Below are 143800 nucleotides of genomic sequence, written 5' to 3'. Positions count from 1 at the left end.
TACACGTGTCATAACAGCATTACGATATTAGATATGTAGAGAAATATACAGCACCTTCATTTGTAAAGGTAGCTACCAAGTTGGGAGAGGGGATATAAACAATTTTCAGTTGCTTTAACGTGTTGTGTAACTATCTCAGGTAATTACATGAGTAACGTTCACGGTTTTTTTCCACTTTCTTTCAAATATATTTTAAATAATGCGTAACACATGATATAATTTAGACACTTTTGCTGATGTGTAACAAAACTTCACAATAAATTTGAAACTGTTTTTTGAAGAGCTCTTCCTACCTCCAATATTCTTGTCAATATCAGAATATCTAAGGTTCTGATATAAATATGGTATGTGTGTAATAATGTACTATTAAATATTTCAGACTCCTAATCTACTTCTACTTAGCTTTGTTGTATCCATTGCATTGTATTTTTAATGTACACTGTAGGATGTCCACTATCCCTAATTTATATAGCCAGCACATTTAGCACAAAGACAGGTAAAATCATAAATTTCAAAGCATGATTTAACAATATAACATAATAAAACATCATGTACCGTAAAATGTAATAGTTTATTAAAAAAAAATAAAGGGTAATTCAGAAAATTGTTGTTCACATTCTGTTATATGGAATTTTTTCTCAAAATTTTAGCATTATCATCCACTAAATTACATTTTTCCATTTTGTCCTACAATTCATATGGTGTTCTGGTAGTACCAAAAACATTTAAAATGTTGAGAATAATACATATATGTGTCAGAATAGGCCATAAGCAGTTTAATAAAGTAATGCATACGTGTGTTACTTAGAATGAAGCTTACACTTGGAATATACTATCTACAATAATACATTTAAGGTACATAACAAAAAGCATTTTCTCATTCATGATAGATTAGATCCTCATTAATACTTGTATCAAGAAATGAGAAGCAACAGTCCATTGGCATTACATTACAATTTACATCTTGTCTAAATGTCATTCTGGCCATTCTGGGTGGTTAGCTTTTACAGTGCAGTGGTTTGATGCCAAACACATTCCTATCTGCATACATATCTACTATATTTTCAAAATCTAAACTGTGTGTATATATATATATATATATATATATATATGTGTGTGTGTGTGTGTGTGTGTGTACAGCGCCACCAATAAGATAGAAGCAGGGCAAGGAGCCCACCTATCATTAGCACCCTGCAGTTTTACAATCTGATATGTCTACATGTATATGTATATACATTGTACACATACATGTTGTAAGGAAATGTATTGATCCTGGGACTGTACATAAAATTAAGTGGAGAAGAACAGGTGAAATATGGGATTAAGAATGTTATTTGTTGTTTAATGTTGGTACTGTAGGTGGTTTCTTTTTATTGCTAGTGGGATTTTTAGCTAAGAAAGTGATATGTAGGTATTGTAAGTATTTGATTTTTTCAGCGAAACATATTTAGAAGCAGGGCAAACCAATTTGGATAGCAGGCCAACAATATTTCCCCTTTGTATCTCTATTATAAATACTGTTAGGGCATGGAATTAGGAATACATATTGATTTCCAAGCACAACAGTTTTCATCTCTCTGCAGTTCTTCAGCAGAATGCAGGACATAATAATCTGTTGTATCCATTATTTGCCAAGCAAAAAGAGGAAAATTTAAGGCAAAAAAGCATTTCATATGTTTTAGCAACAGGTTATAAAAGCCTATATTAGTTTTATATTTCTTTATCCTATTTTTTCCTCTGTTAGTTAATGTTTCTAATTATAAGCGGAGTGATGACCATGCTGATATACATATACTAGTTGTTGGCAGTTATTTGTTATTAATTATTCATATGTTAGTGTATATTCAAGCGATTGTAAGTGTGAGACTGAAAGATGAATGCACCTCCATTCCATAAGTAAGTCATGTGAAAATGGAAATTAGCTCAAATCAGGATTCAGTTCTGGGTGAACAATAGTTTGTATTAAAAAGTGCATTCATAACACTGCACAATGTAGATTCAGTTGACAGCCTATTTAGAAAAGAACCAGGTTGAAAGGAGCTGAATTGCCCTCTTACCCCAGAAAAGGAAGGTCCCATTTTGTCACAGGAGCACTCCATGGGCTAAGCGGTGTGACCAATTCCCAAATGAACCGAACTTCAGCCTGCATCTGTGTTTACAATCCTTTGTGCCTAGTACTCTTTTTTTTCATTATTTTCTTTTCTCAACGAAATTCCCATACAAGGTTTTACCATTAAAAAAAGATGGCTTGGAGTTCATTTTCTAATTGACCTTAGTTGTGTAATCTTCTCTCATTTACTACGAATGACATTTATATAATGCAAATACCTTTTAAACGAGATAGCTGCCTAAATTTCAGAAATATTTCATTATGCCTACACTATTATAAGTGTTATAGCTAATGGCTATTGCAAAAAATAGTTTGAGATACAATTTGCTTTTTATAAATTCTTCATATATTGTGAAATCACAATCTAAATAAAAAAAATGACCTTTTGTTTTTTTAATATTTTTTTAATTATACAATATTATTAATTTTATAAATAATTGCTATTGTATTTTTTTTTTGCTTTTTAGACATTGAGATACTGTGATATTGCAACCTGAGTTATTTTTTATTTATTTATTTTTAAGTATTTCCCCCATTTTCCCGGTTACTGAACCTGATGGGGTTTTATAAATAAATTATAAAAATTACAATAATAACACCCTGTTTATTGGATATAGACCACACTCTCCAGATTATTTCTACATTATCTAGTTTAAGTACTTCAAACTAACAAACGCAAGTGGTGCCCCCTCTTCCGACAATAACCAAAGGTATCATATGAACTTGGCTGTTCATTAACCCTTTGTAAACTAAAGGGATGTTTAAAACATTACAATGCAGTCCTTCACATCACAAGCTGCATCACACTGATTGCTTTAGGGGTAAGGCTACTAAATGCAGATTAGCTTTTGAGAGCAGATATTGTAGGTATAGCCTTTGGCCACACTGAAGGGTTTGAGTAAAGGTACAAGTTAAGAGAGACTACTAACAAGTTAAGAAAGACACTAACACACAATAGTCACTTGCTTACAGTAGGCACAAAGTTCACTTGTTCAGCAGGCTACAAGAAACCAATACTAGGGTTGTAGCGATTCTTTCACCCCCATATTAGTGGGCAAACTTCTTAAATTTTTTCTACATATTGGAGACTTTTTATCCTAATGTTTGTGCCCATCACTTAATACCTTCCACCCTCACATAACAGAAGTTGGCATATTTGATAATATGCCAACGGGTATTTGTATATAAAGGGATTCTATTAATATGTATATATGCACTGCAACATTAAATATAGTAGTGTTTGTATATGAACACACAATAAATAATAGAAAGTTGTTTATATACTTGAATACCACTAAATATAGCTACTGGAATATTTATAAATATGCCTATTGTGCTATATATATATATATATATATATATATATATATATCTGCTTCAAACATAATTTCCTTGTTCATGTATCTAAGGAAGTACTTAACAGTTAAACAATATCAATTTTACATTAAATAAGACTTTAAAGGTATTTATTTCTCATTTTTAAATAACTGTTGCTTGATAAAAACATGAATGTCTTGATGTCCGGTGGTTGTACCTAATTCCAGACAGGTTACATCTGAAACCACAAACTTGCACTGTCAACTTGTGAAGGCATGATGCTTTACAATACAAACATTTTTAGATACAATTGTGCTTAACCTGTCAATAATAGACTAGAAGGTGGTTTAGCTGCTAGGTTATAGCCACAAGGCCTGAACTGAAAGGTGAGTTAACATAAAGCAAAATGGCCACCTATTTAAGAAGATATAGAACGATGTAAACAATGTCCCTCAAGTTATGCATTTGTATGACATAGTTTACGTGTAAACACAGAGTTACCCCAGTAGAGAGTGGGAGCTATCCCTGGTTATTAATGGACTGCTATTTTGCTGACTATTATCTATGTCTCAAAATCCATCTTAGCACAATGTGTGTAAAATTTTAGACGGTCTGTTAATTTTAAAGGGTGTTTTTATACATTTTCAACCAACTTTTTCACACATTCAGTGTGTGCTCAGAAACAATGGCGATCTAGAATACAATTCCAGAATGCTAACTAGTAAAATACTGTAAGTTATTAAGGTAGGCATTTTGTTGCTGTTGTTTGTTAACGTCAACCCCCAGCAAGTCTGTTTGCTCCCATAAAGTGCTGTTTACCTGTCTGGCACTATATAAATACAAATCTATCTTTATTTTTTCAGCCCCCAGCTTATAAATCTTTCTCTTTTTTCTAGGCTGATACCACCTCATGGTTATTGTTTCACCTGCCATAGAGGAAATATGCTATTTCTCCCTACCTGCCCTTTGGCCTCAGGCCTGGCTACACTAACTATTACACAGCATATAGGAAACCGTCACTGAAACACAATGTGGGTTCTCCTACTACACAATTGTGCAAGATGTAAATGATATCGCTCTATATATACCGTATCCATTGGCACAGTGGCTGGATAATGTTACAGTAGGTGATATAAAAATTGAACAATATCGTACTCTACCCTACCAACATAAAAATACATTGGCTAAAAATACATGACATTATCATGTAGCACAGTTTCTGCTTAAGCATACAAGGAAATATGAAGTATATAAAAACTGATTTAATTATAATTACTTTCAACTGCCATAATTAAGCCAAGGTCTCCTGGTGTTGGCAGTCGAAGTCAGTAGGATCCTTGTGAAGAATGGATCCTATTAAATTCAATGTAGGCCTGCAATGAGCTGTTGAGTTTAGCCCAGTTTGGGAGAAACTCGACCCTTTTAAGTAAGGTATAGGGTTACAGAGGGGCAAAAGCTATATTGTGGCACTAGCTTTAAAGTACATCTGTTGTTAAAAAAAGATGCATTCTCTTTGAAGATGTATGCCATCTGCATAATTAATATAGGACAGAATGGTTTGTACACTCAAATTCTCATATTGCAACATCTTTATTGCATGTGCATGCAACCCATTGAAAAAGAAAACAGTGTTGTTTAATTTAATAAGCTAGCACAATGTCTACATTACATTTTATATTTCTGTATTTTGTGTCGATGGCGGTAAAATAAGAAGGCGTAGAATAAATGGAAGCTTTTCAGCATTTTACTCGTGAGAAAACCAAATCCCTAAGCTTCAATATACGTATACCTACTAAATAATTAAAGCCAACAATAATATAGTACAGTCTTTGGCTCATATAAAGTACATATCATTCTGGACTGTGGAGGTATCTAAGGCCAAGTAGCATTTCATTTGTAAACAGAATATATCATGTTTTATTTTGTGGTATGTACCTTTACATTTATCAAATGTATCTTGTATAATTGCAAATACAGTATATGTTGCATGTATTCGCAACTATTGGCCATGAATACCTGTTAAAGGACTTTAACTTATACTCAGCCTCTTGCTCATTAGAACGACTATCATAAGGCACCATTTAGCCAGCGTAATACTCCTAATATTACAGATGCATTCTATGCTTTCATCACAACCAGGCTAATGAGTATGGTCACTGATGGATGAAATATGTTGTGGTAAGGAAGTTAACAGTAACTATGTGGACGCAAGAAATACATTTATACTTTAACATTATATGAAAGAGAATTTTCAACTACAGTAAGGTGGGATATTAGGGATTTTGTGATAGATTCCGCCTCTTAACTACGGTTGATTTCAGTAAACTAAGTCTTAAATATCCACACCTGATTTTCACTCTTACATTGTGTATTAAAATCTAGCATCGGCAAGTAAAAATAATATAGAAATTGCTGTATTAATTATATCATCCTGTTGTAAAGGTTTACATGCTGTACTATTAGAAAATCTACACTTACATCCTTCTATTCTTGCAAAAAATATAAGTTGTATTTATTCTGTATATAGTCTTAATGTTGTAAGTACCCTCTAACTCTGATATTGGAATGTATAACTGACATTTACATTGTTAGGATGCTTTATGTCCATATTTGGTCATATTGTGTAATATGTTGACATTGTTTTACAATACCACAAATGTAATTTATCACAGCATTGTTTTGTGTTAACGTATTACAAAGCTCATATCATTATTAATATTCCTACCTGTAGACGTATTAAGTTAAATGTTATTTCTGTACTTAATTGTTTGCTTCAACATGCGTTTTTCCATCCAGCTCATACCCTGTATGCCTTAAACAAAAAATTGTATTTATATTTTCTTAGTTTTTAAATGAGAAGTGGTAAATTGTTAAGTTTATAGAACATGTTTGGCATCCCACTGAGAAAAAAAATAAAGATGTTTGCTATTACTGTTGATTGTTATTGTTGTAAATGAGCCATCTTTCCTCAAAACGGAAAATTGGGTATCTTGGTAATGCTATGCTAAAGGACAATAATCTGCTTAGAAATATATTTATTTATTTTTTCTCAAAATGCATGTACATTTGTCATATGGTATTTCCATCAGTGTGAAAGTGGATTTCTGGCTTCAAAGAGTGATATTGCTATACATACCTTCTATTACCTCCACTAGTTTGGCATCCTATAAGCATTACCTGTCCTCTGCCACTAGGGGATGCTATGTAACTCAAACTGTAATAATAATCAAGGTGTTTAATTGTTGATACAGTGCACATCTGTGAGGTTTATTCATTAAAGGATGAGTCTGCAGGAGAGGTTCCACTAATGAACTTATTATGTATTCAGAAGGCCACCACAATGAGCTTGTAAGAATTTGGTTTGTCCGAAGTAATGCATTTAAATCGGTGAGAGTTTCTAAAAATCAACTTAATGAACTAAGCACTGCGCAGGGCAAACAGCCTCACTTACTGGAGAAACTGTCCAATGTTGGCCCATCGTAGTATTGGTAACTCAAACTGCAATTTGGACTCAACTGTGAGTTTGATTGAGGGTTACAATATGTAGATTGGCACCATTACTCATTTCCCACTTGCTCTGTGCCTTTTAGTGCTTTATACGTTGGTTAGCTTTAACATCATTTTCACTTTACTAATCAAAAGTGAGAGAACTCTAGAAAAGGCATGGCCCAATTTGCACATTTTATGTCTCATCTGTAAGCCTACCGTATGTTTCTCGCTAGAATGCATGTTATTTATGAACACGCCTATGTTGTAAGAAATGTCTGAAACAAAAAAAAAAGATTTATTGATGTATAAAATTACACTAGTTCATACCAAATGTGGTAGATATGAGAAGGAATGCAAAACAATAGTCTTCTCAGCCCCATTGTTTGCAGTCATTATCTTGCAACATTTCTGTAAATGAAGGGTTCGATAGTAGACATCTAACGTTAGACTGTCTCATAGCTCCAGGCAAGGGGAAAAAAGAGCCCCTTATTAAATAAGTAGACTTTGTAATCTGTAAAACTAAATTTTTTGAATAAAATGGTCAATAATTTTGTAATCATATCAGGGGTTTAAGTGGCAGTAATATACAGATTAGTTGGAAAGTTCTACAAGTCACCAACATTCCCTTTAAATTCATGATCATTATTTAACTTGTGCACACAGAGACAAATTTCTTCTATAAATTAGTGTAACTATTGCTGACTGGTTTATCTGCACCGAGTAAAGGAAGCAATTTGTAATGCTTGAACAGTGCTTTTAAAAACTTAAATTATGGAAAAATAGGCTATATTGATGTATCAGTATTTTTAGGTTTTTTTTCTTTTCATTGTAACATAGATGATATGATCATTTTACATTTGCTTTCACTATTCATTTTCAACTCCCTTGTTTAAATGGATGTCTGATTTATAGCATACAATCAGGACATTCATTCTATAATACAACAGTAATGAAGTTAAGTACGAAAGTGACTTATGAGTGGGAATCAGAAGTGTAATCAGTGACCTATACTAATACCCCTTAATTTCCACTAACATCATTTACTTTAAGCTGCAAATAAATCAGTTCGGTAATTGTATCCTTTGAAACTCAAAGTATTTTTTCTTAAAACATTTCTATTAAGTGTATTCTGGTCATCACAGCTTCAAATGAACTTTCTAAATCTAAGAAACTTGTAGTGTCTTAATCAACTACTTATGGAGTAGCTCAAAATACATTTTAACTTTTTTTTTATTCATTTTTACATACATGTAATAATGAGGAACCCTGTTGGGTGTAGTTCCTGAGGTGGTGGAGTCAGGCTCATAATCCTTGTTTCAATAATCAAAATCATTCTTGGCTTTTTAAAGTAGAATCCAAGAACACAGTTGTACTCACAGCCAGAATAGTTCAGCTTTAAACGGATGAACATGTACATTTGCCCTTAAAAATCAGCTTAACCCATTCCCCACCGGTCCAGCGCCCTGGTGTCTAACAGAGGAGCAAAAAGATCTTTGCCTTCATGGTACATGCATTTTTGTGCCTTTAAGGACAATTTCTTTGATGTCAATCTATAAGCAAGACAAATTAGAGAGCCAGTCACCTGTTTTAAACCCCCCTGCCTCTTCACTTTAGGCCACCACTCTTTCCTTTTCCTCAAGCCACCATACAGTTAGGTGTCACTAGGCACCATGAGCAAGATAATGCACACATAAGAGCTGACTGTATGCTGGATGAAGTCATCTCATCTCATAGCAGAGAGCACATAGGAACTGCAATACTGGCATATGAACCCTCAGATACCCTTGCAATACCAGACATTTGAAATGAGAGAGGTTTGTTGTAGGGGTTGTAGTTAGAAGCGTGACTAGGGCAAGTAGTTTTACAAAACGTTACGTGACATTGTGGTGCATATATATATATATATATATATATATATATATATACACAGTATCTCACTGTACACCCTCGCATTTATGTAAAAAAAAAAAACTAGTGAGTGTATAACAGTATAAATTTGCTATTCCCTTAAAAATAACTCCATACACAGCCATTAATGTCTAAACCTTGGCAACAAAAGTGAGTACACCCCTAAGTGGAAATGTCCAAATTGGGCCCAAAGTGTCAATATTTTGTGTGGCCACCATTTTTTTCCAGCACTGCCTTAACCCTCTCGGGAATGGAGTTCACCAGAGCTTCACAGGTTGCCACTGGAATCCTCTTTAAATCCTCCATGACGACATCACGGACCTTGTGCTCCCCCACCTTCTGTTTGAGGATTCCCCACAGATGGTCAATAGGGTTTAGGTCTGGAGACATGCTTGGCCAGTCCATCACCTTTACCCTCAGCTTCTTTAGCAAGGCAGTGGTCGTCTTGGAGGTGTGTTTGGGGTCGTTATCATGTTGGAATACTGCTTTGCTGACCAGTCTCCGAAGGGAAGGGATCACGCTCTGCTTCGGTATGTCACAGTACATATTGGCATTCATGGTTCCCTCAATGAACTGTAGCTCCCAAGTGCCAGCAGCACTCATGCAGGCCTAGACCATGACACTCCCACCAACATGCTTGACTGTAGGCAAGACACACTTGTCTTTGTACTCCTCACCTGGTTGCCGCCACACACACTTGACACCATTTGAACCATATAAGTTTATCTTGGTCTCATCGGACCACAGGACATGGTTCCAGTAATCCACGTCCTTAGTCTGCTTGTCTTCAGCGGGCTTTCTTGTGCATCATCTTTAGAAGAGGCTTCCATCTAGGATGACAGCCATGCAGACCAATTTTATGCTCACTTTTGTTGCCAAGGTTTAGACGTTAATGGCTGTGTGTTGAGTTATTTTGATGGGACAGCTAATATACACTCTTATACAGGCTGTACTACTTTACATTGCAGCAGAGTGTCATTTCTTCAGTGTTGTCACATGAAAAGATATAATAAAATATTTACAAAAATGTGAGATGTGAGGGGTGTACACACTTTTGTGAAATACTGTATATATATATATATATATATATATATATAATTACACAGTATCTGAGTTACTAATTAATGAGATCCTCCCCTGAAGGATTTCTCTGAGTTCATATTTTTAAAAAATGCTCATTCTGTAAATTCACAGGTTTTATAGCTATGTATTCGTCTCGCTAGCCTTTTGTGTTTGTAACTTCATTCTACTGAAGAAGGTGTGTTTGGCATAGTATGTATATATAGCAAGTATCGAAAAGTAGCAATTTTGCTCAACATTAAATATCTAACAAGCATACTAAAGTATTAAACATGCTCTTGAAGATGGGGGTTGTCACGGAAGACCCCGTGCCATGGGCCCCTGGAGGGGACTGAGTGCCAGCCTCCTTCCTACAGACTATGGGTCCTTCCTCTCTTTCTCATTTCTTTTGCTCTATCTATCTAGCTTTCTATTTTCTTTCTTTTGTTATCCTTTACACTTTCTCTTTCTATCCATTCCATTTTCTTTCTTTCTTTCTCATTTCTCTCTTTCTCTATTTATCCCTTCCCAGAGCCGGCCTTAGGTGTTCTGGCGCCCTGTGCGGACTACTCCGCTGGCGCCCCCCCATCCCAAAAAAAGAAAGGGAAAAAAATCTTGTCACAAAACTCCCCTTTCTCACTATCTATCCCCTCTCCCCCTTTATCACTATCTACCACCTCTACCCCTTCTCACTGCCTTCCCCTCTTTGCCCCTTCTATCACCTCTGCTCCTTCTCACTGCCTTTCCCACTTCTGCTCCTTCTCACTACCACCTCTGCCCCTTCTCACTGCCCCCCCTCTCCCTACCCCTTCTCACTGCCCCCCCTACTTCTCATTAGCCTTACTTACCTTGTTGAGTCCTGCGGTGGGAGCAGGAGGCATCCGTCTTCCCGCTCTGCCGCGGTGCACACTTCACAGCTGAGCGCCGGAATATGTCATCATATTTCGGTGCTCAGCATGAAACGCTGGCACTGCGACGGAGTCACGGAGAGTGAGGGGCGCCGAGCAGTTGCTGAAAACTTCACGAACAACCGCTCGGCGCCCCTGCCCGGGATTTAAATTAAAACATTGTTTTTTGTTGTTGTTTTAACTTTATTTAACATTCTCCATGTTAAATAAAGTTAAAAAAACAACTTTATTTAACATGGAGGATGTTAAATAAAGTTAAAAGAAATAAAACAAAAAAAAATTACGTTTTAATTTAAGTGCCGGGCAGGCGCCCCTGTTGCCATGGCGCCCTATGCGGCCGCACAGGTCGCACACCCCTAAGGCCGGCCCTGTCCCTTCCTCACCATATCCCTTTCTTTCTTTTTTCTATCTCTTTTCTCTCTTTTTCTTTCTTTTTATCCCATCATTCTATCCCTTCCATGTCTTTTTTATCCATCCCTTCTTTTTCCCTCTTATGCTTTCTCTCCTATCATTCTCTTTATATCAAACAACTAAAGTTGCTCCAAAAGGTCTTTAATTCACCTCAAGAAATTATGAAGTAACGTCAGAAGGGCACAGACCACACAGTACACAATCTTACTAGTATTCAAATTTTGGTTAACCCATCCCCTAGAAAAAGAGAGCTTTAGGGGTCGAACTGGGAATTGCATTCTATGCTCTGCTACACTGGGGATATATACTTATACACCAATGGAACAATATATATGCTACTGTAAATATTAACATCTGATTATACAAACTAAGTGCTTGATGGAAGAATACCATTGGTTATGCAGCATAAATGTGTTTTGTTCCGCTGGTGACCAATGTGCGAGTGCAACTTCTTTTTATTTAACAAAACTGCTCATTTACGTTTATACTGTCAGCATCCTTTGTTCCATTTAGATGCTATCTGGTGGTATACTGTATATTGCCAACAAATGTCTACTAAAGCCACACATTCTCCACATTTTGTTGTGTTTAACTGACTTTGTGGTCTGCACATTTCTGGGGATTAATTTTTTGGTGATGAATTATAGAACTTTCAGAGGAACTTTACCTCTTTGATTGTATTTATTTTTTAATGTATACAGTTGCTTCCCACTGTTTTAATGTAATTGTTTTCAGTTACTAGTGTATGGATTCCGCATCTATACGTTTAGCTTTTCAAACATCAGAAGTAACTGATTACTAGACTTGCGCATTCGTCTTCGGGCGAACATGAAAACGAGCACGAAGAGGCCGTTTTTTTGTTCGTTCCGAAGACACGCCGAAGAGAATACAGTGCCGGCAAAACGTAGGAGAAGACGAAGACTCACAACCACGAAGAATCGAAGATTCTTCGTGATCGTCTTCGTTTTTGCCGCGCAGCCGCCAAAATTTCAAACAGGAGTGAGCTGATCTCGTCTGTCCAATCAGCTCACTCTTGTGACGTCACGCTAAGGGTCTCGTCCAATGCCTGTGCTGCTGTTTTTTGAATTCTGAAGGCGCCTTTATAAGACCAGAGCTTGCCTGAGAGATCCATTCATTTTTCGTTGTGACTGCTTTGGCAACACTGCTGTGCTGCATCCGAGTGTTAAAGAGAGAGATTGTTCTGTTCTGTGTGAGACTGGTAAGCCTTAGCCTGCCATTTCTCACAGTGTACTTCATCCTCACTTCAGTGCTACTTAATATAATTAATAATAATAATTTGATTAATTTAATTTTTTTTATTTAATTTGTCATCAACTGTAGTGTAAGTGCTGTTGAGTTGACAGTGCACCCAGTGCCTCAGTGGCACTGGGGTGCCCTTGCCCTGGGCTGGCACTAGTGCCTATTGCCTGTCCTGCTTAAATAAATTAAATAGAATTTATAAATAATAATTTAATAGAATCTATAATTTAATAGTTCATTATTATATATATATATATTTGTCAGTCATATATATATATATATATTCTATAGTATACTAGTGTAGAGTGTACTGTAGACATTCATCTACTAGTGTCTAATTTAAAATCAGTAATATTAATTAATATAATTAATAATTGAATTCATTATAAAATTATATATATATTTGTCAGTTATAGTTAGTAATAGTATACTAGTGTAGAGTGTACTGTAGACATTCAAGACATCTACTAGTGTCTAATCTAAAATCAGTAATATCAATAATTCTATAATTCTTTCTTGTCTTAATAGTTAATTAAATTAGCTATAAATAAAAGTAATAAGATTAAATAATTACTACTAGCGTATAGTTCAGCTAATCTTATTAGTACTGGTGCTGCAGCTCTATAGTTTGTGCTTTGTTTTAGCAACAGCAAGAGACCAAGTCAATTTTTCTTAATTAATCTTTCATTTTATTTCATTTGTTTTGCTCACCTCAGTCCATCAGTGAAGTGAACTTGTTGGGCTAGTGAGTGCAGCCGCATAAGTGCTGTGTTTTTTTTTGATCAGCAAGCAGTGACGTTAACTGTTTTGCAAAGATTTTCTCATTTATTTTACATTTTATTTCAATTTTATTAAAAGTACCCTTAGTGTTTTGCTCACCTCAGTCCATCAGTGAAGTGAACTTGTTGGGCTAGTGAGTGCAGCCAGCAGTGAAGCTAACTGTTTTGCTGTGACATTTTATTTTATTTCTAATTCTTTTCAAGAAAAATTGACTGTGACGAGCTGTACTAAGCAAAGCTTCAAGCTACTAGCTGTAGTACTAAAATAATTCTAATCTTCTTTAATCTTAATCTATAATATATTATAAATAATATATAACAATATAAATTCTAATTCATAATCTATAATATAAGTAATTCTAATTCTAAATTCTAATTCATAATCTATATTCTTCTATCTATAATACATAATATATAAGTAAATTATTTCTAATCTATTAATATTATATAACTTAATATTAATTAATAAATCATATACTGAATCTGATTTAACCTCACTTTAGCTTAGTGGGTTTGAGAGCGTCTGCCTAGAGGTAGACTTATAGTAAGGAAATATAGCTTTAGGCTAGCATAGTAGTAGGCTAAGCTCTTAGGCCCGTGTAAATTCAAATTAAAAATAAAATACTGCTAGTTATTAAATAGTTAATCTTGAGTTAATAATTTAAATAACTTTAGCACTTTGGCAGATTGCACACAGCACAGTGCAGTAGTGCATAGTTTTACTTTTTAAGCAGTAGCACTGAAGAGAACTTCCTCTAATTTTTTGTCTTTAATTCGTTTTTCCTTTTTTTTTATTTTTATTTTTTTTTATTTTTTTTATAGTTTTTTAAACACTACACTACACTACACACACAACACAAAATTTGAAATGGATCCTCCTTTTGGGACTAAGGAGGGACAAGCTCCATCTACCACCGCCACCACCAGCACCACCACCAGCACCACCACCAGTTCTAAGATGCAGCCTTTGCGTCAGTCTAGTCGGCCAAGTAGGCCAAGCTCTCGCTTATCATTTGGGGAAGCATTGCTTGAAGGATCATCAAGTAAAGGAAAGGCACCAAAAGCAGGCAGTAGTAGTGCGGCTAGTTCCACAAGCTCTATGGTTTTTTACGGAAAGCCTAAAGCACCAGAAGCACGTTCAAAGTTAAAGGGTAGCACAAGTAGTACCAGCCCAGTGACTAAAAAGAAGTGCCTTTTGCCCCAAGCAGCATCTTCCCCATCCACCAGCAGCATGCAAGGTACCAAGCAGAGCCAAATTAGCAGCAAGACTCAGAGGGGTCCCAAACCAAAGCGATCTCATTCCTTTGTAGGGAAAACCACCACCACCACCACCCCCACCTCTACCGCCTCTACCACCACTAGTGCTGCGCCTACTGTTCCCACTGGTACCGCCACGCCATGTCCTCCTAGTACCTCTAGCAAGCCACCAAGTCCTTACAAAATTTTTGTAAAGACAGTTAGAGAGAGGGCTACACATAGTGGAACTCCACCTAGCGAGGTAGCAGAGGAGCCTGAGACTGAGAGGCCAAGTGCAGAGTCTATTCTTCCTGCTCGCACTACTACTAGTCACGAGTCTCACGACGATATCAGTCTTAGCTCCAGCCTAGCAGGAATTCCATTCGATCTGGCTAATGAAGAGCTAGACTATGAGCCAGAGGAAGTAGAGGAGATGAGTGGTCAGGAATCAGATTCCTCAGGGAGCAGTGTCCAAATGACTAGTGCACAATTTTCCCCTGAGCCTCCACCTTCTCCGCTACGATCATCACCACCACCACCACCACCAGCAGCAGCAGCAAAACCTAGCAAATCTAAAGCAATTAGCAGTCCCACTATGGCCAGTACTGTTACCACCAGTCCCACCACCACTAGTTCTGCCTCTGTTCATCCACCCCGAGCAGTAGGAGCAGCACCCAAGGCACACTCCAAGGCTATGCGCGCCCCAATTTGGGAGCACTTTGAAAATGTTGAAGAAGGGCGCTATGGAAAGTGCAAACATTGTGGGAAGCTAATAAGCAGAGGGAAAGTGTCTGGCCATTTTACCAGTGCTAGCATGAAGCATCACCTCAGCACTCAACACAACGCTGTGCTATTGGGGAAAGATGCAGAGGGAAAACTTAGTGCAGGCAGCATAGCTGGTGGCCGTGGAAAAACCCCAACAGCTTCTTCTTCTGAGCCAATAGCAGCAGCAGCAGCAGCAGCAGCAACTAGTGCTGGCAGCCAGAGACCAAGGCAGGTTGGAGCACTGCATGTCCAGCCCACCCTGGAACAATTTGTGGCATTCCAATCCAAAAGGTCAATGCCCAAACAGCAGGCCAATAAAGTAACGCGACTGATTGGTCAGTTCATTGCTGTTGGAGGGGCATCCTTCTCTATGATCGAAGGGGAGCCTTTCAAACAATTGATGGCGGCTGTGGCTCCACAATATACAGTTCCGTCACGTTCCACTTTCAGCAGGAACATTGTCCCCTCATTGTATCGGTCCTGTGTTGCAGCAGTGAAAGAGGAGCTTTCCAAGGCTGCTGGTCAGTCTGTTCATTTCACTACAGATTTGTGGAGTGCACCTAGCGGCCAGCATGCCTTTCTTTCTTTGACAGCACACTGGTGGCAGCCCGGTGTGTCTAAGGAAGCTGCTGCAGCAGGCTACCGATCTTTCCTTCTCCATGCAGAAGTGATGGATGAAAAGCACACTTCCCAAAACATTCTGCATGCGATGAGGAAAATGTTTAGCCTTTGGGTGGGAGCAGAGGCGGGCACCAATGTTGAAGTTGGTTTTGTGGTAACTGACGGAGGTGCCAATATGGTGAAAGCGCTGCGAGATGGTCATATTGTTGGTGTGCGCTGTGCAGCCCACATCATCCATCTTGTAGTGAAGGCAGCAATGTCAGAAGGAACTAATGTGGCAGCAGTAGTTCTGTCCCGCTGCAGAAAGATCGCTGGGCACTTTCACCATAGTGTTAAGGCTAGCCAACTTTTGAGGGAAGAGCAAGAGAGGTCAGGTCTTCCCGTACACTGCCTACGTCAGGATGTCAGTACACGGTGGAACTCCACGTTAGACATGCTGGAGAGGATTTTGGAGCAGCAGAGGGCAATCCATAATCTTGCCTCAGAGCACAATATTGGGATTACCTCTCCATTGAATAGGGAGGATTGGACAGTGATCGCCCAGCTAGTGGCAGTCCTTAAACCATTCAGGGATGCCACAGAAAATTTAAGCTCAAACACTGCCAGTCTGGCCCAGGTAATCCCAGTGTTCTCCCATCTAGGCAGCAAGATGGATGTGTTCCTTGGAAACCGTGAGGCTGTTCAAGGTGGCACTCTACATCCTGACATAGCAGCCATAGTCAGGAAGCTGAAGGATCTGCTAAAAGTACACCTTCGCAAACGAATGGAAGAGAGTCCCGAAATGATGCTAGCGTGCCTTTGCGATCCAAGAATTAAGGGAAAGCTAGCTTTGAAATTTAATGTTCTCAGTAGCTACCGGGAGCAATTGGTCAACAAGGTGCGTGACTGGCAGCGTAAAATGGGAATGCTGTCCGAGGAGGGAGAGGTGCAGGAGGAGGAAGAGATGATGTGGTCTGCTACTCCTAGCAGCAGCATCAGCAGCAGTGCCACAAGCAGCACAACACAGCTGAGTGGAGCAGCTGCGTTTTGGGAAGAGGCACTTGGGAGTATAGTTGGACCATCTGACAGAGCTAGCAGCAGAAAGGAGAGTAGTGCTGCTGAAATGGTCAAACTTCACCTCTGTGAAGTTCCTTCTGCGCCTAATGTTGATCCTCTTAGCTACTGGGATGAAAAGAAGAGTGTGTGGCCTGCACTCTCATGGGTTGCGCAGCAGCTACTATCATGTCCGCCAACCACTGTTCAAAGTGAGCGCGCGTTTTCTATGACTGGAAACATACTGAGTCCACAGCGCTCACGCATGGCACCTCATCTGATGGAGCAGATTGCCTTCCTTAAATTCAATCTGCCCAAGTTGGGTTACCCAGCTCTTAGCTTGGAAAGTTAATTTTTTTTATCTGTAATGTTTAAGGTAGTTTCTCCCCCTGGTTGCACGTGTTTGCGGTGTGGCAACGTCTGCTACCTCCGCCGGTGTAGCCAATTTACGCTAGGGCCTAGTGTCTGAGTTCTGGAAGTCCGCTCCCAAACGCCATGGACTGACAGACTTCCATGCTTTGCCCTGGGGTGAAACAGGTGAGCGGGTCGTCAATTGCCCACTCATTCACCTTTTTCCTTTTCCAACGGTGCTGCTGGTGGTGGTGCCAGCATCTTTTGCCAGTTCGCTTCCTGGCTGAAATCATGCCTCAAATGTCCCTAATGGAGAGGGTAGTTTCTCCCCCTGGTTGCACTTGCTGCGGTGTGGCAATGCCTGCTACCTCCGCCGGTGTAGCCAATTTACGCTAGGGCCTAGTGTCTGAGTTCTGGAAGTCTGCTCCCAAACGCCAAGGACTGACAGTCTTTGGATGCTTTGCCCTGGGGTGAAACAGGTGAGCGGGTCGTCAAATGCCCACTCATTCGCCTTTTCCAATGCTGCTGCTGCTGCTGCTGGTGGTGCCAGCGTCTCTTCTCTGCCAGTTCGCTTCCTGGCTAGTGTCATGCCTTAAATGTCCCTAATGGAGAGGGTAGTTTCTCCCCCCCTGGTTGCACTTGCTGCGGTGTGGCAACGCCTGCTACCTCCGCCAATGTAGCCAGTTTACGCTAGGGCCTAGTGTCTGAGCTCTGGAAGTCTGCTGCCAAACGTCTAGGACTGACAGTGTTTGGATGCTTTGCTCTGGGGTGGAACAGGTGAGCGGGTCGCCAATTGCCCACTCATTCGCCTTACCCAATTCTGCTGCTGCTGCTGGTGGTGGTGCCAGCGTCTCTTCTCTGCCAGTTCGCTTCCTGGCTAGTGTCATGCCTTAAATGTCCCTAATGGTAAGGGCAGTTTCTCCCCCCTGGCTGCGTCTGTTTGCGGTGTGGCAACGCCTGCTACCTCCGCCGGAGTGGCCAGCTTACGCTAGGGCCTAGTGTCTGAGCTCTGGAAGTCTGCTGCCAAACGTCTAGGACTGACAGTGTTTGGGTGCTTTGCCCTGGGGTGAAACAGGTGAGTGGGTCGCCAATTGCCCACTCATTCGCCTTTCCCAATTCTGCTGCTGCTGCTGCTGCTGGTGGTGCCAGCGTCTCTTCGATGCCAGTTCGCTTCCTGGCTAGTGTCATGCCTCAAATGTCCCTAATGGTAAGGGCAGTTTCTCCCCCCTGGCTGCCTCTGTCTGCGGTGTGGCAACGCCTGCTACCTCCGCCGGAGTGGCCAGCTTACGCTAGGGCCTTGTGTCTGAGCTCTGGAAGTCCACTGCCAAACGTCTAGGACTGACAGTGTTTGGGTGCTTTGCCCTGGGGTGAAACAGGTGAGTGGGTCGCCAATTGCCCACTCATTCGCCTTTCCCATTTTTCAATGCTGCTGCTGGTGGTGGTGGTGCCAGCATCTCTTCTCTGCCAGTTCGCTTCCTGGCTAGAGTCATGCCCAAAATGTCCCTAGTGGTAAGGGCAGTTTCTCCCCTCTGGCTGCGTCTGTTTGCGGTGTGGCAACGCCTGCTACCTCCGCCGGAGTGGCCAGCTTACGCTAGGGCCTTGTGTCTGAGCTCTGGAAGTCCGCTGCCAAACGTCTAGGACTGACAGTGTTTGGGTGCTTTGCCCTGGGGTGAAACAGGTGAGTGGGTCGCCAATTGCCCACTCATTCGCCTTTCCCAATTCTGCTGCTGCTGCTGGTGGTGATGCCAGCGTCTCTTCGATGCCAGTTCGCTTCCTGGCTAGTGTCATGCCTCAAATGTCCCTAATGGTAAGGGCAGTTTCTCCCCCCTGGCTGCGTCTGTTTGCGGTGTGGCAACGCCTGCTACCTCCGCCGGAGTGGCCAGCTTACGCTAGGGCCTTGTGTCTGAGCTCTGGAAGTCTGCTGCCAAACGTCTAGGACTGACAGTGTTTGGATGCTTTGCTCTGGGGTGAAACAGGTGAGTGGGTCGCCAATTGCCCACTCATTCGCCTTTCCCATTTCCTTTTCCATTTCCATTTCATTATTTTCCTTCTGATACACAACCAACCAAACATAACACACACAATAACACAAATAACACAGTGACATAACACATAACACACATAACACATATAACACAGTGACAAGTGACAACACACATAACACACATAACACATACACGTACAATGCAAAAATCACAAGGACCTTTCCTCTTGTTATTTGTCCTGGCCTTCATTTCTACACTCACTAGCATTAACGCTATAACTCACACTTCATACTATAACATTTTTCCATCCACATACCTGCCAACAGACCCAACTTTTTCAGGGACAGTCCTGCTTTTTTCCAGTCCTGTCCCATCTAATTTAGCTAAACTAGGTATGCAAATACACGTTGGTAGTTATAGCTCGGTAGGTAGCACTAGTATAAACATTAAATAAATATAATAAAGTACTAAATAATAAATCTAACTTTAAAATACATTTAAATAAACCCCTAATTTTTTTTTAAAACCCATTAAAATTAAATTATTATTTAGACATAATACATCTTTAACCAAAGCAGTGCACTGCTACTAATCTTAAACATAACCGTACATTAACCCTAAGCTATTTTTTAGTTCTTGTCCAACATTTTTCCATCCGCATACCTGCCAACACACCCAAGATTTTGGTGGACAGTCCTGCTTTTTTCCAGTCCTGTCCAGTAAAAGTTGGGTTGTTGCAAAGTATGCCATTGTAAATAGGTAGCAAATGTTAGGCATGTATTACAAGTGGTCCAAAATCAATTTAAAAATGTAAAATAATCCCTATTCTTTTATTAAACATCTATGGATGTGTGATTGTGTATGATAAACGGAGGCCAAGTTCCTTGGAGCATTTGTCTAGGTCATTTTGTGTACAGTACACCTCAGTACGTGTGTGCAACTCTATTGGTCGTTTCGGCAGGGGGCTGGCCTGCCATCAACGAATGAAGTGCGTTCTGCAATTCACTAGTTGATGCCAGACCAGCCCCCTGCCGCAACGACCAATAGAGTTGCACACACGTTCCTTCACGGCAGCTGCTGCTGCTCCGATGTGTTGTTAACCCCGTATTAACCCCTGCAAGGCAACCGGGAAGGAAACGAAGATTAAACGAGCACGAAGAATGTCCGCGAATATTCACCCGAAGAGAAGACAGGAACGGGCGAATATTCGCGGAATACGAAGGTTTTTCCCCCCCCGAAGACGAGCACGAAGACGAACACGAAGAGCCCCCTGGTGCCCAAGTCTACTGATTACTACTTAAATAAGTACATACATGTGTGTGTGTGTCAGGTAATATCCTCCACTTCTACTTTCTTTTTAGTACTTTATGCTTATTACTTTGTGCTAAATTGTATCCTCTGACACTTTTTTTCATACTAGTATCAGTTAAAAATAAGTTAAAATTGTCAGTCATGTGACATTTTGGATGACACCACACTTAACTGATTCCTTATGACAATGCTAATGAAGTTTGTTATTTTATAGACTATTATTAGTCACATTGTTGGGCTGGGTCATAAAGGCTGAACCATCCTATTGTTTACCACAGGTAGTATGATAAGAAACCAAAGTGTTTGTCTAGTAGATTAGGATAAGATACCAGCACTAGAACACATGTAAGTGGATAATATTTTTGATTATGGCAGCTTCCAGGTCTGCAGATAAAAGAAGACTATTGGAACAAAATTAGATAAAATCAGGTTTTTGTCAATGCTAACATACATAAATGTATACAGCACTATTTTATGTTTTATGCACAAGGAGAAAATATTTTTCCATGGCACTTGTCATGTAATATGTTTTTTGTTATATTATCTAAAGTGCAACCTTGGGAGCTCAAGCTTAGAGAGACTATTATTTTTACACCTTAGATTTTATTTATGTAGTGGTGCATGCATTGTTTCTCTCTACAAGCCTGCTAATCCTTTGCACGGGTGTCAGGGTTCCACCCTTTTAGCCCGAACTCTATATTTATGTATAGGTGTCATATATCAGCTGTCGCCTCTAGAGGCCACCTGTCAGATCAAAGTACCCTGTATGCTAACGACCTGACCAGTTGCACCTGCTCACCTGGGTGCAATCCTTACCTGCTTACTCTTCCATTCAGGGCCTTTGCATTGCGGTGTATCTGCCTGGCCCTGTTCTCCTGCTAGCAGCATTCTGTTTTGGATTAACCCGTTGTGACATGGCTTGCTTCTGACTTTTCCTTGGTTCCTGATTTTGCTCTTGCACAGCCCGTGTTAACACGGCTTGTTCTGACTCTCCTCCTGGATTACGATTTGGCTTTGATATCGTCCTTCTGGTTCTGACCCGGCCTGCCTGACTATGTCTGCCTTACCTGAGGGCTCCCTGCCGTGTGCCCTGCCCGAGGGCTTCCAGCCGAGTGCCCTGCCCGAGGGCTTCCCGCCATGTTCCACGAGCGAGCCCCTCCAGTCCAGCAACAGCATACTTTATTGTACCCAAGTAGGGACTACCATGCTCTACATCTGCCTTTCTGCCTGTTCCATATTTGGTTGTGTCTACAGCCTGTACTTGCCTGTCTCGCCAGCTTCTCAATACAGACCATCTCATATTAAGATTCAACCTGCTTTGTTTCATTTTGCCTGTCTGTACCATCTTTCTGGTAATAATGCAGAGTGGGGTACAAACTGAGACTCTGGTATACCCTGCAGCTGGGCTCCTACCTGACCTGCTTACCCGAACCCTGACAATGGGAGTAGAAAGGGACAGGGCAAGGCTTGAGAAGTATAGAAAGTTACCCAAGAAAGGGGGTAAAATTTGTTACAGAGAAATGGAGGGAAATGTGGTAACTAGAAATGGTGGGAAATGGATGGAAAGAGCTAAACCTATGCCTCTAGTTTCCAAATGCCTCAGTATCTCATTAGCTGTATTTTGCTTTTGTCTCCAGGAGATAATGATGGCAAGCACAGAAAGGACAGTAGTGTGTATATATAATACTGGATTATTTGTGAAACATTATTCTTTATTACATGTTTATTTTCTTCTAAAAATATTGGATAGAAGAAATTATAATATATAGGCAACTACACAGTTAAAAAAATTATAGAAAAAAGCTCTCTGCCTATGAAAAAAAATGAGCTGGTGAGCTTTTGTGGACTATTACTCTAATGACCCTTAACCCCTTAATGACAATTGCCGGTCCTGGCACGGCACGGAAAAGCATGTGCTTTACGACAATTGACGTGCCAGGACCGGCACGTCTTTAAACGGGTGCAGAAAGCGATCTACTATCGCTTTCTGCACCCAAAAAGCGTTGCTGAATGCCTCGACCTCGAGGCATTCAGCAACGCCGCGATCGGCACGAAGGGGCCATCTCTGGCCCCTCCACGGGGCGTCAACATCCGCCATACTTTGTATGGCGGCGGACGCCCGTTTTAAAAGCGTTTAGGAGGCGATCGACGATCGCCTCCTAAACTTAAATGGTGTCGCTGGAATGCCTCGATCAGGAGGCATCCAGCGACACCAAACACTAACCTTTTGATGGGCTGTGACCGCTCCGGAGAGCGGTCACAGCCGCAGCTGCCGGCAATCTTCGCCATCAAGGAAGATGGCCGCCGTCCTGTAACAGGAACCACAAATTTTAAAAGTTCGCTAGATAGTCTAGACCATCTAGAGAACTTTGGCTCCACTTGCAGGTTGAATACAGGTACTGCATTCACCATGCAAGTCAATGGAGCCCAGCTTTCTAATCACAGTGTGATTAGTAAAAATAAATTAAAAAATAAAATAAAATTAATAATAATTAGAAAAAATAGTAAAAAAACAGTAAAATGTAAAAATCATTTCCCACTGATGTCACTATCAGGGGAACCTCCAAGTTGAAAAAAAATTTTAAATTTAAAAAAAAAAAAAATAAATAATATATATATATATATATAAAAAATATATTTTTGTGAGCAAGTCCTAAAATTAGCATATTAGCTTAAAACAATTCTCGCATGGAAAGAGTTAAAATACTGGCATATTAAATGCCCGTGGGGTGTCTACTTTTAAAAAATGTATGATTTGATGGGGTAAATTGAATGGGCCAGGTTCAACAACGTCCCAATTAACACGGGGGGAAGGATGGCCACACATCTAATTTCCAATTAGAAAAATGCACACGTACCAAATGTGGCCTTTTAGTTCCCCCAAAAAATGACACACCCATGCATGTGGGGTATCACTGCACTCAGGAGATGTTGCTGAACACATTATGGGGTGTCGTGTGACAGCGGCATATACCAGGAGCTGTAAATTCATACATAAAGTAGGTGTGTGTGGGAAAAATACACACACAAAAATATTACTGCAAACTTTGAAAAAATGCTGGTGGTAAAATATGTGCATGCAAAGAGTTAAAATACCAGCATTTAAAATACCCTGTGGTGTCTAGTTTTGAAAAATATATGGTTTTGTTGGGCACACTGAAATGGCCTGGCTCAAAGATGTACCAAATAGGGCATGGGCAGTGGATCCCAAATGCCAAAGTTCAACATTGAAAAAAGCGCATGCCCCAAATGTGGCCCTTTTGCCCCAAAACAGCCAGGCAAAATCATTCATGTGAGGTATCGCTGTACTCAGGAGATGTTGCTGAACACATATTGGGGTGTTTTGTGATAGTGACATATACGAGAACATTTTAATTCATACCTGAATTAAAATGTGTGTGGAAAACCAAATGCAAAAAAATGACTACCACAAAGTTTGACAAAGACTGGTGGTAGATATGGTGCATGGAAAGAGTTAAAATACTAGCATTTGAAATACCCTGGGGTGTCTAGTTTTCAAAAATATATGGGTTTATTGGGCACACTGAAATGGCCCGGCTCAAAGATGTACCAAATAGGGCATGGGCAGTGGATCCCCAAATGCCAAAGTTCAACATTGAAAAATGCGCATGCCCCAAATGTGGCCCTTTTGCCCCCAAACAGCCAGGCAAAATCATTCATGTGAGGTATCCCTGTACTCAGGAGATGTTGCCGAACACATATTGGGGTGTTTTGTGATAGTGACATATACGAGAACCTTTTAATTCATACCTGAAGTAAAATGTGTATGACAAAACAAATGCAAAAAAATGACTACCATAAAGTTTGACAAAGACTGGTGGTAGATATGGTGCATGGAAAGAGTTAAAATACTAGCATTTGGAATACCCTGGGCTGTCTAGTTTTCAAAAATATATGACTTGATGGGGTAAATTGCATTGGCCGGGTTCAAAGATACCCGAAATGGCACATGGGGGGAAGAATTACCAGATTTGGAAAAAATGGCTTTGAAATAGCAAAACGCTACCTGTACTTATTGCCCCATAATGGGTAGAAAAAAGCAAAAAAACATAAAAACATTGGGTATTTCTAAACTCAGGACAAATAGTAGAATCTATTTAGCAGGTTTTTTCATTACCTTTTATAGATGAGTAAAAGATTTTTCAACTAAAAGTTAGAAACAGTCATTTTTTTCTAAATTTTTCACCATATTTTATAATTTTTTTAATAGTAAATAATATGATACAATCAAAACAATGTCATCTAAAGAAAGCCCTTCTTGTCCTGAAAAAAACAATATCTAATGTGTGTGGGTTCAGTAAACGGGAAAGAAGAAAATTACAGCTAAACACAAGCAGCGCAGAAATGTTAAAAAGGCCATTGTCACAAAGGGTACAAAAAGTAAAATCAGCCTTTGTCTCGAAGGGGTTAAACAGACTGATGATGAGGGTCATTTGGAGTTATGTCTCAAAAATGATTGAACCACAGGCGCAAAAAAAGGTTGTTGTGCTTGTGGGTGTGCATTTTCTGCCAATTTTTTTTTTTCTTTAGCACATTTATGGAACTTGACCCCTTGTTATTTGTGCCTGCTCTGCAGTGTGTTCTGTACTATCACTTTTATTGGCTTCACGTGCAACCTACATTTTTGTACAACCACATCTACTGGATACATTTACTTAGCGAGCAGAGGCTTTTTGTTCCTTTTTATGAAATCAACAGGGGAAAATATTTATTTTTACCATGACATCATGTGATGAGATCCACAGTTTGCCTTACTCTTATGAAAATGTCAGGAAAGTAAGTTATATATATATATATATATATATACACTTTCCTACTTAAAGTGTAAGCAGTTTATAAGTTCTCCTTTAAGTGTAATTCAATCTAAACTATGAACATTAGTCTGCCCTCCCAGTGGGTAAAATGTGTCACATCCTCAGCACATCAAATAGTTAGTGGATTTCTGTATCCCTCACACCCATTAAGTGATTTAATCAAGTCACAGTCCCTTTACATTCCAACTGTAAACTCGATTTATCAAGGCTCCATTAAGGAGCTTTGGGTCCTGGAGCAATTACACAGAAAGGGCTCGTTCTAAAGATTTCCTGCAAACACTTTTCCCAAATTTGCAGGCGTTTTCCTTCTGTTCTAGTCTTTCTTCCATCTCTGGCAATTTGTTTCGCCCCATCTCTCTATTTGCACCTCAAAATTTACTTGCCCAAATGTATTTGAACATTTTTCGTTGTCTTTCTAACTTATATTCAACAGGTCAAATAATGGGGGGCTGTTTGACAGTGAAATATACCAGGAGCTGTAAATTCATACCTGCAGTAAAATGTGTGAAAAATAGACGCAAAAAAATCACTACCACAAGTTTGATAATGGCTGGTAGTAGAATTAGTGCTTGGAAAGAGTTAAAATACTAGCATTTGAAATACCCTGGGGTGTCTAGTTTTCAAACATAAATGGTTTCATAAGGTATTTGGAACTGGCCAGCTTCAAAGGGGTCCCAAATAGGACATAGGGCAGTATGGTCAGATTTAGAAAAATAGTTTTGAAATAGCAATATGCTACTTGTAATTATTGCGCTATAATTATTGCGCTATAAGATTTTTACAAGATAAAATTCAGCTTACTTGTCAACAGATGCCCACTGATAATTACACATTATGCCTATCTCTTTATATGATACAGTTTGATACAACAGATCAGACCACATACTAAGAACCAAGTGTTGTTAAGAGATCTGTCCAATTCATTACAGTTTATGTGCTTTAAATTCTTTTTAATGATTTTAAAAATTATGTATTGGAAAGAAAAAAAACTTTTCACAGTTACCAAAAATCACACAAAGTGCTCCCGGACCACATGCTCATTGCCCAAAATGGCACTGCTTGCATACCAAAAATGAATGGTACTACATCAATTGAATATAATGTCAAGAGGCCCCAACGTTATCTGGGATTGGCAAAACTCCAAGATCAACATATTTGCAAGTGGTCTCCTTCACTCCCATTCATAACAAGTGTCAGCCATGGAAGTGGCCTATAGGCATTAACTTCATTACAAGTCCCACACACACACACACACACACACACACACACACACCCCTGCCACACAAAGCATTAACAAATACCGTTTTCATTGGCCTGGCCTTGAGTGTGTGTTATTTCTATGGTTTTCAGTGTAGAGGTATTTTGGTTAGCTATATGAGTTTTCAGTTGAAGCAAGATGCATGAGTCATCTAAACGCCTGTTCTCCCATTAGTGCTGTGAAAAATGAGCACTAAAGCATAAAGCCAAATCGCATGCTTCCAGTGTGGAGCTACATCTCCCTGCTGGACCTGTCAAAATGAATGTGGGTGGGAGTGAGGTGGAGCACATCTGGAATTAGCTGATGGAAAATAAACCAGCAAAAGAAATTTGGGGAAAAAACACAAAATATGACCCACCCCAAGGGAAGGAGTCTTAGGTCATTGACAGTTAAATTACAACAGTATTATTATAATGAAAAAGTACATGAACTGTTTGCTTAAGGACAAGGAGAACTGACCTACCACTCTGGGTTGTCAAAATAGTCCTTATATTTTTAGTGTAAACAGTTTATCCTTCCTGTTCTCTCCACAATTGGGATTTTCTTTAACAGGAGTTTCCTGATTTGTGGTTTATGTCAACCCCCTATTTTGTGTTCAGATAATGTTCTTAATTATGAATGGTCCCTGATGCAGAACATATTATATTATTCACACTCATACTTTAAACTCAACCTTTGGGTAAAACAGAGGACTTTTCACTTTCAATAAGGGTTGTTCTAAGTAGACACTGCTAAACTGCATGAATACACCACCTAGGATTCCCATCATGTATTGTTTTTCTGAATAAACTATATCAAAAGTGATCAAAGAAACACATAAACCAAAATGGTATGCCTCTATATAGCATTAAATAGTTCTTTGATATCAATCACTATATCTACCTATACAAATCTGACAGCTGGTGGTCCTACAATTTACTTTCCATTCATAAGACAGGTGCACAATGATTTCCTAACACGCTGTTATATTTAATCAGAAACATCCACTTGTAAAAAGCATTATTGCACCTGCTGGTCCATGCCTGCAGGCATCCGGATAGTTTTATAGGGTTCACAAGTGCAAGTTAACAAGTTCAATAATGTGCACCATCTGTATGTTAAAAAAAAACAGCCTAAAGAATAAACAGTCCACAGAGTAACCAATACAAACCATTCATTTTAAATTAAAAAAGGACTGTCCAGACCACATATCAAAACAACATAAATAAAAACACATTGAACCCAAAATGTTGGTAAATGTTGCAGAAAATAAATAAACTGCAGCAACAGCTACGTGGAGAATACTGAATAATACAGATTGTAGGGCAGATTTACAAATTCATATTTAAAACTCAAACTATCCAATAAGGAAAAAACTGTGCTTTTCAGCTTCAAAAAGGGCACATTGTTTAAAAGTTATGTTAAATAAGGGATTACATAGTTTAAGATTAATTGCACAAGTCAACAAATATAAATCAATGAAATTGCAATTTGTAGCAATATCATCAGTAATTTTGTAATATTACCAGTAATTCCTTGTACTGAAGTTCTCTTGTTTCTTAATGGCGAGGAGTAATCACCAGAAGAGAAAGTCAGGATCATTACCCCATTTTTGTAGACACCAAGTGTGTTAGTTGCTATGTTGATAAAACAAACTTTTGATATTTTTTTATAATTAAATTATTACTATTAGATTTGGGATGGTGATATATCTGAAGCACATTGGGAAAGGTTAAGTCCCTGTGATAACCACCACCCAAAGCCACGATATTGTAAAAGCGCTCCCATGCTACAGTTACTAGTAAAATAAATCATTGTTATTAAAATCTCATCGAAAAGCTGTGGGATGATTGTAGGCACTTCTCAGCACCCCAGCATCCACCCATGGCTTTTTAGGGGACTAAAATAACCGAGTGATTATTGTGAGGGAGCAATAACATGCAAATCCTGATCATTTAGAAATGAGAAAGGTAAAGGTGATGGGGAGAAATAGTATACAATACATAGAAAAAAGGGATAGAGATAAAGTGAAAGGTAAAGGGGAGCGATAATGAGGAGGAGAGAGAAAGGGGAGAGATAGAGAGACAGTGAGAAAGGGATATATAGTGAGAAGAGGAGATAAAGTAGTTTGGGAAAAGGGGGAGCAATATTGAAAAATTGGATTGATAATGAATAACTGGAGATATAGGGAGAAAGGGGAGATATTGAGAACAAGGAGAGATGAGATAAAGAGAAGGGAGAGAGAGAATGAGAGATTGGGATAAAAAAGAAAAGGGGAAAGATAAAAGAGAAAGAGAAGAGGTAGGGAGGAAAGAAAGATAAAGTGAAAGGAGATGAAATAAAGAAAAGAGAGTGGGGCATCAAAGAAAAAAAGAGGAGAGATCAACAGAAAGGAAAGAGGACAAAAAAACAGGGGAGAGATGGGGAAAATGGGTGAGGTAAAGAGGAGGAGAAATAAAAGAAGAGAGAGAAAGGGAGAGAGAGAAAGGGAGAGAGAGAAAGGGGAAGGTGGGGAGATAAAGAGCAAAGAGAGATAAAAAGAAAGGGTAGAGTTAGAAAGGATAGATGAAGAGAAAGAGGAGTTGACATAATGGGATAAAGAGGGAAAGAGAGGAGGAGAGATAAAGAGAAAGGGAGGTTAATGACAAAGAGAGGGTAATGAGAAAGGGGAGACATGGGTTGATGGGTAATGGATAATGAGATGGAGAAATTATCCATGAATCCATGGATGCATCCTGGTGCCACGTGTTCACCATGTAAGCGACGCACACGCACCTGGCTATCCACATAATGTAAAATAAAACATGATTCATCAGACCAGGCCACCTTCTTCCTCGTTCTTATGCTCACGTGCCCAGTGTAGGTGCTTTCAGCTGTGTCAGGCATAGCACCCTGACTGGTCTGCAACTATGCAGCCCCATAGGCAACAAACCGCGATACACTGTGTGTTCTGATACACTTCTATCAGAAGCACCATTAACCTTTTCAGCAACTTGAGCTACAGTAGCTTGTTTGCTGTATTTGACCACACCTGCCAACCATGATGTTATGGCCAATCAGTGTATATGTGTGTATAATTCTATTTATTACTTTTCTTGTTTCAGGCCTAAAGGCAATAGAATGAAAAAAGGGTGCATGCGAGCCAGACTGAAAGGAGACCTGGGTGCTGAATAAATCCTGTGGATGTAATCTAGACAAGTCCCGTATCTGCATGTAATTTGGTTCCTGGGGCAAGTCCTATGTGTGCAATCTGGGTGCCAGGGCTGGAGTTTGCAACCTGTGATCTATGGCTACAGTTCAGGGTTTCCATGCATTATTTATTTGATCTATGCCTTCAATGCTGAGTTTGCTTGTAAATTTTGCAGTTGATCTATACTGTAATGCTGTGTTTCCATGTGGTGTTTATTTGATTTATACCTGAACTACATGAGGGGAGAGGTGTAGCACAGTGGCGCAAAAGACAATTGGTGCCATCAATGCAGGGGTCATGTCATGTGTATGATCTGCTCACATGACCTAGCCCACAAGGCAGGGCTCGTGGGGCGGGGCCAAGGGGGTAGAAAACAAAGTTAAACTGACTTTTCCCAGTGGCATGCCCCCCAACTGTCCCAATTTGGGCAGGACAGTCCCGATTTTGGGACTCTGTCCCGCTGTCTCGCCTATCCCTACCTCTTTCACACTTTGCAGGGGTGGAGGAAGGGTGAGGCAAGAGCGGTACTCACCTCGGGTGCAGCTGCGAGGGGACAAATGATGCCGAGTGCGGGGATATGATGTCATACCCAGGTTGAAGGAGCAGTAAAGCCTTGTGCAGACCTTGTGCTCACACCACAGGATGGAGGATGAAGGATGAGGAGAAATGGGTGTATATATGTGTGTGTGTTTGTAAGCTTCTGTATGTGTATGGACAGGTGTGTGTAAGAGCAGTATAGGTATTTGTAAGCTGGTGTGTAAGGGAAGTTTATGTGTGTGTGTAAGGGCAGTGTATGTGTATGTGTGTGTTTTATGGGGGTGTGTGTGTAAAAGCAGTGTGTATGGACAGGTGTGTGTAAGGGCAGTGCATGTGTATATGTGTGTTTTATGGGCAGGTGTGTGTGTGTTTAAAGGCAGTGTGTAAGGGTCCTGGAAGGGAGGCGAACATTAGCCTTTTTTTAAAATTAAAAAAAACTCTCTGCTGCTGTTGACTACTCTTCCAATGATACTTAACCAGCATTATGGTGGACACCTGGCTGGCTGAGAATCATGGGAATTGTAGTTCACAGCTAGCATCTGCAGCTTTACTGTTGACAGCACTTCCCATGATGCTCTGCCAGCATCACGGAAGCAGTATGTCTGGCTGAGCCTCATGGGAACTGTAATTAACAGCAGATGTGTGACAGGTGTTAGTTGCAAACTACAACTCCCATGATGCCTAGTCATGGTGGACACCTGGCTGGCTGAGCATCATGGGAATTGTAGTTCACAGCTAACATCTGCAGCTTTACCTACTATTAACTGCACTTCCCATGATGCTCAGCCAGCATCATAGAAGTAGCCTCTGGCTAAGTCTCATGGGAATTCAATTTAATGTGTTGGTTATTTTTAATATGCATGACTATGCTGACAAAAATGAAGCGTGTTTCTAGTGGCGAGGCAAGCGCGACATTGTAAAGTGCGATTGCTGGCTTGCGTTTCAGATTTTGACATTTTGGGAGATATGCAGTGGTAGTGACATGAGGTACTTAAATCCAACATTTAAACACCATTTAATTTGTTACTTGAGCAGAGGTGAAAAATGTTGGATTTCCATGCAGCAAAAGTTGTGTGTAATAGATGTTTACTAAGCATGGTAAGACACACATCAGGAAAAGTATTGCATGTATGTAATATGATATGCTGGACTGAGAATATATTGCTATGTTTTATTTCAGCTTCTATTGTCAGTTTTGTATAGCTGGAATGTTCAATAAAAATTAAGATTGAAAAATTTGTTTGTGTAAGTGACATTAAGATTTAGCTTTGAGTAGTTCTTATCTGCCATCTTGTACATTTCTATTTTATACTATAGATGGAACATTTCATAACATTTACCACAAACTGTCTTGGCTGCCTTCTCTTCATTGCATTCTACCTTATATCAATGAATGTGGTTCACATTCACAGCAATGACTTGGTTAGCCTTAAAACAAATTCTCTACTAATTAGCATACCTGGAAAAAATAACGCCTATTCAATGTTAATGTGCCTAAATTAAAATGTTATGAGAATAAGACAGGAAAGTACCACCTATATTTGAAGAATTTATGGCGTTTCATGTGCTTAACAAAATTTTTATTTTACGAGGCATTCCAATTTATAATGGAGCCATCCAAAAGTGGATTAAGAGTTAAAATGAAATCTCCACCCAACCATAATGAATAAGTCTTTTATATAAATGTCTATTCACCAGCAGTAAAAGTTTAATACAGAATGGGTATTTTCTGAAATCCCATTCATAGAATTATTGTTTCCCCTCATACGCAATCTTTTAGGCTAATGAAAATACTATATTCAAAAATAATTATTTTAATTATACTAAATGTATTTTCAGTTAGAAATCTCTTTTATTGTTTTAAGTTGTAACATTGGAACAAAAAAACATGGCTGTGCTATTATCTATTATTAGTGTTAGATAAAAAAAAAAGGTTAACTTGGCAAAGTTGTATATACATCACATAGAATTGGAATTTATAATAAACAGCAGTTTGGCAGTTGTAGATAGTGTGAGATTTTGAACAGTCATTTTTTTTTTAATTCAGAATTCTGATAATTTGTTCATATATGAATTGCGTATGGTTCTTCAAAAATGTTTTGTTTGTGTTTGCAATGGCAATGGAATGTTTCACCAATGTAAACCCATATAAGGGTACAATGTAGAGGACCCAGCATTTACAGTGCCTTGCAAAAGTATTAATCCCCTTCGCATTTTTCCTATTTTGTTGCATTACAATTGGAATTAAATGGATTTGTTGAGGGTTTGTATCATTTAATTTACAAAACATGCCTACCACTTTAAATATGCAAAATATTTTAAGACAAAATAACCCCAGAAAACTTTAGCATAACTATTCACCCCCCTCAAAGTCAATACTTTGTAGAACCACTTTTTGTAGCAAGTACAGCTGCAAGTCTCTTGGGGTATGTCTCTATAAGCTTGGCACATCTAGTCACTGGGATTGTTGCCCATTCTTCAAGGGAAAGCTACTCCAGCTCCTCCTGGATGGGTTCCGCTGGTGTACAGCAATCTTTAAGTCATACTACAGATTCTCAATTGGATTGATGTCTAGGCTTTGACTAGGCCATTCCAAGACATTTAAATGTTTCCCCTTCAACCCCTCCAGTGTTGCTTAAGCACTACGCTTAGGGTCTTTGTCTTGCTGGAGGGTGAACCTCCATCACAGTCTGAAATCTCTGGAAGAGTGAAACAGGTTTCCCTCAAGAATTTCCCTGTATTTAGTGCCATCCATCACTCCTTCAATCCTGACCAGTTTCCCTGTCCCTGCTGATGAAAAACATCCCCATAGCATGATGCTGTCACCACCATGCTTCACTGTGGGGATAGTGTTCTTTGGGTGATGGAGAGTGTTGGGTTGGCGGGAGACTTTTCCTTGATGGCCAAAAAGCTAAATTTTAGTCTCATCTGACCAGAGTACCTTCGTATATATGTTTGGGGAGTCTCCCATCTGCCTTTTGGCGAACAGCAAACATGTTTTCTTATTTTTCTTTAACCCCTTCATTCCCCTATAGACGTACCAGGACGTCCAAAAAACGCCCACAAAGAAACCCCTATGGACGTCCCGGTACGTCCAGCCCTTTGTGCAGCGTCAGGGACACATCCTTGCCGCTGCACGGGAGACCAGGCTGTTTGGCAGCCTGGACTCCCCCGTGGCAGCAGAAGCCGGCATGAAAGCTGGTAAGCTGTTACAGTTGAAAGTGCCCTGCGGGGATATCCTGCCCTCCGACGAGGCACAGACGCTGCGATCTCCTCACAGACCTGCATAGAGATCACAGTGTGATCGGTGCAGGGGGATCGCGGGGAGGGGAGTGAGAAACCATCTCTCTCACTCCCCATCCCGTCCTGAAAGAGAAAAGCAGAAAAAAAAACAAAAAAAAAAAACGGTTAGTGATTTAAAAATCATATTAAATAAATCATTAAAATAATAATATAAATAATACAAAAAAAATTATAATGTGAGCTGTGATGTCATTGTGACATCACTGGCATGTTCAGGAGGTCCCTAGGAGGACCTCTAACCATTTCTGTGTAAAAATAATATATAAAAAATAAAAAAAAATGTAAAAAAATTAAAATTACAAAAAAATATATATAAAAAAAGATAATAAAAAATTCATTAAAAAACCTTACTTCCCATTGCCCTAGCATAACATCAAGCCAGTATAACCCTTCTGCCCCCGATCACAAACCCCAAACCCATTAAGCCATAGGCATAAAAATTATACAAAATTGTACACCTTATAGTATGCTCCCTGGTGCTGGGAAAGTCTGGAAAATCTATATAAATTAGGTATTTCTGAAATCAGCACATCTGAATTAATAAACTTGGAGGGGATTTTCCATCACTTTACCTAATTTTGTGAGGATTCAGAGGGAAAAATGTAAAAAAAAATTAGTTTATTTTTCTAATCTTCGCTAGTTTTTACTAAATTTCTCATTCTAAATTTTCAGCTAATCATCCAACTATGGTATCAAACGAAAGCTCTATCTTTCCTTGAAAAAACAATATATAGATTATATGGGTACACTATTCACAGGAAAAGAGGATCATCGCTAAACCGACATACCCCAAAAATGGCAAAATTGCTCTGGGCTTTGAGGTACCAAAAACCCCTGGGATTGAAGGGGTTAAGGAATGGCTTTTTTTCTGGCCACTCTTTCATAAAGAGAAATTAACCTTGCACAAGGATAACTTAAAATAGAACACCAAATTGTGTTATGTAAAAGTGGGAAATAAAAATACTTAAAAAAGGAGGGTGAACATACTTACTAAGCAGTAACAATAGAGATCTATAAAATAAGAAATACTATAATAGTGTAATACGTTCCAATGTGAAAGTAAAAAAAATGCCACGGCGGTGGATACTTTTGCAAGGCACTGTAAAGAGACATTGCACTTTAACAGTAATGTTGCTTTCTCTGAAAGAAGCCACCGTTAAGGTCATCAGAAAACCCTTTGCTTCATATTATTGTCACAGCCTGTCTCTGCCTGTCGCTTCCCACATGATCCCCTGAAGGTACTGCCATCTGAGAGAAAGCGGCTGTCCCCACAGGACAGGAACAAATAATTTTCACATTAGCCATTCAAGAGAAACTAGTTATATAATTTTTTTCCCCTTTTCTATCCTGATGGAACAGGTCTATGGGATTTTATGTATAAAATGGTCCAAATCTTTGAAAAGTGATTTTATCTCCATAGCAACCTTTTTTTTTTCTAGGCCACGCAGCCTTCACTCATACATGGAAGACACATAGATGGCTTATTGTTCAGGACTAAAACCTACTTTAAACCTATTTTCTTTTCTTTATCGTTATTTCATTTATACAATGGTCAACAAAATAGCAACGCGTGCTACCAAATAATTCTTATGTGAATGTGATCCCCATGGTGGAAAACAGATGGAATTGTATCAAGGTAGTTTACAGAAACCTGCTTTTCTTCTACTGCCACCCAGTGGCTAAATGAACAGAATAGTTCATCTGTGTATAGGCAGCCAGACGTGTACTGTATATTGGCATAGCCCTAAACAATACATTAAGAGTTAATCTGTATCATGTCAATATATAATTCAGGATTTATATTCTACTTAAGTGTAAATTTCTTCTTGTGATTAGGATCCCAAAACTCAGTTTCGTATGTTGTAATAAAAAAACGTATTACTGTCTCACTAAATGACCAGGAAGACCGAGGGTATTTTCTCTAGTAGGGCTAGGTATACTAAACCCCAGTTTGGACAACCCATTTCTCCTTAATTTACACTGTGTAATGAAGCTTGAGTGAGCTAAATTCAATAACAGAATATTCAGTAAAGATACAAAATGAATGTGCATTTTCTGGATTAACCAAAGAGGCGTTCAGAAATCCCACCCATGTTCCTATCCATTAACTAAAGTGCGGTTTAAGCTACTGCAACACGCACTGTATTATAACCCACTTCCCGTATTGTAACAGTCTAGAAGAATATTTATCAGGCTCTATTTCCACCATTGCTTTGACACCTTGGACGTTTTGCCCTCCTTGACATAAGAATCACTGCCATTTGGAGCAATTGTATGCCATGTGTATCCAAGGCACCAGTCTACACCCAAACAACTCTCTTGGGGTGGGATGTGTAATGTACTGAACCACTGCGACTTGTGTTTCTAAGCACCCAGGCGCTTTCCCCCTACCACTTACGAGTTCAAATACATGTTTAAAATAAATGACCCTAAGTAAACAAAATGGGACAACATTTTGTCTCAATCTTCTCCACTTGTCTACCATAACAAAAATGCAGGATGAAGTTGGACCTATCAGATCTTCTGTCCTCATCACCCACATTCTTATGGGGCTTTATTGAAATAAAAATGAGTTTAGTCCTGTGAAACATAAGTTTATCCCACAAGGGAAGGCTCTGAGTAGCCAGAGCTCAGAAGTTCCCAGGTATGGCTATGCCACCTCCAGCTTTTTAGCCAATTACGAGCCTTTACTAAACTTACAGCCTTCCATTTTTCACTTTCTTTGAAGCTGTATTAAAATTCAGCCAAAATGACCCTACTACAGTAAAACATAAGGCATTCATATTAGGATGGGATCACCTGCCCCTACAGTAGTCTACATCGGAATTTTGAGAATGTATACAGATGTTACCAATAATGACCAAATACACAAAAGTTCTCTCCTACCATTGGCATGTTATTGGTAACTATTATTGCAGAAAAGCAGTTTTACATCTCATAGAAATATGGAACATGTAGTTAGATATTTTGGTCATGGCATTTTGTTGGCTCTGAGGTATTTTTCTTCAGACTGAGCTAATAGATCATCTTTTTATATTCCCTCTACAAAAGTCTTGTTTTGTCGTTTTTCTACTATTGGCAGATTTCTGTCTTGCCACTTATTGGAAGCATTATATATATATTTTTTTGAATGACTTCATTCAAATTACACAATAAAGGCACAAATCTTTTAAAGCTTTGGCACTCCGTGGCTGTGGTATATAAAGATGAAATGAAATTTAAAGGCTAAAAATGAGCTAATATATATTATGAAATAATATCCATGATTTTATAACCAATAATTCAATGAACTTTTAAAGTAATGTAAGTAAACGGCAGAGCTATTATGATTATTACACTAAGGTTCCACATGGAATTGCAATAAAAGCTATTAAGAAGTATAAATGCCAAAATCTAGGGTATGTAATAGTCGTAATCCTTTCTCTTAGAAATATTGCCATAGGTGCCTTGACCAGTGCTACACTTAGTTTATGTTAGAAATGTTCAATGTAAGGAATCATTGGTTAGACGATCAACAATGCAACCTCACTGCCACCATCCCAGGTTAGATGGGGGAATGGTAATTGAATAAAAGAATACTAAATATGTGTACCTCTGTATTTAAAAAATGAACTGCTATGATCTAGCAAAAGAATTATATGTATATTTATAAATTTAAAGAACAGTAAATGATCAATTGAGCTTACATATGAGTTCTCTCAAGTGCCTGGCACAGTCACCTTTTAAAAATGGTTAAGAAATCAGATTTTGAAATAAAAAGAAAGTGTTCCCCATCTCAGCCTGTCAAAAGTAATTTCACACTTGGACATAAAAGTCACTATATGAACCACTTAAAGTGCATAAGCATTAACTTCTATTTGATCTATTCATTTTCCCTTCTTATTTTCCATATGTATCTCATCTTGTCCACCTAGCTATTTTTTGTCACAGGACCACACATAATAATCAGGTATATCATTACAAATCTAGACTAAAATACAATTGTGGTGATACATTAAACCTAAAGAGGGGTTCCCTGTCCCAAAGAATTAATGGGACAATTAATCTAATTAGCTATCTGGAAAGAGTTAGAATAAGCATCAATTTGAGAACGAATGTTTGGCTTCAAAACAAGAACACCAGAATACAGGGTATAGTGATTGATTTTGTAAGTGTTTAAATGAGCACGTAAGAAGACGACAGTGAAGGAACATGTATTATTTAAAAGGTACACTCCAGTCATCATAGCCGGGTGTCACCATATACCCCACATTGTATTGAAAATAAATACAAGGAGGATTTTATCAGAATCGTCTATAAAATATATTTTGGTTTTTTTAGTTCATTGTGAATCGAAGAACTGCTATAATGTTAATGATTCCCTAGATCTAAGGCAGCTGACTAAGAAGTGCATTGTGATATTTAAGAGGTAAAAACAGGATAGCAGGGCTCTTAAAGTGCATTTTAATGCACATGACAGCTGAGAGGCCCCTTTACATTTTTTGTGGTGCCACCCTTTCAAATGCATGGGGCTATTCTGCAGAATCACCCAATTGCAATGGCCTATTTCCCCACCCATAACTCTATGCCATGCAAGAGATGTGTTGCTGTTTCAGCAAACGCTTGATGAGGGGTCTAACAAGACCACCCATGTACACGTGCTCCCATTTATTTCAATGGGTGAACATTCCTGCCTCTCATTGGCTGCTTAAAAAAGTGATCAAGTAAGTGATTTATATTCTGTTTGTTTGTTTATTGAATGTATATGAAAGTACCTAAAAAGTAATTTCATATGCGATCATTAATCAGGGGGGCTTCCACTAAGAGTTAAAGAAAATGCCAAAATTGGTAAATCACAAATAACTTATGCCTTCAGTTTTCATGTTGAGGTTAGCACAAGTCTAACTAGATGTAAGGGAACAGATAATAATTTATACCTATGGATACATAAAGGTACCATTTGTTTTGCTAATTGAATTATTTTATTATCTGTACAGGGTTTAGCTCACTGCTTGTCTTCAACTTGAAGAAGATGAACATTAACAAGTACAAGAGAGACTACATGGAGAGACTTGTAGCAGAAGCAACATTAAACAACTATAGGACAATACCAAGCGACTGTCTGGTCCCCCCACAGAACAAGATGAACAGACGGGTGGAGCAGATTGAGGAACATGACAACAACATCAAACATCGACCCAGCCATGAGGACCCCCAATCAACTGTGATTATACATCCAGAAATAAGATCAAGAAAGCCACCACTCTGATGAACGCGTAGGCAGCTTGACCTGATGACATTCCAGCAGAGGCTCTAAAAGCAGACTGGAAGAAGGGATACCTCATCAAGATCCCCCAAAAAGGGGACCTCAGCAACTGTGCTAACTACAGAAGAATCATACTCCTGTCCGTGCCAGGTAAGGTCTTCAACTTGGTCCTCCTAGAGAGAATGGAGGATGCTGTCGATCCACAGCTAAACAGGCTTCCGGCAGAACAGATCACGGACGGACCGGATAGTAACACCAAAAGGATGGGCTACTTGGAACTAACTAAAGAGAATGGCCCAGGACAGAGGATTCTGGAGATCTGTAGAGGCATATCCTGGCAAAAGTAAAGTTGTTTCTTTTCACATCACACCTAAGTGTTACCTAGTAATTATGATACCTTACTTGGATGTATATGTACCTTACAAGCGAGAAGAGTGAGCATAAGGCACCAAAAAAGTTTTTTTGTTACTTTACACAGTGACCCTAGATGAATTCATACTCAAGAGGACAAAGGAGCTATAAGCTCAACCATGTGAAGAATTACATCACAGGAAAATAAATTTGGAGTGTTAAGGCAAATATGTGATTAAAATGAATCCGTAAGAGAAAAATATTTCTCAGTACATTCCCATTGATATTTTACATTTTTTGTACACCTGGGTGACTAGGAATGGGTAATTGTTCAACCATGACTTCCTGCTTCACAGAGGTATAAATATTAGGTAACACATAGGCCAAATTCCCTTAGTCATTCATCACAATGAGTAAGACAATGAAATATAGCTGTGATGTGCGGCAAAAGGTTCTTGAGCTTCACAAAATGGGAAGCAGCTACAAGAAACCAGCAAAAACATTGACAATGCCCATTTCCACCATCAGGGCAATAATTAAGAAGGTCCAGACTACTGGAAACGTTGTAAATTAACCTGGAAGAAGATGTGTATATTGTCTCAACGCACTGTGAAGAGGATGTTCCAAGTGACCAAAAAATTCTCCAAGGATCACAGAAAGTCTCCAAAACTACAATTCAACATCACCTACAATCTGACGCCACCACAAGTTATTTGTTTTTGGATGAGCGTACATGATTATTTCTTGAAGCCTTTCCAAACTCAGCCTTCTTCAGTTTGACAGACACTACCGGAACTATAAATGGGATCGGGTTCTATGGTCAGATGAAACTGAAATAGAGCTTTTTGACAATAAACACCAGAGGTGAGTTTGGCACACAAAGAGGGGTAGGCGTATGGGAAAGTACCTCATGACCACAATTAAATATTGTGGTTGGGTTATTTACTGTTTTGGCATCATGGACTCCATTTAATATCTATTGATATTAAATAAACACTTGACTGCCTCCGCCCGAAAACTTAAAATGGGTTGTGGTTGGATCTTCCAGCAGGACAACAATCCAAAGGATACATCAAAGTCAACACAAAAATTGTGTACTGACCATTAAATCAAGGTCCTACCATGACCATCCCAGTCTTCTGACTTGAACCCCATAGCAAACCGGTGGGGTGAACTGAAGAGGAGAGTCCACCAGCATTGACCTCAAATTTAACAAATCTTTGAGAAGATTCTGTATGGAGATCCCTTGCCATGTATTCTCCAACCTCATCAGGGTAAGGTTGACCAAAAGGGTGCCAATAATTGTGCCACACATATATTTAAATTTTTTTATTTTTTTTTTATAAACCTGTGTTGTGTTTGCTATTGTTTAATATCCATGAGACCAAAGTATTTTTGTGTATTTTTTTAAGAAAACATAAAAAAGTAGTCTTTAACGAATGTGAGATTGAACAGTAATCAACTGAAAATCACTAGTCTAACAGCCAACAGGGTACTACTTTACTTTATCCCCCGAGTTCATTCTTGTTTCAGTTTGGAAGGATGCAATTGGAATTTTGGGTAGGTAATAAATAGTACTTCCTGTATCCATCCAACTTACTATAAAGCAAGACATAAGGCCTGTCTGGTGTTCTGGAAAGAGCAATTATCATTTGTTCTCGATGGCTTTAATGTAAAGTACATTGTGTGTTGTCTGCAACTCCCATTTGGACAATAGTCATATGCTTACAATATTATAGACTTAGTAGAAGAAGACACTAACTTAACTTTGCCAAAAACTATTGTTCAGATCGCTAAATCACAGCAGTCTCAAGGGAATGGAAATGTATGGCTGTCTTCCAGTAAAGGATTCCGGAGAACCATTGTAATATGATTTGTGAATGAGTGTTAAACTGATGTTTATGAGGATGTGAGGTAACTGAATGATTTGCTATACAATAAAATCAAAGAATAATAAATGCAAGAGGAAATTCATCCAAACAGAAAATTACAGGAGTTCAATGAGTTATCTGAGAGGGATGATTGAAAGCAATTAAAAGTAGTACTTTTTTAATTAGAACAGCGGACACTTCATTGCTAAAAAGCAAAAGCAATATATCAATGATTAGAAAAAAGAAAGTTTTTAGAGTTTCTAGCAAGAACATAATCATTAGCAGTACTGGGCTGGCACTTAAAGGCCAGAGGCTGATAAACCATAGTGACAGTCTAAAGGTAAGAGGGAAGTGCTGACAGGCGCCGACCCACCAGACATTTGCCTAATACACCCTCTGGCCAGATGAGGCTTAATCATTAGGACACTTAAGTATTTTTTTTATAAACTTTCATGACCAGAGTTGCACAGATTTTCTGTAGAGAGGGACTTAACAGCAAACTAAATTATGTGGAAAGGGCAATTTCTTGAAATATGCATTAAATACGTAATGTATTATCTAAATAATCCATGCTAAAAAATGACTTTTTATATACAAATTATTGTACTAATCAAACTAACTGCATTGGAACGTGGGAATTATCTGTCAAGAGGCACCCACGAAAAGCCAAGTTCAAGCAATGTTATACATTCCCATCAGGTATATTAAAATTAATAACGTGTTAATGTTTTATATATTATATCAACACGGTTATAGATTAAAATAAGCCACCCTATACCTACAACACAGGAAAAGGTATCATAACTTTCCCAGGATAACAACTGTTTATTCCTATTAAATTACTAATGGGTTCAGACAGACTTTGTTAGCGAGGAGAAATAAGACAACAGCTGGACATTTAATCTCGCTTCCATGAGGCTTTAACAATAACAATTTTACTTTGGGTGTTTCCGTATTATGGTTTACATTGGGCAAATACTCATACACCATTCCAAGTAATGACCCCTTATTACTAGTACTCTCATTCATGGAGTCAGACAAGACTTAGTTTTGTATCAATCCATATCATAAACACCCAGAAATACTTTTATTAAGAATGTCCTATAACAAAGCCCCATTAAATAGGCTGAAGGCCTTTACCAACTATTAAAAACCGATTTGCGCACACCAAATAATAATTTCAAAATATAGTAGGCAGGGGTGCATGAACAGAATTAGGAGTAATAAACAGTACAAAATGAATATACATTTAAAATGAGACTGATTTTACTGTTCTAAATGTTTTGTTCTGCTCTACATCAAATTGCAAGCTCGACTATGAAATGACTGTAGCACGTGGTGAAATATTTCCATGAACTAAATATATTACAAAACGCTCATTTTGTAATCAGGATATAATTCAGGCCATTTACTTAATTGTGCTACACTGAGTTTGCTTAGAATGAAACTACATAAGCTCCTTTTAATGGCTGTCCTGTCATCATATACTACATTTCTGTTTCTTATCTCAGACAAAACAGAAAACATATATATATATCAAGTCACCAGCACATACACCATTACCTTCCCTTATCTTATCTTGAGATTGCTCCCCCCGTTTTCACAATTTGGTCCATATTGCACAAAAATGTTATTCTTAACGTGCTTGTAATAATAATAAAAAAAAATGTTCTCCCTTGAAATAGACTTGCAAGAAAGCACACTCAATAGTTTCATCTTTATTTGGTAAATTTAAAGGGAACTCTTTTTCAAAGCAATGGTGGCAGAATTCAGGTGCAAAGTCTACAATTTGTATGGATCTTCAAGAAATCCAAAGAATCTTTCCACTGATTTCTCTGAACTCAGTAGTTGTTGCAATGATCTGTGCCTGTATAATACCTAGGGGAATTGAGTCACAAGTTCTAACAGTTCTATAACCCTCTACCATCTCTTATGTTCATGCTAGTAGAGGGTGGCACTGTTAGACTTTGTAGCCGAGTCATCAGTATCTACAAGAAAAGGCTAGTGAGGAAACAGAAAAGACGCCCTGTTTGAGCCAGCATTAGGCTGCAATGCTGTCAACCAAATGAAACATAGAATATGGCAGCAGATAAGTAGCATTCGGCCCATGTAGTCTGCCCACATCAGTCCTTGGTCTGGTCTAAGATCCAGGATAGTTTTATGCCCATGCTGGGAGATTTTTCCATGTATCTACCACCCTCTCTGTACGCTAAAATGTCCTTATATTACATCTTAGCATCTGACCCTCTAGTTTTAGAATATGACTTTTTCTCAGATCATTTCTCCTCATTTGAAATAAACCCCCCCCCCCTATCCCCGTACTTTGTAACATCTCTTAAGTATTTGAATGTTTGGGGGGTTTTTTTTATCACATCTCCCTTCTCTTTCTTCCAAGCTATACATATTGAGATACCCAAATGCAAAAATATTGGGACACCTGACCATAACACCAACAGGGACTTTTATGACATCAAGTTCTAAATATATAGACATTAATATGTAGTTGCCCCCCCCTTGGAGTTTTTTGTGGTACTTTTTGCCCATTCACCTAGTAGAGCATTTGTAAGGTCAGGCACTGATGTTGGACGAGGTCTGGCTCGCAATCTCTGTTCTAGTTCATCCCAAAGGTTTGATGGGGTTGCAGTCAGGGCTCTGTGCGGGTCAGTCAAGTTCTTCCACATCAAACTCATCCAACCATGTGTTTATGGACCTTGCTTTGTGCACTGGTGCACAGTCACGCTGGAAAACAAAAGGACCTTCCCCAAACTGTTCCCACAAAGTAGTAAGCATAGTGTTGTCAGCAATGTCTTGTGATTCAGCATAACAAGACATTTTGGACAATGCTATGCCTCCGACTTTGTGGACACTACATAAGCATTTGCCCCATCCGACCAAAACATGTTCCTCCTGACTCCAACTAGAGGTGGCCCTCTGCTCCCAAACTGATAGCCTATCTAAAAATAGGATGGAATGCATCCCTTCTGATTCTGCAGAGGAAGATGTGCAGACTTGTGCTGCCTGAAGTTCTTCCCACCAACCAGGAGTTCTGATTGCAGCCTCCTATGAACCCTTAAAGTCCGTAAGGCAAACAGCAGCCTTGATTACAGTCCCTAAAAAGGGCAAGCTGTTGTTGTGGCAGGACTCTGTCTTTGAAGGTGAGGACTTCTGGGTTGACTCTGACGGCAAAAAGGAAGTCCTGAATCCACACAAAGTATAGAGAAACTCAACTATCCTGCTGAATTACCTGACCTTACGGTGTGATTGTCTGATGCTCACATACTTTTAGTTACATAGTGTGTGTGTGTATACAGTATATAGACACACATACAAACACACACATAATAAAGTGCTGCCGTAGTCCTATGGAAAACCTTAGGAAGGTTTTAAAATGCAAGCCAAATACTTACAGTTCTCAGGATTTAGGGGGAGTATTTATTTGGTTTTATTGCATGTGTAAATTATGACATGAACTTGGAACATCTTAGCATTACAACAGAAGGCCATAATCATATCCTTAAAAGCATTTATGATAATTTAAAAGGGTGGTTAAAGGGCATGGGTGTGCAGCTTTAATGTAAACAATGATTTCTGACATTACTGTATTTTTGGATGGTATCTCACAGTTTTTATTAATTTAGCAAATGCCATTTTTTTTTCTTTTTGTTTAGGATTTGCTCTTCAATAAGTTACATTTTCTATATGAAACTGAAAATCAACTATTTTAAATAACTAATAGGAGCTTAAATATTTAGGTAATTAAGTAGCTGCACAGACGCATTATTTTGGCAAATATCTTTAATTCTTCAACAGGTGAGCTGTTGAAAGTCGTATTCATTTGATAAACTACAGCCCATGGACAGCAGAGAATCACGGTTGTAGCTCATCACCTCCAGAAAGAACTATAAAGATAGCGAGGAACGTTTTCCAATTGTGCTGACATCTTCAGAATCTTTAATATCCCTTTCTTGGCATTTGAGAAAATCTATCCTTTTCACGCCCTGCTCTTAAATTGCCCGGTTTCATCAGAAAACATTTTTTAGAATAGCGATCATTCCTAAATATGAAGAATTCAGTTATTGCATTTTCTCAGAGGTTTCAATCTTGTCCTTACATATTCCCCTGAAAATCTGTGAATAGTTGGAATACTTATTTTAAGCCTTACAATTATTTTCATTTCACAATGATCTTTAAAGTATGTTAATAAAATGTTATTTATAATCTACACATTCTTTTCCTCATACTTAAGACACTTAAAGGGAGGCACCTAGCATGTTTTCCCATTTTTTTTTTATGTTTATGTAAACAATACATACTAAAAGCTTTAGCTAAAATTCCAATATAAAATAATTTATAAACTTACCTTAATAGTTCAAGCAGGTACTCACCTACCCATGACTCCTGTAGATCAAAACACTGCACAGAGTACATTGAATACATATTTACTTAAACATGGATGCAACAAATGTGTTCCGATACTCAATATGTAATCCAAGCATGACCAAAAAAAGATAAAATTTACACTTTGTGTATGGGGTGTCTGACATTAGCACTGACTAGTAACGCTCTGGTGTTTGGCTCAAAGTGTATTTACTTTTAGGAGAAGCTGTAGCTCCAAAGCAGCAACATATCCATTGTCCAATTTTTGCACCAGTTTTGGCAGCTTGAAGTAGCAAATTACTGGCAGGAAAGTGCTTCAATTGAAAGGGAACATTTTCTAGACCCCGTGGAACTGTAGGTTTTGAAGTTTTTAACATTTTTAAAGAAGCTGCCAATTGGCCTATAACTGATCCGCAGAGTCCTCTTCTCTCCCAGAGGCAGTGTTTCCAGAAGTCTCACATGTACTGTTAAACATGCTAAACTTTTACTGGGAGTGGGTAAGATAGCAGCTGGTCAGCTCAGGGGCCGATTGACAACCTCCGCTAACCTACAGAAAATAGAAATATCTGATCATTTGTAGAGATCATGGCCAGAACCCCTAAAATTATGACCACTTTGCTATATACGGTTGGCTCTTTAATCCTTTTTTTGCAGCCAAAAAGAGAGCTCCAATAAGCTTGGTGGCCATTGCCAAACATAGAATACTCTTGGACTTGTAGAAGGTAGTTCTAAACCAGCTACTGTTCACCTATCCCTGTTCTACATGCGATTATGTGCTTTAGGGTTCTCCATCGTTATTTGATAAGTGTTTTAGATTCTCATCAAGTAAGCAAACCCTAAGTTGCAGCTCATTCATTACTCTGTATGCATTGATTACACAATTTCCAGTGCCTATATCAAAGTAAAAGAAAATGCACAAGAGAGCTCCATGGTACTGCCAAGTTGGCATTATTTCAATTTATCAACTAAATGTTTCATACTTCCATAAGGTTTGCCGTAAAATAATTTAATATCCCGATTAAACCTGTACCCTAAGATAATAACTGTAACAGCTTGTGCTAATCTTCAAAAATATTAAAAAGAAACGGAACCGTATTAAAATTAGAGCTCCATTAAATGTGTTCTTTCAGGATACACCCGATATAAAAGAGAAAGGAAACAGTTTGTTCCATTAACTTTAATCTTCTTTATACATATTTTGTGGTTTTTGAATAAAATGTTTTACAGCTTTTTGAATTCTTACAAATAAATCAAATAGTTCCATCTCGTTATTTTTTTTCTCATTTTCCAATCACCACAGGGAAGATAAAATATCAGACTGGCTCGGAAGGAAGAGGAGTGCATCATCTTTCAACCCAGGTGGCCTCTCTTCCTCCCCTTCTTTGCCACCAGAATTACCAAGGGCATCTTCTGAACATCTGATACTTACAAGGTTAATAACACTTTAAAAACAAAACAGCTGGCTGAACTTTTTTTCCCTGCTTTTGCAGTTTTGTAGGCAGTTCTGTACTTGGTACATGATCAGATTCTGATACTGCTTTGGTAATTACAGGAAATGGTCTGCTATGGTCTAATCATGTCCTCCAGATGTTGATGAAATACCATTGTTTAAAGATAGATATACTGTGTGTATATATATATATATATATATATATATATATATATATAATACGTGAAAACAGTTTGGGAGATTAATAGATCTATAGAGATACGCTATTGACTGAAGTTAAACACAAACTAATGACATGGAAAGTGTATGTAAACTACCTTAAAAACGGCATGTGGAGGCACAGGTGGGTAAAACCAATACTTTAGTTTTGAAAAGAGGCTAGACTTTGGATACCATTGAGTCCTATACCTACCTATAGTCAAGGCTGGATTATAAAACATAATCTATAATTGTGGTTTGAGACCAGCATTATACAGGATAAACTCACCCCTTCTTGCTGAAGTTCACTGGGGTTTGCTTGTCATAATATACTATGATATGAGGGAGTTAAAATGTTCAACTCTCCTGCAAGCCACCATCTTTATTAGAGACCAGTGAGTGATTCCAACATACTGATCCTAAGTAAGATTTATAAGGCAAGGATAGCCAACAGGTATCTTTCCAATTGTGGATACAATTCCCATTGCCCTTCACCAACCTTTAGCTAACAAAAAACTGGAAGAAAATCCCAAAAAAGCTGTTGGCTACATAAGGCCAAAAAATTCCACAGGGGAAAGACATGAAAAACAGGGCAGTGTCACAGGGGAAATAGAGCTCCCACCCACACTTTATCGGGTATAATATATTTTTCAGAGCATGGCGCTCAATTTGTTTTCTATTAAATATTTCATCATATAATTCTATATTTGTGTAAAAAAAAATAAAAAAATCAAGCACTTGCTTCTGTAAATATATGTTAAAAATAGTTAGAGGATATTTAATCTGGCATAAACCAAACATGAAACTCATACATTTTCAGAAGGTGTTTAACATTTAAGACCATCTGTTTTGCCTTTTAGTCCTTTATATTTTTCTGAAGTTTAAAATTGTAGTTTAAAAACCCCACATATTAAAAGTGTTTATGGATATAGAATTATTGATGGCAAATCATAAGGCTTTTTAAACAATACTACTAATCTTATCATTCAAAATAGCTTTAGCAATATATATTGATCACATTTTGCACACATTAAGTCGAGGTAACTAGACACTGTCCCTCTACATGATACCCTCCTTGAGCTTTGAAAAGTAAGAATGTTGAGTCTTATTGTGCTTGGGGGATCTTGAAGAACATATGTTGTGTTGATTGTGCATGCGAGGGTGAGACCCCTCCAGGGTGTATTTGTGGATTTTTGCATGACAAATTATCAAAAATAAGAATAAATAAATGACATTTTCATCATTTGCACTGGATGCATTACACACAATGATAAACTTTGCTTAACTCTCGGATAATCAGGACACTGACTTAACAGAACAGTACATCTGTAGATATGTTAAAAAGTAATATTTTATTAAAAATATAATAAAAGTATACCTTAAGTGAAATTAAAAAATGGCATTTAACTTAATGCGAAGAGGAACATATCTGAACACAAATTAACGGTCAAAGATTTCCAACTGGTAATCCAGGAAGTGTTCCTAAATGGTAAAATAATAATATTCTCTGAGTAAAAAAAAATGCCTTCCAAAGAAAAATTAAAAAAAAAAAAGATTTTGTATGAGAAACCAAAATATCTTAGCTGTTTATTTGATCTGGAATAGAGCATCATCGGATGAAGCGGTGCATCATGAAATCAATGGTTGTGCACCTGGGGAATTTGCCTATAGAGCTTTCTTCCACTGGTGTAAAGACTTTAATCTGCCTCATGTGTGTGTCTCTCCCGTTCTGATGATTCGCCAAAACCGCAATCTGAATCATGAAGGTTCGAATTGACTTTTTATGAGCATCAGTCAAAGGAACATGTATCCAGCCACTGGGTTCCACTAATTCAAGTTGCTATAAAATAAAGCAAAATATAGGAATACATTTAATAAGTGATAACAGTGATAAGTGCTCCTTGTTAATATAATATAAATACCTGCTAACAACACATTTTTAACCTTAACCCCTTAATGACAATGCATTGTTTTCAATGGGTTTAGGGACCACCCATTGTCCTTAAGGGGTTAATAAACATATGACACAGTATTACCATGTAAACCCTCTAGATTTCCAATATATACGGATATCTTGATTTACCAATGAATCCAATTGAAGGCAAAAGGAGATAAGATTACAGGAATATACATTACGTTCACTTAAACTAAAGACTATTGTTTATATCCAGACCCACATTTGCATATTATTGCACTTATTGTGTTACTTTAAAATCAATGTCAGCTTCCCTTTTATTAGATTACATCATTCTCAAGTTGCACACCAAAACAATCAAATTATTATCAACATTTGTTAAACAATACATTTCATTGGTAAAGTTATCACAGAAATATATATATATATATATATCCCTTGTCTTCAACCATGCTGCATGTACTGTATCATACCCATGGGCAGCCACTTGCCATACTCCACAAGTATGACTTCATAACATAACTTACATTATGGCGCGTGCGCAAAAAAGGTTGTTCTGACAAATGTATTCATCACTTTGTAACTCTAATATTCCTGGTTAATCATATTGTATTGGTTACCAAAGTAAAGCAAATATTTTACGAGTAATACGTAACCAATAATATGAAATCAATCACATTGCTGATCATCCATAAATTTCAATCAAAAGCTATTTAAAATATAATTTCATAATGAATCACAACTCATATCCAATAGCCCAATCAAATATAAGCAGTCAAATTCCTAACAATAATTTAAGAAAAATAAAAAATAAATATCCAAGTGCATGATTAGCATAGACTTAAGCCACATTGTGTAATATTGGGTATCTATGAGTGTTGGGAGACACCCACCTTTTTTGTGTCCTCTTACTTTATATGTGTTAGAATAAGACATTATTAACCAGGTTGACTATAATCTGGACATTGCATGTTTGGATCTGACTACATTTGTAAACGTAAAAGAAAATAAAAATGCGAGGTAAATGTATGACTTACTGCTTTATGTGGAAAAGTCATACAGAAAAAGGTTACCTTAGGAAAAATTAAACCATCCTGCCAGAAGATCTACATGTATGTTTTCCTGTCTGGAAAGTCCTCAATAACAAATGTCAAGCAGAAAAAAAAATTCACTCTCAAGTCTATAGTCACTTGTCCTTTTAACAGATATCACTGTCCAGCCATAGTGCTGTACCTGTCAACACTTAAAGTGTTAGAATCTGGCTTGTGGCCACCTCTTTTTTTTAGGTAGAAGTCAAACTTGCAAAAGTGAGGCAGTAGTTCCAAAAAGGCAAATGATGTCTGATCCAAAAGAAACTTCAAAAGTTCCAACAAAGTTAAAAGGAGAGCCCCTACAAGAGACGCTTTAAGGAAAAACCCAAACAAAAACAAGCAGAATGGATACTAGTGAAAGACTCAATTGTAGGAAGAAAGCTCTTTTATAGCAGCAAACAGTTATGAGACATTAAGACCACCATGTAAGGAGATGACTTCTGCATCTTTGGCAGTATCCCTACTAGATCAGAAGCTTTGATTTCTCATTGAAACAGACACAGTAGACTAGTGCTGAGAAGGGTGTGGAGTACAAACTGAACAAATTTGGTAGCAGAACTGTTGTAAGGAAGATCTTTACAAAAATTAGGGATCACAGAGAATGATTATATAGGCACATATATTTTGAACAAACATTGTACAATTAATGTAAACAGACACAATAATAATCTGGAATTTACACCAGAATACAGATAGGTTTAAATTAAAAGCTAGTTCATGAGCACTATAAACTGCCCATAGGATAAGAAGCAATGGCTAATCATGACCAAGCATTTCACATTTAGGATCAAGCAGTTAACACAGCCAACAACGCAAATCATACTTGGGTAAACAGTCAGTAAAATACTAAAAGTTCAGTCTAAATTCTCAAATATGCTATAGAGGATGGTAGCTGTTAAATGTTCAATGTATAACAGATAATGCAGAGATAATTATTTTTTGCATTGTTTTCAATACCTTCCCTGTTGATTGACACCAATGCATACTGTGATATACAAAAGCAAAAAGTGTCAAGAGTAGAATCAAGATTGAAGGGGTGAAATAAAAAACTGAAATCAAGAAAGTTAAGAGACTGGTAAGTTTTCTGGAGGGCTTTTATATATTGAAAATATATAAATAAAAATCCTTCACTATATGCATAATCCATGCTTATCAAAATAACTAATATAATCCAGCACAAAATAGTTAATGTCTGCAATGAACATGTTGAAGAATAGATGCTCTTGACCATCAATTGAACCCGCAAGCAAATACAACTTAATGATTTGAGTGGGTCAGTGGGTAAACAGGTGGGCAATTTCACAGATTAGTTTTAAAACTTTCATTATAAAAACACATTTTTCATCATGTAGGGTTCACAATACCTCTATTGTCCACTACCTCCCTTAATGACTATTTTACCCATTCTAATTAAACATTTACTACTGCTATTCCCATATTTCTCATCCGGCTTATCCTCGCTACATCTTGCTCCATGCTCTGGTTTGCTATCGCTCATTATCTACTACACGCAAATATGCCTTTTTTATTTAACTCACAGAATTATACTATACTATTTAGACATTATGTTCTAAAAAAAAAACAAAATACTGTCTGCGCTTCTCACCCTAATAAAGTTGGCAACAAATATATAAACATAATATAAATGAGAGGTTTTGGTTATATGAATTGGCCAAAGCATAATTAAGCTCACCCGCCACGTCAAGGCACACTCTCAATAGGGTGAGAACCTACGCTCACCTCCTACATAGTGGGCACACAAAGCAGTTTATACTGCTACCAAAACCAAATTAATGTGTTGGGGGAGGTGCAATTAAACCTCCTCCCATTTAACCCCTGGACAGCAAGCTGCAACCAGACTAATGAGGAGCCAACAACCTCAAATATGTGCAAACAGGGAAAAGAAAAAATGTCGGTGCGCTAAGCTAGTCTCAGGCTCAAATAATACAAATGTATAATATGAGGCCTACCAATGTAGGAGGTGAGAGTAGGTTCTCACCCTATTGAGAGTGTGCCTTGACGTGGCGGGTGAGCTTAATTATGCTTTGGCCAATTCATATAACCAAAACCTCTCATTTATATTATGTTTATATATTTGTTGCCAACTTTATTAGGGTGAGAAGCGCAGACAGTATTTTGTTTTTTGTATACATTGCACAGCCAACACACTGTATTTGCAGCATGCTCACACTGTTTGGTAGGCCTCATATTATACATTTGTATTATTTGAGCCTGAGACTAGCTTAGCGCACCGACATTTTTTCTTTTCCCTGTTTAGACATTATGTTCTACCTACTCTCCTGAGTTTTGCACATAAATGAATGTACCATTACAAAAACAATTCCTAGTACTATTAAGTATCCAAACCGCTCAATGTAAATGGGGGGGGGAAAAATTCAGTTTTTTTTTAATACTTAGATGTTACATGGAACAGAAGACAATAGGCTGTTGTCATATAAAGTAACAGGCTTGTTTAAAAAATTGCTGGGTTATTTCTATTAGATTAAACCGTCAGACCAAAATCTAAAACGACACATCTGCTAAAATTTACTTGCTAAAGAGCTCAATGCCTTTTTAGTCTAAGAAGAACAGCACCTTGAACATCAGAAGCATTGTCAGATATCCACAATGTCATCACAGATGAAAATTACAATTAACTGTGCTTTGAGTATTACATACAGTAAAAGAAAAAGGAGATTTTGTACGCCTCCCTGCATCCAAGTATACCTACACAAAAGGAAAACAACAAAAAAAAATCAAAATGTAACAATTTAGAGGCATTTTATCCACAGAGTCATGAAAGCAAATGCTGCCCTCTCTCTTAAACTGGCTGCAGGAACCTTTCAGTGGCTTACAGCAGCTGATTCATAAGACATCGGTGATGTCAACATTGGAAGTAATTAAGGGAACTGCCCTTTTGGCTACTTTGCTAGTGCCACACACAACGCTACATGAAACGTCTGTGTGTGCGGACACATTAAGCATACCCTCATGGTAAATTCTAAACGCATATGAGAACAGTGTCGGGCAATATTACTTGAATTATCTTTTATGGCTTAAGCGAGAATGTCTGTTGGCTCACAGCCTTTTGACTTGGCTGTGATAAAGGAACTGACTTGTTTTGGTGTCATGTTTGGATTGTATAGTCCGTTTAGCTAAATTCTACTACACAAGTATCTAGCACCGCCCAGTGAAATTTTCAGAATATAAAATATCACTCACATGGACCATGAAGAAACACAGATAATGTGTAGTATATACCAATATCTATACGGTTGTTTACATGTAGTACTTAAGGAAATCGTTCCTTGCCCTTAAAGAGCACCCTTAATGTGAAAAATATGAAATTATTCATCAGCAGAGGACCATTATTACCCCCATCCAGTGTGGAATACAGAAAAATGTGCACTTTTACTTATTTTCTACATTCTCATACTTATCCCAGGTTATTGGAGCTGTGGAAGATCACATTTATTCCAAGAACGTGTACTCACCAAAGCAGGTGAGTTTCATGGGCAGCTGGAGTAGAGGTCTCAGGGCCAGCTCAGCCCTTAATGCAGGAGAAACACATGGGGTTGGTCCACCATGGTGCACTTGTGACATTATAAAAACCATAGAAATACAAAGATGGCCCAAGAATGGATGGGCAGCTTTGATCTTGAAAGTCAGGCAATATCTACAAGTCAAAAACAGCTCTGTTTTGTGGTTAGCACACCCACAATCTCCACAGTAAAAACACTATCACAGACCCTGTTTTATGAGGATTCCTTTACTAGTCAGTTGGCTGCTCCTGGGCGCTATACTTTGAAACCTCTGCTAATTTATATCAGATGACAAGTAAGTTAACATTGAGCCAAACCAATGGTCTTTAGATCTGTGTGGGAAAATGACTAATGCAAGAGCATGGTTGCCCTGCTGTTCTATGGCTTGCAGCCCGCTTGAGGACCCAACAGACTTTATTATGTGACATCATTGTTTTTTTCCCAAACAGCCTTGTTCGCCAACACACAGCACACATGTAAAATATTTATAGCCCATCCAATACAAATATTAAGTAGCCCTGCTCACAAGAATCAACTTAGAGTCAACAAATATACGAGAAAGCTTCAAAAATCCCAACAAAAGTAGAGCTATAGCCAAGAGGTGCATCATCCTATCATGTGATCCAGTACCCCCAAGGAAAAATAAAACAGACAGGCTGCTATGCCCATATATACATTTTTTCAGGGCAACGTAAGTTATTCATATACCTTACCTATACTTAATTTAGAGAACACCGTGTATCCCCCCCATTATTTCCCTATAAAATGCCAAACAAAACAGTAGAAGTACTGGAAACGTAATAATACGCCCTTTAGTAAATGTATTCAATAGATCGGATAGTACATACCTTATTTGACAGTATAACACAGATTATGCAGAGACCATGTAGGCTAATGTATAATAATTTGTGTGTTTTTATTTATTTTTCTTACATATTATCGAGTAAGGGGAGATTTAGAAGAGAGAGATTAGAGGGTACCTATGACATCAAAATCCCTGATCCCTACGTGTCAGAAAGGCCACTTTTTCTAGTATGCTAGCCTGTGGATTTCGCAATAGGTCAGCAGCCAGCATGCTTCCACTTTAAACCCCGCCCGCCAAGCAATTTTTGTCATTATTTGTTTCTAAAGCTGTATTTTGGCACTAAAGTTTGTCCATTTATATTGTCTTAGACTAAATAAAATGTGTTTCCTTAGGCAAAGTATATGTTTATAAGGCATTATTACACCTTTAAAATCTCCCCAGCTGTCTATAGAACATAGTTATGCACTGTAGATATAGGAAAAGATCTTTACAAATTACAGAAGCAACCTGGATTTTACTACGTAGTTTTTTATTTCAACTGCCTAGGAAGCACTGCTTTATACTTGGTAATTTACAAAAGTGTAATGCTTGTACATGCCAACAATCTGTATTCACTGTCTTTTGCGTCTTGGCCACCAGTGAATTAAGTACTTTGTTGAATAGTCCAAAAAAAAAAAAGATTAAAATGATTAAAAGGAGCATTTCAGTTTCAGATTTATTGTACGTATTTACTGCTATTTACTCTTCCAGAAAATAGGTTCAGGTTTGTATTAATCCCAATTCTAACACCACTGGTTTATTTTGACCATGAAGAACAACCATGCTGGTACTTTATTTTTTACTTGAAGATTATTTAAAATGATTTCTTACCAATAGAATAATGGAACCCCTTTATCTTTATGGTATTAATGTTCCAGTCCAAACAGTACTATAACCATGGGAGATTACAGAGTCTTCATGACAGAGACCATATCAAAGTATTTACCCTTTGGGATGTCCAAAGTACACATTTGCCATATGGCACTAGCTGCCACAATGTCTGCATTAAAATGACTTTAGTATCCATTTCCAGTACTCTATGTACCCCCTTAAGACTTGACATGTGTCTTCAGACACCTGTGATATTTGCCTTCCGACTCTTGCACGACATTAAGGAGTTGACTCCTCTTGGGCGTAAACCTTAGTAACTCTACCCAGAGCGCCCTCTTAAAACTTACTTCTCTACATCATCTTAATTGATCAACTAACGACATGTTGTTTTCCTGAATTTAACACTTGTAAATTTTAAGTATTAGAAGTATCATTTTTAGTACTCTAGTAACGTCCAATGCCAGAAATAATTCTTTAATCATGTAAAATTTTGACTCATTTTTTCCCCACGAATACCAACCTGTGACGCAAAAGCAAGAACTTTGGCTTTTGCCAAAGAAACTTAAATGGCTTCTGTTGCATCTCAGTAATTACATTTTGGGGAGACAGAAAAGAAAGATATTGACTAAGATTCATGTGCTTTAGCATGCCAAGTAAAATGGCAACTTTAAATACAACTTATTAATTAAATACATGAGTATATGGTCATAAAAGTATTATAGAATATGGAATTCAAGTAAAAATAATGTGCAAGATAATTTGTTGTAGACTAATTGCTTTACTGCCTTAAAGAAAAATAAATATTTTTTTTTTATGTATCAATCTTTATTAGAAATATTTTCCATAAAAAAAGTAGATTTAGACGAATAACAAAGACATTCGATCGATTCACAATGTTGAGGCATAATGGGTAAATAGAATAATTCATATGCTGATAAGTAATCCCAAGGATAAGCGATTTCAAAGTTCTACATTTTAACTATTAACAATCATACCAGGCATACGTGGAGGAGATTCACAGGCGACGGGGGAGTGTTACCACAATTTCAATAGAAGAAAGATGGTTATGGAGATAGATAAGATTTTCTTTTTTTTTTTTTATATTTTTTTTTTTTTTTTTACAATGCACAGGAATCATGCACCAATAAATGGAAACCACCTATGCCAAATCATCTTATATTTCTCATCAGCCTTAGATCTTTTAAAAAAGAAACTTTCAGCGGAACATTGTTGGGTAATCTGAGTTTTAATCTCAGACCATGTGGGGAGAGTCGTATTCCTCAAGAAAAAGAAATATTAACCAGTAACAGAGCTATAGTAAGGGGAATGGTGAAAATGATGCGTGAACACAGCAGGCAATGATGTTCACACAAGCTTGTTGCATACAGCCCAGCAGGCAAGTTAGCATTTTCATTTTATTTTATTTATTTATTATTATTTTTGGATGGTGCCCCTAAGACATTGGCACAATGCAACTTAAATACACTGTTTATTACAGTGGGTGCCAATTTCTAAGATAACAGGTACTAAAATGTATGTAAATAAAGGAGTGTGATAAAATGCATTCATCTCTTTTGCTCAAAAGATGTGGTTTCTAATTACATTACTTAAAAGACAGAACTGATAAAAAAAAAATTAAAAAAAAGTGCAGAAATAACGTAACGTTCCAGAGGTTCATTTTACAAGGACCTCACACTAAGTTCCCTTTTCTTCCCTTTTTTGTAACTCTTGGTAGAAATTGCATTATTTGCTAAAATGCTAATAGTTGCCAGAGTCCATCAGAATAAATGCAGATCGTACTGTTACGCATTTAAAAAAACTAAATTGCCTATAATATGTATTTAGGATAATGCAAAATAATAAATAAGAATTATGCTACATTTTAAATAAAAAATTAAAAAAAAGGAAAAAAACACATGCCACCATAAACAGTATTTCAGTATCATACTTTCTAATTAGACTCCTTTCAATGGTTTAGGGACACTTCTAAAATAGCCTCGGTTCACATGATAGAACAATGGGAAACTTTTACGAATGGCTGAGCGCTAACCCTGACAAGTGGGGAGAGCCAACTACAATACATTATATAGTAGCGTAACCAGCCACCCACGTTGCGGAGAGAGAAAAACTTTCGAGGACATGCACTGAGCTGTTAAACCACAAAATCCCTTATTACACATTGTATCGCTCGGTTTAGGTAAAAGACACCGTTTTGTTTCTCCTACGGTCTCAACGTTTATTTTTAGTTTGTGTAAGTTTGGGGTCGATTGAATTGCAGTAAAGTAATCTCCAGCTTCGCCTCTATTTCAGACTTGTCTATTTTGTTCCGGAGAGGAAAACAAAAGTATCTTCTTGCAGAAACATATTGAGGTTCGACATCTGCTACCTAATTTTTCCTTTATTTCCCCCGCTATACACATCTATTTCCTATCGGGCAGAAAGCATAAACAGGATAATATTACAACCACTCGGTGCTCCTTACCGTTTTAGACAATTGTTTGTTCCAAGCAACTATTTAAGATAATTCAGAAAGATAAATATGTATATACAACAAAAAAAGAGAAAATTAATCTAGTTTTACTACGGCCGGGATGCGATTAACGTGTATTGATCTCTATTTTAGTTGTATCTTAATAAATGTTACATTTTTAAGTATTTAAGTGTTTATCGCTTACATGAAAGCAGAGAATGCAACAATTACATTTTTTATTTTTTTTTATCTTTTCAGAAGCTTTCAAGACCTTGACCAAGAATGTTTTATTTTTCTGGCATTAATATCCTGCATCTAATTATGTTGAAATATCTTTATAAAAATGTGTGAAATTTTCAGGTTAATAAAAAAAATGTGTAGGTGGTATGCGTGGAACCCAAGTCTAGCTTCCCCAGGATGCCTTTCCGGAGTCCCAGAGGAAAAACAGCCAAAACCGGCTATAAAAGCGTCACTGTTTATGCGAGTCTAATTTAACCAATATTCGCGCATAGTGACAGTACAGAGTGCATCTGGCTGGAAGTTTGTATTGAGTTTATGTGCCAGTGCAGGTGGCCACCAACGTTTTTCCCAAGCCAACATGATTTTTTGGTTTTTTTTAAAGCTGAAAACAGGGAAGCAATACTTGATACTCCTGTATGATATGTAAGTTTTAAGTATTTGTTAAACATTGCATTACCTTAGATATTTTATATACATTTAAAACTAGAAACTTTTGATATTAACTTATTTTACCTTTGTTTTAAGTCGTGCAGCTCAGAAAACTACAGTAAAGTCTGCTGTCAACAAACCGTACTTGCGGAAGTTCTTCGCTAAATCCCACCACTTTTCAATAAGACGTTTTTATAAATGTCAGCAAGGTACCTAGCAAAAAGTGCTATTTTTAAAAAATTATTAATTGAATAATTGAAGCAGGAACATTTTTATAAAAGGTTTTGCATAGGGGGTCCATAGTTACATTCAGTGTTACAGTTGTGTGTTGCTTTTCCCAGCGGCACTTCGGGAAGGTAATAGCCCGAGCAGATATTGGAAGCACTCTGTGCTAAGTCAGAGTATTGCCGCAAATTAAAAAAAAAATCGTGACAGCACCTGGCTTGTGCAAGTATACTAGACTGCAACATTCATGTTTGCATGATCACATGGCATGCTTTGTCACGGGAAGCAACGAGGTGCCTTGTTCCCATCTCCCATTAAGAGGCTAGCAGGTCGCAATAACTTAATAACACCTTCACAAACAAATGTGAATCATGGGTAGGTGACTTCTCATCTGAAACAGAAATAATACATGTATTTATTTTATTATATTACATACTTATTCCTTACAATCACAGAGCAATCTGTTTTGTAAGGAAAATGTTAGGCTATTGGGAGGGGGCAATGTGGGTGGTATATTCCTTATGGTCTACTCTATGTATTTAAGCTTGCAGCATGGTTTGATCATTTGAAATTTGCAAGATCCAAGTGAAAGCTCCATGTGTAACCTGCTTACACCATACAGGCAGAGTCAACATAGCATGTTACATCTTTCTAGCTGGGCTGAGAACTGAGATTTCTCAATGCTAGATTCAATTATGGTTTTATTGCATATGAATAATTTCCACTTTAATCATGATAACTAAATGGATATGTTAAAAAAAGTCTGGTTGGGACACTGTCCAATCAGTGGCAGGGAAGTACTTCCATTGATTACTCTCTTGTCACCGATTGACAGCTTAAGCAGCCAATTAGTGTCAGGAAAGTGTTCCCATTGAAATCAATGGGAAGACTTTACACGCTTACGCTGGAGTCTAGGACCCGGCACGCAGTGTTCACCAGTCAGCTCCAGAGTCCAAAATATTTCCTGCAAAGCATTTAGCTGGGGAGGTGGGGAAAGGGGCAAAGGCATTTGTGGGGGTTCAGCAGAACCCCTCATGCATCTGCAAAACAGATCACAACTAATATTTAAAATGAATATGACTGAGATTTTATAAACATGTAAAATACCATTTGAGGTAAACTAGATGTAAGGTAATCCCCTCTGCTACCCAAAGGGTTAAACAATCGTTTTAGAGAACTTTTAACAGATTATCTGCTATCCTATTAGAGATTTACATTTCAGGGAAAAACAATTTGTGTAACTGGTGTATTCTCTGGTTTCTAAGACGTGTTGTAAATGTATAGCTTTGGGTTTAGACAAAGTATTTATCTGTCAGCACACACACTACTCCACCCGCATTACAACATATGGCTTATCAGCCAAAAAGTCTTCCATTCTCAAGTATAAAAAAAAAAAATGTATAAGAATAAAAGCATGAACATATTCTGAATTTCCAATGAAATGAACACCGACTATCACATTGACGTGAGCAGGTTTGACCACTATATTTATTTATGTATTTGCACCGATGATCACAACGGTCTACTGTCTTATGATAATGTCATAAAAATGTGTAAGACCATAATGGTCAAACCAATAAACAATTGAATGTAAATCTACGTAAACACAACAAACATCAAATATGAATGATATTTCAACAACACACATGGAAAATGAAGACTGCTGCGGTTAGCGATTTCTTTTAAATCTTCCCTGGCTGCATGGTCTATAATGACCAGGGATCATAAATATAACAATGGAGACAGGAAAGAAGATCCCATAAATAGGAGAAACAGAATTCATTGGCACTCTATGAGAAACCACAAGGCTTGGATTGTCCATACTCCCACACATATTTTTATTATACATCTCCGAACACACTCACGTAAATGGATAATGCTGTCACACTCAATTTCCAGAAAGCCCATAAACTATAAATGACTCTGCAACAGTTTCAGAGACCAAGTTTTGGGCCCGTGGAACTGAATATTAAATACCGTAATTCAAATTGGCATCCTGGTAACATAACGCAAAACATAAAAAGTTCAAGAAAATACTCACTATATGGTGATGGAGTCTGCCAGGCCAAAATATAATGATTTAATGGATATTTTGACTCTAGTAAGCAGTCAGAGGAACAAGGTCTCAGAATCCAAGTTGCTGATCTTTGGCCATGGATTACAAAGTGGGTCACAGCAAATCACTTAGGTATCATAAACTAAAGTTGCCTTTCCAAACTTTAAAGAAATCACATCTAAAAACATTACTATTCTGTTTATCAGAGCTCAAATCAATGTATCAAGCAGGTTACTGCTACACACCTTTCCCCCCCTCTCTTTTCACTAAAGGGGAGTTGTTGGTTTCACTATTCACTATGAAGGGCAAAGTTCTTCCTGCAGCAGAAGCTAACTAGGTTTGGCCTTTCATAATGAATAGCGAAGTCGAGGAGCTTTCCCCTTAAGGACCAGGACATAGGGGTTAAGTCACTTAAAACTGGTCCTTTTGTGCACCTGCCAGACTAAGTACCACCAGATACAAGGGAGCTCAAGCTGTCAAATGAAAACGGGTCTCCGCTCTGAAAATTGAATTCGGCGGCGCTCTGAGTACCGTTACATTAAAAGAGGAGAATGCTACCTACTGGAATGCATAGTGCCTACTGTAAAGTTTGGTGGAGGAGGGCTAATTGGATCGTTTTTTCAGGGGCAAAAAAAGGTTGGATGAGTTTGGTGTGAAAGAACTTGACTGGCCCACACAGATCCATGACCTCAGCCCATCAAACACCTTTGGGATGAACTGGAAAGGAGATTGCTAGCGAGGTCTTCTCGTCCAACACCAGTGCCTGACCTCACAAATGCTCTACTGGATGAATGGGAAAAAAATATCCAACAGAAACTCTCCAAAATCTTGTGGAAAGCCACTCCAGAAGAGAAAACTGGTATAGCAGCAAATCCGCAAATGGGGGGGGTCCAATTAGCTCATATAGGTGTGATGGTCAGGTGGCCACATTCTTTTGAAACTATATAAACATATAGTCATAGACTATATGACCAAAAGTAAGTCCTACTTGTGTCTAAACAATAAATCTAATAGAGGAAAATTACAGATGGACAGAGACGATAAAAACATGAAATTTACTCATTTAGTGTAAAAGCCCTGGTCCAGAAGGGGTTAAACCAACGCTTTTGTCAACTCTCTCTCTTTACTTAATAGACCCCATTTTTTTTCTCTCTCTCTCATATTATACAGTACCGTTCAAAAGTTTGGGGTCACACACACAACCTTTTCAGAGTGTCCAGTACGGCAGGGAGGCGGCCTGCTTGCAAGCGGCAGCGTGGAGTGCTGCGGGCCATTGCAGAATCTGCCGGGGGGAGCACGGGTAAGTGCTTCCAGTAACATAAATGCAAAAAGGTTTCTAATGATTTACCTTTTAAACTTTGATTAGTGAACACAACGTGCAGTGGCGACTCTAGAAACAATATATAGGGGGGGCACACAAGATACCACAGTCAAACTGGGGGGCATTCATAATTTCCAAAAGTAATGTGCTATGGAATTATACTTTTGTTATTGGGCTAAACTAATACTTGATCATTCAACATGGGAAGCCTGAAGCCACAATTGAGTGCAACTAATCCTTGAAATAAATATTATAACACAATAAATAACTTTTCCACTAAATGATTTCAGGGCGTTGAACATTTTGTCCCCTGAAGTCACTACAACTTCAGGAGGGCATTTTATCTCTGGATAAATATAAATGAAATAATTCCTACTGTAAGTTAAGTGCCAGGAAACAGATGACCAAACACACACACCAACACAGGCTCTGTCACACCGTCACCCAGACACACACCAGGACAGGCTCTGCCACACCGACAACCAAACACACACACACACACCAGGACAGGCTCTGACACACTGACACCCAAACACACACCCTAGGACAGGCTCTGCCACACCGACAACCGAACACACACCAGGACAGGCTCTGCCACACCAACAACTATACACACACACCCGAGGACAGGCTCTGCTACACTGATAACCAAAAACACACAAACAGCAGGACACACTCTACATCACAGACGTCTACATCAGGATGGATTTTTCACACTGCATTGTCGTTTATACCCCCCTTTGTGTTTTCGCTCCTTGTGTATTGATGCCCATGCTGCCCATATATATATTAATATTAGCCCCAGTTGCCGATAGCAGGTATAGATCAACACATTAACACACAAACCAAGCTTTGCATGTATAGATCAACTGAAATTCACTTGTGATCTCAGCACTGAAGGTATATATATCAAATAAACAGAATCAGACAAATCCTGTATTTGCAGGTATACAATAGTATATGAAACGTAGCATTGCAGGTATAGATCAAATAAATACATGGAAACAGCATTGCAGGTATTAATTAACTGAATAAGACATACAAACACTGTATTTGCAGGTATACATAAATAATGTATGGAAATATATAAATATGGATCTACAGAATAACGCAAAAACACAGCTTTGCAGGTATAGATCAATTGGAATACACATAAAACACGTCATTAAAAGGTATATTTAAAACCCCCTAAATTACAGGCATAGATCACAGGTTGCACACCCCAAAGCACCCCAAAGCCACACAGTCCTGGCGTCCACACAGCAATCACACTCCTATCATACCCAGGCAACCCGTAAATGCTGGTACCTAGGCATGATGGGACTGTGCTTGCTGTTAGCAATCACACTCCTATCATGCCAGGTCAGCCAGTACATGCTGGTACAGGGTGGCTGTAAGTGATGTGTAGACCCCATACTGCTGGCAGCATCAATACACAAGGGGGGCAGATAGCTAGGTTTCAGCATGTACTGGCTGACTTGGCATGATAGGAGTGTCATTGCTAACAGCAATCAAAGTCCCATCATGCCTAGGTTCCAGCACTTACACATCCATGCTATCACACACACACACTCATTTATTCATATACTCATTAATTCAGATTCATTCCCTCAATCACGCATACTCATTCAAACACCCTCCCCACCCCCTTACCTGCACTGCAGCTTCTCGATGGCGCTCACAGACTTCAGCAGAGGGTGCGGCCTCCCTCTGCGTTCTCTGGTACTGCACAGAGGAAGCAGGACTGGAGCGGAGTCATGTGATGTCACGTGAACTCTGCTAGGTTCCGCTTCCTCTATGCAGTACAGAAGACCCTCCCACAGGTAAGTAGCAGGGCTCGAGGTGCGGCCTGCGTAAGATCGGTTGCCCTGGCTGCCGGTCTTACGTGGGCCGCACCGTCTCTCTCCTCCGCATTAAAAAAAAAAAAAGAGACGGGATTTAAAGTCGCATTGCGACTTTATTCCAAATTCGGCAGGGGGGCAACAGGGGGGGCAAGGATTAACCTAGGGGGGGCAATTGCCCCCCTGTAGCGACCCCACTAACAACGTGCTATTGGAACACAGGAGTGATGGTTGCCGGTAAAAAGCCTCCATACGCCTATTAAGATATTCCATTAAAAAGCAGCAGTTTCCAGCTACACTTTATTTCTGGTCCATTTGATGCTATTTTAATGGGCACATTTTGTGTTTCTTTAAAAAACAAGAACATTTCTAAGTGACCCCAAACTTTTGAAAGGTGCGCATATATTTTTGACAGCATTATCTGGCAACTAAATGAAACAAGCCATACTGTTTCTACTTGGCTAGAAAATGCTATATATAATACAAGGACATTGATTTGTAGTCTTAAACTTCACTATTACACTTATTCACTCTATCATGCCAATTCTCTAAATGATGCCTGGGTGTAGTTGCACAAAATCCATAGATATGTTAAATTTCAAAAACCTGTGAACTATGGTGAACATGGGGCTTAATACTCTACTGATGGTAGAGGAGACTAATCAATATCTTTCATATGACAGATCTGAGGGGTCTTCGCATGGGAAGTCCCTTGGAAAAAATATTTATTGAGCATAAAATATAGTGTTGTATACAATATAGGTATTGGATAAAAAAAATGGTTTAATCCCCTCTTGTTCCGTGTCATCATCTGTCATGTTAGTTAAGATGGCATCAGTCATTTATAGTTGTCACGATACAAAAGAAATATTTTAGAGATGGGAGAGGGACAAGGTTTATACGTAACCTCTTTTTTTTTTCTTCTTCAAAATGCATTTTTTTCCGCTGATATGCCTATGTTGTTTTAGCCAAGGGTGCCAAGTAAGTTAGGTCTCCAGACATTAGGTTTAAATATTGTATCATATTTCATACATGCCATAAGAGTATGTTGTGACCCCATTTTAGCCATACAAAATCAGAATCATTTATGAAAAAACAATATAAAATCAATGAGAGAAGGTGAAGGACCTTGCTCGTATAACAGTAACTTGTTGCAAAGGAATTGGGTTTCGATCTTGTAAGCCAAAGCAATCCTGACATCTAGTGGAGGACAGAGGGGAATGTCCAGCCTCGCTCACTGTCAAATATTTCAAGCAGTATTAATGAGCTTATAAAAATAATTAAATATTAGCCCCCTCCAAAAAAGTTAAAGTTGATTAGAAGTAGTAAGTATTGCAGGTCTTTCAGCTGATCTTGAGGTAACCCAAATCTTACTTAAATCATCTGGCAGCAGTTGATCTTGTAGTTGACCACACGTCATAACAAAAGTTTTGCACTTGTATTCAGTTTCTTATTAACAAGATCCGTCTTGGTAAATTTGTCTTAAGGTGAAGAATGATAGACCCACAATGCAAGCAATATCTAAAATGGGAATCACTCTCAGATTGCAATTGATCTACAACTTTCAGCATCGAAATAAAGGTTCGGTTGATGGGCAGAGCACCATAAGAGCTGAAATTGCTCAAAAGCAGAAGAGCTACCTGGTGGCCATCCCTGGTCTAAAGACATTAAGGTGAAGATACAGGAGAAGGGCCTTTTCACCAAAGTACATTTAAATTCTTCCTTGAGAGTGATTCTCAGAATATCGGTATCTTCCAAACTCTCTGCTTGGTATCACATGACAGTATGAATATCTGTATACACAGACATAACCATTGCCAAATTGGCACCCAACACTGTCCTCTCCTAGTATGCATTTAATATCCTGTAATCCACTTTCTTGTACATTTCATATCTTTGTCTCCTTGCGTTAAATTGCAGAGTAATGAATATTACAGTTATTTTTCTCCACAACCTATACATAACGCAGTCTGTGTAAGTAGAATTACTTTTTAGTAAGATATCGTTCACATGGGCAGGCCACAGCTGTGTGTACCAAGGATTCCATTTTACTATTTATTCTAATACTCTGCGTACGCTGATAAATCCCCAGTGACCTACAAATACCAGCTGGGCCTTGTGATACACCTGAAACGCTGCTTTATTTCTATCAGTGCAAAAAGTACTTTTCAGGCTGAAAAAAAGGCTTTCCAATCTCTTGTGGCTAAAACATGGTGTTTATGGGCTGGATTTAGAAATACATAGCCAGCCATGAAGCCCCCTTCCAACAGAGGTTATTCGAGTGAGGAAAAAAAAAAAATTAACCTGGATTTTTTTTTAACCTAGAACTAAAACAATGTTTTGATAGCTGGACAGTGTTGATATTTTCACACTTGGAGGCCATCTTTGTTAAGCAAATAAAGTCAAATAGCTTGATATTTGCACTTAACACCTTTCTACAAAACATACAGAAACAAATGCTACGATCCAAGTTGAGGTGTAAATGAGACATTAAAAACAGAAATAAGAGCAAACCAGGACAGATGAGCGAAGGAAAAAAAGAAAAAAAGAAAATTATATATATAATATCAAAAAAGATGTAAAAGGAAATGAAGATCTATGATTAAAAAAAAAAGTTCAAGGGAAATATACTTAATGGTAATTGTAATAAATTATAATACATTAGGCCTGTAACTTCAAGAAACTTTTAAAGACAAGGTGTCAGACTGGTTCTCCTCATTGGTGGTAGTTTATAGGCTTGACATCTATCCTCTCTGGAAATGGATGGAAAGTCATTCTATGACCCTGAGACTCCAGTGAACCTCGGTGAGAGCAGTTATCTACAAATGGAGAAAACCTGGAACCGTGGTGAACCTTCCCAGGAGTGGACGGCCCACCAAAATTCCTCATCACCTACTCATCTAGCAAGTCACAGAAAAACCCAAACGAACATGTAAAGAGCTGCAGGCCTCACTTGGCTCAGTTAAGGTCACTGTTTACAATTCAACAATAAGAGACTATAAAAACTGCATGAATGGGAGAGTTAGAAGGCAAAAACCAATGCTGACCAAAAAGATCAAAGGCTTGTCTCACATTTACCAAAACACATCCTGATTGCCATAATTGGGGGAACCATGAATTCTGCTCTCTCCCAGAAAATCCTTAGGGAGAATGTCCGGCCATCAGTTTGTGCCCTAAAGCTCGAGTGCAGTTGTTTGTGTGCTTCGATCATTGTCCTGCTGCATAACCCAAGCCTACCTCTGAATGCCTCAAAAGAAACAAAATGAAGGTGTTGGAGTGGCCGAGTCAAATTCCTGACTTGAATCTGAGTGAGATGCTGTGGCATGACCTTGAAAAGGCAGTTCATGTGCAAAACTCTCCAAAGTGGCTGAATTACAATAAAGACGAGTCGGACAAAAGTCTTCCACAGTGACGGAAAAGACTCATTGTCAGGTATGGCAAAAGTGTGATTGCAGTTGTTGAAGCCAAAGGCACAACCAGCTATTAGGTTTAGTGGGACAATAGCTTTTTCACATGGGTGATACAGGCTTTGATTAACTCTTTACCCGAGTGCTTACTCATGTTGTCTTATATTAAAATTATTTGGATGCTCTGAAACATTTAAATATGACAAATAAGCAAAAATAGAAAGAAATGGGAAGGGGGCAAATACTTTTTCACAGCACTGCACATCTGGGGTGGTTGGTTACCTCATGTAGAGGAAATTTGACTTGATGTTGAACTCTAGAAGGCTGATGGAGGCATTTGACTTAAATGCTGTTCCCAACCTCCACCGAGTTAGTCTGTTTGGCATATTTTTTCAATTATGGCAAAATCTCTGTAGAATCTGGGCCAACTTTGCCATAAAACATCTCCAAATATATCTGATTATCCAAATATAAGTCTGATTCAGTGACTTAACTCAGCTACAACCCAAGGAAACATACCATGCATGTACTGGGTCCCAGCACAGCATCAATCATTCATACACTGATGTGAACAAACAAGCGGTAACCCTCAAAACAGCAAAAACATGTGGAGTGAAACCTGAGGATGATGGGGTGATAGCTAGAAAGGGTTTTACAAAGGTCCCAGGGATAAGGGGGAACAGCAGAGAGGGGGCTGGCATCAATTTCCCTCCTCTCCAAGACTAACATTTCAGCGCAGCTGTGACAGAATATGGCATTGGACTAGTTTGGGTCCAAAGTGGTCAGTACCCCAGAGAACTAGCAAACCTGGGACCCTGTACAGGTGAGAGGATGTAAACATATGTGGAATAAGGCCATTATTACATTACATTTTATTTATACAGCAGCTTCTGTAGTGCCACTACAAAAGTAAAGTGTAAACATTAAAATAGACAATATACAACATAAAAACATGTTAATAAATATTCATACAGACTGTCCTTGCAAGTTTGCTCCCTTGTTTTCTTGCAGATTTCCCATGATCACAAAGGTCTGATAAGACGGTCCCTTTAATATGTAGCAAAACTCTGACATTTACATTGTATTAATTCTCAGGTCACTGTAAGAAAGAGAGGCTACTACAGTGGACATATTAAACGGGACAGCCTTATCAACAGAGAATGCACTAAAAGGCTTTCAACTATATTAGTCTACAAACAATTCTTCAGTCCAGTATTTAAGCAAAATCTGTGTTTGCTAACAATCCTATTAGCATGTAACAAAGCACAAATAGACATCGATTCATACCATATTTCAGGAATGCCATCTGTTTATAAAATTAACCGGGACCCTACATGTAACATCTAACAGAAGTTAAAATCATCTTCTTAACAGCAAATGTTTTGTCAGTTCTGAGTTGAGTTCCAGATTATATTGGAAGTGGTTACAAAAATAAAGATTCAGTCCAAACCTCATGATTCCAGGTTTGAAACACTAAGAGTTTACATGTTCAGCAGAGCGTATATTATACTGGTAAATATACGAAAAACAATCAGTCTGTTTTTGGAGCAAAATCAAAATATACAAATCAACCTACCCGAATCTCCTGAAGGTTGTGAAAGTTGTTTCCCACTCTAACAGAGATTTTACTTGGTGTGTAACTCTCATCTGACTTGTAATCTGCATAAATACATAAAGCTTTCACAGTTGTCTTCCTTCTGCAAGTTAAAAAAAACAAAACACTTTGTGTATATATATATATATATATATATATATATATATATATATACACACACACACACACACACACATTTATATATATATATATATATATATTATATATATATACACACACACACACATATATATCGTACAAAGTTTCTCAGAAAGTTTAAACTGGGCCATAGGTATAGCAGAAAAAGTGTTATTTTTTGGTTAGAAGAATGTAACACCTCTCCAATCAATATTATAGAAAAAGACTAAGAGAACCCACTGGCTGTTTTTCATTAATGACGATGTTGTTTGCATTCCTACTGAGTAAAGTGAATTTCTTTTTTTCAAAAATGTCTTTATTCGTCATTGGAAAAAATGTAACAGTCGATACACAAGGTTCCATAAGCAGAATAATTCAAGGAAGGTACAATAGTCATCTGCCATACAGTGCAAAGAGATTCACCCAACCAGCCGAGTTTGGCAGCAAAATGAACAATTAAGCTGTGAACACCCACCACATTTTCTACATTTTCGAGTGAAGCCAATTTCAGTTTTCATTCCTTTCCTTGAGTTACTGTACCCACAAACCAAAGGAGGTTTTCGGGAATGTCTTGCACAAGCGGATACTCAGCTGTGCCTCGGTAAAAGCATGTTCTAACAGACCTTGCAATAGTCACCTTGTATTAGGACCATGATTTATTTTTCCAAAGTCACTAAAAAAAATTAAAAAAGCCTTCTTTTATAGATGCCGTTAGATGTAGTGCAATCAGCAGTAGTATTAAAACGCAACCGGGGCTCTCAGTGAATAGTCCAGTTATTCTGCCCAATCTACCTAAAGTGAAAATCTGTTAAACACTACAAAAGTTCTGTTCACAACAAAATAAACATTTTCATGTTCATTCTGCAAAAGTACCAACCTGGCTGGACCAAGCTTATAAGAAGGATAAAACAGAATTGTTCCATCAAAACAACGCTCCATCTTGCATGGTCTTTTAGACTATGTGTATTAATTAAGTGGCTTTATAACTTCATGGATATATAAAATATAAAAAATGCTTTACCTAAATTGAATATTCACTAAATGAGGCTGAGATCCATCCGACTGCCAGTATGTTTCTAGATTGTCATCCCGTAACTGGTCAACTCCAAATCCTTAAAAAAAATAAAAAAATAAAAAAAATAACTGACACTTGGTAAAACGTATCAAGGAAAGTGTTGTTATATGTGTGGGCATAATAACTACAAGAAACAGTGAAACTGTATATATTTTGGCCGCACACTCACAAAAGCATAACGAGTAAACTACACTGCTTTACCGATTACTTCTTCTTAGTAGCATTTTGTTGAGAAATGTTATTCAGTCTCTTAACTTGGGGCTGTCAGTCGACTTCAATCATTCTGTAATGCTTGGCTTTCTGCGCATGAATGCACAAGCATTCACTAACTACCAATCCATTCTCTCCTATATACTAATGTTATCTTGTGGTGCCAACAGCACATTAGCCAATTTTGCAATAAAAGGAACATTCATTACAAACATGAATGAATGCACATAATATATATATAAATATTATACATTGGAATAAAATGTATATCATTTACTGATAACATTGTTTCCCATTTTTCTACAGCAAGCTGAAGGGCCACAAGTTTATCAGGGCAGTGATAATGTGTAGGTAAATCCTTTCTGTATTAAATTAAAAAAAACCATGCATTTCCTGGTAAAAAAAAATTCATATTTGAAATGCAAGTATATTCCTCTTCTATGGCTCTAAAAGTAATTTAGGGGCTTGTTTTTGATCAACCAACATCAATGCACAAAACTTTGCAGTACGGGGTCTTCTGCAGTTTATTCCATTAATTTCACTACCAAAAAATATATACATCCACTATACTTTTAAATATATATCTTAAATATATCAAAAAGCATTTTTAAATTCCATTTAAATAATACATAATTTGCGTGGGTACACTAACTGAAAAAGGGGGACATTATGGTTGAACAAAGCCATAGTAGAAAGACAAAAATTGCTGCTGTCCTGTAGCGTAAAAAGCCTTGGTCCTTAAGGGGTTCCAAATCAATGACATTTTAATAAACTGCTAAGTCTAGTAATAACTATGTTGGGCATACCTGGCTTACAAGACGACAAAGACCATACAGCTTGAGATCCAATTTCACGAACAGTTCCAGTCCTTTTGAGCTGGTTGGGATCAGCACCAGGAGGCGTTTTGTTGGGAGTTGTCATTTTCTACGATTTAAAAAAAGAAAAAGAAACCATAAACAATTGTTTGTGTACTTTCTATCCAAATATCTTTCCTTCTAAAGATGAAAACCTGCAACAAAATGTACAGCTGTCTTTCAAAGAATGCATTATACAATGGACTGTTCAGTACTTGTCTAATACAGCAATGGATGATCCTGAAGAAATGCAATACAGAATTCTTAATTTACACTTTTTTTTTTATAATATAGTATTGGGCTATTCATTTCAACTTTTTGAGGTGGTAGGAGGGAATCTATGACAATGGTCCCCTATATGCGCATTGAGCACAAGTTTAAACACATATGAATATTAACACATTTTCATTGTATTTTTATACATTTTTATAGGAGGAAAACAACGTTGATGATCTAATGCACTGTTCTCCAGTGTCCCCTCCAAGCATTAGCGTTAGTGTTTGTCTAATAAACAGGACTACGATAACAGAACGCATGCAATGGCTGATTATAGAGTTGGTTTTTTTAAAGGAAATTCTATACTATGTTTTGAAACAATATATGGTGTTGAATTAACCTCCTGTCATCCACACATTACAGATCGCACTAAATACAGAGGAAGACAAAGGCACCCAGATCCTCCTAGAAGCGCAGAAATGGTTTCCGCCTGCTAAAATAGAGTAGCAAGATTTGGTAAATGTAAGCAAGTACAGATGCCTGTTTAATAAAAAATAAACTAGGCTTTGCATAAATTACCTTAGTGGAATTTTAATATAAAAACCTGATTCAATAGAAAATACAACTTTAGAGCTTGAACTTATCCACTATAGGTATGAGCCTGATAATGTTTAGATATGCATGTTTTATCAACAATATTTATACATACAGGATGTTAAAACATCTTATATTTTATGAAATACAAAACCTGTAGCCCAATAATGACATACATATATAAAATTAGCATTTTCCCGGCGGTCAGTACATTTACCCTCATCTCATAACACAACTGTTAAAGTTAAGGATTTGTATAGGTTCTCACACAGGCGCTTCTCCGTCGTATTTACTTCATCGCCAGGAATGATACATACAGTTAAACACCTTCCTGCCAAACTGCCAGCCCTCCGTTTCTTCGGCGCCTTCTGATGACGTCGAGGCTTAGGTGCAGTTCTGCGTTCCAGTGTGAAACGCGACGCTTACGTCGACTCCCCACGCCAGGTCTGTGGGAGGGGCTGGGAGCCATCTTGACCGGTTTCTCTTCGTGCTGCTTGCACGTTGGCGGTCGGGGAGAAGCGTGAGAGACACCGCAAAGGAAAGAACGGGAGGATTCGGACTTGTCTCCAGTCCCCCTTTCTCCTATTAACCTCTATAAGCATCGCCGGTTGATCTTGCGGAGATCCTTCCCTCCTCGCACCCCCGGTAAGTTTATGTAGGAGTCATGCTTCGGCCCAGTTTTAGCTTCCGTGCCCATCTGGAGTTGGCTTCGGTAAACGAGGCTCCCGTACTCTGTTATTCGGGCGCCCGCTCTGTATTGTGAGCCAGTGCGGGGCGGGAATTACCGCCCTGCCGCAAAATAGGTTTCCAGCCAACACGTGAAATATGTACCGTCTGTTACTCCGTTGGTTCATTTGTAGCGCCTGCCACGATCTGCATATCACGCTTGTCAGCACTGCAGTCGCGATAGTGTCGCACGGAGCACGCGCGGGCAGTGTACTAAATGTATGCGCTAAACGGAGACCACATCACCGGAAGAATGGTGACATATTGGACACAGCTTTACTAAAACGGGGAAAACCCTAAGACCTCAATATTTATAGCTTGGAGGAGAGATGTGATGGAAGTATTTAACGAAGTACAGGCGAGAACGAGACGCCGTCATCTAAAACAAGGGGCAGAAGCGTAGATCTAATGTAAGGGTGATGTGCTTTGGAGCGATAGATGAGTGGTACTGCCTCCCAGCAGAAGTGGTAGATGCGAATACACTGAGGGAATTCTAAGCATACATGGGGATGTGTAGGTGGATCCATAAAGATCAGAACAAGATGGAACGATAGGATTTCGGTGGGTTAGAGGTTTTAGGGTTGTTTTGTGACTGTATTCTGGGGATATAACCACTGCTGTTGTGTGGTGGATTAACGCTTGGACCAAATATAACGTTTATATCTGCAGCATTGCGTATTCCACGTAGAGTTTTCACTAGGATTTGATGTACTCCTGTCGGTGTCACGCCGTATGGCCGCCCGTTCCCACGCCCGTTCCCACGCCCGTTCCCACGCCATCCCTCTGTAGCTCTCGATTAAAACCATTGGCCAATATGCGTAAAAATGAACATTTTTCTGAGCTTTAGGGGTCTGTTTTCCCCGGGCTGTGCCCACAGCTTGGCCCGCAAGACGCTGGGTAACCCCGGAATGATCACCCCTGGGAAGGTTGTCAGATCGATGGGTCAGTGCCTTCAATTCTTGTTAAGCACTTTTTTGAGCTGCTTGCCTGAAAATGTGCAAAATCTACTGAAATACATAATTTAATAGATATTTCTATGTATTTCCCACCGTAGCGTCACATGATGCTTCTAAATGCAGTCTGCCGTTTATTTTATGGCATTATTATTCTTTATTATTATTCAGTGGGGGTTTGACATGTTATGCACTTATGCTATGGGTTGTCTTTTAGTGTAATTTTATGTCGTAGAAGTCATCCAGTGTAGCAGATCTTTAACGTTGGTCTTTCATAGAACGTTATTCCGTTTAGACATTAAGAAACTAACGTTTGCTGTCTTTCGGTGCAAACTTGGTTGTAATCTGATTATCGCCTCTCCCGTGGGAATGGTTGGGTTATATAAAGACCAATGTGAATTTTAGACTTCTGGTTAAATGTTTTTGTCTATTGCTCACCTGCATTTTTTAACATACTGTAAAAAAGTTTGTTTTTTTAAAACCTTTATGTTTGCTAAATATCTGCTGAACGCTGCGCAGTTTCCGATCACACGCAGGTTTCTTTAGGCTTACAGCAGATAACGTTCAGATGGCTTTTCTTCCCACCAGCCTGGGAGAAACACCACTAGTTCGTAAAGATAAGTTCCTTAGTCTTCCGTATAGATTTAAAACTGCTTAACATTAGCAAAGATGGCCAAATCATTCACAAATTATCTCTATTAGACTGGCGCGTTGGGGCTAACGTCCTTTTTAATGGATGTAATCAAGATAGAAAGTACCTTATTCGATAGAACGTGAATGAAAGTTGCCCACCCGCAATGGGTTTTAGGGTGATCCACAACATATTACACAGGGATGGCTTAGATCATAGCTTTATTGGCTTTTCGGTGAGGATTGATCAATAGTTACATGGTAAGGTTGACAAAATGTCCCTCTAGTTTGACCCGACAAACCAAACCGATCATTGTGCGTTTCCCATTTGTATCTTCTGTACACGACAAAGGAGAGGGTGGCGAATGTCACAAGCTGTCTGTACTCGTCCGGTCGAAACTTTAGTGTAGTTGGATGACTTGCTTTTCCCTGTTTTGTCTCGTTCTTCAGGCGTGGATTTTAATTGGCGTCAATAAACGACTGCATCAGCATCGAGCAACATGGCAGACAAGCTCACAAGAATCGCTATTGTAAATCATGACAAATGCAAGCCAAAGAAATGCCGCCAAGAATGCAAGAAGAGTTGTCCTGTTGTACGAATGGGTAAGCAACTACAAGAAGTGTATTCCGTGACTTCTTCCGTACACTGTATGACCAAAAATATGTGGAAAATTGAGCACATAGGCAGCTATCTTCACAGACATTGGCAGTAGACTGAAGAGCTCAATGACTTTAGACGTTTCATGCCCCTATCTGCCTCTATCCGCTGATAAGTGCTATTATTGTCAAGCGGAAGCATCTAGCAGTAACTGTAGCGTTTGGCCTAGGCCCCTTGGTTCCAGTGTTAATGCTACAGCATAGATCTTAGTCAATTATGGGCTTCTAGATTTGTGGCACCAATTTGGGGAAGGCCCTTTCCTGCTCCTGCCTGACTCTACCCCAGTTGGAGAAACGTGACTGGCCCGCATAGAGCCCTGACCTCAACCCCATCGAACACCTTTGGGATGAATTGGAATGGAGATTGCGAGCCAGACCTTCGTGTCCAACATCAGTGCCTCACCTCACAAAAAAACAGTTTGGGCTGAATGGCCACACATTCCCACAGAAACACTTCAAAGTCTTGTGGAAAGCCTTCATAGGCCCATGGTGGTCAGGTGTCCACATACTTCGTCATATAGTGTATGATCTGTTAAAACATGTAACATTGTAAACCAAATATGTTCCATTTCAATATACAAAAGGCTTGAATGAATGGACTGTTCTTTTAGAAAAATTGAATGAATGCACTTTATTTTTAGTTCTTGCATAGCGGTTATTTCTCACATCATGAAATAAATACCTGGAAATGCTAAACTTCTTAAATTTGACACGCAGGAAAATTGTGCATAGAGGTGACTGCGCAAAGTAAGATTGTATGGATTTCTGAAACCCTGTGTATTGGTTGCGGTATCTGCATCAAGGTAAGAAACCTGCATTCTGTTGGCTGCTTCATATGTTTTTCTTTTTAGTATCGCTTATTGTTTTTTTTCAGGTATAACCTCTAATCTGTACGTTCGGTAAACTTGCCAACCATGCGTTTCATACCCAGAATTCATAGCACAAACTTGCCGGTATGCAAAATGAGCCTTCACTGTTTAGTCCAAGCTTTGCGATGTTGATCCCACTCTAGCATACCCTTCAGGCTTTTCATCTCTTATGTTCTGTCATTTGAGCAACCGATCCGTTAAATAGAGTATTTGTCGCACAACTTCATCTGAACAAGGACAAAAACACCCTTAAAATGTAATGAACCTTTTGTATTTAGCTGCTTTTGGTCCATTTTTCTGTTCATAATAAAATATTTGTTTAAAATTCTCGCTTGTGGTAAAGCTGATTTGCTTAATGTCCCGTTGCATGTAAAATACAGTCTCTAGAAGGGCAAACGTAATGTTTAGAACGAGATACGTGCATTCCAACTCACAGTATAGCATAGACATTTTGGCTGTCAAGTTTTCTTGGTTCTGTCGTTCTAAATGCCTGATAATGTTAATATATTCCTTTGTAGAAATGTCCATTTGGAGCCTTGTCCATTGTGAATTTACCAAGTAATCTGGAGAAAGAAACCACTCACAGATATTGTGCCAATGCCTTTAAGCTTCACCGGTGAGCAATCTGTAGTATTTTTATTTATTTTTTTCCTTTTCATTCTGACTTTATTTCACACGACTAGATACGTTGTAAATTGTGAGAGTGAACTTGCGCCTCAGTATCGGCATAAGTATCTTTGAACTAACATGGTCAATGGGATGTTTATGTTGCAGCTTGCCTACTCCACGACCTGGTGAGGTGCTGGGGCTGGTTGGTACCAATGGTATCGGGAAGTCAACGGCATTGAAGATTTTGGCCGGGAAGCAAAAACCTAACCTTGGGAAGTTTGATGTAAGCATATTTCATCATTTTAGCACGTGATTAAATTATAATCCAATGCCGAAACATCTTGGCATTTTGTGTTGCATATGTTTACAGGCCAGAGGTCATACAAAGTTATTCTGCTGTTCATCTGGTTTCATTCTGGGCAAGCAAGTTTTAAAATGTATAATAGCCACTTAGGGCAGGAATCTGTTGGATATCAGGGTGTCATCTGGAGCACGGCTTCTGGAATTTGGCAATAGTAGGTCATAGCTTACCTACTCCTTTGAAGATGGACCCAGTGAGTCAAAACTGTCAGCCATAGGAACCCCTCTAAATAGCATGTCTTTATGGACAAAGCCTTGGGTTTAAACAATTAATTGGAACAGCTAGACAGCATACACCTTAACTATCATAGTAAGGGAAACAATTTTGTTTTGATGGCTCAGCATCTGTTCTTCATCTTTAAAGGATCCTCCTGATTGGCAAGAAATATTGACGTATTTCAGAGGGTCTGAGTTGCAGAACTACTTCACCAAGATTTTGGAAGATGATTTAAAGGCAATCATTAAACCCCAGTATGTGGACCAAATCCCAAAAGCTGCTAAGGTGAGCAATGTTTTGTACGTTGCTAAAATCATGACGCATCAAGGTACACTAGACGTAAATTAATTTGGCATTATATGTTCATAGCTGATTACACTGTAGCAGTGAAACTTTATTTTTTTATTTCCAATCCATAGGGCCCTGTGGGAATCATTTTGGATAGAAAGGATGAAACAAAGACTCAGACAGTTGTATGTAAACAGCTTGGTAAGCAATGTTTTGTTCTCCCTACATTAGCTTTGTAGTAAAATATTTTGAAAATGGTTAGGAAAAAAGTGTTACCCACATAATATCATTTTTTGCAAAGTTGTAGGGCTGCAACTAACGATTATTTTAATAATCGATTAGTTGGCCGATTATTTTTTCGATTAATCGGATAAAAAAAAACAATATGCAAATTTTTTGTTTATTTAAAATAATTTAATGAACTGGATGTTAAAAAACAACTTAAAATTTACATTAACATTCTTATTTTGTTATGATGTAATAAAAAAACAATATTTTCAAAGTACAAAAACCCAAACACAATATTTATGAAACAAAATAACCCCAAACACTCTGAAAAGAGGTGGACTATTACTGTTCAAGAAACTTTGCACCCGGCACTTTGCCCTCGGCACTTTGCACCCAGCCCTGGCACTTTGCCCTCGGCACTTTGCCCCACCCCCGGCACTTTGCACCCGGCACTTTGCACCCGGCACTTTGCACCCGGCACTTTGCACCCGGCACTTTGCACCCGGCACTTTGCACCCGGCCCTGGCACTTTGCACCCGGCCCTGGCACTTTGCACCCGGCCCTGGCACTTTGCACCCGGCCCTGGCACTTTGCACCCGGCCCTGGCACTTTGCACCCGGCCCTGGCACTTTGCACCCGGCCCTGGCACTTTGCACTGTGCCCCTGTCTCCAACTCTGCCCTGCCCCCACATTCTGCCCTGCCCCCACACTCACACCCTGCACCCACTCTGCTCTGCACCCACACTCACACTCTGCCCTGCACCCAGTCTCCAACTCTGCCCTGCACCCCCACTCTGCCCTGCACCCAGTGCCCTGCCCCCACACTCACACCCTGCCCTGCATCCCCACCCCCACCCTGCCCTGCACTCAGTCTCCTACCCTGGCCTGCCCCCCCACCCCCACTCTGCCCTGCATCCCCTGAAGCCCCACCCCCACCCCCGCGAATCGCTCTGTGCGAACGGAGCCACTCGCACAGAGCGAACCGCAACTAAAAGAAGGCGCGTGTAGCGGAAGCGGGGAACGCTCGCGGAGGTAAGTAAAAGGAGCCGAGTGCTCCAACAACGAATCGATCACTCGATTAATCGATAACGGAAATCGTCGACAACGATTTCCGTTATCGATTATCGATTTTATCGATTCGTTGTTTCAGCCCTACAAAGTTGTATAGATAATTGCTTTCACTACCTACCCCTGCCCCTTCATTAGCTTTTTTTAAACTTCATTTTGTGGCATTTAAGAATCGCAGAGCCTAAGCATTTTACATTATATAAACTGTATATGTATAATCCCTTTTTACTGTGTATAAAAAAAAATATATATATATCAATTTCTTGGTAGATTCTTAATTATTCGTATAAAATGGTTGCTCTTTCAGATCTGTCCCACCTGAGAGACCGAAACGTGGAGGACCTTTCTGGAGGAGAGCTCCAGAGATTTGCCTGCGCGGTTGTATGTATCCAGAAAGCTGATATGTAAGAAAAAATATTGGTCTGTTTGCGCTTTTCATTTTAGATTGTCTTCCATCGCTTGGACTTTTTCACAGTATACAAATAACTGTTTTCTCTATATAAATGATTCCAAGGTTTATAAATGAGGTCTTCTAACAATCAAGTGGGTGATCGTACATGTAGGTCTCCATTATGATTGCTTTATACCTGTTCAAGCCGTCTCATGGATTTGTAATTTAAAATTAAGGTTAAAATTCAATGGGCTGATGAGTTTCATTAAAACAATAGTAACAGTTTGGGGGTTTTTTTCCCCTAAAACATCCTTTGGATGGTGTGTGATGTGTTCTTTTTTGTGCTATGAAATGGGGCTATGAATATTAACTAATTTTATTTTTACCCCAACAGCTTTATGTTCGATGAACCATCTAGTTACTTAGATGTGAAGCAACGTCTGAAGGCTGCCATCACCATTCGATCTTTGATTAACCCAGATCGGTGAGAAACATTACTTATCATTGTATTGTCTACTCATGTTACATACTTCTTGGTTTTGGGAGAAATCTTCATTTTTAGAAGTGCTGGGGGCAGTTTAACTGTTAAGCATCTTTCAGAAAAAGATTTGGGTTCATGGTCTAGTTTTAATACATTGACAAAACATAAAAAGGTATATGGCAGCAGATATTTGGTTCTGCAGTAGACCTTTTGACTCGTGATACTGCAGGTTTGCTTTGCGTTTGGGGTACATTGTCTAGCGACGTTCTTTACTGTAAATCTTTTCGTCTCTGGCTGAATTACAGCGATGAAGTAAGACATTGTATCACAGTTTATGCTATCTTTGTCTTTCAGTTACATCATTGTCGTTGAGCACGACTTGAGTGTGCTGGATTATCTTTCGGACTTCATTTGCTGCTTGTATGGAGTGCCAAGTGCTTATGGAGTTGTAACCATGCCTTTCAGCGTCAGAGAAGGTATTTATTTTCCTAGGCTACATTTACAGAATGTAGACATTTTTACAATGTTCAGTCATGAGTCCCCTCTTCATTTTTGGTGTACCTGTGCACTTCCCCTTATGATATGAGTAGTTTTAAGAAAATGGCTGTTTTGCTGCCATCTTTTATAATTATATATATATATTCCTAATATACCCAACAACTTATTTTTGTGCAACAGGCATAAACATTTTCTTGGATGGTTACGTCCCAACGGAAAATTTAAGATTCAGAGACACGTCTCTGGTATTTAAGGTGGCCGAAACAGCAAATGAAGAGGAAGTAAAAAAGATGTGCATGTATAAATACCCCTCCATGAAGAAGCAGCTGGGTGACTTCAAGCTTGGTATTGTGGCTGGCGAGTTCACAGACTCTGAAATCATGGTCATGTTGGGTGAAAATGGTGAGTTTTTCTGCTCTTAACCTTTCAATAGACTCTTATTATTAATGACCTAAAGCAAAACAGCTAATATATGTTTAATAGTCTGCTCAACCATCATGTGATGACTATTGCAGAATTTATTTTCTAATATTGTGATGCCGTTGCCTTAAACATTGTAACTTTTTAACATTTTAATTGTCCTGTTGTATGGTGTATATAACCCTTCTGCAGAGCCACTCCACGTCGAGATCATATCATATATCTTGATTGTGAGTTTTTATGATTGCTTTAACAGGAACTGGGAAAACAACCTTCATCCGAATGCTTGCTGGAAGGCTGAAACCAGATGAAGGAGGTAAAGTTAAAAATCTCCCAGTGATTAAATATGGTCACAAATCCAAACAGCTTGACTCCTTTTCTATATATAGTTTGCGTCCAGCATGCAGGGCACAGTTCTTAGACGGTGATGCACATTGTGACTGTAATAGTTCTGGTTGTCCATCTACAGGGACAGCAAGTGACCAGAAGAAAGGCTGCAAAAGCGATTCAAAATTTTAGAACAGCCTGCACGTTATTTTACAAATACATTAAAAGATCAATTATGGGGGCATCATATGAACAATTACTTTTATGACTTAAACACCACTGCGTTTTTGTAAGGAATGGAAAGTTTTGCAGTAACTTACTGTATAGGTTTGTTTTCTGCCTTTTAGCATGTTTAATCATGTCGTGCTGTTTCAGGTGATGTGCCGGTACTTAATGTGAGTTATAAGCCACAGAAGATCAGCCCCAAATCCACTGTAAGTATTTCAGTCCTACTCTTGGGTAGGGGTATGAAATGTGACACTATTTCGAAGCTAAGCATGATTTGGAGTTTGTTTTTTCTGTCTATGTACCTTGTATAAAGAAATCTGATCTTTAAAAGCAGTTTATTTTCATAGTCCAAATTGGTTATTGCACAAAATCCTCCTCCTCAGATTAATTGTATTTATTTATATAGCGCAAGCAGAAGCCATAGCGATGTTACAGCAGTCGGCAAAATAAATCACACACTAGCAAAAAAAATAAACTAGTACGCAAGGAGGTCCCTGCTCTCGCAAGCTTACAATCTAGTCTGTGATTAAGGAGGAAGTGAAGCAGTAGGTTTGGTGCAGATGCATGGATGTAGACAGTACTGATAACGTTCCAAGTATAAACGCCTGTCAGACGCTCTGGACGTTTTCATTCATTACTTATTTGAATTCATGTTTTCATTTGTTTTGTGTAGGGCTCTGTACGCCAGCTACTGCATGAAAAGATCCGAGATGCTTACACGCATCCTCAGTTTGTTACTGATGTGATGAAGCCGATGCAGATAGAAAACATCATCGATCAAGAGGTGCAAACGTTGTCTGGTGGTGAGCTGCAGCGTGTGGCTATGGCTCTGTGTCTAGGTAAACCTGCCGATGTCTACCTAATTGATGAGCCTTCAGCTTACCTGGATTCTGAACAACGTCTCATGGCTGCTAGAGTCATAAAACGGTAAAAGGCCTACAATATACATACAATATGGTTCTTGCATGTCTGTGGTGTGGGAAAATGATTTATTTATCTTATTTCTGTAGATTCATTCTCCATGCCAAGAAGACTGCCTTCATTGTGGAACACGATTTCATTATGGCTACTTACCTTGCTGACCGTGTCATTGTATTTGATGGTATCCCTTCCAAAGACACCTTAGCAAACAGGTACTGCACTGATTTAAATGTGATGTATACAACAGTCTGCGTGTTATATTTCAGCAGTAGCTTAAAGAATATGGATTTTTAACTGTATATTTTTAAACATCAGCTTAAAGTACATGTTTGTGTGTCCTTTTTCCTCCCCATCTGTAGTCCCCAATCCCTTCTGGCTGGTATGAACAAATTTTTGTCTCAGCTGGAAATCACATTCAGACGAGATCCTAACAACTACAGACCAAGAATAAACAAACTTAATTCCATCAAGGTAAGAACAATATCACATTATCGTTTACTAAAACTGCAGTGTTCTGCAGCTTTGAATAAGTTGAAATCCCGCACGCATGACGCATAAGGTTGGTTTCAGTTTAGAAATATACTTTTACCTTTTGCGAGGTTCATACTAGTAACTAAAATGGTAACATCGTATCTAGAATGGGCTGTGAATGCTTGTTTGACACCATGACATTATTATATTCAGCACAGTTACAATAAGCAAGCAATGACAAATGGCCGTAGGATACCACAGGTATTCCTTTGTTGTATCTGTGTACCTATGTCGTGTGTGTGTGTGTGATATATCTATATCTATCTATATCTATCAATCAGTTACCAATCAGTTAAATCTGGCTAAATAAAGTAATCGGGTGCAGCTTTTCTGTTAATTATACTCATATGTGAAAAGAGCCAGTTAAATATGTAAGAATCACTATAAATCCTCTAGCCCTTTTGAGCCATTGATATATATATTTTCCCCAATTAGGATGTGGATCAGAAGAAGAGTGGAAATTACTTTTTCTTGGATGATTAACACCGTTACAAACTCTCCACCAAACAAATAGCCTCTCGTCTGAAACCTTTTCAAGGTTTTAACAGAAGAACCCAAATGGGTCAGATATGTTGCCGTGTGCCGTTGTAGAATTGCACAGTGCACATCCCAAATACATCCTTCTGCCTGGGCTTGGGACGCCTTTCCATCCTCTGTCCTTACCCCACTGGGAATAATATTGGTATGTGGGTCAATAACGAATATAATTTATTCATTTCTCCAATATGGTGACAAGTTTTCCCAATTTTAGACCTTTGAACTGTATTTCTTGAAATTTTGCCATAAAGATACAATCTTATTTTAAAGAGGGCCTTGAACCTCAAGAGGTTTTGAAAAATAAATATCCATCTAAAAGTGGCTGTTTTGTGTTTTTATTATCGAACACCAACATTCAAATGAGGAACCCTCTCCAAAAACTTCTGCAAGATCTACATTCATATGTGATCTTTCAGTGCATTGCGTGCGTATCGCTTTGTTCATAACACATTACACTCAAGATATTTAATACCAAACGCAAATATAATTTTCTTTTATTTTACTCATCAATGAGGACCACATTGTAACACCTAGAAAACATTGTGATCTTGATCCTGTGAGTAGGATTAGTGGGTGTACTTAATTATTCAAACTTACGAGTACCCCTTGAAAAACACTCCAAAAATGAGCAATCAATAACTACCGTATTTGCGTGACTATAACACACCCCCCAAAATCTAAATATTTAGGGGAAAAAAGAAAAACCCTATAGAAAGTTTTTTACTAGTAAATATGAATTCATGTAAACTATTTTTTCATATTTAATAAAAGCTATGATTGAGAATTTTTATTTCCTTTCATTTGCCAACCTGCCCCCCCAGGCTTGCCCCTCTGCCCCCAGAAATGCCTTATACCCCCCCCTATAGGCCACTCTGCCCCATGATGTGCCTTTTAACCCTCTATATGCCACTGCCTCCAGAAATGCCTTATACCCTCCTATATGCCAGTGTGCCCCATGATATGCCTTTTAATCCCCTATATGCCAGAGTGGGGCAGAGGGGCATATAGGGGGTTAAAAGGCATTTCTGGAGGGCGATATATATATATATATATATATATATATATCAGTTGCTAACAGCAATCACATCCCTATCAAGCCCAGGCAGCCAGTACATGCTGAAACCTGGGGATGATAGGAGTGTGATTACAGCCTCCCTATGCCATGCTACCACCACCACCCCCCTTACACATCCATGCTATCACACACACATTCAGAAACATTTAAATACTCACTCATTCCCTTAATCACGCATACTGGCTCATAAACCCTCCCCTATCCCTTACCTGAACTGCAGATCTCTCGCTCGCAGATTTCTGCAGGGCCCTGGCTGCTTCCTTCTGCAACTTCTCTGGCCCTGCCTCGAGGAAGGAGGGGGGGCAGAGTCATGTGACGGCTCTGCTGGGTTCCTGTTCTCCTGTCCAGTACAAGAGACGCTGCTCGCGACCAAAGCAGCCTGGCCCCAGCGGACGTTTTTTCCAGCTATTTGAGGTCCGATTAGAAGATGACCTCGATTATAAGTAGAGGGGTATTTTCCAGAGCATCTGCATAAGAGAAACTAAACACCATAAATCAATCAAATCAAACTATCCCGCTTCTTATAAGATATTGTGTCACTATAAGAAAGATATGTTGCTGCATAAAAGAGTAACTTGATCAAAAAAACAATTGTTATGGTAAAAAAATAAATCCAGATTTCATTTTTATAAAATTTTGTTCCATTCTTTCAAATATCCAGCTTTTCTACAGTGCGGAGCAAATAAACCGGAACCGTATAAATTCGAGACATGGGTGAAAAATGATCAACTCTGTTTATCCTTTTCTAGTTTAACTATAGAAGGCGTATGCTTTTTTATAGTAGGTTATTAGATGTTGAATTCCGATGTGCTTACTGGGGCGCAAACTCATTAATTTGTTAGCCCTGAAGATGTTTTTTAATAAATGCAATTTCTAAGAGATTAAATAACAGCTTTTCACTGGGGTTATCCTCTAAAACAAGAGTTGGCAAATTTTCAACCCCCTGACACAGACGTGCATTAAGAAGGGCTGAGCCGTCACTGGATAAAGCGTTGTTCGATGGGTGAGGGCATCTAGCGAATATCACTGGTTTACCCGTGTGTTTTACTGGGCCAGACAAGCTATTCTTGCAGTAGACACTCAGTGGTTGACCCTTCATAGTGTATAGTGGAATAAAGCCGCATATAATCCAGCACGCATAGGGAGCATGTGCATTAGACCTGGCGGAGCGTTACCTGCCCGAGGGAGTGCAGCAGCCCCCAGAATACAAACTTTAAGGAAAAGTGGTTGTCAGTGAAGCAAATGGCGCTGATCCCATGAGTGGCTGTTTTATATGATGCTGAAACAACTAATCGACTGATGCTACTTCTCTAAGGTATGTATTCACTCCCTGCCACCCTTCGGTCTCATCTGGTCCCCAGCCTCTCTCTCATTCCCTCAGTCTATTTGTTTGTAGCACTAAGTTAATTGAATTTTAAATACAGTTTAAATTTTTTTAAATCCAATTAATCAAAAAAAAAATCAGCAATAGTTGCAGCCCTTATACCAGCTGGCACCAAAAACATTAAAGGAGCTTGCTGCTGCTAAGATCTAGGTATATAGCATATATGATTCAGTATTTCCATTATGGCAAAGTTCATTGGGTTATTGTAGTCCTGGAATTTGGCATGCAGTCCCCTCACTGCTTTGATGTGTGATTTAACATCCCTTTCAGTCGGCGATTAGTGAGATTTTCTCTTTAACGTTAATATAATTTTCTAGGACTGGTATCTTCAAATTTGTGTTTAATGAGCAATTCAAGGTTCATAGAATAGAAGGAACTGTATGTACAAGATAGGAGCCTAAATAACAGGGCAATTGTTTTTAATACAAAATGTAGATTCCTCCATAAAACCATTTACTTATTAGCACTGGAAAGTCTCTGAATGTATGAAGCCACCTCTTCCAGTCAATCAGGACAGTATTTTTCGGATATGTGACTGTAATCCGACGGGGTGCATGTACAAGTGAAATTCTGTTTGCAAGGGCACAAAAACACCAATCACACCCATGGATCAGTAGCTCTAAATTAATTTTAATGTTATGGATATAGGAAATAAAAACAGACATGTAAACATAATGACAACTAGCCATTCCCTAAACACACTGCACTCGGCAACAATTTATGCAACTATAAAGAAAACCGATCAAGTATAACGTACAGAAATTGTCAATGATAATGAAAACCTTCACTGGTGTTAAGTCTAAAAGAGATTAAACAGTGGAGCAATTACATATGTCACCATGTATACACACACAAAAAAAAAACATGAAACTCGATGCAGCTTAAAAGGCCAATAACCAAACGAGGAGTAATAAACGGCTTTGTCGGCACATTGAAAAATAAAACACTTGACGTGCTTTAGACGTCTAAGAAAACTCAGTGCAAAATACAGTATTGCCTGCTCAGCTTCTCTTGTTCTGTGCGAGAACAAGAAGCCTGAACGCTTTATTGTAGTATTTATGTTGCCATAGCCCTGCAAACAGCATGGAGCATAATATGGAGAGCATTAGTGCCAACATAAGCCCTTAGCAGGGTACCATAGAAGGATTACGCATAATGAAAGGGAACTCAATCGGAAATCCAATATAAAGCCAGTATGTAACTGGAAACTTTGGGTAGTCTTCTTCTTGGGGTGCTTATGGAAGCTTTATGCTACGGGAGCACCCTACACATATAGCATATTCATGGTTATTGGAGATTTCAATCTCTTCAAATTTGGATTTCTGTACTAGAAGCAGGGTGATGGCTGCCTCCGTCATCTAAAAGGGCCTAATATATCATTTGAAAAACAGCCTGACATATCGATGAGAATGGTGGCAGCAAAGACTTTGCATAGCATGAATATAATATAACCCCTTTACTTTTCAGATACCAGATACTATTTCCCTTTCTGCTTTTTTTTTTTTTAATTTTATTTTATTTATTTTTTTTTAAGATAGACATGCGATTCACTTCAATTATGTCCACTGAGGATATACCAAAACTGTTTGAATTAATCACATCTGCTGTAAGAAATAAACTTGCAGATTCAAAAGCCTGTGAAACGGAAGCACATTCAAGAACATAGTATATACCAGAACCGGCAAAACCATAAGGCATTTTTATATGCCCCAAATTAACACTTATATTTGGCGCAACAATTCATTTTCCGTTGCAATAACAGAGAAAACATTTTTAGTGCTTAAAAAAGTTTGCACCAGACCATTGCTGTCCCCACACAGTAGATAAGTATGACCCGTCAAAATAGAAAGAAGACCTTTGCTTTATATGGGAGAGAGAAAAAGACCCCCACATTCTAATGTCCTTTTTGCCATCATATAAGTGCTATGGGAAAATATATATAAATATAAACCCAGTCAAAAACCACAGAATATATAGTCCAGGAGTATATGCTGTACCCTTCTTAAACCTTTCCCAGAACCCAGTTCATTATATCAGTTTTATCTACTCTGGGAAAATACTCCAACTGAATAAATTAAAGTCTGTTTTGCAATAGCATAGGAAAGGCCACTATTCGTGCTGTGCTCTGAAATTATCCCCCATCGATCGTCTTCTGTATGGTCTGCCTCTGAAACCTCTGTAATGTGGATAGCCATCCTCTCTTCCTCTTTGTCCTCTCCAGGCATCCTCATTACGTATGTGTTGGTAGCCTCCTCTGCCGGGCTGGTAAAACTTCTCATTTCTAGGCCTCCTTACGCCATATGTCTGGTTGTAAAAGTTCTTTGATCTGCCACTATTCAGCATGTTGGACACTTCCCTCTCATCCTCGGAACTCTCCTCCCTTGCCCTCGGAGACTTTTCGTCTAGACGGTTCATCTGACAGCTTCCCATAGTCGAGCCTTTCTCTGCCGACACTTTACAATCTGCCACAGCGCTGCCAGCTTCACTAGTTATGGCTTGTGTTAACATAGGCGTTGCACTATTGTCAATCATCTTTGCTGGAGGATCTTGTTGGCCAGCCATAGTTAAAGGAACGCTAGTGGTTATCATTTGTGCCTCCTGAGAAATGACTGAACCAGTCTGATTGTGTATTGCTCCAGCCAGGGTAGGGGGCACATCAGGTTTGGTTGGACTCCCTGAATCTACTAGCTGCTTCACTGTTCCTTGAACGGACAAATTATTTTCTATAGCCCCTCCTGATGAAATATTCTCAGGCACTACCCTGTCCTGGGAGGTTATGAAAACATTATGCTGGACAACAGGATTCTCAACGTATGCTTGATATGGGTATCCATACCAAAAATGAGGGAAAAATGAAGGAGCCATAGGAAGAGTTCCCATGTATGCACCTTGCCCGAATGCCGGCTGTGGGGTCATTGACTTGGCCCCACTTTCAAAATTTCCACTTTGAGGCCCATCTTGATTCTGCATCTTTGATCCAGGCTGATTAGGTACTTGCTCTGCTATTTCAGGGGTTTCCAGTAATGCAGGTACCAGTGTTGGGGGGACAGTTGCTGGCTGAGAGTGTTCATCTGCCCTTAATTCCCTTTGGATAAGAACTGGAGGATCTACTTCACTCTGTGTTACGGGAGCCTCTGGTATCCAATGGCCTTGTGGGTACAACTGAATATTTGGGTACACCCTGTACATGTTTAGATACGCTTGCTGGAGAGGGTACAGGTATGATTGTGGAGGCCACATGTTATATGTATATGCCTATAAGAACATTGACATAAGTGTTAGAGGCACAGCGTTTTCTTAAACTGAATGCAATATACACAGGAAATAAACTGAGATTAACTAACTTGCAACCTTGGATGTAGTCATTCTTTAAATATACAAAGATTTTCAAGTCAACAGTAAAAGACTGACAAATTACCATTAATGCTTCAAAATGCAAAATGTACTTAAACAGCAACACTTGTTGGCAGGTAGGACCTATTTGAGCCCACCTAGTCTGTCCATTATGCCTGCTGTGCAAACCTAAAACTTTATTTATCAGTCTTTTCTTATATTCAGGGTGATGTTACGCCTATGCTGTGCATGTTTAAATTCCCTCACTTTATTAATCGATACCAGTTCTACTGGAATGGTGTTCCATTTATCTAGCAACTTCTTGGTGAAGTGAAATATCCTTACATTTTAGCTGAGCCTCTGGTTCATGCATACAAAAAAAAAAAAAGTAGGTTCCACTACACTGTATGATTTGCATTAAACTGCATATTACAATATGATGTATATTAACAGTGACACAAATATTCAAATTTGTATATTTAACCACCTTATAAAACACCAATACAAAGGAGAAAAAAAATATTAAAACTCACCTTTAAGCCAAGGTTGAAAAAGAATCGTAGAATATTTTTATCTGTATGATTTAATAAAAAAGAAAAAATGTTATCATTGAAATGTGAAAGATTTAGCAATAGGAATAATATCAAAAATATGATAAATATATAAAATAATTAAACCATACTTTTGTATTTAATTGCAGTGCTATATTTAACCCCTTTATGACCAAGGGTTTTTCAAATTTTAACCTTTTGTTTTCCATTTTTACTATGTTTGTCCAATCATGACTCCCCTTTTCCTGTTTACTGCTAATCAACAATATTGATTAGCATTAAGATTTTAAAACACTGTGAACATGCTGAACATAAATTGGTCCAAGTAACCTCCCCAAGTACAGTAATATTTCACATCTTTTTATATATTTGTAAAACATTTGGGTTAGGTTATACATCATACGTGTATATTATAATAAATTTACATATATATATATATATATATATATATATAATTTCTTTCGTTTTTTTCACTCGTTTCCCCTGCTTGCTCTGATCACTACTGTAGCTTGTCAACTAGTGATCAAAAGCAGGGCTCAGCTCTGCTCTCCTGCAGTATGTGTGATCACAAGGGGGGACGGGCAGGCACATGTGTCATTATGTAGATCCACTATGGTCTCTACTACTTGGATCTGTGCAGAAACATTGATGGCACATTCTAAAAGTGTATCGGCACTTGTTCTGATCACCACTACACCAAAGCGGTCATCTGGAAGACAGAGATGCTATCTCCAGTTGACAGAGAACGGAGCTGTCAGCAACACAAAAAAACTGGATGTACTATTTCAAAAGTGTCATCTTGATACCAAACAGTCCTTAGGTGATAATGGACAGGCAAGTGCCATCATGAAATTTCAACAAAATAATCAAAACTTTTAAAAAAGCGAAAAACTTACCCATGGGAAGGTCTTCCCCGGTCTTGCAAAATGAATAAGGAGGTAAAGTGGCACTTTCACCCTTTTCATTCAAAGGGAAGCCAGGATAGAGAGGGTCCTGAAAAGCACTCAGTGCCTGAGGTATAGGCAGTAAGGGTTGGTTAACAGCTGGTACTGAAACCGGAAGTTGCGTGAATGCAGGTGATGTTACCCGAGGTTGTAACACACTAGAATCTGATCCTGCCCCATATGGTGCAGGTGTGGGTGCTGGAATACCTGAAATGTGAGACACAACAAAATCAGACAGGGTTATCAGAAATGTAAATGTGTGCATCTTAAATGTAATGGGCTTGTATGAGATTTCCTGACAAATGTGTGTTTACATTACTTATAAAGACTTCCATTGTTCAAAGATACATATGTATTAGACAGATATACATAGGAGCCATTTAGAAAAGCAGCACTTTGGAACCACAAATCACCCTGGGGTCCCCAAGGGAATTGAACAGGAGGTCGACTTGACTCATCTGAATGGTATCAACGGGAAATCCATATAGTTAGATATTTATGCCGTATTTGCTATTTTTTCCCCACAAAAACACCCCTTGTCTTATATTTAAGGTCGTTTTATAATCCGACCTCAAATAGAGGTCTGACTATAAGACTGAGATCCAGATCCCCCGCAGCGCTGCAGGGGACCTGGATCCTCCTCTCTGGCAGCCAGTGGACGTCTGCCTGATGTGACAACCTCTGCTGCTGAATCTGAACTAGACACCAGGGAGTCTGGAGCACGGGGCAGAGTGGCATAAGTGGGGGGGCAGAATGTTGGCAAGTAAAAGGGAATACAAATAAGAAATGCATTTTTCTCAATCATAGTTTTTATTAAGATATGAAAAAATTGTTTACATGTGAATTAATATTTACTAGTAAAACTTTTTTCCTATAAGGTAGTCATATTCAGGCTTTTTGTTTTTTTCCCAAATTTTGGGGAGTTCTCTTATAATCAAGCAAATACGGTATGTTAAAATTGGGCATGTGTAAATTCAATTAAAAAGTTACACAATAAAATGTAGTAGTTTATCATTGCTAGAAAAATAAATAAATAAATAAAAATACATACTGTTCTGTATACTGAAACAGAAAACACCTAAATGTTTATTATAGGTAACAATTCTACCTTAGTAAATATAGTGTTTTCTTACCAAATGTATCTGATAAATCAGGCAAATATGCTAATTGTTTCAGAAAGTTTGGAAGGCTGAAAATACTTATGTGGTGGGCCGTCAATGATACGCCGGACTAACCTGACCATTCCGTTTCAGCCGGGGATGCAGAAGGCACTGTGGTTTGAGTAGGATGCTCAGCAGGGGATGGAAGAACAGAGGCAACGTCTGAGGTAGCAGGTGTCTCAGTTACATTCTGTGAAGCAGACACATCACTTAGTAAGAGAAGTTGGTATGGGATTTGTTAAATGCCAACAATGGGACATTAAGATGCAGAGAAGTATCGCACATTTAAAAATAATTCTGGGCTCACCTCAGCTGCTTTGTGATCCTTCTCTTTTGTCGACTGAGCCAATTTGGAAGCTGAAACGAGAAATAAAACTGCTTCCAGCAACACTGCTAAAACTCTGTGCCTCTAGTTGACACTCATTGGATTTTTTTCATAATCAAAGCATCTTCCTCATCTAGATATATACTGAATGCCTGGAAAATGTCCAACGCACAACAGGAAGTACAACTTGTTAATGCCTAACAACTAGACTCCAGACAATGCGTATTAACACAACTATGCGAGTGGTAACAAAGTGTACGAATTTGGTACTTTGGCATTTTTCCTTACAACAGTCTGTCGTTCATTGATTAGTTGACAAAATGTGTGTGACTAGTGTGTCTAAGAAATATATCAAAAAGAAAGTCTTAAAAACCTTTCTGTTTGTGATCTTCCCCTTCAGATGTTTTCTTCGTGCTTTTTTCTGGGTTTGGATTTAGGGCTTTTTTTGCAGGGAAGCCCTCACTACACTGAACTGCAGTCTGGTCCAGAGAAGGAGCCTACGATGGAAGAAAACAGATCTTAGACCAGGGCCCTATACAAATAAACCCAACTAATGCACAGTAACAAACTGAAGATGGAACAGTAGCCAGACACACTCATAGGAGCGTGAATAACATTCAAACTACGCTCTAGAGAATACAATTTGATAACTCATCTACATCAATTTACTCTTAATTTAATAATTTAGGTTGCGATTAAAATTAAAAACGATCCTAGTTGCGTCGATTCCACTAGAAAAAGGCAAATTTGGAGGACTGAACAATCTTGGGACATGGAAAACACAGCTGAAAATACAGACTGATCCTTGATTGTGTTTTCAACAACAACAAAATGATTGCTTCAAATCAACCAGCAGGGATTCCCGCTGCAAAGCATTAAAATAAAAAACATACAACTGAAAATACATTTAAAAAAAGGTGTACATTTGTATTTGCAGAATAACTACACAACTTTCATCATTATCCAGAGATCCAAGTGAAAACCTCTTCTCACATGATTGCAGGCAACTGGGGTATTTTTCTTTCTAAGCAAGATGTCCCTTATTATACAGGGTTATGCCACTTTCCTATAACAGAATTCATTTCAGTATCTATTCACAGAGCTTACCGAAAGGGCCGGAAATGCATCCTGGTCCCTGCTTTGCAGCTCGTACAAAGACCTTGACTCCTCGATGACTTGTCTCTCCTGACGCTCTTCTGGAGTCAGACCAAAATGGACACTCTCGCGTTTGAAGTAACAAGATTCTTCAGTTCGCTCAAGCTTCCTGACGACAGTGATCGAGGTGATTTAAAGCAGACCATGCCTGAATAATTCACACACATGCCCAACATCTTTTAAAACTACAGGGGGCTTTCTTTATTTTTCTCCCAAAACCATTTTTTTTCAGTGGCTCTGATAAGTTACTTAAACAGAAAATTAAAATATTAAAATTTACTATTAATATTACTAATATTTAATGAAAAACAAACTATTCTACAATAGTACCCTTTGTTTACCAGCGTAAAGAAGAGTTATATCTCCGTGTACATTACAAAGTCTTACAATACTTCATGCATTTTACAATTCAATTTATTCCAGTCTACAGCTGCTTCCAAATCTCATCAGTTACCGTCATTTATTCTTTGTGAACAAATATACAATCAGAGTGGTGCAAAAATAATTAAACATGAACATCATAGTGTATATTAATCAGATGTGTAATGCACTCACAAACACAATGCGATAAGGAAGCCTTTCAAACAGCAGATGGGGTCAGATCTTCTCAAAAATATATAAAAACAAAAGTGTAGATGCCTGTTTTCTTCCGACGAGGCGGCAACCTGATCCGGAGAAACACGTTAAGAGCCTGTAAATGTACTCATCAATTCTTTTATCTGCTGTTCTATTACTGTGTGATTGGTTCTATTACTTTATATACTGCCTTCAGTGCACTTCTTATTAAACTTAAGGGTGCAATAACATCTTGTGAGTGACTCCAATGTTGGGCGACTTTCCATTCCTCCTTTAAGAAGATTTTATCCCATCTGCTGTTTGAAATGCTTCCTTATCACGTTGGTTTTGTGAGTACATTACACTTAATTCATATTTTATCTGATTAATACGCTACACTATGAAACACGATGAAGCATTTATGTTTTAAGTATTTCAGTGATTCTGCGCCACCCTCGTCGTATATATATTTGGAACTTTGAAGCATAATGCCAAGTGACGTAGGGGGCAGCGTTTCACAGAGCAAGTAGCAGCCTTCAAATTCATCCCAAAGGTGTCCAATGAGGTTAAGGTCTGGGCTCTGTGCAGGTCACTTGAGTTTCTCCAACCCAAACTCATCAAACCATGTATTTTTGAACCTTGTGCGTAGGTGTGTGGTCATGCTGGAAGAGGACCGTTGCCACAGTTGCAAGCATACGATCGTCTAAAATGTATTTGCTGTAGCAATAACATTACGAATCACTGGAACAAAGGGTCCCAAACCCTGAAAAAACAGCCCCAAGACCATTATCCTTCCTCCACCAAACTATACAATAGACATTACACATTCCGGTAGGTATCGTTCTGTTGGCATCCACCAAACTCAGATTCGTCCATCACACTTCTAGAAAGTGATTTGGGATTCAGCATCCACTGAGCTACAGTCCAGTGGCGGTGTGCTTTATATCGCACCAGCCAACACTATGCATTGTGCGTAGTGATCTTCAGCTTGTATGCGGGTGCTTGGCCAAGGAAACACATTTCATAAAGCTCCCAACGCACAGTGCTTGTGCTTATATTGCTTCCAGAGGCAATTCGGAACTCTTTAATGAGTGACGTTACAGAGAACAGGTGATCTTTATACCGTTCAGCACTTAGCAGCCCTGTGTGTGCGTGGTCTACAACTTTGTGGCTTAGCTATTACTCCTAGATGCTCCGACTTCACAATAATAGAGTTTACAGTGGACTGGGGCAGCTCTAGCAGAACAGAAATTTCACAAACTGGCTTGGGGCAAAGGTAGCATCCTACGACTGCGTCGTGTTTAAAGTCACAGACCTATTCTACTGCCACTGTTTGTCTATGGAGATGGCTGCCTATGTGCTTGATTTCATACACCTGTTATCAATTGATGTGGCTGATAAACCTAAAATTAATAATACTACTACTACTACTTTTGGTTGTATAGTGTATTCTGTAAAAACGTTTTCCAAAGATAAGTTTAAGTGTCTCTGTAGATAAGTGCTCCGATTTCAATGGCTGTGATCTGACTCTTTAGAGGCACTGATTTCCAAGCAATCATCATTAGATGTTTATAATAAAAAAATAAAAAAAGTGTTTACCTTCCAGGCACTTTTGGGGGAGTCCTGCTCCGTTCCTTGCTCTCACACTGGGCTGACTGATCTGATGACTGCAATGACGAACCTTTGTTACCAGCACCTTGCTGAGGATGGGGAGATGACGCAGCCTGTGGCTTTATCGGTTTGCTGGAGCCCCTTTGTCCTCTGTGATCTTTTACTGAAGACGGATAAAGCAAATGCATATTTTTTTCATTCAGCCAACAACTCAAAGTAGAAACATACAATGGAAACAAATGATTACCAAGCTGCACACTTGAACCACTTCCAGGGCCCTTCTTTATCTTTTTTCCAGATACGGTGCTCCAGCCATCTGTGTTACCGATTGTCAGTGAGACCGGTTTAAGGTTTTTCAGTTGAACATTATGCCTACAAGAAATAAAGGAAACATGAAAGGTGGCAGGGTGAAGTTTGAAAGCTCAAATTACCAGTCATGTTTGCCACATCTGTTATCACTGGGACAGGAGGCTGCAGTATCAAATTTATATACTCAGATGCTTTGCTGTAATTGTCTAAGGTGTTGATTAAGATTAAGTAAACACTGAATGAAGGCAAACATGAACAGGATAATAATAAGGCAATTCTGAACAAAAAACAAATCACAAGTGGTAGAAGGAAAATAGAAAGAAAAAAATGAGTATGGTAGCCAAGATAAACAGTTTTTAATGGCAATTCAGTTCTAGAATCATTGTGAGCTCATACTACTAGAACGAAATACCTCATATTTTTGTACAAAAAGAATTGTGGCCTGGGTGATCATGGTAACTACAAAAATAATGGCCATTCTGCCCAAAATGCAAAGATCCAAATTGATAGCTCACTGAATATCATGACAATGTTTTAACATGTCCCTGTTAATGGGCTTGGTCCACCACAGACATTACTGTATTGGTTACTGTGCTTTATTGATGACATAGATGTATTCACTCATATTAGTTACAGTGCTTATAAAGAGGTACCCTGACATCACAGAAAAGATTTCTTATTTCCAAAAGAGCATTAACAAACTTACTTCTTCCCCAGCTCTTCCACAAACACAACAACGGGTCCATTCTCCACACTAACTTCCTGAATGTGGCAATTATAAAACTTTCCACCAGGCTCTAAGCGAACCTTTAACAAAAAATATAAAGTTTACAAAAGCACAGTAAAAAAAAAAAAAAAAAAAAGGACTATCTTAACAGGCTAAGTCTCTGTTTTAAAGACACAAAATCCTACAAATAGAACAACATTTCAATAGCAAATTTCAACCACATGAACTCATGGACAGAAAACACTAACTGGATGAAATTACAAGCAAATATCCAATATTTTGTTTTCTTTTGGGATGAAGAAATTATTTGTACTCATTAATGCATAAAGTGCTTGAAAAAACACATTGAAGAGCATTTATGAAGAGTGTCTGCAATAAATCTGGATCACAGTGGTTCATAAAGGGAAAAGCCTTCCAAGGAGTCTTTTAAGAACCATTAAACATGTATCTGAAATCAAGCTCCAGAGGTTAGTCTAGTGGCAACGTTAAAAGCTGGTCAGCAAGATTTCCAGATCCTGAAGACGGCACATACGTTGATGATACTTGAAATAGCACAATAAAAAAAAGCTTAATGTTCGGATGTGTTTCCGATACACATATTACGGTGCATGGGTTGTTTTATCTGACCATATGCAGTGCAGTATTACAGATGTGTGCATTGTGCTTTACACATGGCTATTCACAGATCTTAATAAACACAACCCATGCTAAATGTCACACTCACCTGGCATTTATCACCAGCAGAATATTGCATCCCAGCAGCAATGGAAAAGTCAAGTTTTTGTTGGTCTGCGGGGAAAAACAGCAATATGTAAACAAATAAATACAAGAGATTATCAATACATGATAAGGCACAGAGGAACTGAAGCAGTAAACCAAATTAATATTGCCTCTTGGCCCATAAAAAAAATATTTTTATACTATTCCTGGTTACCTGTGAGAAAGTGTTATTACGTAGGGATGCATCGAAATGAAAATTCTGGACTGAAACCAAAAAACCTGGATGCACTTGCCGAAAATGACTGCCCCCTTTTGTATTGCCGCCTCCAGCCAGCACTATGTGTATTTATGCCTCCAGCGAGCACTATGTGTATTTATGCCCCCAGCCTGCCCCTCGCGTAAGTAATGATTTATGCAATGGCCCCAGCTAGCTGCCCCCCTTGTGTATTGATGCTGCTAGCAGATAAAATGCTGTCCTGCAGGATGGGGTCTGCACACCACTTACAGCCTCCTTGTGCCATGCCCCCCCCCACTTACACATCCATGCTTACACACACTCATTCATTCCCTAATTCACGCACTCGTTCATACACCCCTCCCCCACCCCTTACCTGAACTGCAGAATTCCCGGTGCTGCTTCCCTTTGCGTTGCTCGCACTCTGCGAACAATTTCTCTTGTCCCACCAAGGGGAAACAGGAACGAGCAGGGTCATGTGACAAATTCACGTGACACCGCTAGATTCCTGCTTCCCCTGGGCAGGACAAGAGACGCTGCTTGGACAGTGTGTGCGAGCAACGCACATGTAAGCAGTAGTAATTGCCCCCCCCCCCCCTCCCGGCTTTTTGACGAATATCAGCCACTGATATTTCGGTGCATCCCTAGTTATTAGCTTAGAGAACATCAATGTGTGTAAAGGTGACATTCCAGCCATCACATGTACTTTAACGCATAGCTTTTTTTTGTATACAAATTGCATAGAGGGGTTGAGTAGAATTGGCACTTCTCTCTGTCCCCCAGCACCTAGGCTTTCAGAAGACACTTTTTTGCCAGACAGCGGCTGTTTTTATCAGCTGAAACTGGTGTGTCACTCGAACAGTGATGGGGCGGTATACTGAAGCTCTGGAGCTGCAACATTTTTACCATTTGCAGCACATTCTTACAGATAAAATATGCATTTTAAAGTTCTTGACAGGATCATTGTTACTTGGTGGGGTTGTATGGGCCATTAGACTTTTAATGAATGTACACAACCCATAGAAAAAAAAATCCTACACAAATAAAATAGGCAGACAAGAAAATTTGCATCATGTATCATTTCATCTGATTGGCTATAGCTGTTGCTAGCTTGATGCTCCTGCCTCATTAAAACAAATAAAAATGCAGTTTATTTTTATTTATAAAATAAGAGGGCACATTTATTACGAAAGGTAACAGTGTTTCATTGTCTGTATCTGCTCAGGTGCATATATACTGGGAGAGGAGGTCTATGGAGATGTTCGATGGTAAGCTTTATCACATAAGGCAAGATGAGAAACTACTAAACAGATATTTATGCAATTAATACCAATAGCATACAATAATTAAAAAAATTGTTTCTTTTTTTGTTGTTTTTTTTTACTAGAATTGACACACTATTAGCTTTAGGTTACCTTTCTGTGACCTCAGCCAAACTTCATATTCAACATTTCTGTAAACTGCTGGGTTAAGAGATCGCAGGACATTCTGATGAACCGAAGCATCTCCATCCTTTTTTTGAGGACACTGCATGTTAACAAAAACTCAGAAATAGTATGGTAGCATCAATAGACTTTCCTTACACAATCCAAGCCTTCTTCCTCAAGCATAGAATAGCATAGCAGAAGGTTATGAACCAAGGAAAGTGTTAACATTTACTGCCAAAATAACATAACATACAGATTGCCTATAATTCACACGGATTTTTCTTGTGTGGTAATCACACCCGTGCTAAGAAAATGGGATTGCGCTAGAAAATGCCACATTATACTGCTTACACAGGCACTGGAAATCTACACTTCCATTAGAAGATACTTTTATTTATGCAGGTCAGTGTCTACCATTTCAGATCAGGCAAAGCAAATGAAGAATATGAGTAAAATAAACATTTCATAAGGACTTTTGAGGACTAAGCATTGCGTGACTCCTAGGCAAAGCAATGAGACATACCTTGCCAGCTTTATGAGCCTTATATCCGTTCATGTCAGCAAAACTCGCATTTTCACTCCTGAAAAGGGGGGAAAAAGTCACAGCACCATTCTATTTGACTTGAAAGCCACGTGCATTAAATAAAGTACATTACTATATTTGATTAATATGTCACATAGTCATGTAGTGGGGCACATAATTAGGGTGGCATGTCAGTGACAATATCAACTAATAAGCAACAAAAAGGTCCCTTTAGAGCAATGCCACCAGGAAAAAGTATTATACTTTCCTAGCAACAGGATTTTCACTGCTTAAACAGCTGCTTATCATCAAATTAGCTTAATTGCCAAAAACACTGCCTAGCATCTTGAGAAATACACTAAATCATGCCAAACGCTTTGAACGTGATGGATCCACTTCAAATAGTTTTATATTTAACTAGATATAACGTTATCCTTACCCAGTAACTTCCCCTTCTGATCCAGATACGTCACTGTCGTAAACCTCTTCCTCTGTTGGCATTTCACAGGAGTCCATTTTTAACACACATTTCGTCACATCTACACCCAATACTTTTTCATAAAGCAGCTCATACACTATAGCTTTAAGAACATGAAAAAAAAGAACACACACAGGGTAAGTCATGATTCCTAGCAATCAATTCAGACAGGTAAGGATCTACGCCAAGGGTGTCAAGTACCTTGGTAATTTCCTGTTCTTGACAAACTGTCTGAAATTGCTTCTTGGGTGGCATCCTACAACTAGAGTCTCAACATCTCCAAGACTGAGGCTCTCGTTATTCCCCAGGCCCCTCTACCCCAAATTCATGATATCTACGTAACTGTCAATAACTCCACAATGTACCCAAACGCCCAAGTTTGCTGCCCTAGGGTTACACTTCTCCCCGCTCACTCCTTCAACTACCACTCACCAAATCCTCCTGCCTTCACCTGCAAAATATCTTTCCAAATCATACTTTTCACCCACAAGACAAGACACTACTAAATACTAATTCCTTCCCTTGTGATAAGCAATTTGAATTACTGCAACTTTCTAGTAACTGGCTTCTCCTCTTCCCCTTCCCCACATTAATGCATTCTGAAACAATGCTGCCAGACCAAGTGTTTTTATCCCATCACACCTCATCCAACACTACACTATGCCAGTCACTACACTGGAAATGTGTGTTCATGTTACTGTCAATTTTTTTATATAGTCAGTTTTATTATTGTCGTTACTTTTCACTCTGCCCTATTGTAATATATATCGCTACAGAATCTGCTGGCGCTCTGTAAATAAAATGTAATTTAAAGTTAACCAAGTAATGACTTGTAGAGAAGCAAACAATAAGAAGAGCTTGTCACTGTGTGTGCATTCTTGGATGACAAGAAACAATTAACATGTCGAAAGCAGAGTGGTTTGTGAGTACACTAGTGGGGGGGGGAAAGTGTAAGAACAGCACTCAATTTGGCTTTAAAAACACAGCTATACTTACATTGGCACAAGGATGCATTTTCCACAAATCCAACGGGGTAGATGATGTCATAGTGATTTCCATTAGAAAAATACAGCAATATCTAAAACGAGCACAGAATAATACACTTTAAAAGGATCGTAAAATAAAGCAATCGAAAACAGTACGCATCCAGCTCTGCTTTGGTTGCTTTTTATGTAGGACTAAGCACAGTAAACCATACTGTGTAGACGCATCTCACTTATCTGATGTCAGTACAAATATACGCCAAATCACTTCCACACTCCTGACTTAAGTCATGTTAATTGATGGATCATGACAACAAAGAATGTTCTTTTAAGAGTTACTACAAACCATGTTCTGAAACACAAACAAAATCTGATGATCTTCTAAAATAATTCAATCACAACCAAAAAGCTTATTACTTGGATCATGAAAACAAAGAAGGTTCTTTTAGAGTTACTACAAACCATGTTCTGAAGCAAGAGCTGATGAGCTAATAATTATTAGCTGATTCTAAGGTAGAAAGCCTCCTGGTTTGGACAAGACATTAAAATAAGAAAAATGGACAGTCAAATGCATTAAAATAATATCGGTAATCTTTAAAGAGACTAGCTGAACTGTAAATCTGCTGCGGCTAGTGGTTGGGTTTATATTACGGATCCAATTTCCCCACTAAACCAGAAGAGCTTCACTTAGAAAAGTGTTAATTTAATTTTAAGGGGCTGCGTCCTGCCTTCAGACTGTGTTTATTGTCCACTTATATGTGTTACTTAGTCATGCCGCACAGGGACATTTAGATACCTACTTGCTACTACATACATAAGAAAAGGTTACACATACGTACGAAAACACTTACTGCCCCTCTATGACGAGAGCCAAAAACCAAACCACAGAAACATTGTTTCTTCAAAGAGGATCGATCACCACCCTTAATATCGTAAGACTCCTACTCTCCCACTTAGGCTACAACTACAGGTTTCTCTTAGTCACAGCAAATACCCACCGTAGTAAAACGGATCCAATTTTCTTTAAAGCAGCAGCAACATTTCTAGAGTTTTTTTCTTAAGTAAACATTGCAGAAAGACAAAAAAAAAACCCCAAAAAGGACAGTTGTGAAGTGCTCAGTGACTTAAAAGCACTGTGTCTAAAGCCATCCACCTCGCAGGCTGCCAGGCAACAAGACAAACAGTAGTAACGTTCAATGAAAACAGGAAGGTACCAAGATATCTAGCTCTGCGACAACCAGTCACCGATTTCTCTCACTTGAAGTCATACTATTCTGTACAACAGGTTCTTCTAACAGCTCCACTGTAATGGAATGTGGGTGCTTTTAATTGCTTAATCAAAAATGCTTCCTAAAGTGGCCATGTTATACTATTTTTGAGGCAGTTATTTTCATTCCTTAGCCATTGCAAGGAAGAATGAGAAGTCGGGCTCAATGTAATGCCAAAGTGCAGTGCACAAGCAACAACGCAACCTTGAAATTATACACCAGTTACCAGACCAGAAAATTAAAAAAATTAACAAAACCCAAACATTACTCTAAAAGGGCCACCAAATTTGCCTATCTAATCTACATCTATGTATGGACTGTATCCACATTGCCAAAGGGTTAAATTAAGGGGGACTACACCTAAAGAATATTTTCAGTGCATAATGTCTGCATAATGATCCAATACTAATAAACATAAAAGTAATCAGGGAAGTCACCATTCGAAAAAGATGAAAGCGTACAAGGCCTTGCAAAAGTATTCACCTCCTTGGCATTTTTCCTAATTTGTTGCATTACAACCTGGAAGTAAAATGGATTTTTTTTATTTAGATTTCATGTAATGGACGTACACAAAATAGTCCACATTGGTGAAGTGAAGAAAATAACTCCTAAAAAAATAAATAATCTAAAAAAACAAACTGAAAAGTGGTGGGTGGATACGTATTCACCCACTTTGAATACTCCTATGAAGCTCCTAGATAATATCTGGAGCAACCAATTACCTTCACAAGTCACACAATTAGTTAAGTCCACCTGTGTGCAATCCAAGTGTCACATGATCTGTCACATGATCCCTGTTATACACACACACACACACACCACCCAAAGTCTGCAACACCAATGAGCAAGGGGCAGCACCAAGCAAGGGGCCCCATGAAGACCAAGAGGCTTTCCAAACAGGTCAGGGACAAAGTTGTGGAGAAGTACAGATCAGGGTTGGATTATAAAAACATATCTGAAACGTGGAACATCCCGTAGAGCACCATTAACCCCTTCAGGACCATTAACCCCTTCAGGTCTTCCCTTGAAGACCGCAGTTTTTTTAAAAAAATATTTAAATTCCGTGCTTGTGATTCGCTGCAAAGCGATCACGTGCACGGAATTGAGGGGGAGTGGCTGCTATGGATCACTGGGGACACCCAGCGGTCAGTAGCAGCCGCCCCTCGCGATCCCAGCGTCCATAGCGACGCTGGGATGGCGCATCATCGATGACGTACCTGGTACGTCCCGGTCTGCCGGGGACCTTTGACCCGGAAGTACCAGGTACGTCCCGGTCTTGAAGGGGTTAAATCAACTAAGAAATGGAAAGAATGTGGCGCCACAACAAACTTGCCAAGAGAGGGCCACCCACCAAAACTTACAGACCAGGCAAGCAGGGCATTAATCAGAGAGGCAACAAAGAGACCAAAGATAACTGAAGGAGCAGCAAAGCGCCACAGAGATTGGAGTATCTGTCCATAGGACCACTTTAAGACGTACACTCCACAGAGCTGGGCTTTATGGAAGAGTGGCCAGATAAAAAAAGCCATTTCTTAAAGAAAAATAAGCAAACATGTTTGCCAAAAGGCATGTTGGAGTCTGCACAAACATATGGAAGAAGCTATTCTGGTCAGATGAGACTTAAATGTAGCTTTTTGGCCATCAAGGAAAACACTATGTCTGGCGCAAACTATACTGCCGTTTGAGTAAAAGTATTTTTGGTTATTCCATGCAAATCTGTCACATCCAACATTTTCTTTTTGCTTCCATCTGTCTAAATATGTGTAAATAAGAATAACCTTGAATAGGTTACAACTCTACAAACTTTTTTTCTATAATGCGTAATGATATTTACTATTCCATAAAGAGAATCTGGTAACTACATACCCACAAGAAAAAAGCCTACACCCTCACACACAAATACAATCTTTATGGATTTTCTTGATGGCTCAATTCACGTATAACAGACTTGAGTACCTATATCATGCAATTGTGTGTGATGAAGCTCTTTTTGCCTAAATATTTGAGGACTGGTGAACCTCTGTAGTGTTCATGGCTTGTAACCACCTCTCTTCAGGATAATAAGAACAGATAAGAATGTTCTTTTCTGACATTTCTGTGTGTGTATAGTGATACTCTGAAACGTGAGCACTTCTCCCATTCAAACTAACATGTGCCATTGTTCTTTTCCTCCCTGTAATGTTATTAGTCAGGAGACAGATTAATGTTTTCTTGTCAGAGGTACATCCCTATTTTTATGTGGTAACTTCCTTCCTATGTTTGCAACAACCCAGCTAAGCCATCATTCAAAACTATCCATCAACCAACCAGTGAAAACAGAAGGTGTTGCGGCATGTTGCAGATAAACTCAATTTTTCTGCCTTACTTGCAGGTATAGTTTTCTACTGGTCATGTATGTGCTTAAGGGTACTAAGGGCCCGTCGTGTATCGGTATACATAGAATTGTAGTGGACAACCTGTCATAGAATGCCACCTTTTATAAGATATGCTTTGTGTAACAATAATTAGACATGTAAGCATGGAAAGAGAAAAACTGTTCATTATAGAAAATACAACACCGACTAAATTTACTATTTGTACACACCACATTTCTATAAATATAAGCCTGCACCTTCCTACACAGCTACTGAACAAAATTATTATTATAATTTTTTTTATTTTTTTTTTTTTTTTTTTTAGAAGTCCGGCTTATTTTTCAAAACATATGAGGTTTATATAGGGGAAATACAAAGCAAGATCACCAAGGGTCTATCATCTGTCCAAACTTAAATTGCTTTTATTTCGTGAGCAGGTGGCACAATGGCTTCAAAGCAATCAGTAATATAATACAGCACTGTATTACCTTAAGAGTAATAACGCAGCACAGAAAGAGTTACCTTTTCTGAGAAGTCGTGTTCAGTGACATAGGCTGGAGGAACATTGGGTTCTTGATAAATCACAAAATCTCTTCTAAAACAGGAGAAATAAAAGAAAGAAAAAATATTAATTCTTCATTATTGGTTTCATTCTTTACAAATACTTTAATGATCGACATAACAGGATTTTTTTTATATACACCATGTGACCAAAAGTACCGTATTTGCTCAACTATAAATCCAGGTTGTCTTTTATTTAGACGTCAGGTCCGCTGCGCAGCCGACTACTTACAGGCCAGGATCAACCAGTAATTTTCAAATTTATTCATGTAGTCCTATCATCTCCAACCATAAACTCCCTCCCGTCTTTAACTGTGCCCTATGGAATGCCCGCTCGGTATGCAACAAACTCGCTTGTATACATGACCTTTTTCTGTCTCATGCTTTTAACCTCCTAGCTCTTACTGAAACCTGGATCCCCTCCCAAGACACTACTGCTTCTGCTGCACTCTCCTTCGGAGGACTACACTTCAGCCACACTCCTAGGCCTGATGGCAGAAAGGGTGGTGGTGTAGGCATCCTTCTCTCACCTCACTGCACCTTCCAGAATATACCAAGCCCTCCCTCCCTCTCATTCGGTTCCTTTGAAGCTCACACAATCCGTCTTTTCTCTCCACTCTCTCTTCAAATTGCTGTCATATATCGCCCTCCAGGCCCTACCTCGCAGTTCTTTGACCACCTTTCTGCCTGGCTCCCTTTCTTCCTCTCTCCTAATATCCCCTGTCTTATTCTGGGTGACTTTAACATCCCTTTAGATATATCTAACAACTCTGCAAGCTCCAAACTCCTCTCCCTGACATCTTCCTCTGGTCTCTCTCAATGGACTAGTTCCCCTACGCACACTGAGGGACACTCACTCGATCTGGTTTTCTCCAGATCATGCTCCCTTTCAGATTTCTCCATTTACCCCTTCCCTCTGTCTGACCACCACCTCCTATCTTTTTCTCCAGTGCTAACCCCTAACAAGACATACTTACAACGCTCACCTCATACTTGTAGGCCATTACCAGAAAATACCATTACCCAACTGTCAGCCTCACTCGAACCTCTCTTACCTTCCATGTTAACCCTTTCCTGCCCAGACACAGCAGCCTCTTTTTACAACAACACACTTGCTTCATCCCTCGACACCATAGCTCCAATTACTACAAGTTACCCCCGACAATTTAAACGCCAACCATGGCATACCAAAACCACACGGTATCTTCAGAAGTGCTGCCGCACAGCTGAGCGCTACTTCAGAAAATCAAAATCCAGCGAAGACTTTACTCATTATAAATTCATGCTTCACACCTACAACTCTGCCCTCTCTCTCGCCAAACAGCTCTACTTCTCCACTCTCATATCCTCTCTTTCTTCCAACCCACGACGCCTTTTTTCTACTTTCAACTCCCTTCTCTGTCCCTCCACACCCACACCACAAACCTCTCTCACTGCCCAAGATCTTGCTACCTACTTCAAAGAGAAGATCGAGACTATTAGAAAAGACCTCTCTTCCTTACAACTCCCTCCTACACCACTCACCACCACCCTCTCTACTCCTACTACACTAACTGCCTTTTCCCCTACAACCAAAGAAGAGATAGCCACTCTTCTTTCTTCCTCTCACCCAACAACCTGTCCCCTTGACCCCATCCCTTCACACCTCACAAAGTCTCTATGTCCATCCCTTGGTCCATCACTTACCCACCTATTCAATCTTTCTCTATCATCTGGATCTGTACCATCTGCCTTCAAGCATGCGCTAATCACACCAATTCTAAAGAATCCTTCCTCAGACCCCGTCTGTTTGACTAACTACCGCCCTATCTCTCTGCTTCCTTTTACCTCTAAGCTGCTTGAACGGATTGTGTACAATCGCCTCACTAACTTCCTCTCCTCTAATTCCCTCCTTGACCCTCTACAGTCTGGTTTCAAACCTCTTCACTCTACTGAAACAGCTCTAACAAAAGTCTCCAATGACTTGCTCTCTGCCAAAGCTAAAGGTCACTACTCTATTCTAATTCTACTGGATCTCTCTGCTGCTTTCGATACTGTTGATCACCACCTTCTTCTTGACTCACTTGCTTCTATGGGCATTCGAGATACAGCTCTCTCCTGGATCTCCTCATATCTGTCTAACCGTTCCTTCTCTGTCAACTTCTCAGGCAACACATCTTCGCCCCTTCCACTTTCGGTTGGTGTCCCCCAAGGTTCAGTCCTTGGCCCTCTGCTGTTCTCTCTTTATACTTCCTCTCTTGGCAAACTAATCAACTCATTTGGCCTCCAGTATCATCTATATGCAGATGATACCCAAATCTACCTGTCTTCTCCTGATCTCTCTCCATCTCTCATGTCCCGGATCACCAGCTGCTTGTCTACTATTTCTTCATGGATGTCACAACACTACCTGAAACTTAATCTTTCTAAAACGGAACTCATTATCTTCCCTCCCTCCATCTCCACTCCACTACCTGAATTCTCTATCACCATTAACAACACAACAATCTCTCCTACTAACCAGGCCCGATGCCTTGGGGTCATCCTTGACTCAAACCTCTCCTTCATCCCTCACATTCAGTCCCTCGCCAGATCCTGCCGCCTGCACCTAAAAAACATCTCTCGTATCCGCCCATTCCTCACCCAAGAATCCACAAAAACTCTGGTTCATTCACTTATCATTTCCCGTCTTGACTACTGCAACACTCTTCTGGTTGGCATTCCACTGTCTCGACTCTCTCCACTACAGTCTATCCTTAATGCCGCTGCTAGGCTCATCTTCCTTGCACGTCGCTCCTCTTCTGCTTCCCCCCTCTGTGAAACCCTCCACTGGCTTCCGATTACCTTTAGAATTAAATTTAAGATCCTGGTACTGACATATAAGGCCATCCACAATACCGCTCCTCCGTACATTTCTGACCTCATTAGCAAATACTCTCCTACTCGATCCCTACGTTCCTCCCATGGGCTAAGGCTCTCCTCCTCCTCACTCATCACCTCTTCCTTTTCCCGTATACAAGATTTCACTCGAGCTGCCCCATATCTCTGGAATCTGCTCCCAAGGAACCTTCAGAATTCACCCTCCCTCCCGACATTCAAGAAACATCTAAAAACCCACTTCTTCAGAGAAGCATACCATCTTAGCTGCTAGAACATCCTTGTCATTGATACCCCCACAATACCTCTCACCCTTTCTCTATGCCTTATGTTTATCACCCCATTTTCCCTCTAGATTGTAAGCTTGCGAGCAGGGCTCTCTCCACCAAATGTATCGGTTTGTCTTAGTCTGTCAATTCTTGTCTTGTCATATCCCTTGAATTTATGTATTGTATTAAGCGCTGCGTAAACTGTTGGCGCTATATAAATAAAAGATAATAATAATAATAATAATGTAGTAACTGTTGTGGTTAAACACCACAACTGTGAATATCAGTCACTGTGATCACACGCAGCAAATGAAAAAGTCTCACTCTCTTACTGACACACTTTGATCTTGTGTCCGAGAGTGAGGAGAGATACTATGTCACTGAAAATAAAGTAATAGGAGCAAAACAAGCATTCTTTTTTCATTTTCACATTTGTTATTGCATTTTAAACAGTAATAAGGGTTAAGGCACTAAACATGGACTAAAAAAAGCCTGCACATCCTCTACTTACACAAATGGCAGAGTGTAAGTCTATGTATGAGTGCGTGGCAAAAACATCTTAATCATCTTATTATCAGGGTCTTCTTATAATTGAGAAAATACCTTATGTGGACACCTGAACATCATAACTATATGAGCTTGTTGGACATCCTATTCCAAAACCACAGGTGTTAAAATGGAGACCCCCCCCCCCCTTTGCACTGTTACAGCCTCCTCTCTTCCGGGAAAGATTTCCACAGTTTTTTGGAGTGTTTATGTGGGAATTTGTGCCTATTTACCCAAAACAGTATTTGTGAGGTCAGACACTGATGTTGAGTGAGAAGGCCTGGCTTGAAGTCAATGTTCCAGTTCATCCCAAACGTATTCAATTTGGTTAAAGGTCAGGGTCCAGAGCAGGCCACTCGAGTTCCTCCACACCAAACTTCTAAAACTATGTCTTTTTGGACCTTGCTTAGTGCAGGGCACATTTACGTTGGAACAGGTTCCACAAAGTTGCTAGCAAATAACTACTGGGCCTATCCCAAACCCATTAGACTTCCAGTGAACATCACTCCAAAAAGCATGTTTCCACTGCTCCAGAGTCCAGTGGCTTTACACCACGCCAGCAGACGCTTGGCATTGTGCATAGCTTGTGTGCAGCCCATTTCATGAATCTTATGACACATGGTGCTGGTGCTGATGCTGCTTCCAGAGGCAGTTTAGAACTCCGTAGTGACTAATGCTACAAAGGAGAGGCTTTCTTATGCACTTCAGCACTCAGCAGCCCCACTCTATAAATGTTTTTGTACATGGTCTACCGCTTCGTGGCAGAGCCCTTAACTCCTGAACGCTTCCACTTTACAACAATGGCACTTACAGTGTACTGGGGTATGAACTAACATGTGGCAAAGGTGGCATCCTATCACAGTGCCACATTTAAATTCACTAAGCTTTCCGGTACAACCCATTGTACTCCCAATGGGTTGTAATGAAACACTCAGTGACTTTAAATGTGGCACTGTGATAGGATGCCACCTTTGCCACGTTAGTTCATGATTTTATACATCTGTTAGCTAGCAATGAGACCCAATAATGAGGCATGGTGTATATGCATATATATATATATATATATATCTATATATATATATATATAGATATATGTATATCTGAATGTGGTATGTGTATGTATATGCATATAATATCAAATTAATACAGAATGACCACATTGTGAATAATATAGGATTTTTTAAAATGATTATACAATGCAAAAAAAATGTTTGCCTTACTTTAGCATCAGTGAAAGAGCACTTATTTCTACCTCGCCAACCCATTCCTGGAATACAAGAAAAAAGAAAAGTTATTTGGCATCACTTTAGTCACAGAGGTGTATTCACTAAACTGAAAGTTTGAAAGCAACATTTTAATTCTCCTACTACGCTTTTAAATTACTGATTTAAGTGAATAACATACCCTACAAGGACACAGAGATCCAGAAATATATATAGTGGTGTCTCTATAACTAAGCCAATGTGCTGCATACATTTGTTTTGTTAAGGTACTATTACAGTCTATACCAAGCTTTAATATTTTAAATAGCACATAACGAAAATAAGCACAGGGACAAGTGTACAAAACATCTCTACAATACCTGCGGGTTTTCCAGTCTTTTCAAATATTCTTCAAAAGGCCCCTCAATGAACTACAAACCAACAGAGAAATACATGTTTACCAACAATGCGAAAACTGTGGTTCTGTACATTTCTAGAGAAATGGCTTTGGTTTTGAGAAATGGCTTAACCCCTTAAGGACCGGGCTCATTTTTCGTTTTGTACCCTGTGGGACCGAGGCTGTTTTGACACTTTTGTGGTGCTTGTGTTCAGCTGTAATTTTCTCCTCACCCATTTAGTGTACCCACATAAGTTATATATTGTTTTTTTCAGGACAAGATGGGCTTTCTTCAGATACCATTATTTTGATCGTATCATCTTATTTACTATAAAAAAAAATTAAAAAAACATGGTGAAAAATTGAAAAAAAAACACATTTTATGACTTTTATTTGAAAAATCTTTTACTCACCTAAAAAAGCAAGTAAAAAAACTAGCTAAATAGATTCTACTACTTGTCCTGAGTTTAGAAATACCCAATGTTTTTATGTTTTTTTGCTGTTTTTTGTAAGTTATAGGGCAATAAGTACAAGCAGCGTTTTATGATTTCCAAATCTTTTTTAACAAATCTGGTCAGTCTGCCTCCATCTCCTCTTTGGAACATCTTTGAAGCCGGTTAACTCAATTTAACCCATTCAAACCATATATTTTTGAAACCTAGACACCCCAGGGTATTCCAAATGCTGTTATTTTAACCCTTTCCATGCACCAATTATACAACTACACTTTGTCAAACTTTGTAATAGTAATTTTTTTTATTTTTTTTCCCACACAAATTGTACTTTAGTTATAGATATACAGGTGCTGGTATATGTCACTGTCAAACAACACCCCAATATGTGTTCAGCAACATCTCCTGAGTACAGCGATACCCCACATGCATGGGTTTGTCAGATTGTTTGGCTGGTAAAAGGCTACTTTTGGGGCATGCGTAATTCAGGTGGTCATTTGGTCATTGTGCCTCCCTCTCCTCTTTGGAATATCTTTGAAGCCGGTTAACTCAATTTAACTCAATTTAACCCATTCAAACCATATATTTTTGAAAACTAGACACCCCAGGGTATTCCAAATGCTGTTATTTTAACCCTTTCCATGCACCAATTATAGAACTACACTTTGTCAAACTTTGTAATAGTAATTTTTTTTTATTTTTTTTTCACACAAATTGTAATTTAGTTATAGATATACAGGTCCTGGTATATGCCACTGTCAAACAACCCCCCAATGTGTGTTCAGGAACATCTCCTGAGTGCAGTGATACCCGACATGCATGGGTTTGTCGGGTTGTTTCAGATTTAAAATGCTACATTTGGGAAGTGCGCTTTTTTTCTCCATTTTGGTCAGTCTGTACCTATGCCCTATCTTTGAGCTAGGCCACTCCAATTTACCCCATCAGCCATTTTTTTTATATATTAGACACCCCTTGGGTATTTGAAGTGCTTTTATTTTAACTCTTTGTTGAGATTTTTGAGAAATTTTAGCACTTGCTCAAAATAATAAACTTTATTTTTTAATTTAATTTTATTTTTTTAATACTTTTTTTATATTTTTTTTACACATTTTGCTGGTACTGGATGGTTCACCTAGTGACATCACTGCATAATTATTTTTAAATGTTAGCACATTTTTTTTTATTTTTTTTTCCATTTTTTATTTATTTTTATTTTTTTTGAATATTTTACTAATCACATAGTGATTAGAAAGCTGGGCTCCATTGACTTGCATGGTTGAATGCAGTACCTGTATTTAACCAGCAAGTGGAGCCAGTTCTCTAGAGGGTCTGGAGACCCTCTAGCGAACTTTTTCGTCTTTATTGTTTTATTTCCCGGGCCGCCGCCATCTTGCTTGATGGCGAAGATCACCGGCAGTGGCGGCTGTGACCGCTCTCCGGAGCGGTCACAGCCCACCCAGAGGTAAGTGTTTGGTGTCGCTGGATGCCTCCTGATCGAGGCATTCCAGCGACACCATTTAAGTTTAGGAGGCGATCGTTGATCGCCTCCTAAACGCTTTTAAAACGGGCGTCCGCCGCCATACAATGTATGGCGGCTGTTGACGCCCCGGGGAGGGGCCAGACATGGCCCCCGATGCCGATCTCGGCCTTGCTGAATGCCTCGACATCGAGGCATTGCAGCAAGGCCGTTTAAGCGAAGAAAGTGATCCTTGATCACTTTCTAAGCTTATTTAATTTTTTGACGGTTCAGGACCGTCAAAGGTCATTTAGTGACCTTCTTGTTATGACGGTCCTGAACCGGCAAAGGTCGCGAAGGGGTTAAGTAAAGAGTGCAAAAATTAGTACATTACAAACATGTATACAAAACAAAGAAAATAATGAACCAAAGTTTAAGGTTTGCGTTATTACATTCACTGGCTTTAGATCATTGTATATGATGAAGAGTAGAGATTTGCACCCACAATCCAACATATTCTTTCGTAGGTACAAGGATAATCTGAGACTCAACAACTTTTTTCTATATATCATTATTTATTTTGTCGATTTATATGACTAGTATAGTTTGCAGTGACTTGTACCACTAAGGAAGGAGTTATCACTGGAACATGCACAGCGGTTTGGCAGAGACAAGAGTGGCGTTTAAAGGGAAAGTTTACTGTCAACGGCAGCTCCACAAAAGAAGAATGCATATTAAAGTACTTTATGAGAACATCAATGAAGCATTTTAAAAAAATACTTAGCTTAAGGAAAAGCTGCTGCGCCCATACTCTTTCATGGCCCAACGATTTTTGCCACCAATTGGTATCCAATCAGAGGCAAGAGAGCAAGAGGCACTGTGTGCTGAAACTGCAGCGAAAACAGAAGCTTCTCAGCCTTAGCTACGCTACAAAATCTAAAAAGTAACCCTAATTACGCATACATGAGAAAAGCAAAGTTGTATTTACCGCTTCATATTGGCTTCTATTTTCACGCAGATAATTTATACAGGATTTCCTGATCTCCAGATGTTGCGCCTGGGAATGCATAACCTATAAGTACAAATGGGAGAATGTTATGTCTCAACTGTGTAGCACGACTGAATCGGAATTTCTAAAGAAGAACCGTAAAACATCAGCCGTAAACCTGATCATTGAAAATATATCCTTGCTTGGACGTTGGTCATTAAAAGAAATATAATGAAGTCTGCAAATCGGAAACAGCAAGGGAAAAACTTGGCTTTTTAAAAACATATATTGAAATATCTTATATAATCCAAATAATGAAGAATGTTATTGGAAAAAAAAGGAAATTAAATTACAGGTAATATTTCATATGCAAAAGCATAGTTTTTGTCAGTCACTTGCAAGACAATGTTTGTGCATATAAACTCTCACAAAGGCTCAGTCATTGATATACTCTTTAATCACATGTGTAGACAAAGGAGATTCAAGCCAAGAACACAAATATTTTCCTACAAATATGGAGGCAATATGGAGAAAGACAAAGTCCTTAAAATGCTTATAGTGCATTCTTTTAAAGCGCCAGTATAAGGTCCATGGCAAGTGCACCACAAAGAGTGCTATTGAAGTACCCCAATAGGCTTTCTTCAAAATGTTAAAAAATAAAGAACTGAATGCGTCCTCCACAGTCCAACATTTCACTGCACTGACTGCTTGATGGCAAGGAAATCATTTCAATGGGGGTGCTTTCCGTACATAACATAAGAGGTTATCCCAAGTACAATAAAAGGTGCTGTGCCCCTTTAAGAAATGGAGCACAGGGATGCGACATCAAAAGCCTATACTGAAGTCTATGGAAGTTGTGCTGAACCGGCACAACCTCCATGGCATAAATAGGCAGATCAGGAAGATCAGAGATCTCCCTTGTAACTGGTCCATTGTAAAGTGGGACACTGGGAGCGCAAAATGCCCCCCCCTCCCCGTTTTGTTCCAGGGAGATGCCTGCAGCCGAGGCCAGGATATGTCACTGGTGGCAAGTATATAACGTGCCAGGCTACGTGTTCAGTTGAACACATCTCCTGCTAGAGATTAACACTGGATGGCACCATGTAACTTTAAAGGGCCTCTCAGCTGTCATGAATTAAAGTGCATAAGATGCCTGGAGTGTCCCCCACAATGCAACGTCCCCTGCGACATGTTTACCTATTGCATCACGTGTTTCTGGCATTCAGAAGTACAGAAACACACCTTAACAGTCAGGCATAGTGTACAGAAAATGCTATTACTAAAAACAGTGCTGGCCGACACTAATCCAGATTCATCGGGCTGCTCTGACCTAAGGTAAGGGTGTGCAGATCTGGAACGCTCCTGCAGGAGACTTCTTCATCTGTTCACCAGGCAGTTCCACTTGCAGCTGGTCTAGCAAAATACCCAGTAGGTTCCATAGTAGCCTGTCAGAGAAGCCAACCTCAACATGGCAGGTGCTGCCCTGCAATACGCGGGGCATGTAGCAGACAAAGTCCATGTGCATTTATACATCCCACACACTACAGGGCAGCACTTTACATGTAGTGGTGGTCAGCATGTGAAATGCACCTCTTAATAAATGCTGTTATGCAACCTTAAGTTAGAGTTCCAAAAAGAGCAGGGTTGGGGACAAAGCATATTTGGTATCTACACTGTGTGCACAATTATTAGGCAAGTTGTATTTTTGAAGATTAATTTTATTATTTAACAACCACAGTGCTCTCGGTCAATCCAAAATGTTAAGAAACCTTAAACTTGAATATTTAAGAAAGTAAGAGTGAAGTTTTGGCTTTCTTATAGAATATCTATGTGTGCAGAATTATTGTTATGCAACTAAATGAAAAACGACAATTTTCTACTAAACAACTAAAAATTTACAAAACCATTTGTGACATTTTCAAAATCAAATCAGTGACCAATATGGCCGCCCTTCAGTCATAAGCCTTCCATTCGTAGAGTGTGTCAGTTTCTTGATCTGTTGACGATCAACTTTTTGTGCAGCAGCAACCACTGCCTCCCAGACACTGTTCAGAGAGGTGTACTGTTTCCTTCAGCACAAATCTGCTGTTTAAGAAGGGCCCACAAGTTCTCAATAGGGTTTAGGCCAGGTGGGGAGGGGGGCATGTCATTATTTGTTCATCTTTACGGCCTTTACTGGCTAGCCATGCAGTGGAGCGCATCGATGCATGCAATGGAGCATTGTCCTGCATAGAAATCATTGTTTTCCTGAAAGATTCAGACTTTTTCCCGTGAAGAAAGTGTCTTCTAAAAACTGGCATTAGGTTTGGGAGTTGAGTTTTAGTCCACCTTCAACCCGAAAGGGTCCAACTAGCTCATCTTTGATAATACCAGCTCATACCAGTAAGCCCTCCTCCACCTTGCTGGCATCTGAGTCAAAGTGGAGCTCTGTGCCCGTTACTGATCCAGCCACAGGCACATCCATCTGGACCGTCAAGAGTCACTCATCTCAAATGAGCGACTTTTAATCAAACTTTGCTACTTTTGAAAATCTGTCAGATTTGAAAAATCTGTCTTCAGACATTTCTTGGCCCAGTCTTGATGCTTCAACTTATGTGTCTTGTTCAGTGGTGGTCAGGTTTCAGCCTTCCGTACCGTGGTCATGTCTCTAAGCACTGAACACCTTGTAATTCTGGACACTCCAGGTAGGTTGCAGTTCTGGAATATGACAGCACTGGAGGATAATGGGTTCCTGGTAGCTTCATGTTTGATTCTTCTCAAATCTCTGGCAGTTAATTTGTGTCATTTATTCTCAACATTTTTCTTGTGACTTTGTTGACTATTTGTAACAAAACGTTTGATAGTTCTGTGATCACGCCCCAATATCTTAGCAATTTCAAGAGTGCTGCATCCCTCTGAAATACTTTTTACAATTTTTGACCTTTCAGAGTCAGCTAAATCTCTTTTTCTGCCCATTTTGCCAGAGAAAATGAAGCTGCTTAATAATTATGCATACCTTGACATAGGGTGTTCATCTCCTTAGGCTGCACCCTCCCTCAGTACACAAATAAACAGCACATGATATGCTTAAATCCAATAAGCATTCAAGTTTATACAGCTTGGAGTTGGAACATATGCATAAAAACGATGATATGCTCAAAATACCTGTCTAATAATTGTGCACACTTTAGTTAATAGAATGCAAAAAAAGACTGGCATGAACGTCACTACACGCTCTGGCACATAAAATGCCCTATGTTTGTTTATAGGGCCTGGTCTTTTAGTCCCACGAGTATTCTCTAGTTCTACTGGGTGATTTTTTTATGGTTTTATTTTCACACATCTGGCTATCACTCTGGAGTCTTGAGAAACAGAGTCATAGGACCATTAATAGTCAGACACCGCTAGTCTCAAAATATAATAAGTGTCTCATTCATTTTAGGCGAGTAAACACTGCAGTTATTGTTATATGTATTGCTGCTTTGAGGGAAATTGAGTTATATAGGCTATATAGAGCAGCTTAAAGGAAGATGTGTGACCTAACACCACTAAACGTAGAACTGCGATGTTCAATTCAATTTCAAGATTATCATACGTTTGTGGGGGAAGATTTTTTTTGTTTTTTTATTATTTTTCATAACTGGTGATTTTATACAGTCAAATGTAGTGTTTGCCATTATTAATGGGGCTACACACAACTACCTGCAGGCCTCCAGATGGACATCATATGTAATTCAAGGCCTTGTGGTTTGTGTTGAAGCAAGCAAATTCCTGACAGATCACTGAAATGTTAAAGAGTTGCATAAGGCAATGACACGGCGAATTCACACAAGTGAATTAAATAGCAACATGCCTTAAAGGCATCAAAGGAGTAGACACTTTGTCAATAGTGCAGAGCACTAATTCGTGTTAAAAGATTTTATATTTCAAGGAAATGCAAAAATTTTTTTAAACCAATCGAGTAATTGGTGTACTGTATTTGCAATTATAAGATATATTACTTTGTAAAAGTATATTAAAGGCCAATAGCAGGTCTTCCCAACACAGCCTACCGTTCCGTATAGAACAATGAAATAGGGGCTCCTCATCTTTTAAGATTTGAGGAAGAAAGTCGTTTATGAGCCAATTCCCCCTCTATTCCCCACCCCACTACTTAACTTGTAGGAGATTTGAGAACTGTCTGTAACACTAGTAGCCATGTTAAAAGGACACTCCAGCCATCTTATCATTTTAATGCATTTGCGCAATGAGAGGTCCTTTAAATTTTTGGTTTCCCCCTTGCAAATGAATAAAGGGATTCTGCCCCTTTGATTTCCTTCAGTTATTTTCCTAACAGGAGATGTGTTCAGCCGAACATACCTCCTGGCGCTAACGTACTTACCGCCGGTCAGCCCCATCACTGGCTTTGAAAATGCTCTAGTCCATTGAGACCCCTTGCATACACGGCAAGTGCTCCCACTGATTTTAATGAGCGCGTTTCTGCCAGTGATTGGCTGTTTCAAGCAACCAATCAGTTGCACACAATGTCAGGACACAGATGGGAAGATGCAGCCCTACAGCTACACCCTGAGGTAAGCCCTTTTTTCTTTATTTTTTTTTTGTCCTTTAGCTTTAAACAATGCATATGAATGTATTCGGATAGGTAATTTAGCACTGTGTAGGTACTTCCTGTTGTACAAATCAGCTCAAAGGTACCATAGAGAAACACTTGTTGAAATGTTTGCCTGAAAGGGAAGAAATATACTGCAAGCGGGAACAAGCAGGTTCACGTTTTTTAAGCATTCCCCTGAAGACGGTGAGTGGAAACATATCTAGTTACAATGTTAAGGGGATAGTTGAGTGTCCCATGTAGCCTCACCAACAAGCAATGTATGTTAAAGAATTACTTTACTAAGCGGCAGAACTGAAGGACAATACCACCTCCATGGTACCATTATCCCATCACTGACTGGCTACTTATATCAACAGGAGTGACTGGTGGTGACCACACCATGTTGGCGCAGACAGCAGGAGGACACATATCCTGCAAGCTAAGTAGCTGGGAGAAGGGGAAAGGCAACTGCATGGATGGTATTGGGGAATTCTGTAGAACCCCTCCATGTACTTGCAAGGTGGGAAAATTACAACTAAGACAGTAGACATCAAACCACATCATTAGAATGAGGTGACATTAAGGGCTGAAGAAACATAATGAGAACCCAGATGAGCATTTAGGAGCTTGTGGGATTATGTTTTCAGGAGCCAAGAAGGTTCCATTTATAGAGACTGTGGTTTATTTATGCCGACCCAGGGCACTGTCTTCAGCAGCCCTCACAGCCTAACTTCAGCAGGATCCTGTAGTACCGCACATTGTCTATGCTAAGCCGCAGGACATGGTGATTTCCTGTTGCCCGTCATCATAAGGATACTTGACACAGGAAAGAGATGCTGCAGAGGCTGTGCCAGCTCGACATAGACCCCTGTAATGTAAATGTGCCAATTACAAGGGACATTGCTTATATTCCCAAACAGCCTAATGAGCAGCAGCACATTGGGAAGTCCGGTTGTTCAAAAGGGTGCTGTGCTAAGTAATGCATCACAGGGGCTGCCCCCCTCCCAGACCTGCTGCACTAAGCCAGTTACAACTACCGTATTTGCTAGATTATAAGAAAATACCCCTCGTCTTATAATCGGGGTCGTCTTATAATCAGACCTCAACTAGGTCTGACTATGAGACGACTAAGATCCAGATACCCCGCCCCGCCCCACTTACCGGTGCTTCTGAGTCCCCGGTGTGCAGCCGGGACAGCGTGTAGATGTCTACGCGATTCACATAGACAACTTACGCTGCAGCCGGGAGGTGTGGCTAGTAGCGGGGGTTGTCTGCGTTCATCGCGCAGACCTTCCCCGGCTGTCAGAGATCAGACTTCTCTCTGACAGTCGGTATATACTCCCGGTTCCCATAAAAGAAATCCTAAAAATTGCCATAGAAATGGCAAATTGTTTATTATAGATAATATTGTGTGTGTGTGTGTGTGTGTGTGTGTGTGTATATATATATATATATATATATATATATATATAGCTGTACAGATTGTACTTTGATTAATATACTATGGACCGTTAAAATACATTTTTTTTATAACATGTTGGGGTTACCAGTATAATTTTTAGCGCCTGTTGTGGTTCAATAAATTACCTGCATATATGGAAAAAAAATCTACTCCCACTGTGTTATGTTAATTATGCAAATTCTTAGGCAGAACAGTATGTGGAATCTGCAGATACTTTATTTTTTAAAAAGGCCTACTAATATTTTATTACCTATAACAGATAATGAATGCTAAAGCACATTACTCAGTAATTAACAGTGTGTATCGGGGCCTGACTGTCACTTTAAGGCCAGCGGCTGCATGCTATGGCTTTCATAGAAACATAGAAAGTGACTGCAGTTAAGAACTATTAGGCCCATCCAGTCTGCCCAACCTCTCAGTACTTTCCTTTAGTACCTGCCCTTATCCTAGATCTAGCTTGGCCTTATACCTATTCCATGCTTGCTTAAATGTCTTTACTGTATTAACATCTACCACTTCCGCTGGAAGGCTATTCCATGCGTCCACTACCCTTTCCGTAAAGTAATATTTCCAGATGTTACCATGAAACCTTTGCCCCTCTAGCTTATGACTATGTCCTCTTGTTGTGGTAGTATGTCTCCTTTTAAATAAACTCTCTTCCTTTCATACTCATGTAGCGTGTGTGTGGTCCGTCATAGCCAGCTGCTGGCCACACGCTGACAACCCCTAATCTGCCACTAAGAGATGTACGGGGGTGCCGCTGGCCACATGCTGAAGCACCCAATCTGCCACTAAGAGATGTATGGGGGTGCCGCTGGCCACATGCTGAAGCACCCAATCTGCCACTAAGAGATGTATGGGGGTGCTGCTGGCCACATGCTGAAGCACCAAATCTGCCACCAGGGGAAATCACGCATTTGTCTGGGTGCTAGATGTGCCTTTGCTAGGAAGGGAGAGGAGCACCAATTTGTGTTGGGTAGGACACATCTCCCAACATTTTAAATTGCCAAAGTATGCCACTTTTGCTTTACGGGGTTTTATGTGAATTTATGACCTCTAGAAAGTTTCTTATGTAAGGTATTTTACTTGCACATTTCCTTCTGTTTCTATACACAATATTCTAGAATTCTTGCATATTCTTATGCCCTATAACTTTTAGGGCTCTAGAATACTCAAACCCAGCAAACATTTTTGGGATAGAAAAGAAGAACATAGTGGGGGGCTGGATTTGGGGCCAAAAGATGGACACTTGGATTTAGGATATAATGGTCTGGCCAAAATAAATAAATGTAAGGGTTTATTTGTATACCGTACCTGCTCTGCCACAGCCCTGAAGAGACATGAGCCATCCTTGGCAATCCTCTTCCTGTACAGCCCCTGAGATCTGAGATACAGGTCCATGGCAGCCTCCTCTTTGGTGCAGGCATTAGAGGCTATGTGGGACGTGCCCGATCCTCCGTGCCCATCCATCCCTGCCCACCTCCAGAAAAACAAACAGTGGAGCCGAAGCGCAGACAGGCGAGCGGCTGCTCCTTATCTAACCCGCATGACAGAGGGAAGCCGCCGTGAGTCATGGAGCCTGTGTGTGGGGAGCATGAGGGGCACGCACGGGACTCCACGTGCAGTGCCAGCGAGTTTTGACAGACAGGGCCCCCTGCTACTGAGCAGTGACAGCAGCGGTAAGTGAGAACCCGCCGGGCTTTGCCGGTGTCTGACGGGACGTAGGGCCGCCTACTCACAGGGATGACTTTCAAAACAGAAGGCTGCGGGAGAAACGAAAGTGTCCGCACAGCCCACGGAAAACAAAGTTTTGTTCTCGGTTTGTTTGGGGTTTTTTTGCGACTTCGACTTCGGGAGGGGGAGGAGCAGGAAGTGCTGTGTGATCATCTCGGACAGGCGCACAACCGCGCGCTGCGAAGACTACAAGTCCCACATTCGTCGTTCGCGCACTCGCACAGGGCACACCCAGTCTACATAATCGTGACAGGAATACCTTCGGAGTGACGTGTTATTAAGCTGTTTTACCGCCAATGTTTTTTGCAAGGACAAAGTTATTTTTCCCAGGTTGCTGACAGCTACCTCTAGTGCTACTCTAAGGGGATGTATTAACTCAACGAAGGCAATCAAATAATCAACTTTATACACCCCACATAGTGCAGGGAAGCATGTTACAGGTACTGCCCAGTAACAGGTGAAAATGTTTCCTGGAAATATGGGCTCATATGCCAACCCTACTGGAGAGGTGGGCAAGACCGGGATAGCCATGCATTCTAAAACATGCCCGGGCACCTTAAAAGCAATGGTGTTCACGAAAACAGCCTGTTTACCAAATTCCACATATCCATGTCCAGCCATACATCTACATAAAGTAATGTCTCATGCCTACAAAAGCCTTAGGCCTACATTCCATGACTAAGTCAATGTGAAACTCCCACTGGCCTTCCATACATGGCCACCACATGATTCTCCTCATCAAGTGTTAGGATGATAAAGAAGAGGGGAGTATTGTCTTTACCAATAAGGTGTCTGAACAGATAATTTCCCCTGTGAACATCCATGGGACTTAATAGAAACTAATTTTAACTACTACTAAGCAAACCAGGTTGACTGGCTGCACATTAGTGCTAGCGTTTGTAGTCTACCCGTTTTAACCTTGAGCCTCTCTTGGTTCTTAGATTTGTGTTCTGTTCTGTATAGCTTTACAATATTTCTCTACTGTATGTACCCTCTACTACTGCTGATGAATGATGTTCTACTTATCCTCTAGCTTTTCAGTTATCATCTTCTATATTTAAACCTTTGTCAATGCAGGACACTTTTTATTAAATCATTTTGTTCATTGTTGAATGGTGGTTATGTCGCAATGGCCCTGCTCTGCCAGTTTTGCACATGCCTATTGCCTGGGTAGATAGACCCAACAACCAGTCTACAGGACTAAAACTCACTTTCTGGGCTATTAAATCCTAAAAGGCAAAAGCCCCCAAATGTTCATTACTGTAGCAACAGGCTACTATTACTTTGCATGAATATTAAACATTAATACATTTAGTACACAGTCCACTTTGGTTCACCTCTGTCCCTTCATCCCGTGTTTCATGTGTTTCTCCCTCCTGAAGCCATGGACTGCGAACCCCCTTTCCTGACCGACATCCCAGTCCTCCAGCTCCATTCCTTGTCAACTATGTTGAGGAATATGAAGTGGAAGAGCTCCTGGACTCCACAAGACACCACGAGCAATTGCAATACCTAATCCGTTGGAGAGGCTACAACCCCAATGAGGACTCCTGGGAACCTCATCTCTGCCTTCCATTATCGTCATCCTGGCCCCTCGAGAGTCCAGAGCCCTCCCCTCGGGAGGGGATACTGTCGGGATCCCCAGCCGAGACCCCGACGGAGTGACTCACCTGAGTAGCCGCGGGTACCGGGTCCTACGGTGCTGCTCCGGGTCCCTCTTCATTTTCTGGGCGCATGGCCGGCTCTGGGCACGCGCGGGGCAAAGCTCCCCCTGGCAGCAGGTTTAAAAACTAGCACTACTCAGTGCTCAGTTATTGTGCCTAATAGAGCTTTTCCTTTTCTTGGTATTGATTCCTGTTGTTAACCCCGTATTATCCTTTGACTACGCTGCCTTCTGTGACCCTGACCTCGGCTATTGTATCTTGGACTACGCTACCTCCCAGACCCAGGCCACGTTACTGGACTTTCCTGTATTTAGTGAATCAGACCCTGCCTTCACCTCCTGTATTAGGTATATCCTGCATACCGGACTCCTTACCTGCACTCCTTACAGGTACAGTAGAGAAGACTCACGGGGATCAAGCAAATTCAAGGTACAATAAGCAAAATCAACAGGAACAAGCTGGATCTTGTACCACAGAGTATACAAGGAACTTACTTACCTGTAAACCTTAGTGCATAATTACAAAAATATATATTTAAATATACTCAGGGCATAGTGTAGTTTTAAAAAAAACATTTATTTTAATATCTTCATGCACTTCATAGTATGAAAATACCGTATGTTTTTGGATTTGGTTTTGTACGTGGAACTTCATATTTTGTCCCATGATGGAGAATTCACCTCAAGTCAGCTACCAATGAAAAGCGGAACTTCTGCTGAAAAAAACAATATATCGTTTTCCATGGGTCATTACAATTACTATAATAGTTAAACAAATGGATGCAAAAATGTCCCAGCCTCCAAAGAGAGAAAAAAATGGCCAGCCCGGTGGAATTCAAAGGGTTAAACCCTGAAGGTACAAATTGAAAGCAAAGACACATAGAAGCCTCCTGATCTGTCTGTAATAGTAGAGTTTTACTAGACCCCGCTGGGCACCTTGGTTACTGGCTGGGAGCAGAACAGAGGGGGAATCTCTCTATTGTGTAACTGGTTTACCAAGTTGATACCTGTTTCTAGTCCTGTAGGAGATGGGACCTTTCAATTAATACTTTATGACAGGTGTCATAAAAGTGTGCTACAATACTTGATAAATTGGAAGCAGGCGAGGGCTGGCGCCTTCTGGCCCGGGGGGCAGGTAAGTCCAAATGGCCCCATCGGCCCCTTGCTGCCCACAGTAATTAACATATAGACCCTCTCTCACTCCTTCCCCCCATCCCACACTCCCTTACCTTCCTGGAAATTCTTTTAGTACAGCGGAGTGGCGGATTGAGGACATCCGGGATTTCAGGGAGTGGGACCTCCCAGATGCACTAGGACTTAAAGGTGATTTAGACTTTTTAATTACACAGGAGTGGGAACTGGAGAAGGCATATAAAAAACTGACCGTGTTCAACAGAATGCCCCAGTGTCCAGTTATGGAGTGGTCATCTGAGGATGTTGACCCAGGCGGGGTGGATGGGACTGCGGTCTCCATCCCTGAGTCCCAGGGATACTGGGCAGCTAATCCAGATCCGATACCAGAGCTATGTGACTTTACGCCACAACTGGATCCAGAGATTGTGGATCTAATTGATTTTACATCTGAGGATGTTGGTCCAGGAGGGCTTGCAATTGGCTTTCCTTCCCAGGGAATGGAAAAAAGTTTTCTGGGTGTAGTGGATGGGACTGCAGTCTCCACTTGCACCCACCCAGCTGAAGAGCTGGCAACAGGGCAGAGCGCTGCTGGCTTCTGCCCCACACCTTCAATGGCTACAGGGATCCAAGGAGATGCGGCAGCCAGCCCATCCCCCCAGCGGCAGCTCACATGTCTGGGAGCGGAGGAACCGGTCCTCCCTCCCCAGCGGCAGGCCGACCCACAAGATTCCCTAACCCCAGCTGAAGTGCTGGCAGCCGGACAGAGCATCGCTGGCCTCTGCCCAGCACCTACCAAAGCTGCAGGAATTCAGGGAGATACATCAGCCGACCCGCCTCCCCAGCAGAAGCAGGGAGGTGGAACAGCCGGTCCATCTCCCCAGTGGCAGGACCTTATTCCGGGACTGGATCAACCTGAGCTCCCTCCTCAATGGCAGCAGGAGCACCAGGGAGGGGATGCAGGAGGCATCCCTCCCCAGCGGTACCCAGGATATGGCGCAGCCGGCCCATCTCCCCAGCAGCAGCAGGAGCACCAATTTTGGGAGGGCATTGATGGGCCAAATAAACTGACTGACTACGGAGTCAACCCGTTTGGGGTCTCATCCTGTGTCAGTCCAATTCGGAGGGGGGAGAATTGTGACGGAAGCCTTCATCACTGGGACCACTGGAAAAGCATGACTGCCAGCCTCCTCCCTATTGAATATGGGCCCTGGGTTTGTAAAGGCTTCTGTGGCTACCCCCAGCAGTATCATCTCATCACTGGTTGAGGGGATTATCTCCAGCAGACAGCCAGGATCTGCCACCAGGGAGTGACCACCATTCTTTCAATGTTGTATAAATCAGTCTCCCCCCACCTATTGTATTGTTAATCTTGTTACTACCCCTGTTGTCTCTGGGAGGCAGATTAAGGGGGCGGTTTGTGTCCCAATATCTTGTTTTATGTAAATGTGTGTTTTGCTGGTTATATCCAGCTCTGTGTGTCCAAAATAAATCAGTCTTCGTTTGGTTTCACCCTACACTGTGTCTCGGCTAGTGACTGGGGAACCGGGGAAAGTGTGTTGTCCCAGGCTAAGGGAGCACAAGACAGCGGAGGTAGTCGGTCGGACTAGCCAGATCCGTGACAATTACCAACAAGGTATTTTTATTTTGTTTAGTGTTTAATAAAACAGACACACAAGTTATTGCATAGTCTTTATAAGTGTCATGATAACTTATAATATATAAGAGACAAAGATAGGTGATAAGTAAATCATTTCAGCATAATACTCTTTATACCACAAGTGGATTGGGGACGGAAAATGCCCCTGACACTTTAACCCCTTCATTCCCCTATAGACGTACCGGGACGTCCAAAAAACGCCTATTAAGAATCCCCTATGGACGTCCCGGTACGTCCAGCCCTTCGTGCAGCGTCAGGGACACATGCACGGGAGTCCAGGCATTGCCGGCTTTCTGCTGTCCGATCTCCTGTAACAGCTTCCGACATGAAAGCCGATAAGCTGTTACACTGTAAACTGAAAAAATTCCCTTCCGGGTTGCGTCACTGCTGACGTAACCCGGAAGTCATCGGAGGACAGCATATCCCCTGTGGGGATATCCTGCCCTCCGATGAGGCACAGAGACGCTGCGATCTCTGATCTGTGAGGACCTGCATAGAGATCACAGTGTGATCGGTGCAGGGGGATCGCGGGGAGGGGAGTGAGAAACCATGTCTCTCACTCCCCCTCCCGTCCTGAAAGAGAAAAGCTGAAAAAAAAAAAAGTTAATTCATTAAAAAAATAATATTAAATAAATCATTAAAATAATAATATAAATAATACCAAAAAAAATTATAATGTGAGCTGTGATGTCATTGTGACATCACTGGCATGTTCAGGAGGTCCCTAAGAGGACCTCTAACCATTCTGTGTTAAAAAAAAATACAAAAGAAATGTAAACAAATTAAAATATAAAAAAAAAGATAATAAAAAAAAATATTTAAAAACCTTACTTTCCATTGCCCTAGCATAACATCTAGCCAGTATAACCCTCCTGTCCCCGTTCACAACCCCCAAACTCGTTAAGCCATAGGCATAAAAAGTATACAAAATTGTACACCTTATAGTATGCTCCCTGGTGCTGGGAAAGTCTGGAAAATCTATATAAATTAGGTATTTCTGAAGACAGGACACCTGAATTGATAAACTTGGAGGGGATTTTCCATCACTTTACCTAATTTTGTGAGGATTCTAATCTTCGCTAGTTTTTACTAAATTTCTCATTCTAAATTTTCAGCTAATCATCCAACTATGGTATCAAACGAAAGCTCAATCTCTCCTTGAAAAAACAATATATAGTTTACATGGGTACACTATTCACAGGAAAGGAGAATAATCGCTACCCCAAAAATGGCAAAATTGCTCCGGGCTTTGAGGTACCAAAAACCCCTGGGATTGAAGGGGTTAAACAGAGGGATTGATAAATGCCACATACTACAGCCTTAAATTATTGCAGCGTGTGGCTGTGCTTATCCAGCAGGTGGCCACACACTAAAGCATTGGATGAAGCCATAAAGAATTCAAATCTGCAAAGCCCTTATGCCCTTTTTAGTACAAAAATAAAACTAAAAAATACCCTGTCTCCTAACCCAAAAGCATTAAAAAAAATAAGTGTTGTAATAGTGTTATATTAACATAACATTTTTTTTTTAAAATAACTAGTTACATCTATCTTTTGGAAGATATCCTAAGCGCAATTGTAAAGACTATGCAGAAAATGCACAATTGTGTTGTTCCCATACTTTTAAGGGAAGAAAAAATGTCTGCAAGTAACATGGTAAAGTGGCCTTGGTTGTCTGCTTTTGTGGAGAAGTTTTGGAATCTGCAAACTTTGTTAAGGCTACAGGCTCAGTATATCATACATTTGAAAAATGTCTAGTTTTGAAAGCTTGATGCACATGTTTTTATATGTGCCATAACAAAATGAGTTCAGATCCCAGGCACATGAGATGTTTCCAAAATCCACTTTGTTATTTGCACTAGTTATGTATAATTATCATACCTGGGAACTTCTGGGCACCCTTGCCCTTGCGGGAAGCGACCAGGACTGCACAATGACGTCGCCGGGCAGTCCCGCTGACGCCGGTGAGCGGTACCGCTGACGTCGCCAGGTGGCCCCGCTGACATTAATGGGAGTTCCCCATGGAGTCGGGGGCGTTCCCGCTGACGGCAGCGGGAAACACTCCCATTTAATGGAATTCGGGTCTTGACCTGGAGAACTGGAGGCACGGCACTCAACCGACCGGAGAGTTACCAGTTATGATAATTATAGGTACAATACTAAAAATCTTTTTTGAGATTTTTGATATGCTAAATGGTAGTTTTTAAATATGGTTAGGGGTTCAAAAAAGTTTTACTTTACCTGAAAAAAGCAATATATAATTTAACTAAGACATATTTAAAAAATACAAATGCAAACATTAGACTAAGGGCATTTAAAAATGGCACACACGTTTATGTGTCATCCCCACAATCATGGGCGTAGGAACCCCTAAAAATCTGGGGGGGACAGCATTTTCCCCATCAGATCCCCACTTTCTCACACTATCTACCCCCTCTCCCCCCTCTCACACTTTCTTACTATCTACCCCCCTCCCTACCCTCCCTTCTCACACTATCTACCCTCCCTTCTCACACTATCTACCCTCTCCTTACCCCCCTTCTCACTGTCTACCCCAGGGGTGTCTAAGTTTTTTCTGCAGTGGGCCACTTCATCAGAATTGTATACGTGCACAGGCCGCACTCATTTTTCACTGTGAGAAAATATGGCCTTTAATAAAATATGCAGATTAAAATAAAGTAAATGACACAAAACGTTTACTTTTCCTCTCACTGATTTCTGGGCCTAGAAAGTTTTGTGACTACAAATTCAGGACTCAGGATAATTAAAAATGAAATAGTTCTATTTATTCTAGGGATGCACCAAAATGAAAATTCTGGACCAAAACATTCACGGTTCACTTAGCCAAAACCGAAAATGACCCCCCACCTTTAAAAATAATAATAAAAACTCACATTTTTAATAATAGTAGGTAACACACCACAATTGGACAAAAAAAAATAGCAATATGACTTGGCATGATAGGAGTGTGATTGCTAACAGCAATCACACTCCTATCATACCCAGGTAGCCAGTACATGCTGGTACAGGGTGGCTGTAAGTGATATGCAGACCCCATACTGCTGGCAGCATCAATACACAAGGGGGGGCAGCTAGCTATGTTTCAGCATGTACTAGCTGACTTGGCATGATAACAGCAATCACAGTCCCATCATGCCTAGGTTCCAGCACTTACACATCCAACCAGTAAATGCTGTAACCTAGGCATGATGGGACTGTGATTGCTGTTAGCAATCACACTCCTATCATGCCAAGTCAGCCAGTACATGCTGGTACAGGGTTGCTGTAAGTGATGTGCAGACCCCATACTGCTGGCAGCATCAATACACATGGGGGGCAGCTAGCTATGTTTCAGCATGTACTGGCTGACTTGGCATGATAGGAGTGTGATTGATAACAGCAATCACAGTCCCATCATGCCTAGGTTCCAGCACTTACACATCCAACCAGTAAATGCTGTAACATAGGCATGATGGGACTGTGATTGCTGTTAGCAATCACACTCCTAACATGCCAAGTCAGCCAGTACATGCTGGTACACGGTGGCTGTAAGTGATGTGCAGACCCCATACTGCTGGCAGCATCAATACACAAGGGGGGCAGCTAGCTATGTTTCAGCATGTACTGGCTGACTTGGCATGATAGGAGTGTGATTGCTAACATCAATCACAGTCCAATCATGCCTAGGTTCCAGCACTTACACATCCATTCTATCACACACACATTCATTCATATACTCATTCATTCACAGATTCATTCCCTCAATCACGCATATTCATTCAAACACCCCACCCCCTTACCTGCACTGCAGTTCCTCAATGCCGCTCACATGCTTCAGCAGAGGGCGCGGCCTCCCTCTGCGTTCTCTGGTACTGCACAGAGGAAGCAGGATGTGATGTAATGTCACGTGAACTCTGCTGGGTTCCTGTTCCTCTGTGCAGTACAGAAGACCCTCCCACAGGTAAGTAGCAGGGCTCGAGGTGCGGACCGCGTAAGATCGGTTGCCCTGGTTGCCGATCTTACGCGGGCCGCACCTCGAGGTCTCGCGGGCCGCATTTGCGGCGTTTCTATTGGGGGGGTTCCTACGGCCCTGGGGGGGATTTCTTAATTATCGGTCCCCCCCGCATGAGTTACTGGGGGGGATCTATCCCCCCCGGTTCCTACGCCCGTGCCCACAATGCCTGTTTTCCTCTGTGCAAAACATTTTTGTAGACACCACTAGATGGCAGAGCTCATCAGTTTATTAGCTCTACTCTTAACATTCTGGAAAGAACATAATGGTTTTTGTGCAGTGGTTTTTCATAATTATAACATTTACTCTCAGTATGTGAAAGTTGGTTTCATTTTCATGTTGAACTTAAATAAGACTCACCTTTAGTGTGAGTCTTATTTAAGAGCTGTGCCTAACCTTAAGTGTTTCATATATGAGAGACATCATATAACACTTTCTGAACTATTCATATGTAACACTTTAATAAGCAGACAAAAAATTTCTGTTACAAATTATTTCCTTTTTAATTCTAAAAAAGGACAGAATAGGGCATTAATATGCATTCACTAAACCTGTAGAAAACAGAAGCTGCAGTGGAACGCCTCCTCTGTGGGCCAACATTTCATGCCACTGATTGGCTGTTTGAAGCAGCCACTTACTACGAAAAAAGGATTCCCATTGAAATTTCTGCTCATTATTTAACCCCCCCTGGAATGTTTGCATTGCCAGTGCCGCTGACTGGCAGTAAGTATCACATGGCAGAAGATGTGTTTGGCCGATGTGTAAGCCAAATAGCTAGAAGGGACATGTAAAGGGCTAACGCATATGGGGAGAGTTTGCAGATTTAGGACTGTATTTGCAAAACGGACCACATGAAAATTTAAAAGGACCACCATTTATCCAATACAGCACATAGGATGGCTGGAGTATCTCTTTTAGAGGAAATAACTGTATTTATTTTTATTTGGGTGTTCTATAAAATGTAAGAGCCTTTTGACCTTAAAGACACAGCACTTGACCTGGACCGTTTGGAATTTTATTCACTTCCTGACAGCCATGTAAGTTTCTTTACACATATGAAAGTCTCAAGTAAAGCTAAAATCTTTACCTGCTTTAATAATCTGCTTTTATGCACTCTTTCCATACACATGAATGCAAGTATTTATATTTACAGTGTCAGAATGCATCACCTGAAGTAATGTATAACTGAAATGTGGTTTCATGTGCAAAAGGGAGTATACCATATAGAACCCTTCCTGTTCTAGCCCAAACTTCTGTCTTACACTTCCTTTGTTTTTAAGGTGTGATCCTGATTATCTGGCTGAGTTCCTGTTTTCACTAACTGAATCCCTAGAAAACATTAGGACTGAAATATCCTTTACAAAAGACAATAGTAGCAACATTTCCATCTTGCAGAATTCACTTTCACATCCAAGCCAAACGTTTCCGCCTATTGCTTTTTTGTAGGTAAAAAAAAGATACTAAGAGCGCAGTGTAAAATACACTTACTATAAAATACAATACTAATAAAAAACAACATTCACTGGGTTAGGAAGTTTAGGGACGATAAAAGTAGTGGTTCCCTCAATGCCCTCCTTGTTTGGGCAGCACTTACCATCTAAAATGTGCTCCCCTTAACTCCACACAAAAAACAATAACATACAGACACAAATAAAATGATCTGTGTGTGGCTACAAATCTATATATAGAGTGGAATTAAATATGTAAAAACCTGATATATTGGCATGAAGAGGTTTTGGTTTCATCCATTTATCATATATATATATATATATATATATATATAAAAAGGAGAAAAGACAAATCCATATGATGCATACGCCTGGTTGAATTTAATTTCAAGGCAAAACATGTTGTGTGTGAGCTGTAACTCATTAGAATTGTGCTGGACTTTGTTGTGGCTATTGTTGAAGAGTTGCCGGCCGTTGGATTATTCCGTAGGACCTTATTTGGAGGAAGACTCTACAACCTGATATGCCATCTATCTCATTTTGTAAATGTGAATGCTTAAAGAATATTATATATGTTGAGACAAGAATAAGACAAGATTGCACTTTATCTGTATTCTTTTTATATATATATATATATATTTATTTATTTATTTTTTTAATTTTTTTCAAGTCTCCGTTTATTGAAAAGGTAACATTGCATAAGTTGGTGGACATAGTACATCAGGCATCAGAACACAATTGTACGCATCGGGCGAGTATTACACAAGATGGTAACAGTTCGAGAAGATATATCTGATGACAATTATACATCAAATGCGACAAAGGTTGGTGTACCATACAAAAAAGATACAGCGTGCATGATATCATAGGTACAATGTCACAATGTCACAGGGTATGGCTACAGATGAGCTTGTACCGGAGAGTTGCCGAGATGAAACAAGCGAGAAAACAAAAAAAAAATGAGAGAACAGAAACAATCACATCAATAACACTGCACGTGAAAAGACGGGTGGATGGATGGAGCGCCGTCTCCAAAAGCATACTCAGAGAATGGCATCGCAGTAGAGCAAAACGTCGAAAACAGAGGCGAGTCATATGCATACGAGTCGACAAGCAACTTAGTCTAGATCCGGGGGGGTTGCAACAAAATTACCCAGAACGGCCTGAAAAGAGGGGAGGCCAGGAACTCCCTCCAGGGTAGCCACTTCAAGCTGTTTTTATATCCAAAACCCCTGGAGGTCATGACCAACTCCTCCATCTGACATATGAAGTTGACCTTCCTCAGCCACACAAAAACAGGCGGGGTTGTAGCCCGTCGCCAAAAACAGGGGATGGTGGCCCTGGCTGCAACAACGAAGTGGATGGTGAGTGACCTCTTATAGGAGCCCAGACTAGAGGGGCCGTGATATAAAAGCATAGCCTCGGGGGAGGCCTGAAAGGAAGGGTCGTCAACAGCCCGTATCACCGCGGCCACAGCCACCCACAGGGGCTGCACCAGGGTGCAGGACCACCACAGGTGCAGGTAGGAGCCTTCAGCGGATCCACACCTCCAACACGGGGGAGACCTGTGGAAGGAAGCGATGGAGATCAGTGGGCACCCTATACCACCTGCTAAGGAGCTTATATGCAGACTCCTGCAGTCTGCTGGAAGTAACCCCCCTAAGGGCAAGCAAAATCATCCTATCCCAGTCTGCAGACTCAAAGGAACGGTTCAGATCCTTTTCCCACAGGCTGAGAAAATACGGTTTTCTAGGGGTACGATATGTCAGTAGGAGTTTGTAGAGTGTGGAGAGAAGGTGTGAATGTCTAGAGGGGTCCGTACAGAGTAGTTCAAACGGCGTCAGCGGTCTGGTCAAGTCGGAGGTAGGGGATAGGGAGGAACCGGGGTGGTAAGTATAAAGTCCGAGATGGGGCGGACCGAGTCCCCAGTGAAAAGGTGGGAAGCCCGGAGCACCCGCTCCCGTGCCGGCAGGAGAAACTGTATGTCTAGAACGTGCAAAAGGTGAAACCAAATGTCTGAAAAAGTAAGAAAAGAATAAAGTACTTTCCTTTCTTTTGGATCGGGTTTATAGCTGCAACCCTATTAACACTCTCCACCGAGTGTTGAAAAGACATTTATAGACATTTCCCAAATACTTCCACACACAGACACACCAACTATAGGTCTAGATCCAACACCAGAAGATTTATACGGGATACGAATTTTAGGCCATATTCCCAAAAACATACACACACACAAAGATTCAGAAATAATGAATATAGAACATGCTCCCCTGCATGGCGTCAACAAGATTATACATTAGAGAATGAAACAAGGACATCCCCCAAACCTAGAAATATAGACCTTAATAAGGATGATTTTTTAGACTGGGAGCTATACTGAAAAGGGGGCACGAAAAGAAAAGAGACACCACCCAAACAGGACACACGGGAACTAAGAAGTCGTCTAGTCCCCCTAGAACAGAATCCATGGAAGAGGGGAAGGTTCCAAAGACAACTAGTGGACAAAGAGGAAGAGGGAAGAAGATAAATCACACGAAACATTTAACACCGGAAGATGGGGGCATTATTAACATATCCAAAGCCAAGCTCACACAAGATGAAATTAAATTATTGAAAAAAGGTCTCAAATTTGCACCCACCAAGGGTCCAAATCATTTTGATCTATTTATGGACACACAAAGATACCTAAGAAAATTGATGATAAAAAGGTTCTTTAACAAGACTGAAAATCATAAACCAGAAGTCATTTGCGAGAACCATTCCACTTCCCCAAAAATCTTTACATATACCTCACTCAAACTCAAATCTAAATTCTACCCTATAAGTGAAAAGAGCGAACATTTAGAAGTGTTCACAGACCTAGTACTTAGAGACCTGGAGAACTTAAAAGGGAACAACAAATTTTCAAACTTAAACCATAAGGAAAGAAAAGCACTTAAAACCCTAAAACGCAAGAATGAGCTAGTAGTAAAACAGGCGGATAAAGGGGGTGCTACGGTCATTATGGACCACACCTATTACATAGATGAAGCAAATAGAATTCTAGGAGACACCAATACTTATAAAAAACTTAAGGGAGATCCAACTAAAGATTTTAGCCTCCAATTATATAAAATACTGGACAAAGGCTTAGAGGATGAAATTCTAACAAAACAAGAATATAACTATTTAAAGAAAGAACACCCTAAAATCGCAGTATTCTACTTTCTCCCCAAAGTGCATAAAAATCGGAAAGAACCCCCAGGAAGACCAATTATAAGTGGACTAGATTCACTCACATGCAATACCTCGGAGTATGTAGACCATTTCTTACAAAAATACGTCACTCAAATGCCCGCTTACCTTAAAGATACCCCACACCTACTCAACATCTTGAGAGAAATACAATGGTCCCAGGGGTGGATTTGGGCCACCTTAGACGTATCGTCTTTGTATACGGTAATTGAACATCAGCTAGGCATACGAGCGATGGATAATGTACTCTCTCGCGACGACAACATGAACCTCATACAAAAAGAATTCATTTTAAACTGCATCAATTTTATACTCAAATTTAATTATTTTTGGTTTGAAAATGAGTTTTATCTTCAAATGTGCGGCACTGCCATGGGCACTAGGTTTACACCCAGCTACGCCAATCTTTTCGGAGCTGAGTGGGAAAGGAATACCATCTGGAATAACAACCCCCACAGTGCAAACCTGGTGCTATGGAAAAGATACATAGATGATGTCCTCATCATATGGAGAGGCACACCAGATGAACTCAACACATTTGTACAGTATGTCAATAATAACGACTATAACCTCAAATTCACCTCCAACATTCAAACAACACATATAGAGTTTCTAGATGTAGAATTATTTACCGAGAATAACATCATCTGCTCGAGAAATTACACAAAACCTACAGACAAAAATGGCTACGTAGAATATACAAGCTGCCACCATCCATTATGGCTTAACAATATACCAAAAGGACAACTAATGAGAGTGAAACGCAACTGCTCAAAGCAGGAAGATTTTAATCTTAAAGCAGAAGAAATAACACAGAAGTTTCGGGAGAAGAACTATCCCTCCGAGAGGTTATATAGCAGCCTTCGGCAGGTACAACAGATAGATAGAAACCAGTTATTGGAAGGAAAGAAAAAAGATAGGAATGAAGAGGATAAGAAAGATTTCAGTTTTTCTTTTTTTACACAATACAATTCACAAGCACATAAGATAAAAAAGATTATGGGAAGCCATTGGCACATACTAAAGAACGATTGTGTTCTTGGGAAAATACTCCCAGAAAAACCCCAGATAATCTATAAAAAAGCAGACACTTTAAAAACCTTGTTGGCCCCGAGCGTACTCCCTAGGATGACCAAACCAAAAATGATTGGTAATTTCCTTGGCACAAAACCCAAAGGTTTTTTTACATGTGGACACTGCAAAATGTGTACCCATCTGCCCAAAAAAACTGACAGCTTTTTAGGGAACAACACAGGTATAACATATAACATCAAACATTTCATCAATTGCAACTCAAAAAATGTTGTTTACCTTTTAGAATGCCCTTGTGGGTTACAGTATGTTGGGAGAACCATTCGACCTCTAAAAGAACGTATCCTGGAACATATAGGGAATATTAGGAACCAAAACACTAAACATAGTGTACCTAAACATTGTAACTCTTGTTCACGTTTCTCCCTAGAAACATTAAAAATCATTGGCATAGATTGGGTACCCCCCAATTGGAGAGGGGGCAACAATGTGGAACATCTCTCCAAGAGAGAAACTGAATGGATTTTTAAATTAAAAACTTTTAAAAAAGGCGGCTTAAATCTGGAAATAGACATTTTGTCCTTTTTATAATGACCTCCATTCTCTGGCCTTATTTTAGTCCGTTTTTAATCTGGGTGTCTTTCATACTCATAAATTCCTACACAAATCAAGAAAGCAACATATATAAAACACAAATATAAAAAATAGATATAATAATATATACAAAACTAGAGATTGCACTTATCTGTTTTAAGATGTCATTCTCCACGTTCTCACTTACCTTTTCTATGATGTGGGCATGACTTACTTACTAAATTTATACTGATTCTTCAACATCTGACTCACCTTACTATCCTATTTGATTTTTTGTGGCTCCCTTTATATGAATAATCATTGCACATTCTTTTTTCCCTTTACTTCTCCCTATATGAATGATCACTGTACATTTGTATAGATGTCCCTGGCCAAACCATATACATACCTATTAACCCTATCTACCCTCTTTCAAAAAGAATATATATCCCTGTATTGAATTTATTTACATATTTATGTCTCTAATATACACTACTTCCATACGATATCAATAGCACACACACAATCCATACAAATACTATTTCCTTATATACCGTTCCCCCGAGATCCAGAACATAACAAACACCATCACCCGCATGAATTAAATCTTTATTTTTGTTCTTCCCGGGATATGTGATCACCTATTCCATATAGATGAAAAGAAATGTGCACATCCGATACATAACTCGATCCCGATGAACGAAAGGTTTAAAAGGACGGATGAATGGGACACACTGCATGCACGCAGCGGAAGAAATACGCGATGACGTGCCGAGAGAGACGCACGACACACCACGCACCAAAGACGCACGGAACGAAGGAAACGCGAATGACACGTCCGGGGGAACATAAAAGCACGAACACCACTGGTACATAACGAATATACCTCCTGAGGAAGCCCTTGATCGGCGAAACGCGTAGAGGACTGTTTACCTTGGACTTTACTCGATATTTTTTATGACTTTTTATCTGAACATTTTTTATTCTTTTAATTCATCTCGGACAGACTTTGTTAAACACTTATATAGTGTAGTTTGCCGATTATTGAATTGTAAGGGCATAGCCCCAAATTAAATTATTTATTTTATTTCTTGCATTTATCCACTGTTTCTCATACTGATCAATTTACAATTACTGAACATACACCATTTATCACATTTCATATAATTTAATCAATTTACATGAGCACTTGCACTTTAAAAAAAAACAAACATCTATACTGGAACATTAAAGAAACATCTTCGTTGGACCCTGGGGTCCAGTACGACCACACCAGGAACTTCGTTTTGGAAACCAAGACCGCTTCAGGACAACTAATCAGATGCGCTTGATATTCTTCATCCAAATGTGAGTGCATTACTTTATTGCGTAAACACTGGTTTTAAAGATATTACCCTATTTGGATATTTCTTGTCTTCCATGCACCTGAGGTCAAGGAACCAACATACATACTGAAGGGTGGTTAAATATACGCGCTAAAGATTGATGAATATTGTGAGTGCAACCATTGAAGTCTTGTGTTAAAAACTCCAGGAACATTTTTTACTGTATTACACTATTTTTTTCTTTTTGTTCTTTATTTATTTTTTATTTTTGAGAGATTTGCGATCGTGTGTTTTCAAGCGCCCCTAGATGAAACTGTATGTCTGCCTGGTTTAGGCCCGGGGGGACGTCAGGGTTAGACGAAACAGGGGACAAGGGGCCAGGGGAAGTCGCGAGGGGGTACTTGGTGAGGGTCCTCTGGAGGGCGCGGAGCGTTGGAGTGACAGTCGGGTGATTGGGGATAGCGGGCCGACTATGGTGACGTGGTAGCCATGGGATGGCGGCAATATCCAAAGGGAAAAGGGAATTTTCAATATGCACCCATTGTTTGTGGGTGCAAGACGTCCACTCCGCCACCCTCCGGCGATGGGAGGCGACCCAATACCGTCACGTCACTTTTTGGACTAAAACATCTTCGGTTGCTGAGCTCTCCAATGGTACCCCGGGATTGACGCCGCTTCCTCGGGATCACCCCGAAATAGTGAATCATTGTCGAGTGGGCATTGCTGGCCATAGAACTGTATGGAGGCGCCGGGCTGTCTGGGATGTGATGAGTTTATACCTTTAATCCTATCATGTTTGTGTGTATAAATACCTGTCCTCAATAAAGTCAGTTCTGTTTTACCCCTACATTAAGTCTCAGCTAGTGCTTGGGGTAATAGGAAGGGTTAATCCCTTGAGCATTTAAGCTTTCAGCGGCAAGGAAGATCTCTACGGCCGAGCTACTCAGTCCGAGTACGGGTCTCCGTCAAAGATATCATTAAAGATAATGTTGTATTAGAGACTTTAGCAAGACCTGCTTAGTTACATAAAGGACCTGAGTGGGATTGATAATGGAGGCAAGCACTGCTGGATACACACATCCATGCACTACACTTTTATATCAACTGTCAACACTTTGGCAGCATCTGGCTGTGTCTATGCAGAACACTAAAAGATAACATCAGCACTCAGAGCGGATTTGTAGGTGGATGGTAGACGTTATTGGCCACTAGTCCAAACAGGGCTAGCCGGTGTGCTCAATGCTCAGTCTAGCCCTGGTTATATAAAATGTAACTGGAATCCTAGTGTCTCTAAGATGCTTGGGGCACGGATGTGGGCTTCTAGGTTTGTCCCTGAACCAAGTTGCAAAGGTAGAATGCAATGTAAGTGTTCTTCTAAAGCCTATAAACATGCTGTAGATTGATATCAGAAGGCAACCACCAGGTTTGTGAACAAGTACACATTCTGCTTAAAGATTGCAGGAAATCCTTTTTTAATATCTAGTCCTATGATTATTAATTTTTAAATGAATTAAGTACTTAAACATTACAATTTGAAATATATGCTGGATAAGGTCGAATAGGAACATATTATGTAGCAGAATGTAATAACAAATTTTATGAATATTTCCCACTATACTCACACTGTATATCTAATATTATGAAACCAGCACTATTTAGAGGTATGTTTATATGGATATGCTTTCTGTAATAATTTTGTCTTTAAAACGTTAAACTGTGACAGGAAATCATGCATATTGGAAGGGATACTATGTAACCAGAGAAATGTATCCAAAATCAATATAAGTGACTGCGTGGCTCAGATGACAGCTGTCTGCCCTAGTTAATGTATTAAAAGGGTTTACAGTACTAAAAAAATCTTACATTAGGAAATATTCAGAAGTTTTTGTCATGTTTAAATTAAATTATAAATGGAAGTCCTGTTATGTTATTTTTCTTGTATAAATATAAATGTTTATATTTGGGCACCATGACTATAAGGCTAGAGAGTCACCTAACACATTAGTGCCTTGAAATAATCTCTCTCTCTCTTGTTATTATTATTATTATTATTTATATAATACACTATATGGACAAAAGTATTGGGACATCAACAGGGACTTTTATGACATCGGATTCTAAATACATTAATATATAGTTGGTTCCCCCCTTTGCATCTTTCACTCTTCTGGGAAGGCTGTCCACAATATTTTGGAGTGAACTTTTGCTCATTCATCCAGTAGAGCATTTGTGAGGTCAGGCACTGATGTTGGATGAGAATGCCTGGCTCGCAGTCTCCGTTCCAGTTTATCCCAAAGGTGTTCGATGGGGTTGAGGTCGATCTCTGTGTGGGCCAGTCAAGTTCTTCCACATCAAACTCATTCATAACCTTGTCTTTATGGACGCCTTTCCAGACAGAGGTAGAGCTTGGCGCGATAGAGGGGAAAGATTGGGGCTGTCCTGCAAAAAGTGTGACTGTTGGGAGGCATATATATATTTATATATATATAAATACATTCCTCCCAACTGCCACGCTTTGCACAGGACAGCCCTGATTATATATATATATATATATACAGATCAGCCATAACATTATGACCACTGACAGGTTGCGAATGGGGCTTCTATGACGGAGTACTAGAAGGTCATGTCATGCCGGTGCTCCATCATAGAAGCGACAGCCAGCAGCGGAGGTTGTCTGCACGCATCGCACAGACGTTCACCTGCTGCCAGAGAAGAGGATCCAGGTTCCCTGTAGCGCTGCGGAGGATCTGGATCTTAGTCTTATAGTCAGACTAATGCAACTAATTGATAATGAAAATCGTTGATAACGATTTGCGTTATCGATTATTATCGATTAGTTGTTGCAGCCCTACTGTTGAGTGGCTGTGGTTACAATTAAGCCTATATGAGTTCTATGGATCTTAAAAATATGGAGTTTCTCATACATGAGAAATCAAGCCCTGTCTCTATCCCCCCAAACTTTGCAAAAGAATTCCCACACTATACTTGACAGTGGACATGGTATTCTCAGGGTGATGAGCAACGTTGCCACAAAAAGCATTTGCACAAAATAAATTATTTGACAAAACTTGGTAAAATCTAAGGGGGTAAATGTCTATGCAACTCACATTACCAGATCTGAGGTTATTAGGGAGAAACTGACAAGGTTTTTAAAAATAAATCTTGGATATTTCTTAATGCTTTCTTTATTTACCGTATTTGCTCGATTATAAGACGAGGTTTTTTTCAGAGCAAATGCTCTGAAAAATACCCCTCGTCTTCTAATCGGGGTCGTCTTCTAATCAGACCTCAAATAGAGGTCTGATTATGAGACTAAGATCCAGATTCCCCGCACCGCTGCAGGGGACCTGGATCCTCCTGTCTCCCCCCCACACACACACTTACCGGTGCTTCCTGCTGTATTGCCGGGGCAGCGGGTTGACGTCTACGCGATCCGCGTAGACAACGTCCGCTGCAGCCGGAAGGAGGTGTGGCTAGCAGCGGGGGTTGTCTGCGTCCGTCGCGGATACCTTCCCCGACTGTCAGAGATCAGAGTTCCCCGCACCGGTGCGGGGAACTCTGATCTCTGACAGCCGGGGAAGGTATGCGGGACGGACGCAGAAAAACCCCCGCTGCCAACTCCACCTCCTTCCGGCTGCAGCGGAAAGAGACGTCAACCCGCTGCCTCGGCAATACAGCAGGAAATTGGAAGCACCGGTAAGTGTGTGTGTATGTGTGTGTGTGTGTTAAATGGGGGCATAGGGCATTTCTGGAATGCCTTATACCCCTATATGCCACTCTGGCACTTAGGGGGTTAAAAGGCATATTAGGGGGCAGAGTGGCATATAATGAGGTATAAGGCATTTCAGGAGGCATAGTGGCGTTAAGGGGGCATTTAATAGAGCACTCTGCCCTATACCTCCCTATATGCCACTCTGCCCCATGATATGCCTTTTAACCCCCTAAATGCGAGAGTGGCATATAGGGGTATAAGGCATTTCTGGAGGCAGAGTGCTCTATACAATGCCTTTTAACTCCCTTAATGCCACTCTGCCTCCTGGAATGCCTTATACCTCCCTATATGCCACTCTGCCCCATAATATGCATTTTAACCCCCTAAATGCCAGAATGGGATATAGGGGTATAAGGGATTTCTGGAGGCAGAGTGGCACATAGGGGGTCAAAAGGCATACCATGGGGCACAGTGGCATATAGAGGGTTAAAAGGCATATCATGGGCCACAGTGCCATATTGGTGTGGCAAGCCTGGGGGCAGATGTGCGAAACTGGGGGACAGGCTGGAAAATACAAGGAAATAAAAACAAAAAAAATATTTTTCTCAATCATAGCTTTTATTTAAAAAAATTGTTTACATGAATTAACATTTACTGGTAAAACTTTTTTCCTTTAGGGTCGTCTTATATTCAGGCTTTTTCTTTTTTTCCTAAGTTAATATTCAGATTTTGGGGGGTCGTCTTATAATCGGGGTCGTCTTATAATCGAGCAAATACGGTAATTCCATCGAGTTCCAGGCAAAGGAACAGGAAGTATGCACTGCATTTGGCAGGATGAAAAAGAAATGTATCCATAATAGAGGAAGTTTCATCTGAAATATACTTGTTTTATCTGAGATATAAACATCACAGGACTTTTTAAACCACATTCAATATTGCTGATATTTTTAAAGGGAAGAATTTAAAAAATGGCTTATGGAGATATTTTTAACGCCAGTGACCGTGGTAATTGTTTTTAGTCGTACTTAACCCAAACAAATATCAAGTTGCTTTTGAAATATAATTTACCTTCAGTCTTACAGGAGTATCAGAGAATTATTCCAGTGGCAAATAGACGCATAGGAAAGAAGCCTCAATCAGTGAACTTGTCCCTAACAATGCAGTGATCTAGTCACCCTAAAGCAGTGCAGTGTAACAGGAGGTGGGGAATGGAACTACCGAAAACAAAATCTCTCCCCTTTCTAGCCATTATAGTCTGCCTTCCCTTCTAAATTACATTATCAATGTGTCCTTGTCTGCTTACACCCACCACCCTCCTGCAAAACTAATCGGTTATTTGTTTCTTCTTGTTTCTGGTTTTATGGATAAAAATGTAACCACATGCATATATATTTGTTAGTGTTTTATAAAACTGCCAGGAGATTTATTGTCCTCTCTTTGAGCTGTCCACCCTGACTCATCTCCAATTTCTCTCCCTTCCCACAAATACACTTCATGCTATTTTTTTCTCAGGACTTTGTAAAAACAGTAGTGTGTGTGTGTTTGACTTCAGATAAGAACTATTCAGGCTTAATAGTCTGATGATTTTTTTTTTAGAGATCCTCACCATTTTGCTCGCTAATAAATACTGACAGAGCACCATGTTGTGATGTAATAACCCAGCATCCCCTGTTTGTCTTCATGTATGGACTGGTAGGACGCAGCAGAAAGGAGATTCGTGCTGACAGAGATTCAAGTGTTACTGCTCCCCATTAGATCACCAGGGGTTTTGAAGGATGTGTAGACTATGAAAGACCCAAAAATATATAGTCCCACACTTTTTTGGCTTTGAATCTATTAAACCCTAATGGACAATAGATTTAATGTGACTATTGCACAGATAGACAGACAAAAAACCACATGCAATGTGCATTTAAATGGTTTTCCATAAAGCTGTCAGTAATTTGACACAAAAGCTTTTTTCTGCTGTCAGCTGTAGTGACAACAATGAAGCCAGCAGAATGATGTAATGGTCATATCACTTTCTTGACTCTCCCCAGTGAATTAACCGAGGATGAGCTCACCTTCTATTACTGGAATCATATCTGTAAATCACAGCACATTGGATATGCAAGCAGTCCTGGTTTGTATACCACTCAATCTAGGACTGTGTTTAATTTGAGAAGAATTTGGCCAGACACCAGTGTAGGTCTAGGGAAATGAGAGAATAGAAAGTTACAGTTTAATATGCAACAGCTTACTGGCCCTAGTCAGGACCAAACCCTTCAGTAGCTTTTTCTTGAGTGAAAACTGATCCACAGATATTCTTAGACCAGAGCATGTGATGGTTCTCTTTCCTTGGCAGACTCCATTGACATTGTGGTCTAAGTTTACATTCCAAACTAAGGATAGAAAACGTTCCTTTTCAATTAGGCATTCTCGTTTTACTGAAACTTGTTCTGGAATGTCATTTCAAAAAAGGATTTATTACTGAATATTAATTAACCCTTTTTCAAATTAACATCCAAAAATGATTGTATAGTAATGGTAATTATACCTCTGATTCAAGCGAGTAATATTAATATAGACAACTGCCATTAAATAATTGAAGAAAGTACAGTGCTATGAAAACGTATTTGCTTCTTCCCGATTTCTTCTAATTTTCCACACTTAAATGTTTCAGATCATCCAACTAATTTTAATATTAGACAAAGATAACCTGAGTAAACAAAAAATTCAATTTTTAAATGATTTCATGTATAGAAGGGAACTTAGTTACTAAATTAACCAGTTAACCAAATTGAGTTGATATTGGAGTTCAATTTCACTAGACACACCCCAGGCATGATTACTGGCAGCCCTGTTGAATCTAAACATCAATTGAGTAGAACCCGTCTGACACAAGATGACTTGATCTAAAGTTCAAGACATGGGAAACAAAGTAATTGCCACCTATCAGGGTTACAAGGCCATTTCTAAGGCTCTGAGACTCCAACGAACCACGGTGAGAGCAATTACCTACAAATGGAGAAAATTTGGAACAGTGGTGAACCTTCCCAGGAGTGGCCAGCCTACCAAATTTCTATGCAAAAATGTCATCTATGGTAGAGTCGCAAGGCAAAAACCACTGCTGACCAAAAAGTACACAAAGCCTTGTCTTACATTTGCCAAAACACATCTTAATGACCCTCAAAACTTTCCATAATAAAACATGATAGCAACAGTGAAGCGTGATGGTACTGTCATGGTCTTGGGCTGCTTTGCTGCTTCAGGACCAGGGCGACTTGCCATCATTGATGGAACCATGAATTCTGCTCTCTACCAGAAATTTCTGAATGAGAATGTCCAACCAGCAGTTCGTGACCAAAAGCTCAAGCACAGTTGGAATATGCAGCTGGGCAACACTTTTTGTGTTTACTCATGTTGTCTTTGACTTATATTAAAATTA

General features: G+C 39.6%; 3 protein-coding genes across 3 annotated transcripts; 1 reads left to right on the top strand and 2 right to left on the bottom strand.

The window, feature by feature from the left end:
- Nucleotides 1-48745: 48745 nt before the first annotated feature.
- Nucleotides 48746-71286, bottom strand: LOC149287414 (anaphase-promoting complex subunit 10-like). The gene is made up of 4 exons (XM_089492929.1): nucleotides 71172-71286; nucleotides 70102-70192; nucleotides 68925-69045; nucleotides 48746-48976 (listed from the first exon to the last, which is right to left on the bottom strand). Exons 1-4 carry the CDS (start codon nucleotides 71284-71286, stop codon nucleotides 48746-48748), a joined length of 558 nt encoding a protein of 185 aa, XP_089349055.1.
- A 3552-nt stretch (nucleotides 71287-74838) lies between these two features.
- LOC149287413 (ATP-binding cassette sub-family E member 1-like) lies at nucleotides 74839-82914 on the top strand. The gene is made up of 16 exons (XM_089492876.1): nucleotides 74839-74941; nucleotides 75713-75798; nucleotides 76383-76480; nucleotides 76639-76756; nucleotides 77198-77335; nucleotides 77470-77539; nucleotides 78942-79038; nucleotides 79420-79509; nucleotides 79861-79982; nucleotides 80185-80406; nucleotides 80681-80740; nucleotides 81127-81185; nucleotides 81653-81906; nucleotides 81990-82112; nucleotides 82260-82371; nucleotides 82867-82914. The coding sequence occupies exons 1-16, from the start codon at nucleotides 74839-74841 to the stop codon at nucleotides 82912-82914; spliced, it is 1800 nt and encodes a 599-aa protein (XP_089349002.1).
- A 4622-nt stretch (nucleotides 82915-87536) lies between these two features.
- Nucleotides 87537-120314, bottom strand: LOC149287412 (OTU domain-containing protein 4-like). The gene is made up of 20 exons (XM_089492909.1): nucleotides 120159-120314; nucleotides 112813-112896; nucleotides 109900-109950; nucleotides 109538-109584; nucleotides 104608-104680; nucleotides 100477-100558; nucleotides 99442-99583; nucleotides 99003-99057; nucleotides 98468-98579; nucleotides 96822-96886; nucleotides 96077-96177; nucleotides 95309-95433; nucleotides 95050-95224; nucleotides 92848-93004; nucleotides 92114-92237; nucleotides 91723-91772; nucleotides 91491-91605; nucleotides 90208-90462; nucleotides 89294-89334; nucleotides 87537-88682 (listed from the first exon to the last, which is right to left on the bottom strand). The coding sequence occupies exons 1-20, from the start codon at nucleotides 120312-120314 to the stop codon at nucleotides 87537-87539; spliced, it is 3156 nt and encodes a 1051-aa protein (XP_089349035.1).
- Nucleotides 120315-143800: the final 23486 nt, after the last annotated feature.

The sequence above is a fragment of the Sceloporus occidentalis genome, unplaced genomic scaffold (assembly GCF_023333645.1).
Source record: "Sceloporus occidentalis isolate IW3139 unplaced genomic scaffold, rSceOcc1.0.p SCAF_61, whole genome shotgun sequence".
Lineage (NCBI taxonomy): Eukaryota > Metazoa > Chordata > Lepidosauria > Squamata > Phrynosomatidae > Sceloporus > Sceloporus occidentalis.
This window is presented reverse-complemented; position numbering and strand designations above follow the sequence as displayed.

Bases quoted from the DNA above. Each gene is read 5' to 3' on its own strand.
- LOC149287412 (XM_089492909.1), bottom strand. From the start codon at position 120,314: ATGGATGGGCACGGAGGATCGGGCACGTCCCACATAGCCTCTAATGCC. The intron at 98,580-99,002 runs GTATGTCTCATT...GTTAACATGCAG, and splicing joins AGGCTCATAAAGCTGGCAAG to TGTCCTCAAAAAAAGGATGG. The intron at 89,335-90,207 runs GTAAGTTTTTCG...TAAATCATACAG, and splicing joins CGGGGAAGACCTTCCCATGG to ATAAAAATATTCTACGATTC.
- LOC149287414 (XM_089492929.1), bottom strand. From the start codon at position 71,286: ATGACAACTCCCAACAAAACGCCTCCTGGTGCTGATCCCAACCAGCTC. The intron at 69,046-70,101 runs GTAAAGCATTTT...TTTAACTTGCAG, and splicing joins TTAGTGAATATTCAATTTAG to AAGGAAGACAACTGTGAAAG. The intron at 48,977-68,924 runs GTAGGTTGATTT...TTTATTTTATAG, and splicing joins ACAACCTTCAGGAGATTCGG to CAACTTGAATTAGTGGAACC.
- LOC149287413 (XM_089492876.1), top strand. From the start codon at position 74,839: ATGGCAGACAAGCTCACAAGAATCGCTATTGTAAATCATGACAAATGC. The intron at 74,942-75,712 runs GTAAGCAACTAC...TTTGACACGCAG, and splicing joins TTGTCCTGTTGTACGAATGG to GAAAATTGTGCATAGAGGTG. The intron at 82,113-82,259 runs GTACTGCACTGA...CCCCATCTGTAG, and splicing joins AAAGACACCTTAGCAAACAG to TCCCCAATCCCTTCTGGCTG.